Source organism: Salvelinus namaycush, chromosome 20 (genome assembly GCF_016432855.1).
Source record: "Salvelinus namaycush isolate Seneca chromosome 20, SaNama_1.0, whole genome shotgun sequence".
NCBI classification, from domain to species: Eukaryota; Metazoa; Chordata; class Actinopteri; order Salmoniformes; family Salmonidae; genus Salvelinus; species Salvelinus namaycush.
In genome coordinates, this window is record NC_052326.1 from 28926385 (window position 1) to 29070563 (window position 144179).

At 44.8% G+C, this 144179-nt stretch overlaps 1 protein-coding gene, 1 non-coding gene and 1 pseudogene across 2 annotated transcripts; 1 reads left to right on the forward strand and 2 right to left on the reverse strand.

Moving 5' to 3' along the window:
- Positions 1-13708: 13708 nt before the first annotated feature.
- On the forward strand, positions 13709-116929 carry LOC120064743 (annotated as a pseudogene).
- Positions 106237-106309, reverse strand: trnaf-gaa. The gene has a single exon. It is a non-coding gene; the product is annotated as a tRNA-Phe (tRNA).
- A 6964-nt stretch (positions 116930-123893) lies between the features above and the next one.
- Positions 123894-125618, reverse strand: LOC120064744 (G-protein coupled receptor 22-like). Its single transcript, XM_039015358.1, has 3 exons — positions 125033-125618; positions 124592-124861; positions 123894-124429 (listed from the first exon to the last, which is right to left on the reverse strand). Exons 1-3 carry the CDS (start codon positions 125616-125618, stop codon positions 123894-123896), a joined length of 1392 nt encoding a protein of 463 aa, XP_038871286.1.
- Positions 125619-144179: the final 18561 nt, after the last annotated feature.

A 144179-nucleotide genomic window follows, 5' to 3' on the forward strand; every position in this document is an offset into this window, starting at 1 on the left:
AAGGCAAAGGTTGGCTACTTTGAAGAATCTCAAATATTGTCAATCGTCTAGGTGATGTGGGTAAGGTGGAGTCAGGCGCAGGACACAGAGATGAGTAAATATCGTAACTTTACTCAATAAACAATCTTCCATCAAGGAGAACAAAAACCAGAGCACATAAACGAGCCAACTTGACAACAATAAACATGCACAAAACCATGATGGAACCAGAGGGTTAAATAGGGAATAAATTATAACGTAATAGAAACCAGGTGTGTACAATCAAGACCAAACAAAAGGAAAAAGAAATGTAGATAGGTGGAGACTAGAAAGCCGGTGACGTCGACCGCCGAACGAACAAGGAGAGGCACCAACTTCGGCGGAAGTCGTGACAAATATAAAATATATTTTGATTTGTTTCACACTTTTTTGGTTACTACATGATTCCATATGTGTTATTTCAATGTTTTGATGTCTTCACTATTATTCTACAATGTAGAAAATAGTACAAATAAAGAAAAACCCTTGAATGAGTAGGGGTGTCCAAACTTTTGACTGGTATTGTATATACAGTATCAAAGGCTATGTATTGGATAACTGCACAAAAATGTGTTTGGGGGGGGGCTTGGGCTCATAAAATGTCTTTAATGTATGGCTCATCATCCTCAGGTAGCATCAGGCTGGAATTTTCATGCCGATCAAAGCTCTAATCAAATCCAGACATACTGTATTTATATGCTTTAGAATTACACTTCTGGTTTGGGCGTGAAATACCAGGTTGAACATTTGTAAAATACTGGGAAAATCTTCAACCCTAGCACTGAGCTTATGAGCATGCTCTACTAATCACTGTCTCTCTCTCTCCCGCTCTCTCTCCCACTTTCTCTCCCTCTCCCCCATGCACATCGGTCTGTGTTTCTACTTCTCTCGACTGTCTGCAGCATGGAAAAACTGGGCCAAACAAACGTCATTCACTATGTATGACACATGTACGTACAATAGATACAAGCACAAACAGTTAAACTTCAAGGCAATCTGGTTTGACTGAGCTGAACATGGTTACCAAACTAGCTCTGTAGAGTAATTTCTGACTTTGAATCACATTCCTGGCTGGAGCGGGGTTTCTGTGGGTAAGGCAAAGTGTATGTGTCCATCTGTGTGTACCAGTGGAGGCTGCTGAGGGTAGGATAGTTTATAGTAATGGCTGGAATGGAGTCAATGGATTGTTATGGTATCAACCGCATGGAAACCACGTTTAATATCATTCCATTGACTCCACTGCAGCCATTATTATGCACTATCCTCCCCTCAGCAGCCTCCACTGGTGTGTACAGTATGTTAAGGTGTGACAGTCTGTGTGTGTGTGTGTGTGTGTGTGTGTGTGTGTGTGTGTGTGTGTGTGTGTGTGTGTGTGTGTGTGTGTGTGTGTGTGTGTGTGTGTGTGTGTGTGCTCATGGCCTACAGTCATTCCTGTTCTTTAGTATGTGTGTTGGTGTATGTAGGGGTGTATGGGTGTAGTATGAGACAAGAGGAGTGTGAGAGGTAGTAGAGGTCAGGTGTATGATTGATGGTTGATCTATCAAATGCCATGACATCCGCAGTTACTCTTCTTGTATGACCCTGATGCCCTACTTTCCCCTCACTCAGGGGGTCCACTCTTCTACCACACACACACACACACACACACACACACACACACACACACACACACACACACACACACACACACACACACACACACACACACACACACACACACACACACACACACACACACACACACACACACACACACACACACACACACACACACACACAAATAGGGGAACGTGATTGTGTGTGAGCCCAGGTCAAGGAGAAAGAGAGAGCCCAGATACACACACACACATACAAACACACCCAGACTGCTGCAGTAAATAGAATAAATAGAAACATGTTGATGGTGACAGGCACACAATATCGATCAGGTGTGGTCAAGGACGACTGTGTTTACCCCCATCTTACCCCTCCCTCTCTCCCTCGCTCCTTCTCTGTGATGGAAAGTAGAGCTCATATTAAGACTATGTTGTTGTTGTCCTCATATAGGGTTTCTTTAGACAGATTCCCATCACTGGTGAATGCCATCACTAACTAACAATAACAGTCATAACACACGTACCACGAGAAATAATACAAAAAGAGGTATCAGCACATGGCTGTTCCACATTCAACAATGCAAAACATGCATACATGGAGACTAACCAAACCCAATCATGCGACTGGTAGCTATCTTCATGTCATACTTAAGAGGGATGATGAGACATTGACCTCACCAAATGGTTACCTTGTAGGCTTTCCTCATGCAGGCTTGTGTCCAAACAAAGGCATGGGCCTGAAAGCCTGCTTACAGAAAACACTGGAGCAGACTACTCCTACGTGCAGAGCGACCTAAACCTACTCCTCTGTTGTTGTTCTCTCCTCAGGGTTTACTATGGTACCTTTATTATGACGGCTGATAAAGACTTGTTTTTGTCCTGAGTGGCCGGGGGAGAATTTGGGTTGTGCCGTAGTCTATAGTCTATACACGTATCATGTGTAATAATACAATAGGAGTACAGGTCACATACAAGCACAAACACAATCACAGTCCGGGGGGGGGGAGCAGATAGCTGAGCAGTGGTGGATATTCAGCAGCCTAATGGTCTGGGGGTAGAAGCTATTGGATAGTTTTAGCCATGATTCTCCTGCACTGCCTGCATCTGAGTGATGGAAGCGGGGAGAACAGGCCATGGTTTGGGTGACTGAGGTCCGTGATGATCTTCTTGGCCTTCCTGCGACACCTGGTGTTGTAGGTGTCCTGAAGGACAGGCAGTGAGCCCCAAATGGTGCGTTCGGCTGAGTGTACCACCCTCTGTATTGCTTTATGGTCAGAGGCGGTGGAGTTGCCATACCAGGTTGTGATGTAGCCCAACAGTATGCTCTTGATGGTGCTCCTGTAGAACACTGCGAGGGCCCTCGGGGACAGGCCTCACTGTCGTGCCTTTTTCACCACGGTGTCTCTGTGGTTTGACCATTTCAGCTCCTCTGAGATGTGTACGCCGAGGAACTTAACGTTTTTCACCTTCTCCACGGCGACCCCGTTGATGAGGATGGGGGTGTGCCCAGCCTGGTTCCTCCTGAAATCTATAAACAGCTTCTTTGTTTTGCTGACGTTGAGGGAGAGGTTGTTTACCCGGCACCACACCATCAGAGTGCCTGATCTCGCTGTTGTTGGTAATCAGGTCTCGCTGTTGTTGGTAATCAGGCCTACTACTGTCGCGTCGTCAGCGAACTTGATGGAGTTGGATCTGTGTGAGGCCACACAGTCGTAGGTATACAGGGAGTACAAGGGGGGACTGAGGACGCACTCTTGTGGGGCCCCAGTGTTGTCATAGTTATGAGGGATGATGAGACATTGACCTCATGGTTACCTGGTAGGCTTTCCTCATGCAGGTTTGTGTCCAAACAAAGGCATGGGCCTGAAAGCCTGTTTACAGAAAACACTGGAGCAGACTACTCCTACGTGCAGAGCGACCTAAACCTACTCCTCTGTTGTTGTTCTCTCCTCAGGGTTTACTATGGTACCTTTTATTATGACGGCTGATAAAGACTTGTTTTTGTCCTGAGAGGCCGGGGGAGAATGTGGGTTGTGCCGTAGTCTATACATGGTAGGAAACACATACATAGACATACACTATGCCTAAGGGTCAGAGGAGAACGAGGGCCAGCCCAATAAACTCAGCACTTCCTCTGTGTTACAGGCAGCAAGAGACTTAAAAATACAACCATTTACACACACACACGCACGCCCACGCACACACACAGACACACACACAGGCAGGTGACTTAATAGAGCTGGCCAAGTGCCCTCCCAAAATAATTGACACATTTGCTATGCAACCAATAGAACACCTCTCCTGTCTCTAAGAGGCTGTATAATGCATACATTAACATTGGCCATATATGCAGTACATGCATGGGAGTGAAAGGTGAGAGCAGACAAAGAATGTACAACTACATCTACTGACACACAGTTGGCAAACATAACCCATGCCTTAGCAAGAAAACAGATGTTAGGAACACCCAGACCCTTAGTGTGCCTACACACACGAGCATGCACACAGCTCCAGCTCTTTCAGATCAGCCTTACCCCCACCATCACCACAACCACCACTAGGCTAACTGGTCAGCCTGAGCCCTGACCTGACCCATTTTAAGTAGAGTTTCTGTGTGTGATTCTCTGGGCCTGCATGGGAGTGCGTATGGGAGGATGTATTCATATAAACGTGAAAGGAATGTCACATAAGTCAAATATACAATACAACACAATACATACAGTGCATTCGGAAAGAATTCAGAACCCTTTACTTTTTCTACATTTTGTTACGTTACAGCCTTATTCTAAAATTGATTAAATTGTTTTTCCCCTCATCAATCTACAAACGATAACCCATAATGTCAAATCAATTTTTTTTTTTACATTTATATAAAAAAAAAACGGAAATATCACATTTACATAAGTATTCAGACCCTTTACTCAGTACTTTGTTGAAGCACATTTGGCAGTGATTACAGCCTCGAGTCTTCTTGGGTATGAAGCTACAAGCTTGACACGCCTGTATTTGGCGAGTTTCTCACATTCTTCTCTGCAGATCCTCTCAAGCTCTGTCAGGTTGGATGAGTAGCGTCACTGCACAGCTATTTTCAGGTTTCTCTAGAGATGTTAGATCGGGTTCAAGTCCGGGCTCTGACTGGGCCACTCAAGGACTATGTTGTCTTGGCTGTGTGCTTATGGTTGTTGTCCTGTTGGAAGGTGAACCTTCGTCCTTCAAAGATCTCTCTGTACTTTGTGCCGTTCATCTTTCCCTCGATCCTGATCACTCTACCATAAAGGCCTGATTGGTGGAGTGCTGCAGAGATGGATGTCCTTCTGGAAGGTTCTCCAATCTCCACAGAGGAACTCTGGAGCTCTGTCAGAGTGACCATCGGGTTCTTGGTCACCTCCCTGACAAAGACCCTTCTCCGCCGATTATTCAGTTATACCCGGCGGCCAGCTTTTGGTGGTTCCAAACTTCTTCCATTTAAGAATGATGGAGGCCACTGTGTTCTTGGGGACCTTGAATGCTGCAGACATTTTTCAGTACCCTTCCCCAGATCTGTGCCTCAACACGATCCTGTCTCTGAGCTCTACAGACAATTCCTTTAACCTCATTGCTTGGTTTTTGCTCTGACATGCACTGTCAACGGTGGGATGTTATATAGACAAGTGTGTGTGACTATCCATATCATGTCCAGTCAATTGAATTTACCACAAGTGGACACCAATCAAGTTGTAGAAACATCTCAAGGATTATCAATGGAAACAGGATGCACCTGAGCGCAATTTCGAGTCTCATAGCAAAGGGTCTGAATACTTATGTAAATAAGGTTTTTTCAACAAAATTTTTTTTTTATACTTTTGCAAACATTTCTAAAAACCTGTTTTTGCTTTGTCATTATGGGGTATTGTGTGTAGATTGATGAGGAAAAACATGTTTTTATACTTAAAATGAGGCTGTAACATAACAAAATGTGGAAAAAGTCAAGCGGTCTGAATACTTTCTGAATACAATGTAAGTGTTTGCCATTGAGAGTGTGTGTGTATGTGTGACTCACAAACACTCACGTGTTTATCTTGTAGTAGTGGTATTTGTATATGTGACTCACAAACACTCACGTGTTTATATTGTAGTAGTGGTATTTGTATGTGTTTTGGGACTATTTTGCCCCAATTTCTGAGCCCAGTGGATTGCTGTCTTAGTTCTGTCCTCTTACACCTCAATGGGAAAATGATGTGTAAGAGTTATAAGGTGTAAATGTGGAATGTAGAAAAGTACGATCTGTTGTTACAGGAGCAGGATATAGTAACACTGCTATTACAGCTATTGTTTTGAGGACATCAATCTCCCTGACAATGCTGACAATATACTGATAATCTGACTCGGTCTCCGTCCCAAATGACACCCTATTCCCTATATAGCCTAGTGCATAACATCTGTCCAGAGCCCTTTATAAAGGGAATAGGTTGCAATTTGGTCCCTCAGTATTGCATCCTTTTAACTCCCCAGACACTTTCACTCACCTATGCCTTGCCAAGTCCACCTAAGCCCCCCCTAAACTACACGTGATGATCACAATCCAACCTGCATCCTTATTGACGGACACCCCAGCTGGGATGTGGGGCAGGGAGGCGGTGATCAGGGTGTGTGTGTGTGTTTTACACAAGGTTACACAATCAGGAACCCAGCTTTACAAGGAGTGGATGGGTTCGGACTCAGATTCAAATTTGGACCCCATCCATACAGTACAACATATACACACACCTCACCCCACACACACAAACACACTCACACCCCACCCTTCGCACCAACACAGTTACACAAATGCACACCTTGAGTCCCGTGCCCCACCTACCTGCCACACATCCCAGTTGGCCAGGCTTCTCCATCCATATCCTAATGGGTCAAAGGTAATGACGTATTCACAAAGCTCTCAGTTACAGGTGGGCAGAGAGAGAAAAAAGGGGGGCCGTCTGTCTGGGAGGGGCTGACCATACATCATCCTTAAAGGGGGTAAAAGGGGATGTTCCTTCCAACACTAATTAATCTCCAACACCACTACCCTCCATAGGACCCTCTATCCATAGCCCTGTATCCAAGAGGTACTGCAGGGGGTCCGCAAAATATATACATACAAAAATAAAAAGTGGACAGTAGAAAAGTAGAAAAGTAGAAAAGTGGGGAATATCTTATTTGATGTGAACTTTATTTCTCAACCCCTAATATTGAGCTAATTAAACTCACTGGAGTATCTGACATAGCACCCGCAAGTACCAGTCATGACAAGTGAAGCTGGCTGCTGGCAAGCTTTCTTGACTTGGAAATACATTTTTTCCAACACATGGCTAACCTTTGTTAAACCAGCTAAACAGCTACTACTAGCGAACATGTGTTTGAAGTAGGGCTGGCACAATTATTGTATAATAATCGTCATAATCGTCTTAAAACATTCATTTTAGGAGAAGGAGGGGATTCAACTTTATATTCAAGTAGATATAGTTCACCCAATAGCAGTTTTTCATTTTTACATGAAGTAGGTCAAGTTGATAATCATTTTATGAGCAGAAAGGCACGGTTGGGAGCAGAAGCTTCATTTCTAAAAGTTCTAAGTGGTCAAAACCATTCATTTTTGAGACAGGGGTTTCACCGAAGCTGTGTTGTATTCATTAGGTATGTCATAGTTGTATTCATTAGGTATGTCATAGTTGTATTCATTAGGTATGACAAAGTTGTATTCATTCGGTAGGTCATAATTGTATTCATTACAGTGGGTGAAAGTATTCACCCCCTTGGCATTTTTCCTATTTTGTTGCCTTATAAACTGGAATTAAAATAGATTTTAGTTATCATTTGATTTACACAACATGCCTACTTTGAAGATGCAAAATATTTTTTATTGTGAAACAAACAAGAAAGAAGACAAAAATAAGAACTTGAGCGTGCATAACTATTCACCCTCCCCCCAAAGTCAATATTTTGTAGAGCATTCTTTTGCAGCAATTACAGCTGCAAGTCTCTTGGGGTATGTGTCTATAAGCTTGGCACATCTACCCACTGGGATTTTTGCCCCTTCTTAAAGGCAAAACCGCTCCAGCTCCTTCAAGTTGGATGGGTTCCTCTGGTGTACAGCAATCTTTAAGTCATACCACAGATTCTCAATTGGATTGACGTCTGGGCTTTGACTAGGCCATTCCAAGACATTGAAATGTTTCCACTTAAACCACTCGAGTGTTGCTTTAGCAGTAAGCTTAGGGACATTGTCCTGCTGGAAGGTGAACCTCCATCCCAGTCTCAAATCTCTGGAAGACTGAAACAGGTTTCCCTCAAAAAGGTCCCTGTATTTAGTGCCATCCATCATTCCTTCAATTCTGACCAGTTTCCCAGTCCCTGCTGATGAAAAACAGGGGTGATGAGAGGTGTTGGGTTTGTGCTCATCTGACCAGAGTACCTTCTTCCATATGTTTGGGGAGTCTCCCACATGCCTTTTGGCGAACACCAAACATGTTTGCTTATTTTTTTTCTTTAAGCAATGGCTTTTTTTCTGGCCACTCTTCCGTAAAGCCCAGCTCTGGAGTGTACGGCTTAAAGTGGTCCTATGGACAGATACTCCAATCTTCACTGTGGAGCTTTGCAGCTCCTTCAGGGTTATCTTTGGTCTCTTTGTTGCCTCTCTGATTAATGCCCTCCTTGCTTGGTCCGTGAGTATTGGTGGGCGGCCCTCTCTTGGCAGGTTTGTTGTGGTGCCATATTCTTTCCATTTTTTTAATAATGGATTTAATGGTGCTCCGTGGGATGTTCAAAGTTTCTGATAATTTTTTATAACTCAACCCTGATCTGTACTTCCCCACAACTTTGTCCCTGGCCTGTTTGGAGAGCTCCTTGGTCTTCATAGTGCTGCTTGCCTGGTGGTGCCCCTTGCTTAGTGGTGTTGCAGACTCTGTGTCACGTTCCTGACCTTATTTCCTTTGTTTAGACTTTGTTTAGTTGGTCAGGACTTGAGCTGTGTGGGTGTAGTCTATGTTATGTGTTTCTATGTTTAGGTTGTCAATTGGCCTGATATGGTTCTCAATCAGAGGCAGGTCTTTTACGTTGTCTCTGATTGGGAACCATATTAAGGTAGCCTGTTTTCACTGTTTGTTTGTGGGTGATTGTTCCTGTTCGTGCGTTCATGTGTTTTATGTTCTCTAGTTCAGGACTGTAGCTTCGTTGGTTTTCGTTTGTTTATTGTTTTGTTCGTATTGAAGAAGTATTCTAATAAATATGGATACATACCACGCTGCGCTTTGGTCCTCCTCTCCTTCTACAGACGAAAGCCATTACACTCTGGGACCTTTCAGAACAGGTGTATATATACTGAGATCATGTGACACTTAGATTGCAAACAGGTGGACTTTATTTAGCCAATTATGTGACTTCTGAAGGTAATTAGTTTCACCAGATCTTGTTTAGGGCCTCCATAGCAAAGGGGATGGATAAATATGCACGCACCACTTTTCCGTTTTTAAATTTTTTTTTTTTTTTTTTTTTAATTAAACAAGTTATTTTTTTCATTTCACTTCACCAATTTGGACTATTTTGTGTATGTCCATTACATGAAATCCAAATAAAAATCAATTTAATTACAGGTTGTAATGCAACAAAATAAGAAAAATGCCAAGGGGGTGAATACTTTTGCAAGGCACTGTATGTCATAATTGAAATCATTAGGTATGTCTTTCAAAGATGCATTATGATGCATTACAAGCTAAAAAAAAAAGAATACAAAAATAACAATTATGACAATAACTGTGTCCATTTGTATGACAATTAATTGTTACCCAGAATTCCATAATCGTCACAGCCCTAGTTCGGAGTTACATTTTCTAGCTAATAGGCTATGTTAGTTTACACTTCTTCCAATTATAAAGTGGGGAGGTCAGAATAAATCACTTCTGTTTCCTGTATATCTGCCTGATCTCTGTCCTACCGTTGCCTACAGTATATACAGTGGGGCAAAAAAGTATTTAGTCAGCCACCAATTGTGCAAGTTCTCCCACTTAAAAAGATGAGAGAGGCCTGTAATTTTCATCATAGGTACACTTCAACTATGACAGACAAAATGAGAAAAAAAAATCCAGAAAATCACATTGTAGGATTTTTAATGAATTTATTTGCAAATTATGGTGGAAAATAAGTATTTGGTCACCTACAAACAAGCAAGATTTCTGGCTCTCACAGACCTGTAACTTCTTCTTTAAGAGGCTCCTCTGTCCTCCACTCGTTACCTGTATTAATGGCACCTGTTTGAACTTGTTATCAGTATAAAAGACACCTGTCCACAACCTCAAACAGTCACACTCCAAACTCCACTATGGCCAAGACCAAAGAGCTGTCAAAGGACACCAGAAACAAAATTGTAGACCTGCACCAGGCTGGGAAGACTGAATCTGCAATAGGTAAGCAGCTTGGTTTGAAGAAATCAACTGTGGGAGCAATTATTAGGAAATGGAAGACATACAAGACCACTGATAATCTCCCTCGATCTGGAGCTCCACGCAAGATCTCACCCCGTGGGGTCAAAATGATCACAAGAACGGTGAGCAAAAATCCCAGAACCACACGGGGGGACCTAGTGAATGACCTGCAGAGAGCTGGGACCAAAGTAACAAAGCCTACCATCAGTAACACACTATGCCGCCAGGGACTCAAATCCTGCAGTGCCAGACGTGTCCCCCTGCTTAAGCCAGTACATGTCCAGGCCCGTCTGAAGTTTGCTAGAGAGCATTTGGATGATCCAGAAGAAGATTGGGAGAATGTCATATGGTCAGATGAAACCAAAATAGAACTTTTTGGTAAAAACTCAACTCGTCGTGTTTGGAGGAGAAAGAATGCTGAGTTGCATCCAAAGAACACCATACCTACTGTGAAGCATGGGGGTGGAAACATCATGCTTTGGGGCTGTTTTTCTGCAAAGGGACCAGGACGACTGATCCGTGTAAAGGAAAGAATGAATGGGGCCATGTATCGTGAGATTTTGAGTGAAAACCTCCTTCCATCAGCAAGGGCATTGAAGATGAAACGTGGCTGGGTCTTTCAGCATGACAATGATCCCAAACACACCGCCCGGGCAACGAAGGAGTGGCTTCGTAAGAAGCATTTCAAGGTCCTGGAGTGGCCTAGCCAGTCTCCAGATCTCAAAACCATAGAAAATCTTTGGAGGGAGTTGAAAGTCCGTGTTGCCCAGCAACAGCCCCAAAATATCACTGCTCTAGAGGAGATCTGCATGGAGGAATGGGTCAAAATACCAGCAACAGTGTGTGAGAACCTTGTGAAGACTTACAGAAAACGTTTGACCTCTGTCATTGCCAACAAAGGGTATATAACAAAGTATTGAGATAAACTTTTGTTATTGACCAAATACTTATTTTCCACCATAATTTGCAAATAAATTCATAAAAAATCCTACAATGTGATTTTCTGGATTTTTTTTTCTCATTTTGTCTGTCATAGTTGAAGTGTACCTATGATGAAAATTACAGGCCTCTCTCATCTTTTTAAGTGGGAGAACTTGCACAATTGGTGGCTGACTAAATACTTTTTTGCCCCACTGTATCTCCTTCTCATCTTCTTATAGCCCTACATGTCAGCTGTGTTCTATCTCAGTAGGAAGGATCAACTGTTTGTGGAACCCTCCAGTCTGTCTCAGTAGAGATGGGGGAGTTATCCTGTAGAGGCCAGAGCTGTATTTGTATTTATTATGGATCCCCATTAGTTCCTGCTGGCAGCTACTCTTCCTGGGGTCCAAACACATTAAGGCACTTACATCACACAGTTGGACTGGGTAGAAGCTGTGTGGGGTGAGAGCCGCAGACGTGCCTCCCAGCCTACACACAGTCCAACTAGCTCTCAACACCTCCACTACTTAGCCCTCTCACACACACAGATGCAGACAGACACACAGATGCACAGGAAGTGTTGCGAACAATAAAAAACAGACACATTCTCTACACAAACAGGTAAAGACAGATGGAATTATAGTAAGGTACTAAACTTAGAGTTCACATTAACACAGACAGACAGACAGACAGACAGACAGACAGACAGACAGACAGACAGACAGACAGACAGACAGACAGACAGACAGACAGACAGACAGACAGACAGACAGACACAGACAGAATATTTCAAACAGGGATGGATCCAAAGCGTCTCTCCTCGCTCATTGCTATGCAGACCCATTGGTGGACCTAGTTGTAAATGACCTGGACCTTCTGTTCCCTCACTCACACTGGGCCCAGTCGGAACCACTCAGTCTTTCTCTCCTCTTTCATTCTGCAAGTAAGGACAGAACACTCAACACATTAGCTTTGTGGCTAGGGGTGTTGTGACGTGCATTTTTGTACCCTGTCAATCAACCGATTTACTTTCTAAATGACAGTATTGTAATGGAGACGCAGGAGTCAGGAAGCAGCTGCAGTCGTAGTAATAATAATAACAATGAACATGGAGCGATGCAAAACAAGAGAAGTGCCTGGACATGAAAACATAACCAATAATGCCTGATGAGGGAGGCTACAGAGTGCTAAATAAAGGGGAAGTAATCAAGGTGGTGATGAAGTCCAGGTGTGTATGATGATGGGGCACAGGTGTGCGTAATGATGGTTGCCCGGACAGGTGGTTAGTAAACTGGCGACGTCGATCACCGGAGCAGGAGAGCGGGAGTAGACGTGACAGTACACGGGGCCAATGTTATGGGAGGAAGGAATGGTGGGCTGGAGGTCACTCTCAACAGACTGGAACCACAAGATAAGGGAAAGCAGGTCTTCCGACATCCGGGTGCCAATGCAGTGATTTTCATCCTCGACCAGGAGATGGTGGGGTCATGACATTGGAGCCACGGGAGGCCAAGGATGGCTTTGTGTACAGGAGCCCAGGTGAAGCAGAAGGGACAACACCTGAGGGACAGCCAACCAGTGAAATGGAAACCAGGAAGAGTTTGACGGAAAACGATGATGAAGGAATACTCACGCCTACCCTGGGAGACGGAGGATCACGGGGCAGACCCTCTGCCCCAGTGGACTTCGGGTTGGGATGCACCGGACACCGCTGGAGCCGGTGCCCCGCCTGGCCGCGATAGGGACACAATTATTTATAGTGTGGTTGTTGTTGTGGGTTTTATGAACAGTAATGAGAAGAATGCAACAAAATGTCTTCCCACAGCACAACTCTTTCTTTTCACATTTAATTCTAAGAAATGCAACTCAGCAAACTGTACAAGAACATTAGCCAGCAAGAATCCTCTCAAGCGGAAGCAGTCTTTACTGTCGCAGGAGATTTTAACAAAGCAAATTTAAAACAAGTTCTTCCAAAGTATCACCAACAGAGGTAACGTGCAGGATGTACACAAACATCCATGACATGTACAAAGCCTCTCCCCACCCCCACTTTGGCCAATCAGAACACGTCTCTCTGTTTCTACTCCCCACCTACAGTACAAGAAGCAACTCAAGAGGGAGCAACCAACATAGAGAATAGTAAGGTGCTGGACAGACGAGGCACACTCAATGCTACAGGACTGTTTTGAGAATACTGATTGGAATATGTTTAAAAAGTCATCCACCCAGGACTCATCTATCAACATTGAAGAATATACATCATCAGTTGCTTCATTAAGTAATGTGTTGATGATGCTGTACCCACAATAACAATCTGGAAACACCCCAACCAAAAACCCTAGATGAGAGCCCGTACTGAAAGCCCGTACTGCAGCATTCAATGTCAGCAGAACTTGGTGGCACGCGACGCATACAAGCCAAGCAGGTACAAGCTCTGCAAATCCATTCAGACGTAAAAATACAAAAAAACTCAAACTTGAATCGATGTTCGACAACTCGCGACGCATGTGGCAAGGACTACAGGCTATCACAGACTACAAAGGCAAATCCAGCTGTGTGGTGCCCACGAAGCCTCCCTTCCAGATGAGCTTAACACATTCTATGTTCGCTTCAAGGCAGACAATACCGAGCCAACAAGGAAGGCTCTCGCTACTCCAGACGACCAGATACTGTCGTTCTCCAAGGCTGATGTGAGGAAAACTCTCAAAAGAGTGAATAATCACAAAGCCGCTGGCCCAGATGGCATCCCTGGGCGCGTCGTCAGAGTGTGCGTTGACCAGCTGGCGGGCGTCTTCTCAAACATCTTCAACCTGTCCCAAGCTGCAGTTTCCACGGTTCAAGGAGACCACCATCATCGTGGTGCCCAAGAAAGCCAAGGTGACATGCCCAAATTACTACACTACATGGTTAGAAGTATGTGGATACCTGTCACGTAGAGTAGGCCAGAAGGCTAAACTGAAAAACCTAATCTCTATCAAATAAAAAGATGGCGGAGCCGCAAAAGTACTTCTGTGGGTGTTTATTTACATAGTGAATCCGGAAGGAAAACAACAGTACTGCCATCCAAAGTATACATTATGGGGACAGCTTAAATGCTGTCGATGCTGCCCCATCAACAGCTCAATTCAAAATGGTCCCCCCCCCTTGAACTGAAAGAGAGGCTCCTTTTGTAGGGGAAGCCCCTCCCAGCAGAACATACACAGCTCTAATTAATTAAGCAATTACCGTCATCAAAGCCTACATTTTCCACTCAGCTAAACATAATGAATTATATACATTGCAACACGTTTCTCATGATACAATATACCAATATAACACATTTACAAAATCTCATATCCCTACTGACATGGAGTCTCCCAATATGCCCATTCACATGAACGAGCCATTCAGGACAGGCACTACAAAGCCAGCCCGATTACCGTAGCTCTGGTCCTTATCCCAGCATACCCGGAAGCTACAGAGATGGAGATAGAGGAACAGAACCAAACAAACAACGCACTCATCCATAACATTGATAAGTACAATAAACGTTGCTTAAATTAAACATGAACGCTTGTCTGTATATTCTTTATACCATAAACTGTTACTGATGGGAGGTAAAAATAAAGTATGAAATGTATGTACTAAGATAGAGAAATGAACTTGTGTGTCGACCCACATTGTTAACATAGCTGATAACGGAGCAGGGAGGCACGATGAATGTGTGTGTGTTAGTGTACCAAACGCTGCCCGCGGCCAGTGACAGACTTCTCCGTCACAATACCCCTTCAAATTAGTGGATTTGGCTATTCCAGCCATACCCGTTGCTGACAGGTGAATAACATCGGGCACACAGCCATGCACTCTCCATAGACAAACATTGGCAGTAGAATGGCCTGTACTGAAGAGCTCAGTGACTTTCAATGTGGCACCGTCATAGGATGCCACCTTTCCAAAAATATTCTGCCCTGCTAGAGCTGCCCCTGTCAACTGTAAGTGCTGTAATTGTGAAGTGAAACGTCTAGGAGCATCAACGGCTCAGCCGCAAAGTGGTAGGCCATACAAGCTCACAAAACGAGACCGCCGAATGCTGAATCGCGTAGTGCGTAAAAATCGTCTGTCCTCAGTTGCAACACTCACTAACGAGTTCCAAACTGCCTCTGGAAGCAACGTCAGCACAATAGCTGTTCGTCTGGAGCTTAATGAAATGAGTTTCCATGGCCAAACATCCTCACACAAGCCTAAGATCACCATACGCAATGCCAAGCGTCAGCTGGAGTGGTGTAAAGCTCGTCGCCATTGGACTCTGGAGCAGTGGAAACGCATTCTCTGGAGTGATGAATCACGCTTCACCATCTAGCAGTCCAACGGACACATCTGGGTTTGGTGGATGCCAGGAGAAGACTACTTGCCCGAATGTATAAAGTTTGGTGGAGGAGGAATAATGGACTGGGGCTGTTTTTCTATAATTCGTGCTAGGCCCCTTAGTTCCAGTGAAGCTAAATCTTAATGCTACAGCGTGCAATGACATTCTAGACGATTCTGTGCATCCAACTTTGTGGCAACAGTTTGGGGAAGGCCCTTTATTGTTTCAGCATGACAATGCCCTCGTGCACAAAGCGAGGTCCATACAGAAACAGTTTGTTGAGATTGATGTGGAAGAACTTGGCAGGCCTGCGAAGAGCCCTGACCTCAACCCCATCGAACACCTTTGTGATGAATTAGAACGCTGACTGCGAGCGAGGCTTAATCACCCAACATACAGTGTATTCAGACCCCTTGATAGTTCCACATTTTGTTACGTTACAGCCTTATTCTAAAATGGATTAAATAAATAAAAAATCCTCATCAATCTACACACAATACCGCATAATTAAAACGCGAGAACAGGTTTTTAGATATTTTGCAAATGATGATCCTTGAGATGTTTCTACAACTTGATTGGAGTCCACCTGTGGTAAATTCAGTTTATTGGACATGATTTGGAAAGGAACACACCTGTCTATATAAGGTCTCTTCCGTAAAGCCCAGCTCTGGAGTGTACGGCTTAAAGTGGTCCTATGGACAGATACTCCAATCTTCACTGTGGAGCTTTGCAGCTCCTTCAGGGTTATCTTTGGTCTCTTTGTTGCCTCTCTGATTAATGCCCTCCTTGCTTGGTCCGTGAGTATTGGTGGGCGGCCCTCTCTTGGCAGGTTTGTTGTGGTGCCATATTCTTTCCATTTTTTTAATAATGGATTTAATGGTGCTCCGTGGGATGTTCAAAGTTTCTGATAATTTTTTATAACTCAACCCTGATCTGTACTTCCCCACAACTTTGTCCCTGGCCTGTTTGGAGAGCTCCTTGGTCTTCATAGTGCTGCTTGCCTGGTGGTGCCCCTTGCTTAGTGGTGTTGCAGACTCTGTGTCACGTTCCTGACCTTATTTCCTTTGTTTAGACTTTGTTTAGTTGGTCAGGACTTGAGCTGTGTGGGTGTAGTCTATGTTATGTGTTTCTATGTTTAGGTTGTCAATTGGCCTGATATGGTTCTCAATCAGAGGCAGGTCTTTTACGTTGTCTCTGATTGGGAACCATATTAAGGTAGCCTGTTTTCACTGTTTGTTTGTGGGTGATTGTTCCTGTTCGTGCGTTCATGTGTTTTATGTTCTCTAGTTCAGGACTGTAGCTTCGTTGGTTTTCGTTTGTTTATTGTTTTGTTCGTATTGAAGAAGTATTCTAATAAATATGGATACATACCACGCTGCGCTTTGGTCCTCCTCTCCTTCTACAGACGAAAGCCATTACACTCTGGGACCTTTCAGAACAGGTGTATATATACTGAGATCATGTGACACTTAGATTGCAAACAGGTGGACTTTATTTAGCCAATTATGTGACTTCTGAAGGTAATTAGTTTCACCAGATCTTGTTTAGGGCCTCCATAGCAAAGGGGATGGATAAATATGCACGCACCACTTTTCCGTTTTTAAATTATTATTATTATTTTTTTTTAATTAAACAAGTTATTTTTTTCATTTCACTTCACCAATTTGGACTATTTTGTGTATGTCCATTACATGAAATCCAAATAAAAATCAATTTAATTACAGGTTGTAATGCAACAAAATAAGAAAAATGCCAAGGGGGTGAATACTTTTGCAAGGCACTGTATGTCATAATTGAAATCATTAGGTATGTCTTTCAAAGATGCATTATGATGCATTACAAGCTAAAAAAAAAAGAATACAAAAATAACAATTATGACAATAACTGTGTCCATTTGTATGACAATTAATTGTTACCCAGAATTCCATAATCGTCACAGCCCTAGTTCGGAGTTACATTTTCTAGCTAATAGGCTATGTTAGTTTACACTTCTTCCAATTATAAAGTGGGGAGGTCAGAATAAATCACTTCTGTTTCCTGTATATCTGCCTGATCTCTGTCCTACCGTTGCCTACAGTATATACAGTGGGGCAAAAAAGTATTTAGTCAGCCACCAATTGTGCAAGTTCTCCCACTTAAAAAGATGAGAGAGGCCTGTAATTTTCATCATAGGTACACTTCAACTATGACAGACAAAATGAGAAAAAAAAATCCAGAAAATCACATTGTAGGATTTTTAATGAATTTATTTGCAAATTATGGTGGAATATAAGTATTTGGTCACCTACAAACAAGCAAGATTTCTGGCTCTCACAGACCTGTAACTTCTTCTTTAAGAGGCTCCTCTGTCCTCCACTCGTTACCTGTATTAATGGCACCTGTTTGAACTTGTTATCAGTATAAAAGACACCTGTCCACAACCTCAAACAGTCACACTCCAAACTCCACTATGGCCAAGACCAAAGAGCTGTCAAAGGACACCAGAAACAAAATTGTAGACCTGCACCAGGCTGGGAAGACTGAATCTGCAATAGGTAAGCAGCTTGGTTTGAAGAAATCAACTGTGGGAGCAATTATTAGGAAATGGAAGACATACAAGACCACTGATAATCTCCCTCGATCTGGAGCTCCACGCAAGATCTCACCCCATGGGGTCAAAATGATCACAAGAACGGTGAGCAAAAATCCCAGAACCACACGGGGGGACCTAGTGAATGACCTGCAGAGAGCTGGGACCAAAGTAACAAAGCCTACCATCAGTAACACACTATGCCGCCAGGGACTCAAATCCTGCAGTGCCAGACGTGTCCCCCTGCTTAAGCCAGTACATGTCCAGGCCCGTCTGAAGTTTGCTAGAGAGCATTTGGATGATCCAGAAGAAGATTGGGAGAATGTCATATGGTCAGATGAAACCAAAATAGAACTTTTTGGTAAAAACTCAACTCGTCGTGTTTGGAGGAGAAAGAATGCTGAGTTGCATCCAAAGAACACCATACCTACTGTGAAGCATGGGGGTGGAAACATCATGCTTTGGGGCTGTTTTTCTGCAAAGGGACCAGGACGACTGATCCGTGTAAAGGAAAGAATGAATGGGGCCATGTATCGTGAGATTTTGAGTGAAAACCTCCTTCCATCAGCAAGGGCATTGAAGATGAAACGTGGCTGGGTCTTTCAGCATGACAATGATCCCAAACACACCGCCCGGGCAACGAAGGAGTGGCTTCGTAAGAAGCATTTCAAGGTCCTGGAGTGGCCTAGCCAGTCTCCAGATCTCAAAACCATAGAAAATCTTTGGAGGGAGTTGAAAGTCCGTGTTGCCCAGCAACAGCCCCAAAATATCACTGCTCTAGAGGAGATCTGCATGGAGGAATGGGTCAAAATACCAGCAACAGTGTGTGAAAACCTTGTGAAGACTTACAGAAAACGTTTGACCTCTGTCATTGCCAACAAAGGGTATATAACAAAGTATTGAGATAAACTTTTGTTATTGACCAAATACTTATTTTCCACCATAATTTGCAAATAAATTCATAAAAAATCCTACAATGTGATTTTCTGGATTTTTTTTTCTCATTTTGTCTGTCATAGTTGAAGTGTACCTATGATGAAAATTACAGGCCTCTCTCATCTTTTTAAGTGGGAGAACTTGCACAATTGGTGGCTGACTAAATACTTTTTTGCCCCACTGTATCTCCTTCTCATCTTCTTATAGCCCTACATGTCAGCTGTGTTCTATCTCAGTAGGAAGGATCAACTGTTTGTGGAACCCTCCAGTCTGTCTCAGTAGAGATGGGGGAGTTATCCTGTAGAGGCCAGAGCTGTATTTGTATTTATTATGGATCCCCATTAGTTCCTGCTGGCAGCTACTCTTCCTGGGGTCCAAACACATTAAGGCACTTACATCACACAGTTGGACTGGGTAGAAGCTGTGTGGGGTGAGAGCCGCAGACGTGCCTCCCAGCCTACACACAGTCCAACTAGCTCTCAACACCTCCACTACTTAGCCCTCTCACACACACAGATGCAGACAGACACACAGATGCACAGGAAGTGTTGCGAACAATAAAAAACAGACACATTCTCTACACAAACAGGTAAAGACAGATGGAATTATAGTAAGGTACTAAACTTAGAGTTCACATTAACACAGACAGACAGACAGACAGACAGACAGACAGACAGACAGACAGACAGACAGACAGACAGACAGAATATTTCAAACAGGGATGGATCCAAAGCGTCTCTCCTCGCTCATTGCTATGCAGACCCATTGGTGGACCTAGTTGTAAATGACCTGGACCTTCTGTTCCCTCACTCACACTGGGCCCAGTCGGAACCACTCAGTCTTTCTCTCCTCTTTCATTCTGCAAGTAAGGACAGAACACTCAACACATTAGCTTTGTGGCTAGGGGTGTTGTGACGTGCATTTTTGTACCCTGTCAATCAACCGATTTACTTTCTAAATGACAGTATTGTAATGGAGACGCAGGAGTCAGGAAGCAGCTGCAGTCGTAGTAATAATAATAACAATGAACATGGAGCGATGCAAAACAAGAGAAGTGCCTGGACATGAAAACATAACCAATAATGCCTGATGAGGGAGGCTACAGAGTGCTAAATAAAGGGGAAGTAATCAAGGTGGTGATGAAGTCCAGGTGTGTATGATGATGGGGCACAGGTGTGCGTAATGATGGTTGCCCGGACAGGTGGTTAGTAAACTGGCGACGTCGATCACCGGAGCAGGAGAGCGGGAGTAGACGTGACAGTACACGGGGCCAATGTTATGGGAGGAAGGAATGGTGGGCTGGAGGTCACTCTCAACAGACTGGAACCACAAGATAAGGGAAAGCAGGTCTTCCGACATCCGGGTGCCAATGCAGTGATTTTCATCCTCGACCAGGAGATGGTGGGGTCATGACATTGGAGCCACGGGAGGCCAAGGATGGCTTTGTGTACAGGAGCCCAGGTGAAGCAGAAGGGACAACACCTGAGGGACAGCCAACCAGTGAAATGGAAACCAGGAAGAGTTTGACGGAAAACGATGATGAAGGAATACTCACGCCTACCCTGGGAGACGGAGGATCACGGGGCAGACCCTCTGCCCCAGTGGACTTCGGGTTGGGATGCACCGGACACCGCTGGAGCCGGTGCCCCGCCTGGCCGCGATAGGGACACAATTATTTATAGTGTGGTTGTTGTTGTGGGTTTTATGAACAGTAATGAGAAGAATGCAACAAAATGTCTTCCCACAGCACAACTCTTTCTTTTCACATTTAATTCTAAGAAATGCAACTCAGCAAACTGTACAAGAACATTAGCCAGCAAGAATCCTCTCAAGCGGAAGCAGTCTTTACTGTCGCAGGAGATTTTAACAAAGCAAATTTAAAACAAGTTCTTCCAAAGTATCACCAACAGAGGTAACGTGCAGGATGTACACAAACATCCATGACATGTACAAAGCCTCTCCCCACCCCCACTTTGGCCAATCAGAACACGTCTCTCTGTTTCTACTCCCCACCTACAGTACAAGAAGCAACTCAAGAGGGAGCAACCAACATAGAGAATAGTAAGGTGCTGGACAGACGAGGCACACTCAATGCTACAGGACTGTTTTGAGAATACTGATTGGAATATGTTTAAAAAGTCATCCACCCAGGACTCATCTATCAACATTGAAGAATATACATCATCAGTTGCTTCATTAAGTAATGTGTTGATGATGCTGTACCCACAATAACAATCTGGAAACACCCCAACCAAAAACCCTAGATGAGAGCCCGTACTGAAAGCCCGTACTGCAGCATTCAATGTCAGCAGAACTTGGTGGCACGCGACGCATACAAGCCAAGCAGGTACAAGCTCTGCAAATCCATTCAGACGTAAAAATACAAAAAAACTCAAACTTGAATCGATGTTCGACAACTCGCGACGCATGTGGCAAGGACTACAGGCTATCACAGACTACAAAGGCAAATCCAGCTGTGTGGTGCCCACGAAGCCTCCCTTCCAGATGAGCTTAACACATTCTATGTTCGCTTCAAGGCAGACAATACCGAGCCAACAAGGAAGGCTCTCGCTACTCCAGACGACCAGATACTGTCGTTCTCCAAGGCTGATGTGAGGAAAACTCTCAAAAGAGTGAATAATCACAAAGCCGCTGGCCCAGATGGCATCCCTGGGCGCGTCGTCAGAGTGTGCGTTGACCAGCTGGCGGGCGTCTTCTCAAACATCTTCAACCTGTCCCAAGCTGCAGTTTCCACGGTTCAAGGAGACCACCATCATCGTGGTGCCCAAGAAAGCCAAGGTGACATGCCCAAATTACTACACTACATGGTTAGAAGTATGTGGATACCTGTCACGTAGAGTAGGCCAGAAGGCTAAACTGAAAAACCTAATCTCTATCAAATAAAAAGATGGCGGAGCCGCAAAAGTACTTCTGTGGGTGTTTATTTACATAGTGAATCCGGAAGGAAAACAACAGTACTGCCATCCAAAGTATACATTATGGGGACAGCTTAAATGCTGTCGATGCTGCCCCATCAACAGCTCAATTCAAAATGGTCCCCCCCCCTTGAACTGAAAGAGAGGCTCCTTTTGTAGGGGAAGCCCCTCCCAGCAGAACATACACAGCTCTAATTAATTAAGCAATTACCGTCATCAAAGCCTACATTTTCCACTCAGCTAAACATAATGAATTATATACATTGCAACACGTTTCTCATGATACAATATACCAATATAACACATTTACAAAATCTCATATCCCTACTGACATGGAGTCTCCCAATATGCCCATTCACATGAACGAGCCATTCAGGACAGGCACTACAAAGCCAGCCCGATTACCGTAGCTCTGGTCCTTATCCCAGCATACCCGGAAGCTACAGAGATGGAGATAGAGGAACAGAACCAAACAAACAACGCACTCATCCATAACATTGATAAGTACAATAAACGTTGCTTAAATTAAACATGAACGCTTGTCTGTATATTCTTTATACCATAAACTGTTACTGATGGGAGGTAAAAATAAAGTATGAAATGTATGTACTAAGATAGAGAAATGAACTTGTGTGTCGACCCACATTGTTAACATAGCTGATAACGGAGCAGGGAGGCACGATGAATGTGTGTGTGTTAGTGTACCAAACGCTGCCCGCGGCCAGTGACAGACTTCTCCGTCACAATACCCCTTCAAATTAGTGGATTTGGCTATTCCAGCCATACCCGTTGCTGACAGGTGAATAACATCGGGCACACAGCCATGCACTCTCCATAGACAAACATTGGCAGTAGAATGGCCTGTACTGAAGAGCTCAGTGACTTTCAATGTGGCACCGTCATAGGATGCCACCTTTCCAAAAATATTCTGCCCTGCTAGAGCTGCCCCTGTCAACTGTAAGTGCTGTAATTGTGAAGTGAAACGTCTAGGAGCATCAACGGCTCAGCCGCAAAGTGGTAGGCCATACAAGCTCACAAAACGAGACCGCCGAATGCTGAATCGCGTAGTGCGTAAAAATCGTCTGTCCTCAGTTGCAACACTCACTAACGAGTTCCAAACTGCCTCTGGAAGCAACGTCAGCACAATAGCTGTTCGTCTGGAGCTTAATGAAATGAGTTTCCATGGCCAAACATCCTCACACAAGCCTAAGATCACCATACGCAATGCCAAGCGTCAGCTGGAGTGGTGTAAAGCTCGTCGCCATTGGACTCTGGAGCAGTGGAAACGCATTCTCTGGAGTGATGAATCACGCTTCACCATCTAGCAGTCCAACGGACACATCTGGGTTTGGTGGATGCCAGGAGAAGACTACTTGCCCGAATGTATAAAGTTTGGTGGAGGAGGAATAATGGACTGGGGCTGTTTTTCTATAATTCGTGCTAGGCCCCTTAGTTCCAGTGAAGCTAAATCTTAATGCTACAGCGTGCAATGACATTCTAGACGATTCTGTGCATCCAACTTTGTGGCAACAGTTTGGGGAAGGCCCTTTATTGTTTCAGCATGACAATGCCCTCGTGCACAAAGCGAGGTCCATACAGAAACAGTTTGTTGAGATTGATGTGGAAGAACTTGGCAGGCCTGCGAAGAGCCCTGACCTCAACCCCATCGAACACCTTTGTGATGAATTAGAACGCTGACTGCGAGCGAGGCTTAATCACCCAACATACAGTGTATTCAGACCCCTTGATAGTTCCACATTTTGTTACGTTACAGCCTTATTCTAAAATGGATTAAATAAATAAAAAATCCTCATCAATCTACACACAATACCGCATAATTAAAACGCGAGAACAGGTTTTTAGATATTTTGCAAATGATGATCCTTGAGATGTTTCTACAACTTGATTGGAGTCCACCTGTGGTAAATTCAGTTTATTGGACATGATTTGGAAAGGAACACACCTGTCTATATAAGGTCTCTTCCGTAAAGCCCAGCTCTGGAGTGTACGGCTTAAAGTGGTCCTATGGACAGATACTCCAATCTTCACTGTGGAGCTTTGCAGCTCCTTCAGGGTTATCTTTGGTCTCTTTGTTGCCTCTCTGATTAATGCCCTCCTTGCTTGGTCCGTGAGTATTGGTGGGCGGCCCTCTCTTGGCAGGTTTGTTGTGGTGCCATATTCTTTCCATTTTTTTAATAATGGATTTAATGGTGCTCCGTGGGATGTTCAAAGTTTCTGATAATTTTTTATAACTCAACCCTGATCTGTACTTCCCCACAACTTTGTCCCTGGCCTGTTTGGAGAGCTCCTTGGTCTTCATAGTGCTGCTTGCCTGGTGGTGCCCCTTGCTTAGTGGTGTTGCAGACTCTGTGTCACGTTCCTGACCTTATTTCCTTTGTTTAGACTTTGTTTAGTTGGTCAGGACTTGAGCTGTGTGGGTGTAGTCTATGTTATGTGTTTCTATGTTTAGGTTGTCAATTGGCCTGATATGGTTCTCAATCAGAGGCAGGTCTTTTACGTTGTCTCTGATTGGGAACCATATTAAGGTAGCCTGTTTTCACTGTTTGTTTGTGGGTGATTGTTCCTGTTCGTGCGTTCATGTGTTTTATGTTCTCTAGTTCAGGACTGTAGCTTCGTTGGTTTTCGTTTGTTTATTGTTTTGTTCGTATTGAAGAAGTATTCTAATAAATATGGATACATACCACGCTGCGCTTTGGTCCTCCTCTCCTTCTACAGACGAAAGCCATTACACTCTGGGACCTTTCAGAACAGGTGTATATATACTGAGATCATGTGACACTTAGATTGCAAACAGGTGGACTTTATTTAGCCAATTATGTGACTTCTGAAGGTAATTAGTTTCACCAGATCTTGTTTAGGGCCTCCATAGCAAAGGGGATGGATAAATATGCACGCACCACTTTTCCGTTTTTAAATTATTATTATTATTTTTTTTTAATTAAACAAGTTATTTTTTTCATTTCACTTCACCAATTTGGACTATTTTGTGTATGTCCATTACATGAAATCCAAATAAAAATCAATTTAATTACAGGTTGTAATGCAACAAAATAAGAAAAATGCCAAGGGGGTGAATACTTTTGCAAGGCACTGTATGTCATAATTGAAATCATTAGGTATGTCTTTCAAAGATGCATTATGATGCATTACAAGCTAAAAAAAAAAGAATACAAAAATAACAATTATGACAATAACTGTGTCCATTTGTATGACAATTAATTGTTACCCAGAATTCCATAATCGTCACAGCCCTAGTTCGGAGTTACATTTTCTAGCTAATAGGCTATGTTAGTTTACACTTCTTCCAATTATAAAGTGGGGAGGTCAGAATAAATCACTTCTGTTTCCTGTATATCTGCCTGATCTCTGTCCTACCGTTGCCTACAGTATATACAGTGGGGCAAAAAAGTATTTAGTCAGCCACCAATTGTGCAAGTTCTCCCACTTAAAAAGATGAGAGAGGCCTGTAATTTTCATCATAGGTACACTTCAACTATGACAGACAAAATGAGAAAAAAAAATCCAGAAAATCACATTGTAGGATTTTTAATGAATTTATTTGCAAATTATGGTGGAATATAAGTATTTGGTCACCTACAAACAAGCAAGATTTCTGGCTCTCACAGACCTGTAACTTCTTCTTTAAGAGGCTCCTCTGTCCTCCACTCGTTACCTGTATTAATGGCACCTGTTTGAACTTGTTATCAGTATAAAAGACACCTGTCCACAACCTCAAACAGTCACACTCCAAACTCCACTATGGCCAAGACCAAAGAGCTGTCAAAGGACACCAGAAACAAAATTGTAGACCTGCACCAGGCTGGGAAGACTGAATCTGCAATAGGTAAGCAGCTTGGTTTGAAGAAATCAACTGTGGGAGCAATTATTAGGAAATGGAAGACATACAAGACCACTGATAATCTCCCTCGATCTGGAGCTCCACGCAAGATCTCACCCCATGGGGTCAAAATGATCACAAGAACGGTGAGCAAAAATCCCAGAACCACACGGGGGGACCTAGTGAATGACCTGCAGAGAGCTGGGACCAAAGTAACAAAGCCTACCATCAGTAACACACTATGCCGCCAGGGACTCAAATCCTGCAGTGCCAGACGTGTCCCCCTGCTTAAGCCAGTACATGTCCAGGCCCGTCTGAAGTTTGCTAGAGAGCATTTGGATGATCCAGAAGAAGATTGGGAGAATGTCATATGGTCAGATGAAACCAAAATAGAACTTTTTGGTAAAAACTCAACTCGTCGTGTTTGGAGGAGAAAGAATGCTGAGTTGCATCCAAAGAACACCATACCTACTGTGAAGCATGGGGGTGGAAACATCATGCTTTGGGGCTGTTTTTCTGCAAAGGGACCAGGACGACTGATCCGTGTAAAGGAAAGAATGAATGGGGCCATGTATCGTGAGATTTTGAGTGAAAACCTCCTTCCATCAGCAAGGGCATTGAAGATGAAACGTGGCTGGGTCTTTCAGCATGACAATGATCCCAAACACACCGCCCGGGCAACGAAGGAGTGGCTTCGTAAGAAGCATTTCAAGGTCCTGGAGTGGCCTAGCCAGTCTCCAGATCTCAAAACCATAGAAAATCTTTGGAGGGAGTTGAAAGTCCGTGTTGCCCAGCAACAGCCCCAAAATATCACTGCTCTAGAGGAGATCTGCATGGAGGAATGGGTCAAAATACCAGCAACAGTGTGTGAAAACCTTGTGAAGACTTACAGAAAACGTTTGACCTCTGTCATTGCCAACAAAGGGTATATAACAAAGTATTGAGATAAACTTTTGTTATTGACCAAATACTTATTTTCCACCATAATTTGCAAATAAATTCATAAAAAATCCTACAATGTGATTTTCTGGATTTTTTTTTCTCATTTTGTCTGTCATAGTTGAAGTGTACCTATGATGAAAATTACAGGCCTCTCTCATCTTTTTAAGTGGGAGAACTTGCACAATTGGTGGCTGACTAAATACTTTTTTGCCCCACTGTATCTCCTTCTCATCTTCTTATAGCCCTACATGTCAGCTGTGTTCTATCTCAGTAGGAAGGATCAACTGTTTGTGGAACCCTCCAGTCTGTCTCAGTAGAGATGGGGGAGTTATCCTGTAGAGGCCAGAGCTGTATTTGTATTTATTATGGATCCCCATTAGTTCCTGCTGGCAGCTACTCTTCCTGGGGTCCAAACACATTAAGGCACTTACATCACACAGTTGGACTGGGTAGAAGCTGTGTGGGGTGAGAGCCGCAGACGTGCCTCCCAGCCTACACACAGTCCAACTAGCTCTCAACACCTCCACTACTTAGCCCTCTCACACACACAGATGCAGACAGACACACAGATGCACAGGAAGTGTTGCGAACAATAAAAAACAGACACATTCTCTACACAAACAGGTAAAGACAGATGGAATTATAGTAAGGTACTAAACTTAGAGTTCACATTAACACAGACAGACAGACAGACAGACAGACAGACAGACAGACAGACAGACAGACAGACAGACAGACAGACAGACAGACAGACAGACAGACAGACAGACAGACAGACAGACAGAATATTTCAAACAGGGATGGATCCAAAGCGTCTCTCCTCGCTCATTGCTATGCAGACCCATTGGTGGACCTAGTTGTAAATGACCTGGACCTTCTGTTCCCTCACTCACACTGGGCCCAGTCGGAACCACTCAGTCTTTCTCTCCTCTTTCATTCTGCAAGTAAGGACAGAACACTCAACACATTAGCTTTGTGGCTAGGGGTGTTGTGACGTGCATTTTTGTACCCTGTCAATCAACCGATTTACTTTCTAAATGACAGTATTGTAATGGAGACGCAGGAGTCAGGAAGCAGCTGCAGTCGTAGTAATAATAATAACAATGAACATGGAGCGATGCAAAACAAGAGAAGTGCCTGGACATGAAAACATAACCAATAATGCCTGATGAGGGAGGCTACAGAGTGCTAAATAAAGGGGAAGTAATCAAGGTGGTGATGAAGTCCAGGTGTGTATGATGATGGGGCACAGGTGTGCGTAATGATGGTTGCCCGGACAGGTGGTTAGTAAACTGGCGACGTCGATCACCGGAGCAGGAGAGCGGGAGTAGACGTGACAGTACACGGGGCCAATGTTATGGGAGGAAGGAATGGTGGGCTGGAGGTCACTCTCAACAGACTGGAACCACAAGATAAGGGAAAGCAGGTCTTCCGACATCCGGGTGCCAATGCAGTGATTTTCATCCTCGACCAGGAGATGGTGGGGTCATGACATTGGAGCCACGGGAGGCCAAGGATGGCTTTGTGTACAGGAGCCCAGGTGAAGCAGAAGGGACAACACCTGAGGGACAGCCAACCAGTGAAATGGAAACCAGGAAGAGTTTGACGGAAAACGATGATGAAGGAATACTCACGCCTACCCTGGGAGACGGAGGATCACGGGGCAGACCCTCTGCCCCAGTGGACTTCGGGTTGGGATGCACCGGACACCGCTGGAGCCGGTGCCCCGCCTGGCCGCGATAGGGACACAATTATTTATAGTGTGGTTGTTGTTGTGGGTTTTATGAACAGTAATGAGAAGAATGCAACAAAATGTCTTCCCACAGCACAACTCTTTCTTTTCACATTTAATTCTAAGAAATGCAACTCAGCAAACTGTACAAGAACATTAGCCAGCAAGAATCCTCTCAAGCGGAAGCAGTCTTTACTGTCGCAGGAGATTTTAACAAAGCAAATTTAAAACAAGTTCTTCCAAAGTATCACCAACAGAGGTAACGTGCAGGATGTACACAAACATCCATGACATGTACAAAGCCTCTCCCCACCCCCACTTTGGCCAATCAGAACACGTCTCTCTGTTTCTACTCCCCACCTACAGTACAAGAAGCAACTCAAGAGGGAGCAACCAACATAGAGAATAGTAAGGTGCTGGACAGACGAGGCACACTCAATGCTACAGGACTGTTTTGAGAATACTGATTGGAATATGTTTAAAAAGTCATCCACCCAGGACTCATCTATCAACATTGAAGAATATACATCATCAGTTGCTTCATTAAGTAATGTGTTGATGATGCTGTACCCACAATAACAATCTGGAAACACCCCAACCAAAAACCCTAGATGAGAGCCCGTACTGAAAGCCCGTACTGCAGCATTCAATGTCAGCAGAACTCGGTGGCACGCGACGCATACAAGCCAAGCAGGTACAAGCTCTGCAAATCCATTCAGACGTAAAAATACAAAAAAACTCAAACTTGAATCGATGTTCGACAACTCGCGACGCATGTGGCAAGGACTACAGGCTATCACAGACTACAAAGGCAAATCCAGCTGTGTGGTGCCCACGAAGCCTCCCTTCCAGATGAGCTTAACACATTCTATGTTCGCTTCAAGGCAGACAATACCGAGCCAACAAGGAAGGCTCTCGCTACTCCAGACGACCAGATACTGTCGTTCTCCAAGGCTGATGTGAGGAAAACTCTCAAAAGAGTGAATAATCACAAAGCCGCTGGCCCAGATGGCATCCCTGGGCGCGTCGTCAGAGTGTGCGTTGACCAGCTGGCGGGCGTCTTCTCAAACATCTTCAACCTGTCCCAAGCTGCAGTTTCCACGGTTCAAGGAGACCACCATCATCGTGGTGCCCAAGAAAGCCAAGGTGACATGCCCAAATTACTACACTACATGGTTAGAAGTATGTGGATACCTGTCACGTAGAGTAGGCCAGAAGGCTAAACTGAAAAACCTAATCTCTATCAAATAAAAAGATGGCGGAGCCGCAAAAGTACTTCTGTGGGTGTTTATTTACATAGTGAATCCGGAAGGAAAACAACAGTACTGCCATCCAAAGTATACATTATGGGGACAGCTTAAATGCTGTCGATGCTGCCCCATCAACAGCTCAATTCAAAATGGTCCCCCCCCCTTGAACTGAAAGAGAGGCTCCTTTTGTAGGGGAAGCCCCTCCCAGCAGAACATACACAGCTCTAATTAATTAAGCAATTACCGTCATCAAAGCCTACATTTTCCACTCAGCTAAACATAATGAATTATATACATTGCAACACGTTTCTCATGATACAATATACCAATATAACACATTTACAAAATCTCATATCCCTACTGACATGGAGTCTCCCAATATGCCCATTCACATGAACGAGCCATTCAGGACAGGCACTACAAAGCCAGCCCGATTACCGTAGCTCTGGTCCTTATCCCAGCATACCCGGAAGCTACAGAGATGGAGATAGAGGAACAGAACCAAACAAACAACGCACTCATCCATAACATTGATAAGTACAATAAACGTTGCTTAAATTAAACATGAACGCTTGTCTGTATATTCTTTATACCATAAACTGTTACTGATGGGAGGTAAAAATAAAGTATGAAATGTATGTACTAAGATAGAGAAATGAACTTGTGTGTCGACCCACATTGTTAACATAGCTGATAACGGAGCAGGGAGGCACGATGAATGTGTGTGTGTTAGTGTACCAAACGCTGCCCGCGGCCAGTGACAGACTTCTCCGTCACAATACCCCTTCAAATTAGTGGATTTGGCTATTCCAGCCATACCCGTTGCTGACAGGTGAATAACATCGGGCACACAGCCATGCACTCTCCATAGACAAACATTGGCAGTAGAATGGCCTGTACTGAAGAGCTCAGTGACTTTCAATGTGGCACCGTCATAGGATGCCACCTTTCCAAAAATATTCTGCCCTGCTAGAGCTGCCCCTGTCAACTGTAAGTGCTGTAATTGTGAAGTGAAACGTCTAGGAGCATCAACGGCTCAGCCGCAAAGTGGTAGGCCATACAAGCTCACAAAACGAGACCGCCGAATGCTGAATCGCGTAGTGCGTAAAAATCGTCTGTCCTCAGTTGCAACACTCACTAACGAGTTCCAAACTGCCTCTGGAAGCAACGTCAGCACAATAACTGTTCGTCTGGAGCTTAATGAAATGAGTTTCCATGGCCAAACATCCTCACACAAGCCTAAGATCACCATACGCAATGCCAAGCGTCAGCTGGAGTGGTGTAAAGCTCGTCGCCATTGGACTCTGGAGCAGTGGAAACGCATTCTCTGGAGTGATGAATCACGCTTCACCATCTAGCAGTCCAACGGACACATCTGGGTTTGGTGGATGCCAGGAGAAGACTACTTGCCCGAATGTATAAAGTTTGGTGGAGGAGGAATAATGGACTGGGGCTGTTTTTCTATAATTCGTGCTAGGCCCCTTAGTTCCAGTGAAGCTAAATCTTAATGCTACAGCGTGCAATGACATTCTAGACGATTCTGTGCATCCAACTTTGTGGCAACAGTTTGGGGAAGGCCCTTTATTGTTTCAGCATGACAATGCCCTCGTGCACAAAGCGAGGTCCATACAGAAACAGTTTGTTGAGATTGATGTGGAAGAATTTGGCAGGCCTGCGAAGAGCCCTGACCTCAACCCCATCGAACACCTTTGTGATGAATTAGAACGCTGACTGCGAGCGAGGCTTAATCACCCAACATACAGTGTATTCAGACCCCTTGATAGTTCCACATTTTGTTACGTTACAGCCTTATTCTAAAATGGATTAAATAAATAAAAAATCCTCATCAATCTACACACAATACCGCATAATTAAAACGCGAGAACAGGTTTTTAGATATTTTGCAAATGATGATCCTTGAGATGTTTCTACAACTTGATTGGAGTCCACCTGTGGTAAATTCAGTTTATTGGACATGATTTGGAAAGGAACACACCTGTCTATATAAGGTCCCACAGTTGACAGTGCATGTCAGAGCAAAAACCAAGCCATGAGGTCGAAGGAATTGTCCGCAAAGCACCGAGACAGGATTGTATCGAGGCACAGATCTGGGGAAGGGTACCAAAACATTTCTGCAGCATTGAAGCTCCCCAAGAATACAGTGGCCTCCATCATTCTTAAATGGAACATCCAAGATTCTTCCTAGAGCTGGCCGCCGGGCCAAACTGAACAATCGGGGGAGAAGGTCCTTGGTCAAGGGGGTGACCAAGAACCCGATGGTCTGTGGAGATTGGAGAACCTTCCAGAAGGACAACCATCTCTGCAGCATTCCATCAATAAGGCCTTTATGTGGCCAGACGGAAGCCACTCCTCCGTAAAAGGAACAAAATCTAAAGACTCTCAGACCATAAGAAACAAGATTCTCTGGTCTGATGAAACCAAGATTGAACTCTTTGGCCTGAATGAGAAGCATCATGTCTGGAGGAAACCTGGCACCATCCCTATGGTGAAGCATAGTGGTGGCAGCATCATGCTGTGGGGATGTTTTTGAGCAGCAGGAACTGGGAGACTAGTAAGGAATGAGGGAAAGATGGAACGGAGCAAAGTACAGAGAGATCCTTGATGAAAACCTGCCTCAGAGCACTCAGGTCCTCAGACTGGGGCAAGGGTTCACCTTCCAGCAGAACAATGACCCTAAGCACACAGCCAAGACAACACTGGAGTGGTTTCGGGACAAGTCTCTGAATGTCCTAGAATGGCCCAGCCAGAGCCCGGACTTGAACCTGATCGAACATCTCTGAAGAGACCTGAAGATAGCTGTGCAACGACGCTCCCCATCCAACCTGATAGAGCTTGAGAGGATCTGCAGAGAGGAATGGGAGAAACTCACTAAATACAGGTGTGCCAAGCGTGTAGTGTCTTACCCAAAAAGAGTCAAGGCTGTAATCACTGCCAAAGGTAATTCAACAAAGTACCGAGTAAAGGGTTGGAATACTTATGTAAATGTGATATTTCCAGTTTAGATTTTTAATAAATGTCCAAAAATGTATAAAAATCTTTTTGTTTTGTCATTGTAGGGTATTGTGTGTCGGTGGATGAGGGGGAAAATTATTTAATCCATTTTAGAATAAGGCTGTAATATAACAAAATGTGGAAAAAGTCAAGGGGTCTGAATACTTTCCCAATCCACTTTAAGTGCCTGACTTCACTAATGCTCTTGTGGCTGAATGGAAGCAAGTTCCTGCAGCCATGTTCCAACATCTAGTGGAAAGCCTTCCCAGAAGAGTGGAGGCTGTTAAAGAAGCACAGGGGGACCAACTCCATATTAATACCTATTATTTTGGAATGAGATGTTCGACGAGCAGGTGTCCACATACTCATGTTGTGTATCACCTCTGTCATCATTAAAAATGCTTTGAGATGCTGGCCATGGCCCACATCAAGGCTAGCATGACAGAGACACTGGACCCACTCCAATTTGCCTTCCAATAGACCCACCAATAGATCCATGCCATTTTCATTGCTATTCACACGGCTCTAACACATCTGGACAAGAGGAACACCATATGTGAGAATGCTGTTCATTGACTACAAATCAGCATTCAGCACTATTGTTCCCTCCAAGCTTGCCACCAAGCTCAGAGCCCTGGGTCTGGACATTACCCTTTGCATCTGGATCCTGGACTTCCTGACAGGCAGACCACAGGCTGTGAGGATTGGCAACAACACTTCCTCCACACTGACTCTTAACATAGGAGCTCCCCAGGGGTGTGTCCTCAACCCTCTGCGGTACTCCCTTAGGGGCCCCCCAGGGGTGTGTCCTCAGCCCTCGGCTGTACTCCCTGTTCAGCCACGATTGCGTGGCTTTGCACGACACCAACTCCATAATCAAGTTTGCTGACGACCCCACGGTTGTACGCTTGATAACTAACAACGACGAGTCAGCCTATAGGGAGGAGGTAAGTGAACTGGCATTGTGGTGCGAGGACAACAACCTCTCCCTCAACATCAGCAAAACAAATTAATTGATTGACTTCAGGAAGCAAAGGAGGGAACACGCCCCGATCCACATCAAGAGGACTGCAGTAGAGTGTGTCAGCAGTTTTACGTTCCTCGGTGTCCACAGACGACTTGACAAGGCCCAAAAACACCACCACTCTTGTCAAGATGGCTCAACAGCGCCTCTACTTCCTGATGCGGCTGATAAAATCCGGCATGCCATCCTGGGTCCTCTCCAAATGCTACTGCTACACCATCGAGAGCGTCCTGACCGGTTGCATCAAGCCTGGTACAGGAATTGCTCCATCCACAACCGCAAGGCCCTCCAGCGGGTGGTGAAGATGGCCCAGTACATCACTGGGGCTATGTTCCCACCCATCCAGGACATCTATTTGAAACAGTGCCTGAGGAAGTCCCGCTGCATCATCAAAGACCACACACACCCCAGCCACGAGCTGTTCACTCCCTTGCATGAGGTCTGACACCAACAGGCTCAGAGAGAATTTCTATCTACAAGCCATCATACTGCTGAACACTTGAACTTGACGGACCACCTGTACTGGCTCTCCACACCATAGCGCACACACACACACACACACACACACACACACACACACACACACACACACACACACACACACACACACACACACACACACACACACACACACACACACACACACACACACACACACACACAGAAACACACACACACACACACACACACACACACACACACACACACTAAACCTAACCCACACCCCTACCCTTACCCTATCCCTAACCTTAACCCTATCCCAAAAACCTAACCTTAACCCTAACCCTAAACCTAACCCTAACCCTAGCTCCTAACCCTAAAACTAACCCTAGCTCCAAACTCTAACCCTAATTCTAACTCTAATACTAATTCTAACCTTAACTCTACACTCCCTAGAAGTAGCATTTGACCTTGTGGGGACCAACAAAATGTCCCCAGTTGGTCAAATTTAGTTTGTTTACTATTCTTGTGGGGACTTCATGCTACACACTGCTGCATACCAGACTCTTATTTACTATTGCTAAATCTGCACAATTGAAACACTTGCCCCCCAATCCCCCTTTCCTCAATATACGTGTAAATATTGGACTATAAATTGTGCCTTTCTGTATTATACTTTAATAAAATGTTTATTCTATTCTACTGAGCCATTTACTTTATGTTCGTAATCTTATGTTTTATTATTGTTGTTGCATTGCCAAGAATGAACCTGCAAGTAATCATTTCGTTGGATGGTGTATGCCATATGTATCCTGTGCATGTTACTCATAAAAATGTCAACTTTGTCACTGGTGAAAAGTGCAAGTCAGTTTCAGTTTGGGTGCAAAGGTCAAGAGCACAGAATGTCCTGATTCTGTATTCTGTGCTTTCGATTCCACATTCATTCTTTGACTTTCTCTTCCTCTTACAAACACACACTCTTCTGTTCTGCCTCCAGGAAAAGGGAGTAAACATATGTCAGAGCCACAGTCAATGCTAGAGCTCCTCCCTGTAGTTGGCTGGAGAGAAGCATATGGAGCATGCTGTTGTGTTTAGCTGTTCTTCGAGTTCCCTCGCATATTAGTGTGTATGTGTATGTTTTCCTGAATTATGCAATATTCCAATGAAGCCAATCGTCCACTAAACCCCATGACATTGAGTGAGTTAGTCGGTTCACATAGATTAAACTTAAACCAGAGAAAGCATGCAGCAACACATGCACACATCTATATAGTCTACAGCTGCTCGCATTGCCACCAAAACACACTACACTGTTTCCACAAAAACATACTACTCTCACAGTCAAGTCCTCGGTGGATTGAAGCACAGTGAGAAGCATGTAGCAGTGTGGGAGGGTATTACGTATTAGAGTAGCCTAGTTTTGACTTATTAAGCCGTTTAGTATGACAAATGAGACATTCTGAAGTAACAGAGTAGGAGTCTAAAGCAAAGCTCTGAGGTAACAGTTTTGTAACGTCTGCTTCCCAACTCACACTCTCAAACACGTAGATCCCCTGAACGCAGCTCACTTTCCAGCCCACTTCCCAACTCACACTCTCAAACACGTAGATCCCCTGAACGCAGCTCACTCTCCAGATCCCAATCACCTGAATTCTGATCACCTGTTCACTCACCTGTCGGTCATTTACACACTATTTAGTTCAGTTCATTGCACCCCATCGTTGTGAGGTTTGTTTTGTGACACACTTCTCTTCGGAGCCCTGGTTTTTCCCCATAATCTACTCCCATGTGTGATAGTTTTTGCCTGCCTCACTAACGACGCCTATTCCCTGCCTGTACTTTAGCCTATCGGATTTCCTATTATGGACCTATTGCCTGATCTCCCGGACAACATTACTAGCCTTTTCCCTGCTTGTACTGTTGCCTTTTTGGACCTCTGTGTATGACCTTCTGCCTGCCCCTGGACACAGCTACCTGCCTCGTCCTGTGGTCCTTACAATAAACACCTGCTGCGCCCTGCGCTTGAAACCAGGTCTCTGTCTCCCATCGTGTTCATTACAAGTTTAACTGAAGGAAAATCTTTAGAAGTGTGTGGGGGGTATTAGAGCAGTCTTATTGAGCCAATAATGTGACAAATTGGACATTCTGAACTAACAGAGTAGGACTAAGGGAGTATGAAGCAAAGCTGTGCAGTAGGCAAACAGTTGGACATAATGGAAAAATCAGTGTATCAGCGCAGTGTGTGAGATGGTGTGTTTGCATGTGAATGAGGGAGTGAGTTTGTGCATGCATGAGTTTGTGTGTGTGTGTTTTGACTGCTGGGCAACAACTTTTCAAGCTGCTTTACTCGACATTCCGGGTAGAGAGTTTGTGGAGCAGCACATGGGTTGCCGTGTCCCTGGGGCCTGGTGGTGACATTGAGCACGCCTCACACACACGGACCGAACTACTACTGACATTCAACCATGAACCGTACTGAATACTACACAAATACACCCCTCACTCTCACTATGCTACATAGTGTTACACGGTATACCGAAACTTCTGTACTTTTTCGAAACCAGAACATGAAAAACGGTTTGATAATAGAATTTTCTCAAGGATCAAGCCGATGTCCCCCTTATTATAGAGCAACCTGCCTGCTCCACTTACTCACTGCTAGGCTGCACTGGGAGTCTGGGCTGCATCATGTTAGCTTCCCACTCATGCTGCACAGAAGTTTATATATATATATATATATATATATATATATATATATATATATATATATATATATGATATATATATATATATATATATATATATATATATATATATATATACACTGCTCAAAAAAATAAAGGGAACACTTAAACAACACAATGTAACTCCAAGTCAATCACACTTCTGTGAAATCAAACTGTCCACTTAGGAAGCAACACTGATCGACAATAGATTTCACATGCTGTTGTGCAAATGGAATAGACAACAGGTTGAAATTATAGGCAATTAGCAAGACACCCCCAATAAAGGAGTGGTTCTGCAGGTGGTGACCACAGACCACTTCTCAGTTCCTATGCTTCCTGGCTGATGTTTTGGTCACTTTTGAATGCTGGCGGTGCTTTCACTCTAGTGGTAGCATGAGACGGAGTCTACAACCCACACAAGTGGCTCAGGTAGTGCAGCTCATCCAGGATGGCACATCAATGCGAGCTGTGGCAAGAAGGTTTGCTGTGTCTGTCAGCGTAGAGTCCAGAGCATGGAGGCGCTACCAGGAGACAGGCCAGTACATCAGGAGACGTGGACGAGGCCGTAGGAGGGCAACAACCCAGCAGCAGGACCGCTACCTCCGCCTTTGTGCAAGGAGAAGCAGGTGGAGCACTGCCAGAGCCCTGCAAAATGACCTCCAGCAGGCCACAAATGTGCATGTGTCTGCTCAAACGGTCAGAAACAGACTCCATGAGGGTGGTATGAGGGCCCGACGTCCACAGGTGGGGGTTGTGCTTACAGCCCAACACCGTGCAGGACGTTTGGCATTTGCCAGAGAACACCAAGATTGGCAAATTCGCCACTGGCGCCCTGTGCTCTTCACAGATGAAAGCAGGTTCACACTGAGCACATGTGACAGACGTGACAGAGTCTGGAGACGCCGTGGAGAACGTTCTGCTGCCTGCAACATCCTCCAGCATGACCGGTTTGGCGGTGGGTCAGTCATGGTGTGGGGTGGCATTTCTTTGGGGGGCCGCACAGCCCTCCATGTGCTCGCCAGAGGTAGCCTGACTGCCATTAGGTACCAAGATGAGATCCTCAGACCCCTTGTGAGACCATATGCTGGTGCGGTTGGCCCTGGGTTCCTCCTAATGCAAGATAATGCTAGACCGCATGTGGCTGGAGTGTGTCAGCAGTTCCTGCAAGAGGAAGGCATTGATGCTATGGACTGGCCCGCCCGTTCCCCAGACCTGAATCCAATTGAGCACATCTGGGACATCATGTCTCGCTCCATCCACCAACGCCACGTTGCACCACAGACTGTCCAGGAGTTGGCGGATGCTTTAGTCCAGGTCTGGGAGGAGATCCCTCAGGAGACCATCCGCCACCTCATCAGGAGCATGCCCAGGCATTGTAGGGAGGTCATACAGGCACGTGGAGGCCACACACACTACTGAGCCTCATTTTGACTTGTTTTAAGGACATTACATCAAAGTTGGATCAGCCTGTAGTGTGGTTTTCCACTTTAATTTTGAGTGTGACTCCAAATCCAGACCTCCATGGGTTGATAAATTTGATTTCCATTGAAAATTTTTGTGTGATTTTGTTGTCAGCACATTCAACTATGTAAAGAAAAAAGTATTTAATAAGAATATTTCATTCATTCAGATCTAGGATGTGTTATTTTAGTGTTCCCTTTATTTTTTTGAGCAGTGTATATATATATATATCTCTTCTTAGGGATAGGGTCTAGTTTCCTGAATTTCCGCCTGACTGACATGCCCAAAGTAAACTGCCTGTTACTCAGGCCCAGAAGCCAGGATATGCATATAATTGGTAGCATTGGATAGAAAACACTTTGAAGTTTCTAAAACTGTTAAAATAATGTCTGAGAATATAACAGAATTGATATGACAGGCAAAAATCCGAAGAACATCCAACCAGAATATTTTGGGGGGAGGTCCCAGCTTCTTATTATGGAAAACTATTGTTTCTATGTAAATCCGTCTCCCAGATTACAATTCCTATGGCTTCCACTAGATGTCAACAGTCTTTATTAAAGGTTTCAGGCTTCTTTTTTGAAAAAACTAACAAGTATTTGGAGTTTTGGTTGGGAGACCACCTGAACAATATCAGTCTTTCAGCACGCGAGGGAGAGGGCGTGCGCTTACACATTTTTCTTTCCTATTGAACATACTACTTTCCGTATTAAATATTATAGTTTATTTACATTTTAGAGTACCTGAGGATTGTATAGAAACGTAGTTTGTCTTGTTTGGACGAAGTTTAGCGGTAGCTTTTTGGACTCCTTTGTCTGCATGTTGAACGAGTGGATTACTGAAATCGATGGCACCAACTAAACTGACTTTTTGGGATATAAAGAAGGATTTTATCTAACAAAACGACCATTCATGTTGTAGCTGGGATCTTCAAAAAGATCTTCAAAAGTAAGTGATTTATTTAATCGCTTTATGGGATTTTGTGAAGCCTGTGCTGGTTGAAAAATATGTTGATGTGGGGCGACGTCCTCAGACAATCGCATGGTATGCTTTCGCCGTAAAGCCTTTTTGAAATCTGACAACGCAGTTAGATTAACAAGAAGTTAAGCTTTAAATGATATAAGACACTTGTATGTTCATGAATGTTTAATATTACGATTATTTATTTGAATTGCGCGCCCTCCAATTTCACCGGATGTTTTCGGCTTGTGTCCCACTAGCGGGACGCCTATCCCAAAACACTTTAATAATGCGACACAGCATGTAGAAATGTTGAAATCGTTAATACAGGCTTAAACACTTTACAATGCAAGAAGATACCGGTAGTATCTTTGTAGGCTAACTTTTCTTGCCAGCTGACAGCTGGGGCTAATTTCAATTCACAACGCTATTACTTTGTTGGTGATAATATGCAAACCATAACTCAAAATATACTGATTTCAAAGCTGATTGCCACAACTGACTAAGTTGTACAACTGACTAAGTATCCCCCTTCACCTATAAAATATACAGTCGTACTTTGAACTGACTGTGCACCAACGGCTTCCCCCTTCTTGCTGTGTGAATGACATCAATACTGGTTAAAGAGACAGCGCACATGTTTGTAGACTAAGCCACTTTGACGCAAATGTTATTGATCAGTACAATAAAACAAGTCCCAAATGGAAGGGATATTGTTTGTAATCTGTAGCAAGCTCATGAAATCAGACAAAACAAGCTCAGTAACTCAATGCATGCACACACTACTATTGAATATACATTCACCTGTATTGTGGATAGGCCTAGGCTACATCTTGATTTACCCAGTTTATCAATAGAAATGTATCACTCAAATACATGATTACTATTATGTTGTTATGTAGTAAAACAACGTCAAATTGATTGTATGATTGAATAAGTGATTAATTCATGCATACAAAATCAAATGTAATGATTCCCAACAACTTGAACGATTGAATGATTGAGCTATATTTATCTGTCTGGATCAAGTGCCATACTGTATCTTAGGCTAATATGCCTTCTTTTTTTGCCGTGGTATCGTTTTAGTATTATTTTGTTATCGAGTATCGTGATGATATTGAGTATTGTGATACTAAACCTGGTATCGGTATCGAAGTCAAAATGCTGGTATTGTGATAACACTAATTTTACTCCCCTACACCTCCAAACCAGTTAGCTAATTCTTTAACATGTCATCCCTATAGGATCCTTGTTACATGGCTTGTTCCACTAATTAATTCTCTCACACTCAGTCACACACACACCGCTCCGGGCTTCTCACAAGAGGCCTTATTACCATCTTCCACTCTCCAGGCATGAAACAGTAGCTATCGTGACCTGGCCAGAACATAAGAGGATGGATCATTGAAAATATCAGCTATGGTCAACTGTGGTTGCTACATACTGTAAGTCAAATCCTGCTCAGATAGCAATGTGTAATGTTATTCACCTCTAGTCCTTGGGCGCGTTCGAGTGCACACACTACTTGTAGGCACAAGTCGGTGACCAACGCCTTTCAAAGTGTGTTGCATTATGGGGATAAAAATTGTCCGACTTGTACCTACAAGTGACTGCATTAACTTTACAAAAATCATGTGATCTAACGTCATGAAGTTTTGACTGCAGTCGCCTGCAAGTTTCTGCAGTTGCTCTTCACCAACTTCATCCTGCAGCCATCGTCTGCATTGTAGGAGGCACTATTGTCAACCAATCACTAGGCTTTATTTGTTTGACTCACGCGAACGTGACCAAAGACATGACTGAAACAGGAACCAACTTTGCTGTGATTCATGTATACAGTGGATGATATATACAAATGAATGTGATGATTGAGGCTCTCTCTCACTAATTGTTGTACAATGTTTGTGAGTGTGTGATATGGGGTTGGAGACATTATAAAGAAAATATTTTATAAACAATGGCAACACTGCCATGTTGATATGAGCCTTGTTGATGGAAAAACAAATTAGTATCTGACTTTCAGCTGTCGCAGATGCACCTTCCCTGACTTCACATCCTTAACCTTCGTCTACAGTCAGTTGCTTTAGCCTTACCACTCAAACACGCCCCTTTTCTGGTCTGCCCCATTGACCTTGGCTCTGCATTGTGATTTTTCCATCTTTGGTGACTCAGGCGGATCAGGCCCATGTGTAGCTTGCCCTAGCCCTGGCCTGAACTCAATCCCGTCCCACTATGGGTCAACCAGAGTGCATCAGCTTTCACTAATGTTTCAGACTCACTCCAACCCGCATTGGAATTTTGCGTCACAAAAGTAAATCCATATGCAGAGTGTGAAAAGCACAAAATAGGACAACATTGAGTTTAGTGTCGCACTCTGTCTCTCTGTCCAGCCAATATGGATACCAGAGTGGACACTCACTGGATCCTCACTTATAGGGCTGGGCGGTATACCGTATTTAACTGTATACCAGTATTGATGCAGGGACCGGTTTGGGTTTGTACTTTACCTTCTATAACGTTATTTCAATGTTTGGATTGTGAAATGTGATACGTTTTTATAGTACACTCCGTTTGCTACTTGCAAGTCTCTCTCTCTCCCAGTCCTCCTGCATGCCCCTTCCCACACCAGGCCCTGCCCCATGTCACTCAAGAGAGCATGCTGTTGCTCGACCAAGGAGACAAGAGTACTTCACTTGTCGTTCACTCTACAGTCTGCCTGGTCAGATGCAACAAGATGTTGATGACACCGATGCTTATTTCATAGCATTCTATAACTACACTATTAGTTTGTGTAGCTATCTTAATGTTAGTTTGTAGTTTCTTAGCAAGTGTGGCTAAAATAACATTGTGTTAGCCGCTAATGCTAATGGATAGTTAGCTAGCTAGCTAGCTAAATTCAATCAGAGTCAGAGCAAATGTCGCTAGCTTACAGCCTGATACCAGTGCTAGTGTAGGCCTAGATCAGCATGTTGTTTGTGCAACAGTATTTTCTAAATCAGAGAGGAATAGGCAAAGCATGAATATGTTAGCTAGAGAGTTAGCTAGCTAGCTAACTACCCCATACTGAAAAATAATATATACACTGCTCAAAAAAATAAAGGGAACACTTAAACAACACAATGTAACTCCAAGTCAATCACACTTCTGTGAAATCAAACTGTCCACTTAGGAAGCAACACTGATTGACAATAAATTTCACATGCTGTTGTGCAAATGGAATAGACAAAAGGTGGAAATTATAGGCAATTAGCAAGACACCCCCAAAAAAGGAGTGATTCTGCAGGTGGTGATCACAGACCACTTCTCAGTTCCTATGCTTCCTGGCTGATGTTTTGGTCACTTTTGAATGCTGGCGGTGCTTTCACTCTAGTGGTAGCATGAGACGGAGTCTACAACCCACACAAGTGGCTCAGGTAGTGCAGCTCATCCAGGATGGCACATCAATGCGAGCTGTGGCAAAAAGGTTTGCTGTGTCTGTCAGAGTAGTGTCCAGAGCATGGAGGCGCTACCAGGAGACAGGCCAGTACATCAGGAGACGTGGAGGAGGCCGTAGGAGGGCAACAACCCAGCAGCAGGACCGCTACCTCCGCCTTTGTGCAAGGAGGTGCACTGCCAGCGCCCTGCAAAATGACCTCCAGCAGGCCACAAATGTGCATGTGTCTGCTCAAACGGTCAGAAACAGACTCCATGAGGGTGGTATGAGGGCCCGACGTCCACAGGTGGGGGTTGTGCTTACAGCCCAACACCGTGCAGGACGTTTGGCATTTGCCAGAGAACACCAAGATTGGCAAATTCGCCACTGGCGCTCTGTGCTCTTCACAGATGAAAGCAGGTTCACACTGAGCACATGAGCACATGTGACAGATGTGACAGAGTCTGGAGACGCCGTGGAGAACGTTCTGCTGCCTGCAACATCCTCCAGCATGACCGGTTTTGGCGATGGGTCAGTCATGGTGTGGGGTGGCATTTCTTTGTGGGGCCGCACAGCCCTCCATGTGCTCGCCAGAGGTAGCCTGACTGCCAATAGGTACCGAGATGAGATCCTCAGACCCCTTGTGAGACCATATGCTGACACATGCACATTTGTGGCCTGGTGGAGGTCATTTTGCAGGGCTCTGGCAGTGCACCTCCTTGCACAAAGGCGGAGGTAGCGGTCCTGCTGCTGGGTTGTTGCCCTCCTACGGCCTCCTCCACGTCTCCTGATGTACTGGCCTGTCTCCTGGTAGCGCCTCCATGCTCTGGACACTACGCTGACAGACACAGCAAACCTTTTTGCCACAGCTCGCATTGATGTGCCATCCTGGATGAACTGCACTACCTGAGCCACTTGTGTGGGTTGTAGACTCCGTCTCATGCTACCACTAGAGTGAGAGCACCGCCAGCATTCAAAAGTGACCAAAACATCAGCCAGGAAGCATAGGAACTGAGAAGTGGTCTGTGGTCACCACCTGCAGAATCACTCCTTTTTTGGGGGTGTCTTGCTAATTGCCTATAATTTCCACCTTTTGTCTATTCCATTTGCACAACAGCATGTGAAATTTATTGTCAATCAGTGTTGCTTCCTAAGTGGACAGTTTGATTTCACAGAAGTGTGATTGACTTGGAGTTACATTGTGTTGTTTAAGTGTTCCCTTTATTTTTTTGAGCAGTGTATATATAAAAAAATTGAATTATATTTAAATATATTGGGAAAATGTATTTATCAAATATATAAATAAGTAGAAAATATATACAGTACCAGTCAAGTTTGGACACACCTACTCATTCAAGGGTTTTCCTTTATTTTTTACGATTTTCTACATTGTAGAATAATAGTGAAGACATCAAAACTATGAAATAACACACATGGAATCTTGTAGTAATCAAAAAAGGGTTAAACAAATCAAAATATATTTTATATTTGAGATTCTTCAAAGTAGCCACCCTTTGCCTTGATGACAGCTTTGCACATTCTTGGAATTCTACAAACCAGCTTCAAGAGGTAGTCACCTGGAATGCATTTCAATTAACAGGTGTGCCTTGTTAAAAGTTAAATAGGGGAATTTCTTTCCTTCTTAATGCGTTTGAGCCAATCAGTTGGTTTGTGACAAGGTATGGGTGGTATACAGAAGGTAGCCCTATTTGGTAAAAGACTAAGTCCATTTTATGCCAAAAACAGCTTAAATAAGCAAGAACTTGAAAGTTTCTTCAAGTGCAGTCGCAAAACTATCAACATACAGCTGGCTGGTTATACGCTGCACCGGCAGGATAGAACAGCGGCGTCTGGTAAGACAAGGGGCGGCGGACTATGTATTTTTGTAAATAACAGCTGGTGCACGATATCTAAAGAATGCTCGAGCTATTGCTCGCCTGAGGTAGAGTATCTCATGATAAACTGTAGACCACACTACCTACCTAGAAAGTTTTCATCTGTATTTTTCGTAGCTGTTTACATACCACCACAGTCAGAGGCTGGCACTAAGACAGCATTGAATGAGCTATATTCCGCCATAAGCAAACAAGAAAATGCTCACCCAGAGGCAGCGCTCTTAGTAGCCGGGGACTTTAATGCAGAGAAACTTAAATCCATTTAACCAAATTTCTATCAGCATGTTAAATGTGCAACCAGAGGAAAATAAACTCTGGACCACCTTTACACACAGAGAAGCATACAAAGCTCTACCTTGCCCTCCATTTGTCAAATCTGACCATAATTCTATCCTCCTGATTCCTGCTTACAAGCAAAAATTAAAGCAGGAAGCACCAGTGACTAGATCAATAAAAAAGTGGTCAAATGAAGCAGATGCTAAAACTGCTACAGGACTGTTTTGCTAGCAAAGACTGGAATATATTCCGGGATTCCTCCGATGGCATTGAGGAGTACACCACATCAGTCATTGGCTTCATCAATATGTGCATCGATGACGTCGTCATAACAGTGACTGTACGTACATACCCAAACCAGAAGCCATGAATTACAGGCAACATCTGCACTGAGCTAAAGGCTAGAGCTGTCGCTTTCAAGAAGCGAGACTCTAACACGGGAGCTTATAAGAAATTCCGATATGCCCTCCGACGAACCATAAAACAGGCAAATCGTCAATACAGGACTAATATCGAATAGTACTACACCGGCTCTGATGCTCGTCAGATGTGGCAGGGCTTGCAAACCATTACAGACTACAAAGGGAAGCACAGCTGAGAGCTGCCCAGTGACACGAGCCTACCAGACAAGCTAAACTACTCCTATGCTCGCTTTGAGGCAAATAACACTGAAACATGCATGAGAGCACCAGCTGTTCTGGAAGACTGTGTGCTCACGCTCTCCGCAGCCGATGTGAGTAAGACCTTTAAACAGGGCAACATTCACAAGGGCGCAGGGCCAGACAGATTACCAGGACGTGTACTGCGAGCATGTTCTGACCAACTGGCAAGTGTCTTCACTGACATATTTAACCTCTCCCTGCCCGAGTCTGTAATACCAACAAGTTTTAAGCAGACCACCATAGTGCCTGTGCCCAAGAACACTAAGGTAACCTGCCTAAATGATTACCGACCCGTAGCACTCGCGTCTATTGCCATGAAGTGCTTCGAAAGGCTGGTCATGGCTCACATCAACACCATTATCCCAGAAACCCTAGATCCACTCCAATTTGCATTCCGCCCCAACAGATCCACAGATGATGCAATCTCTATTGCACTCCACACTGCCATTTCCCACCTAGACAAAAGGAACACCTATGTGAGAATGCTATTCATTCTACAACTCAGTGTTCAACACCATAGTGCCCTCAAAGCCCATCAATAAGCTAAGGACTCTGGGACTAAACACCTCCCTCTGCAACTGGGTCCTGGACTTCCTGACAGGCTGCCCCCAGGTGGTAAGGGTAGGTAACAACACATCCACCATGCTGATCCTCAACACAGGGGCCCCTCAGGGGTGCGTGCTCAGTCCCCTTCTGTACTCCCTGTTCACTCATGACTGGACGGCCAGGCACGACTCCAACGCCATCATTAAGTTTGCCGATGACACAACAGTGGTAGGCCTGATAACCGACAACGACGAGACAGCCTATAGGGAGGAGGTCAGAGACCTGGCCGTGTGGTGCCAGGACAACAACCTCTCCCTCAACGTGATCAAGACAAAGGAGATTATTGTGGACTACAGGAAAAAGAGGACCGAGCACGCCCCCATTCTCATTGATGGGGCTGCAGTGGAGCAGGTTGAGAGCTTCAAATTCCTTGGTGTCCACATCACCAACAAACTAACATGGTCCAAGCACACCAAGACAGTCGTGAAGAGGGCACAACAAATCTTATTTCCCCTCAGGAGACTGAAAAGATTTGGCATGGGCCCTCAGATCCTCAAAAGGTTCTAGAGCTGCACCATCGAGAGCATCCTGACTGGTTGCATCACTGCCTGGTATGGCAACTGCTCAGCCTCCGACCACATGGCACTACAGAGGGTAGTGCGAATGGCCCAGTACATCACTGGTGCCAAGCGTCCTGCCATCCAGGACCTCTATACCAGGCAGTGTCAGAAGAAGGCCCTAAAAATTGCTAAATACTCCAGCCACTTTGGTCATTGAATATTCTCTCTGCTACCGCACGGCAAGCGGTATCGGAGCTCTAAGTCTAGGTCCAAGAGGCTTCGAAACAGCTTCTAACTCCAAGCCAAAAGACTCCTGAACACCTAATCAAATGGTTACCCAGACTATTTGCAATGCAACCCCCCCCCCCTTTTACACCACTGCTACTCTCTGTTATCATCTATGAATAGTTACTTTAATAACTCTACCTACATGTACATATTACCTCAACTAACCAGTGCCCCCGCACATTGACTCTGTATATATTCTCGCTATTTTATATCTGCTCTTTCGTTACTTGTTACTTTTATTTCATCTTCTTATCTGGATGTTTTAAACTGCATTGTTGGATTGTTGGTTAGGGGCTCGTAAGTAAGCATTTCACTGTAAGGTCTACGTTGTATGTGACCAATAAAATTAGATTTGAATTGAAAAATTGTCAAGCGATATGATGAAACTGGCTCTCATGAGGACCACCACAGGAAAGGAAGACCCAGAGTTACCTGAGCTGCAGAGGATGAGTTTGTTAGAGTTACCAGCCTCAGAAATTGCAGCCCAAATAAATGCTTCACAGAGTTCAAGTAACAGACAGATCTCAACATCAACTGTTCAGAGGAGACTGCATGAATCAGGCCATTGTGGTCAAATTGCTGCAAAGAAACCACTACTAAAGGACACCAATAAGAAGAAGAGACTTGCTTGGGCCAAGAAACACGAGCAATGAATGAGTCCAAATTTGAGATTTTTGGTTCCAAACACCGTGTCTTTGTGAAACGCAGAGTAGGTGAACGGATGATCTCCTCATGTGTGGTTCCCACCGTGAAGCATGGAGGAGGAGGTGTGATGGTGTGGGTGTGCTTTTCTGGTGACACTGTCATTGATTTATTTAGAATTCAAGGAACACTTAACCAGCATGGCTACCACAGCATTCTGCAGCGATACGCCATCCCATCTGGTTTATGCTTAGTGGGACTATCATTTGTTTTTCAACGGGACAATGACCCAACACACCTCCAGGCTGTGTTAGGGCTATTTGACCAAGAAGGAGAGTGATGGAGTGCTGCATCAGATGACCTGATGACATAAAAATAAATGAGGTGTTTATTTTGAAAAAGACACTTGAATGTAGAACATATTTTTAAATATATAAAAAAATATATATAAAAATATATTTTTGCAGAGCTGTCAATCACAATTGTAAATGTTCACAAGTGCCGACCCCAACCCTGCCTCCAAATGACAGAGTAGTCGTTACAATTTAAGGTAAGAATTGTTTTGAAAATTAAAGTTGAGTAGAGTTCAGTTGAGTTTATGTTATGTATGTATTAGATATAATTTTATTGCCAAAACTATTGTTAAATGTTCTTGGCTAGCCAAGCAATGTGTTGCTTGCTTGCTAATGTTTACTGAGAGTTGGGTGTCTCTTATAGAACTGGCTAGCTAGCTAGCTAGATAATTTATAGAAAATGTATTTAAATGTATTTATATTTTTTCCTCCTGATGCTCCTTCTGGTCTGGAGCCTCAGCTGCCTATAGACAGACCCCAGTCAATAGAAGTAGTATTTTGTCATATTTAGCTAGCTAGTTCCCATTTACATTTAAATGTGTTCATGAACATTAACCCCTTATTTATTCTTAATCTTGTGTGGAATTGTTTCACTATCTCTCTTTCTCTGCATTATCCACAGAGTAACTGTCAAATTGTGAGTCTGAAAATGAACACTGGAGGTGAAGAAATCTGCATCAATTTGATGTTCATAGACATTATTTTCAAATACAGATGTTAAGTGCACAGAGGTCATTTGTACATTAGATTTTGTGTTTCAGATGTAAATAACCTTCCAGTGACTCCCCTGCTGTCACGTTCTGACCATAGTTCTTGTGTGTTTTGCTTGTTTTAGTGTTGGTCAGGACGTGAGCTGGGTGGGCATTCTATGTTGTGTGTCTAGTTTGTCTGTTTCTATGTTTGGCCTAATATGGTTCTCAATCAGAGGCAGGTGTTTTGTGTTGTCTCTGATTGGGAATCAAATATAGGTGGCTTGTTTTGTGTTGGGGTTTGTGGGTGGTTGTTTCCTGTCTCTGTGTTTTCTCTGCACCAGCTAGGACTGTATCGGTTTGCCACATTTTGTTATTTTGTAATTGTTAAGTGTTCACAGTTTATCATTATTAAATATGTTGAGCACCAACTACGCTGCGTCTTGGTCCGATCCCTGTTACACCCTCTCTTCTCGTGAAGAGAGGGAAGGCTGCCGTTACAGAACCACCCACCAAACTCGGACCAAGCAGCGTAGTAACGGGCAGCAGCAGCAGCAGCAGCGAGTTCAGGAGTGGACATGGGAGGATGAGCTGGACGGAAAAGGACCCTGGGCAGAGCCAGAGGAATGTCGCCGCCTCAAAGCAGAGCTGGAGGCAGCAAAAGCAGAGAGGCGGCATTATGAGGTGCTATCAAGGCAGAGCGGCTGGAAGCCCGAGAGGCTCCCCCAAAAATGTCTTGGGGGGGGGCTAAAGGGGAGTGTAGCTGGGTCAAGTAGGAGACTTGAGCCAACTCCCCCTGCTTACCGTAAGGAGCCAAGGATGGAACCAGAGCCGGTGAGGGCGGTATTGGAGGTGAGCGATGTAGAGACTGTGAAGGATCTAATGGGGAAATTGGAGGAGAGAGAAATGAGGGATTTGCTGGTCTGGTGCATGAGGCACGACATCCGCCCGACGGAGCATGTCAGGGATTTGATGTCACCTGAGTCAGCTCTCCATACTCGTCCTGAGGTGCGGGCTAGCCGTCTGGTGAAGACTGTGCCAGCCTCACACACCAGGCCTCCTGTGCGCCTTCCTAGCCCTGCACGTCCTGTGCCAGCTCAGCGCACCAGCTCTCCTGTGGCAGCCCCATGCACCAGCTCTCCGGTGCCGGCGCCACGTACCAGGCCTCCAGTTCCAGCACCCCGCACTCGCCTTGAGGTGCGTGCCCTCAGCCCAGTACCATCGGTGCCAACACCACGCACCAGGCTTCCTGTGCGTCTCCTGAACTCTGTTCCTCCTCCACGCACTCTCCCTGTGGTGCGTGTCTCCAGCCCGGTACCACCAGTTCCGGCACCACGCACCAAGCTTACTGTGCGTATCCAGAGCCCTGTACGCACTGTTCCTTCTCCCCGCACTCGCCCTGAGGTGCGTGCCCTCAGCCCGGTACCACCAGTGCCGGTACCACGCACCAGGTGTATAGTGCGCCTCGAGAGTCCAGTGTGCCCTGTTCCTGCTCCCCGCACTAGCCTTGAGGTGCGTGTCTACAAACCGGTACCACCAGTTCCGGCAACACGCACCAGGCCTACTGTGCGCCTCAGCAGGTCTGAGCTGCCTGCCTGCCCAGCGCCGTCTGAGCTGCCTGCCTGCCCAGCGCCATCTGAGCCATCCGTCTGCCCAGCGCCATCTGAGCCATCCGTCTGCCCAGCGCCATCTGAGCCATCCGTCTGCCCAGCGCCATCTGAGCCATCCGTCTGCCCAGCGTCATCTGAGCCGCCCGTCTGTCCCGAGCCATCAGAGCCGTCAGTCAGGAGCTGCCAGAGCCGCCAGCCAGTCAGGAGCTGCCAGAGCTGCCAGCCAGTCAGGAGCTGCCAGAGCCGCCAGCCAGTCAGGAGCTGCCAGAGCCGCCAGCCAGTCAGGAGCTGCCAGAGCCGCCAGCCAGTCAGGAGCTGCCAGAGCCGCCAGCCAGTCAGGAGCTGCCAGAGCCGCCAGCCAGTCAGGAGCTGCCAGAGCCGCCCGCCAGTCAGGAGCCGCCCGCCAGTCATGAGCCGCCCTCCAGTCATGAGCCGCCCTCCAGTCATGAGCCGCCCTCCAGTCATGAGCCGCCCTCCAGTCATGAGCCGCCCTCCAGTCATGAGCCGCCACTCAGTCCGGAGCCGCCACTCAGTCCGGAGCCGCCACTCAGTCCGGAGCCGCCACTCAGTCCTGAGCTACCTCTCTGTCCTGAGCTACCTCTCGGTTCGGAGCTGTCTCCTCAGTCTGATGGGACCCTTTGTGAGGGTTCCTAGGCCAAGGTCGGCGGCGAGGGTCACCACTCAAAGGACGCTAAGGAGGGGGACAAAGACAATGGTGGAGTGGTGTCCTCGTCCAGCGCCGCAGCCGCCACCGCGGACAGATGCCCACCCAGACCCTCCCCTAGAGTTTTAGGGGGTGCGTTCGGAGTCCGCACCTCAGGAGGGGGGTACTGTCACGTTCTGACCATAGTTCTTGTGTGTTTTGCTTGTTTTAATGTTGGTCAGGACGTGAGCTGGTTGGGCATTCTATGTTGTGTGTCTAGTTTATCTGTTTCTATGTTTGGCCTAATATGGTTCTCAATCAGAGGCAGGTGTTTTGTGTTGTCTCTGATTGGGAATCATATATAGGTGGCTTGTTTTGTGTTGGGGTTTGTGGGTGGTTGTTTCCTGTCTCTGTGTTTTCTCTGCACCAGCTAGGACTGTATCGGTTTGCCACATTTTGTTATTTTGTAATTGTTAAGTGTTCACTGTTTATCATTATTAAATATGTTGAGCACCAACTACGCTGCGTCTTGGTCCGATCCCTGTTACACCCTCTCTTCTCGTGAAGAGAGGGAAGGCTGCCGTTACACCTGCCACAATTCAACAATGGACCAAGTTATCTGAGCAAAAATAACACTCTTTTAGTTCAGTCATGAGTCATTCCTTCAAACTTCTCAAAGTATACCATAGCATGCTATTGCGATTTAGCGCTGAACTTTGTGTTTATGTGTGTGTGAGAGAGAGGAGTCCTATGCAGGGAAGCCAGTAAACAACATCAATAATATTTCTTTATTTTATTTGGGAAACAAAGTGAGTGAATTCTCTAGCCAATCAATGACTTCAGTTGACTGATAAAGCGGTGAGCATTTGTAGTGAAAGTTTAACAGCAGACAGACACTGCAGTCAATACAGTGTAGCTCCCTCTCAACTTCATTAATGACAGCATGCAGGCAGCACACAGTTGATTTTGCATGGTAGTAGAGCTGAGTTCAGACCTGCATGTTGTAGAGTGAGAAGTGAAGCTGTCACGTTCCTGACCTGTTTTCCTTTTTTCTTGTATTTATTTAGTTGGTCAGGGCGTGAGTTGGGTGGGTTGGTCTATGTGTGTTTTTCTATGTTGGGGTTTTTGTGTTCAGTTTCGATTCATTAAATAATCATGGACACAAATCACTCCGCGTATTGGTCTGATCCTTCTCGCCTCTCCTCCTCATCCGAGGAGGAGGATTACGACGACCGTTACAGAACCACCCACCAATCTAGGATCAAGCGGAGTGCAAACGGGCAGCGACAGCAGTGGGGAAAAAACCAGGACTCCTGGACTTGGGAGGAGATCCTGGACGGCAAAGGACCCTGGGCTCAGCCAGGGGAATATCGCCGTCCCAAGGCGGAGCTGGAGGCAGCGAAGGCAGAGAGGCGCTGGTATGAGGAGGCAGCGCGGCGACGCGGTTGGGAGCCCGAGAGTCAGACCCAAAAATTTCTTGGGGGAGGGCACACGAGGAGTGTGGCAAAGCCGGGTAGGATACCTGAGCCAACTCCCCGTGCTTACCGTGGAGTGAGAGGGCGTCGTACTGGTCAGACACCGTGTTATGCGGTAAAGCGCACGGTGTCCCCAGTACGCGTGCTTAGCCCAGTGCGGGCTATTCCACCTCGCCGCACTGGTAGGGCTAAGTTGGGCATCGAGCCGGATGTCATGAAGCCGGCCCAACGCATCTGGCCTCCAGTGCGTCTCCTCGGGCCGGCATACATGGCACCAGCCTTCCTCCTCTCCAGCGCAGCCAGTGCCTATACCACGCACCAGGTCTACAGTGCGTCTCAGCCGGCCAGAGTCTGCCGTCTGCCCAGCGGCGCCTGAACTGTCTGCCTGCCCAGCGCTGTCCGTCGGTACTGAGCTTTCAGAGCCGTCCAGCCAGGACCAGCCAGAGCCGTCCAGCCAGGACCTGCCAGAGCCGTCCAGCCAGGACCTGCCAGAGCCGTCCAGCCAGGACCTGCCAGAGCCGTCCAGCCAGGACCTGCCAGAGCCGTCCAGCCAGGACCTGCCAGAGCCAGTCAGCCAGGACCTGCCAGAGCCAGTCAGCCAGGACCTGCCAGAGCCAGTCAGCCAGGACCTGCCAGAGCCAGTCAGCCAGGACCTGCCAGAGCCAGTCAGCCAGGATCCGCCAGAGCCGTCCAGCCAGGATCCGCCAGAGCCGTCCAGCCAGGATCCGCCAGAGCCAGCCAGCCAGGATCCGCCAGAGCCAGCCAGCCAGGATCCGCCAGAGCCAGCCAGCCAGGATCCGCCAGAGCCAGCCAGCCAGGATCCGCCAGAGCCAGCCAGCCAGGATCCGTCAGAGCCAGCCAGCCAGGATCCGCCCCTCAGTCCGGTGCTGTCCCTCAGTCCGGTGCTGTCCCTCAGTCCGGTGCTGTCCCTCAGTCCGGTGCTGTCCCTCAGTCCGGTGCTGCCCCTCAGTCCGGTGCTGCCTTTTGGTAGAGTGGGTTTGACATGGAGGGTGGCCATTGGGAGGAGACCACGGAAGCGGGGTTTGACTATGGTGGGTTGGGGACCACGACCAGCGCCAGAGCCGCCACCGTGGACAGACGCCCACCCAGACCCTCCCCTAGAGTTTATGCGGGTGCGCCCGGAGTTCGCACCTTAAGGGGGGGGTTATGTCACGTTCCTGACCTGTTTTCCTTTTTTCTTGTATTTATTTAGTTGGTCAGGGCGTGAGTTGGGTGGGTTGGTCTATGTGTGTTTTTCTATGTTGGGGTTTTTGTGTTCGGCCTGGTATGATTCTCAATCAGAGGCAGCTGTAGATCGTTTGTCCCTGATTGAGAATCATACTAAGGCAGCCGGGGTTTCACGTGTGTTTTGTGGGTGGCTGTATCGCGTGTCTGCATTCGTGCCACACGGGACTGTTTGTCGGTTGTTTTATGTTATTGTTGGTTCGTGTTCAGTTTCGATTCATTAAATAATCATGGACACAAATCACTCCGCGTATTGGTCTGATCCTTCTCGCCTCTCCTCCTCGTCCGAGGAGGAGGATTACGACGACCGTTACAGAAGCACCATGCCTCCCAGGGTATGGAAGGAGAGGGGAAGCAGGGGGAAGTCAGGGATTTGTGAGACTTCTCAAGAAGTTTTCGTCAGTTTTTCTCAGACCTCCCAAATTGTTCCTCAGACCAATGTCACAATCCTGACATTCCCCTGCTCTGAATAATGTCATCGCCAAGGCAAACCTTTGGCGGACAGGAAAGCCGACCTGCCGACTCGGCAGACCCCCTTATGGAAGGCATGCAAGTATATGAGTAAACAGGAGGGTAAAAATATCTGTGCAACTAAATATAGCTAGCTGGCCCTTTACGCAGCACTTGACAAATCTGAATGGAAGAGTGCACTGAAGTGCTGGTGTGTGTGGCAATGTGTGCTACAGGCCAAGGCTAGGTCAACAAGACAACGTTCAGCAACTTCTGCCCTAACAACCTGAGCAAGACAAGTCTGCAATTCACATGTTAGAATCTCTCCTCCAAAAGAGAGAGTGTGTGTGTGTGTCTGGAATGTAGTGTGCCAATCAGAAATGCAGTGTGTTGTGTGAGTGACTGTGTGTATGTCTGTGTGTATATTGCTGTATACACACGTGTATAATTGCTCTTGTGTATGGCCTGCAGATGAATGTCATTGCAATGTGCATGTCTGTCCCTCTTGTCCGGAGTGTGTCAATGTGACTGGTGATGAGTTTAGTCTGTGTGCTGGTGTCCACCCCTCACTGATAGGGTACTTGTGTGAGTGGTTGATTGTTATAGCGGTAATTGATTTGGTGTAATATTGCTTTATTGTGTTTGTATTACTGTCTACTAATGTCAGTGACACGTGTTGTGCACAGTGGGCATATGCAGAGGGTGGTAGTTTGTATGTGTCAGTGTTGTTCTGTCTATAGGTGAGTCTACCTGCTTAAATACTCACCTGCTGAGATCTCAGATACATGAGATTTCAATCACATTACACAGTGTTTGTATGTGTTTATGGGTGTTTTTGAAGAATGTGTGTCTGTGTTTGTCAGTGAACCACTTTGTAAATATGCATGATGGTGATTTGTGAGTGGGTGCAGGGATGTGTGGTGTGGCCCCATGCAGTGGTAGTGGGATACTGCAGTGTTTCGCTGGCCCTCTGTGCACAGGAAGAGGTGTGCACGTGTTTCTGCAGAGCTCAGTGAGAGAAAACAGCCCCCTGCCTGCAGCCCCAAAACTACGCTCCTCCCTTTCTCTCTTTCTATCCCTCCCCGGTTCTCTATCAAACATTCACTCTTTTTCTCCCTCAGCTTCCTCTCCCTCCTTGTATCCATCTGATTCTCTCTCATTCTCACACAGACTTCATGTCTCATCTGTCATCCATTCAGATCCAGCAGTCATTCTCTCCTCTTCTCCATCCCTCCTTTTCTCTTCATAGTATCATGTGACACATTCAGCTGCTCATCTTCTATATTACTATTCCTTTCATTTTCTCCTCCATTATCTCTTTATTTGTTGAGTTTTTTTTTAGTTTCCCCTTACACCTGTACACACACACACCTTACACCTTACACACACACACACCAAACCCCATCAGCATTCAACGTATCATTGCTCTGCGTCACTAAAGGTCAATATGTTCCTCTCAAAGTGGTGACTAAGTCAAGCCTCATCACTTACTTCTTTCACACATACATTTTCTCATCCCTTCCCTCCCCTGCTCTCTTTCTCTCCAACACTCTCTCCATCATCACAAGCACCCTCCTTCTCCTCTCTGACTATCTCTGCTGCAGTGTGGAAATTTCCAAGCAGAGCGCTGCAGTGTCTGGGCAGGGAACGGGGGGGGGGAGGGAGAGGAGGAGAGTGAGAGAGTGGGTGAAGGATGAGGCTGCTACCTGACACAGAGCATGGCTAACCTAAGCTTCTCTAGTGAAGGACGTAGTCACGCAGCCAATGTCTCAGCTTCTCTAGCACACAGTGGAAAAATACAGACACAGAGAGAAAGAGAAAGGGTACAGAAAGTCACCCTGTAGTACACACATGCCCCCCCCCCCCCACACACACACACACACACATGTCCTCAGAACTCGATAACCACCATTTCTAGAAACAGACCTTAACAGATATAGCATGCGCACACAGTGAAATGATACAATCTGAATTTACAACCAGAAATTGAAATGGTAGCCTGAACTGAGCCACTAGAACAGGGGGTTCTCAATCGTGTAAATACCAAGGTCATGTATTCTAGGCCATCGTTCCCATTCACGTTCTTTACATTCTCTGACCCCTTATAATGCTTTGATAAGCCTGTGTAATAAAAGCTTTTCCCTATACAGATGTAGGATCTTCATTTGAGCCAATTTGCTACAGCAGGAAAATAATCCTGCAGGAACAGTAAATGTGAATTATTATGTGGACTATATATAATTAATAGACATTTTTGAAGGGGATGATAGAGTTTTTGTTAGGGCAAATCAAGTCTGCCTTTTCAAAGTGAAAATTACAAACTTTAGAAGCCTTTTTAAAACTAAAATACACTACAAATTTGCTGTGCAGGAAAATTCTCAGCAACATTAAATGAAGATCCTACATCTGTATTGACACACCGAGTGAGGGACTCGTCTCTAGAAATACCTGGGAGCCAGAATAGAATGGAGAAGAATTTCTGCCCACATAACAGGGCTCTCCTCCCAACCCACAGCCCCAGCCTCAGTCCCAAGCTCAGCCCCATGCCTAGCCTTACCCTCACCCTCAGCCCCAGGCTCAGACCCAGCCTTCAGATCAATAACATTACAACATAGGAGGATGAATGGGGCTGGTTTTGCTGCAGCCCGTAAGGACAGAGCAGTAGTTGTATAAGGACGTATAAGGAAGTGTGTGTGAGGGAGAGAGCTGTGGTTCGATGGCCTGAGTCAGCAGTGGAGTAGGACACTGCAGAGACTCCTGTGGCGCAGGACGAGTCTGACACACACTCCCTCCGCTGGATACGTCACACACTCATCATGCACACGCACGCACGCACGCACGCACACATGCATACGCACACACAAGCAGTTTGATGACACTGAAACTCTCATACAGTTGCCCACACACAGTTTGACATTAGAATATCATCTACAGATTTAGGATCTTAATACGATCACTCTTTTGTTGCTGAGAATTTTCCTGCACAGCAGGAAATGCAAACTTGTAGTGTATTCAAGGTTTAAAAAGGCTTCTAAAGTTTGTAATTTCCACTTAAAAAATGTCAACTCCTACAAAAAAATGTCCATTCATTATAATCCACATAGCAAACTGACTCAAATTAAGATCATACAGCTGTACAATCCCATATGCATTCCCTGGTCTCTTGTTAGGGTTAGGGTTAGGGTTAGGTGTGTGTGTGTGGAGCGAGGGAGAAGGAGTGAGGGAGAGAGAGAAGTAGCAAGGGAGAGAGAATGAGTGTTAGAGAAGGAGTGAGATAGAGATAGAGGGGTAAGACAGGGGTAAACACTCGTCCTTGACCACACCTGATCGATATTGTGTGCCTGTCACTATCAACACATTTCTATTTCCTGCAGCAGTTTGGGTGTGTTTGTATGTGTGTGTATCTGGGCTCTCTCTTTCTCCTTGACCTGGGCTAACACACTCACGTTCCCCTATCTCTCTCTGTGTATGTTTGTGTGTGTGTGACTGTCTGTCTTTCTCTGCCCACCAATGTCTGTTATGTAAGGGTGACCATTGAGTCCCCACCAGACCATATAGGCTGAGAACTAGTCAAGCACAAGGCCTATTTGAATAAACTATTCCGTCTCTGCATACCCTCTATAGCTTTAGCCTGTCTGACTCTAAATGGCTGTTGGATTATGGCCAGGTTACATAACTGTGACCTCTTAGGCTTTGCCCACCACCACCACTACCATCACCAACACAGCTTAATCCCTCAGATTAAGAGAGGGAGCAAACAAAAGGAGAACAGATAGAAAAATAGAGATAGATGTGTAGGGAGAGGTTGTTTGGCTGCCAAGGAGTAGCAGGCATTTGGCCCAGTCACTCTCTCAGAGAACACAGACTGGCTGAGAACAAAAGAGGACAGCAGACTGGGGGCATGCCAACCACAGAGGAGAGAGAGAAGGGTTTAGCTTCTTAACACATGCACACCTTTCTCAATGAGTGTTAAACTACAGAGTTTGGCTCAGACAGTGCAACTGTGCAATGCCATAACGGTGGTGATGAGTCAAGTATTCAACTAACAAGTAGCTTTTGCAACAAAGTGAGATAAAACGCTCTGCCATCTTCCACACTGGGCCTCTCCACATCCCTATACGTACACTCTGGAGGGACCTAGACAGCACAAGAACTGGAACAGCCCTCTACAGACACAGGGGAAAGGAACTGAGGAACTATTACTGAGAATAGAAAGGAGCAACCCTGAAACCCTGAGAGTCTTGAGAGCCGGAGGGAGGGAGGGAGGGAAGGAAGGAAGGAAGGAGGGAGGGGGGGACTGTAACTTTCTGTTGGAGTGCTAAAAACAGCTTGAGTGTTTAATAGGAGAGAAAGAGAGGTAAATTAGAGGCAGTGCTAGATAATGAGAGGACATGCTGACTTGGAGAGGGTGGCTGAAATATAGCCATGGCACTACCTTCACAGAGGGAGAGAGAGGGAGTGGGAAAGGAGAGCACAGCCTTACTGCTGAAAGAGTAAATATCATTCTTCTAGTTTCTGTATGTCATCCTCTGAACATCATCAGTGACAACCTCTCCTCCTTTCCAGTTACCACTCTCCAACAACAACCTCTTCTGGCCAGCCAACTTTCCCCTCCATCTCTCTCTGTATCGATGTCAAATCAAATCAAATTTAATTATATAGCCCTTCTTACATCAGCTGATATATCAAAGTGCTGTACAGAAACCCAGCCTAAAATCCCAAACAGCAAGCAATGCAGGTATAGAAACACGGTGGCTAGGTAAACCTCCCTAGAAAGGCAAAAACCTAGGAAGAAACCTAGAGAGGAACCAGGCTATGAGGGGTGGCCAGTCCTCTTCTGGCTGTGCCGGGTGGAGATTATAACAGAACATGGCCAAGATGTTCAAATGTTCATAAATGACCAGCATGGTCAAATAATAGTAATCACAGTGAACAGGTCAGGGTTCCATAGCCGCAGGCAGAACAGTTGAAACTGGAGCAGCAGCACGGCCAGGTGGACTGGGGACAGCAAGGAGTCATCATGCCAGGTAGTCCTGAGGCAAGGTCCTAGGGCTCAGGTCCTCCGAGAGAGAGAAAGAAAGAGAGAAAGAGAGAATTAGAGAGAGCCTACTTAAATTCACATAGGACACCGGGTAAGACAGGAGAAATACTTCAGATATAACAGACTGACCCTAGCCCCCCGAAACACATAAACTACTGCAGCATAAATACTGGAGGCTGAGACAGGAGGGGTCAGGAGACACTGCGGCCCCATCCGATGACACCCCCGGACAGGGCAAAACAGGCAGGATATAACCCCACCCACTTTGCCAAAGCACAGCCCCCACACCACTAGAGGGATATCTTCAACCACCAACTTACCATCCTGAGACAAGACCGAGTATAGCCCACAAAGATCTCCGCCACGGCACAACCAAAGCGGGGGCGCCAAACCAAACATGAAGACCACGTCAGTGACTCAACCCACTCAAGTGACGCACCCCTCCTAGGGACGGCATGGAAGAACACCAGTAATCCAGTGACTCAGCCCCTGTAATAGGGTTAGAGGCAGAGAATCCCAGTGGAGAGAGGGGAACCGGCCAGGAAGAGACAGCAAGGGCGGTCCGTTGCTCGAGTGCCTTTTCCGTTCACCTTCACACTCCTGGGCCAGACTACACTCAATCATAGGACCTATTGAAAAGATGAGTCTTCAATAAAGACTTAAAGGTTGAGACCAAGTCTGCGTCTCTCACATGGGTAGGCAGACCATTCCATAAAAATGGAGCTCTGTAGGAGAAAGCCCTGCCTCCAGCTGTTTGCTTAGAAATTCTAGGGACAATTAGGAGGCCTGCGTCTTGTGACCGTAACATACGTGTAGGTATGTACGGCAGGACCAAATCGGAAAGATAGGTAGGAGCAAGCCCATGTAATGCTTTGCCCATGTAATGCAGCCCTTGCCTTAACAGGAAGCCAGTGTAGGGAGGCTAGCACTGGAGTAATATGATAATTTTTGGGGGTTCTAGTCAGGATTCTAGCAGCCGTATTTAGCACTAACTGAAGTTTATTTAGTGCTTTATCCGGGTAGCCGGAAAGTAGAGCATTGCAGTAGTCTAACCTAGAAGTAACAATAGCATGGATACATTTTTCTGCATCATTTTTGGACAGAAAATTTCTGATTTTTGCAATGTTACGTAAATAGAAAAAAGCTGTCCTTGAAACAGTCTTGATATGTTCGTCAAAAGAGAGATCAGGGTCCAGAGTAACGCCGAGGTCCTTCACAGTTTTATTTGAGACGGCTGTACAACCATCAAGATTAATTGTCAGATTCAACAGAAGATCTCTTTGTTTCTTGGGACCTAGAACAAGCATCTCTGTTTTGTCCAGGTTAAAAAGTAGAAAGTTTGCAGCCATCCACTTCCTTATGTCTGAAACATAGGCTTCTAGCGAGGGCAATTTTGGGGCTTTACCATGTTTCATTGAAATGTACAGCTGTGTGTCATCCGCATTGGAGTGAAAGTTAACATTATGTTTTCGAATGACATCCCCAAGAGGTAAAATATATAGTGAAAACAATAGTGGTCCTAAAGCGGAACCTTGAGGAGCACCGAAATTTACAGTTGATTTGTCAGAGGACAAACCATTCACAGAAACAAACTATCTTTCCGACAGATAACATCTAAACCAGGCCAGAACTTGTCCGTGTAGACCAATTTGGGTTTCCAATCTCTCCAAAAGAATGTGGTGATCGATGGTATCAAAAGCAGCACTAAGGTCTAGGAGCACGAGGACAAATGCAGAGCCTCGGTCTGGCGTCATTAAAAGGTAATTTACCACCTTCACAAGTGCAGTCTCAGTGCTATGATGGGGTCAAAAAAAAGACTGAAGCATTTCGTATTCATTGTTGTCTTCGGGAAGGCAGTAAGTAGCTGCGCAACAGCTTTTTAAATTTTTTTTGAGAGGAATGTGAGATTCGATTTAGGCCGATTAGTTTTTTATATTTTCTGGGTCAAGGTTTGGCTTTTTCAAGAGAGGCTTTATTTCTGTCGCTTTTAGTGAGTTTGGTACACATCCGGTGGATAGAGAGCCATTTATTATGTTCAACATAGGAGTGCCAAACACAGGAAGCAGCTCTTTCAGTAGTTGAGTTGGAATAGGGTCCAGTATGCAGCTTGAACGTTTAGAGGCCATGATTATTTTCATCATTGTGTCAAGAGATATACAGTGGGGCAAAAAAGTATTTAGTCAGCCACCAATTGTGCAAGTTCTCCCACTTAAAAAGATGAGAGAGGCCTGTAATTTTCATCATAGGTACACTTCAACTATGACAGACAAAATGAGAAAAAAAATTCCAGAAAATCACATTGTAGGATTTTTAATGAATTTATTTGCAAATTATGGTGGAAAATAAGTATTTGGTCAATAACAAAAGTTTATCTCAATACTTTGTTATATACCCTTTGTTGGCAATGACAGAGGTCAAACGTTTTCTGTAAGTCTTCACAAGGTTTTCACACACTGTTGCTGGTATTTTGGCCCATTCCTCCATGCAGATCTCCTCTAGAGCAGTGATGTTTTGGGGCTGTTGCTGGGAAACACGGATTTTCAACTCCCTCCAAAGATTTTCTATGGGGTTGAGATCTGGAGACTGGCTAGGCCACTCCAGGACCTTGAAATGCTTCTTACGAAGCCACTCCTTCGTTGCCCGGGCGATGTGTTTGGGATCATTGTCATGCTGAAAGACCCAGCCACGTTTCATCTTCAATGCCCTTGCTGATGGAAGGAGGTTTTCACTCAAAATCTCACGATACATGGCCCCATTCATTCTTTCCTTTACACGGATCAGTCGTCCTGGTCCCTTTGCAGAAAAACAGCCCCAAAGCATGATGTTTCCACCCCCATGCTTCACAGTAGGTATGGTGTTCTTTGGATGCAACTCAGCATTCTTTGTCCTCCAAACACGACGAGTTGAGTTTTTACCAAAAAGTTATATTTTGGTTTCATCTGACCATATGACATTCTCCCAATCTTCTTCTGGATCATCCAAATGCTCTCTAGCAAACTTCAGGCGGGCCTGGACATGTACTGGCTTAAGCAGGGGGACACGTCTGGCACTGCAGGATTTGAGTCCCTGGCGGCGTAGTGTGTTACTGATGGTAGGCTTTGTTACTTTGGTCCCAGCTCTCTGCAGGTCATTCACTAGGTCCCCCCGTGTGGTTCTGGGATTTTTGCTCACCGTTCTTGTGATCATTTTGACCCCACGGGGTGAGATCTTGCGTGGAGCCCTAGATCGAGGGAGATTATCAGTGGTCTTGTATGTCTTCCATTTCCTAACAATTGCTCCCACAGTTGATTTCTTCAAACCAAGCTGCTTACCTATTGCAGATTCAGTCTTCCCAGCCTGGTGCAGGTCTACAATTTTGTTTCTGGTGTCCTTTGACAGCTCTTTGGTCTTGGCCATAGTGAAGTTTGGAGTGTGACTGTTTGAGGTTGTGGACAGGTGTCTTTTATACTGATAACAAGTTCAAACAGGTGCCATTAATACAGGTAACGAGTGGAGGACAGAGGAGCCTCTTAAAGAAGAAGTTGCAGGTCTGTGAGAGCCAGAAATCTTGCTTGTTTGTAGGTGACCAAATACTTATTTTCCACCATAATTTGCAAATAAATTCATTAAAAATCTTCCTACAATGTGATCTTCTGGAATTTTTTTTCTCATTTTGTCTGTCATAGTTGAAGTGTACCTATGATGAAAATTACAGGCCTCTCTCATCTTTTTAAGTGGGAGAACTTGCACAATTGGTGGCTGACTAAATACTTTTTTGCCCCACTGTAGTACTAAAGCACAAAGAGTGTCTCCCTTGATCCTAGGTCCTGGCAGAGTTGTGCAGACTCGGGACAACTGAGCTTTGGAGGAATACGCAGATTTAAAGAGGAGTCTGTAATTTGCTTTCTAAAGATCATGATCTTTTCCTCAAATAAGTTAATGAATTCATTACTGCTGAAGTGAAAGCCATCCTCTCTTGGGGAATGCTGCTTTTTAGTTAGCTTTGCGACAGTATCAAAAATACATTTCGGATTGTTCTTATTTTCCTCAATTAAGTTGGAAAAATAGGATGATCGAGCAGTGAGGGCTCTTCGATACTGCACGGTACTGTCTTTCCAAGCTAGTCGAAAGACTTCCAGTTTGGTGTGGCGCCATTTCCGTTCCAATTTTCTGGAAGCTTGCTTCAGAGCTCGGGGATTTTCTGTATACCAGGGAGCTAGTTTCTCATGACAAATGTTTTTAGTTTTTAGGGGTGCAACTGCATATAGGGTATTATGCAAGGTTAAATTGAGTTCCTCAGTTAGATGGTTAACTGATTTTTGTCCACTGACATCCTTGGGTAGGCAGAGGGAGTCTGGAAGGGCATCAAGGAATCTTTGGGTTGTCTGAGAATTTATAGCACGACTTTTGATATTCCCTGGTTGGGCTCTGAGCAGATTATTTGTTGCGATTGCAAACGTAAGAAAATGGTGGTCCGATAGTCCAGGATTATGAGGAAAAACATTAAGATCCACAACATTTATTCCATTTGACAAAACTAGGTCCAGAGTATGACTGTGGCAGTGAGTAGGACCGGAGACATGTTGGACAAAACCCACTGAGTCGATGAAGGCTCCGAAAGCCTTTTGGAGTGGGTCTGTGGACTCTTCCATGTGAATATTAAAGTCACCAAAAATTTGAATATTATCTGCTATGACTACAAGGTCTGATAGGAATTCAGGGAACTCAGTGAGGAACGCTGTATATGGCCCAGGAGGCCTGTATAAAAAGTGATTGAGTAGGCTGCATAGATTTCATGACTAGAAGCTCAAAAGACGAAAAAGTCAGTTTTTTGTTTTGTAAATTTAAATTTGCTATTGTAAATGTTAGCAACACCTCCGCCTTTGCGGGATGCGCGGGGGATATGGTCACTAGTATAACCAGGAGGTGAGGCCTCATTGACTATAACTGCCTTGGAAGTGAGGGATCTAACATTAAGTAGCCCTATTTTGAGATGTGAGGTATCATGATCTCTTTCAATAATGGCAGGAATGGTCTTTATTCTAGTGAGATTGCTAAAGTGAACACCGCCATGTTTAGTTTTGCCCAACCTAGGTCGAGGCACAGACACGGTCTCAATGGGGATAGCTGAGCTGACTACACTGACTGTGCTAGTGGCAGACTCCACTAAGCTGGCAGGCTGGCTAACAGCCTGCTGCCTGGCCTGCACCCTATTTCATTGTGGAGCTAGGGGAGTTAGAGCCCTGTCTATGTTCGTAGATAAGATGAGAGCACCCCTCCAGCTAGGATAGAGTCCGTCACTCCTCAACAGGCCAGGCTTGGTCCTGTTTGTGGGTGAGTCCCAGAAAGAGTGCCAATTATCTACAAATTCTATCTTTTGGGAGGGGCAGAAAACTGTTTTCAACCAGCGATTGAGTTGTGAGACTACTGTAGAGCTCATCACTCCCCCTAACTGGGAGGGGGCCAGAGACAATTACTCGATGCCGACATATCTTTCTAGCTGATTTACACGCTGAAGCTATGTTGCGCTTGGTGACCTCTGACTGTTTCATCCTAACATCGTTGGTGCCGACGTGGATAACAATATCCCTATACTCTCTACACTCACCAGTTTTAGCTTTAGACAGCACCATCTTCAAATTAGCCTTAACGTCGGGAGCCCTGCCCCCTGGTAAACAGTGTATGATTGCTGGATGATTCGTTTTAAGTCTAATACTGCGGGTAATGGAGTCGCCAATGACTAGGGTTTTTAATTTGTCAGAGCTAATGGTGGGAGGCTTCGGCGTCTCAGACCCCATAACGGGAGGAGTAGAGACCAGAGAAAGCTTGGCCTCTGACTCCGACTCGCTGCTTAATGGGGAGAACCGGTTGAAAGTTTCTGTCGGCTGAATGAGCGACACCGATTGAGCATTCCTACAGCATTTCCCTCCAGAAGCCATGAGACAGTTGTCCGGCTGCGGGGACCGTGCGAGGGGATTTATACTGCTATCTGTACTTACTGGTGGCACAGATGCTGTTTCATCCTTTCCTACACTGAAATTACCCTTGCCTAACGATTGCGTCTGAAGCTGGGCTTGCAGCACAGCTATCCTTGCCGTAAGGCGATCGTTCTCCTGTATATTATGAGTACAGCGACTGCAATTAGAAGGCATCATGTTAATGTTACTACTTAGCTTCGGCTGTTGGAGGTCCTGACGAACCATGTCCGGAGTGAAAAAGTGAATGAAAAAAAGTTGAGTGAGGGAAAAACTAAAAATATAAACGGTAATTAAAAAGTAAAAACCGTAAAGTTGTCAGGTAGCAAAGTAAGGTGAGCAACAACACGCACAGCAGCACGTAAACAAGTCTGCAAGTTGTCCCCCTCTTCTCTCTACTAATAATAGTCTGGACAGCATCAATGAGTCATGGTAGTGAGATTTCTCTAATCCTCTCTTCTTTCCCCTATGCTGCTCATCTAGTTCCCGATCAGTTCCCACTCCCTCTATCACCCTCCACCTACAGCCTATGTACAGTTGTGGTGGCACCACTAGGAATGTGTGTGTTTGTGTGTGTCTATGTGTGTCTATGTCTGTTTACAGGATGAAGGTAAAGATAGGAGTGACAGCCAAGTCTCTAAGTAAGGTCTCCTGACAGTATCGAATAGAGATGAAGAGGGATCAACAAGCTGTGGGCTGGGTCACTGAAAAGCTCAGATCTGATGTAACTGGCTGGACACATGACTCCCTCCCCTTCTCCTCCCTCTTTCCCTTGTTCTCGTGCTTTCTAATGGCCATGCTTGGAGCTCCTGAGGCTCTGGTTGCTAGATTCCCTTAACCCTCTCTTGCATAAAATGGAAGCGAGACTCAAGTGAGACATCTCACATTCTGTCATCACCCCCGAGATGTGTTAACACACATCGACGAACACATCACACTCAGGAATTGATACATTAACTACACACAAATAATGATATAAACAGCTGTAGGTAAACATGCGCACATTGGATGGGTGTGGGTGTAGAGTGAGTGTGTGCAGTATGTGTCTGTGTGTCTATGTGTGTGTAGTGTGTGTATCAGCGTGTTTGTGTGCTTGGACATTAGTCTCCCTCTCCGGGCCGGTGTGTCAGCGGATCAGGTGGGTGACCCGGGACCCTGTGGAGTCTTGGGTAAGGCCCCAAATGACACCTTATTCCCTATGTAGTGCACTACTTTTGATCAGGGGCCATAGGCCTCTGGTCAGCCCTGGTGAAAATGAGAGAACTATAAAGGGAATAGGGTGCCATTTGGGACACAGCCTCATCATTACGGTGAGGAGCAAACATCAGCATAACTCCTCTCACTCAGGGTCACAGTACTATGGTTCCCTCTTTCCATTTATAGTAATAGTAGTTAGTGGCCTGGCTGGCCCAGCCTTTCATAAGAGCCAGGGGAAAGATATCTGTTTGAGCTATACTCAGCATGTAACGATCGTCCTGGGAAGAAGGTGACCAAAACGCAGCGTGGTAAGTGCTCATATTATAATTTAATCATCATCACTGGAGGCTTCTTGCCATGGATCATCACTGGAGGCTTCGTGCCATGGATCATCACTGGAGGCTTCTTGCCATGGATCATCACTGGAGGCTTCGTGCCATGGATCATCACTGGAGGCTTCGTGCCATGGATCATCACAGGAGGCTTCGTGCCATGGATCATCACAGGAGGCTTCGTGCCATGGATCATCACTGGAGGCTTCGTGCCATGGATCATCACTGGAGGCTTCGTGCCATGGATCATCACTGGAGGCTTCTTGCCATTGATCATCACTGGAGGCTTCGTGCCATGGATCATCACTGGAGGCTTCGTGCCATGGATCATCACAGGAGGCTTCGTGCCATGGATCATCACTGGATGCTTCGTGCCATGGATCATCACTGGATGCTTCTTGCCATGGATCATCACTGGAGGCTTCCTGCCATGGATCATCACTGGAGGCTTCGTGCCATGGATCACCACTGGAGGCTTCTTGCCATGGATCATCACTGGAGGCTTCGTGCCATGGATCATCACTGGAGGCTTCGTGCCATGGATCATCACTGGAGTGGAGAGACACACAGGAGGCCTGGCTCTGGCAGCAGGCACAGGACTCACCAGGCTGGGGAGACATGCAGGAGGGTTAGGGCTTAGCACAGGCACAGGACTCACCAGGCTGGGGAAACATGCAGGAGGCCTCTTCCTTGGCCGAGGCACCGGACACACTGGGCCGTGGAGGCGCACTGACGGTCTCGAGCGCAGAGCTAGCACAACTCGTCCTGGCTGGATACCCGCTGTAGCCCGGCAAGTGCGGGGAGTTGGAACAGGCCGCACTGGGCCGTGCTGGCGAACCGGGGACACCGTGCGTAGGGCTGGTGCAGTATAACCCGGGCCGAGGATACGCACTGGAGGCCAGATGCGCTGAGCCGGCATCATCCCTCCTGGCTCGATGCCCACTCTAGCCCGGCCGATGCGAGGAGCTGCGATGTAGCGCACCGGGCTATGAGTGCGCACTGGGGACACCGTGCGCTTCACCGCATAACACGGTGCCTGCCCGGTCACTCTCTCACCACGGTAAGCACGGGGAGTTGGCTCAGGTCTCCTACCTGACTCCGCCAATCTCCCCGTGTGCCCCCCCCCCCAAGAAAATTCTGGGGCTGCCTCTCGTGCACGTTTCCTTGAGCCAACTCCTCGTAGCATCTCCGCTCCGCTTTAGCTGCCTCCAGCTCCTCTTTAGGACGGCGATACTCTCCCGGTTGTGCCCAGGGTCCCTTGCCGTCCAAGATTTCCTCCCATGTCCAGGAGTCCATTCCACCACGCTGCTTGGTCTTTTGGTGGTGGGTAGTTCTGTAACGATCGTCCTGGGAAGAAGGTGACCAAAACGCAGTGAGGTAAGTGTTCATATTATAATTTAATCCAAACTGAACCCTAAACAAAATAACACTGAGGAAGAACAAAAACAAAACAGTTCTGTCTGGTGCAGACACAAAACAGAAAACAACTACCCACAAACACAGGTGGGAACAGGCTACCTAAGTATGGTTCTCAATCAGAGACAACGATAGACAGCTGCCTCTGATTGAGAACCACACCCGGCCAAACACATAGAAAAGGACAACATAGAACAAAACATAGAATGCCCACCCCAACTCACGCCCTGACCAAACCAAAATAGAGACATAAAAAAGGAACTAAGGTCAGGGCGTGACAAAGCAAAAATATAAACGGAACATGTTGGTCCCATGTTTCATGAGCTGAAATAAAAGATCACAGAAATGTTCCATATGCACAAAAATCTTATTTCTCTCAAACTGTAAGCACAAATTTGTTTACATCCCTATTAGTGAGCATTTCTCCTTTACAAAGATAATCCATCCACCTGACAGGGGTAGCATATCAAGATGCTGATTAAGCAGCATGATAACACAGGTGCACCTTGTGCCGGGAACAATAAAATGCCACTCTAAAATGTGCAATTTTGTCACACAACACAATGTCACAGATGTCTCAAGTTTTGAGGGAGCGTGCAATTGGCATGCTGCCTGCAGGAATGTCCACCAGAGTTGTTGCCAGAGGATTGAATGTACATTTCTCTACCCTAAGCCGCCTCCAACGTTGTTTTAGGGAATTTAGCAGCATGTCTAACCGGCCTCACAACCTCAGACCACATGTAACCACGCCAGCCCAGGACCTCCACATCCGGCTTCTTAACCTGCGGGATGGTCTGAGATGAGCCACCCGGACAGCAGATGAAACTGTGGGTGTGCACAACCGAAAAAGGGTCTTTACCTGACTGAAGTTTGGCATCATAACCGACTTCACTGGGAAAATGCTCACCTTCAATGGCCACTGGCATGCTGGAGAAGTGTGCTCTTCATCGTTTCAACTGTACTGGGCAGATGGCAGACAGCATGTATGGCGTCATGTGGGCCAGCTGTTTGCTGATGTCAACGTTGTGAACAGAGTGCCCCATGGTGGCGGTGGGGTTATGGTATGGGCAGGCATAAGCTAAGGACAACAAACACAATTGCATTTTAATGATGGCAATTTGAATGCACAGAGATACCGTGACGAGATTCTGAGGCCCATTGTCGTGCCATTCACCTGCTGCCATCACCTCATTTTTCAGCATGATAATGCACGGCCCCATGTCGCAAGGGTCTGTACACAATTCCTGGAAGCTGAAAATGTTCTTCCATGGCCTGCATACTCACCAGACATGTCACCCATTGAGCATGTTTGGAATCCTCTGGATCGACAGGGTGTTCCAGTTCCAGCCAATATCCAGCAACTTCCCACAGCCATTGAAGAGGAATGGGACAACATTCCACAGGCCACAATCAACAGCCTGATCAACTCTATGTGAAGGAGATGTGTCATGCTGCATGAGGCAAATGGTGATCACTCCAGATACTGACTGGTTTTCTGATCCACTCCTCTACTTTTTCTTTTAGGTCCATACCTCCATACCATTATTATGGATAGGGCCAGGAGGTGTTCCTGACCAGCAAGCTCTAGCTATATACTAGCCTATACCTCACATAGACTAGCCTACACCTCACATAGACTAACCTATACCTCACATCGACTAGCCGATACCTCACATCGACTAGCCGATACCTCCCATAGACTAGCCGATACCTCCCATAGACGATACCTCCCATAGACTAGCCGATACCTCCCATAGACTAGCCGATACCTCCCATAGACTAGCCGATACCTCCCATACACTAGCCGATACCTCACATAGACTAGCCGATACCTCACATAGACTAGCCGATACCTCACATAGACTAGCCGATACCTCACATAGACTAGCCGATACCTCACATAGACTAGCCTAAACTCTTAGAAAAAAGAGTCCCAAACGGGTTCTTCAGCTGTCCACATAGGAGATCACCTTGTGGTTCCAGGTAGAACTCTTTTTGGTTACAGGTAGAACCCTTTTGAGTTCCATGTAGAACCCTCTGTGGAAAGTTATTCAAAGGGTTCTCCTATGGGGACAGCCAAAGACCCTTTTCATGTTCTAGATAGCACCTTTTTTCTGAGCGTATGTGAGGGATGCCATTCCATTCTGGCGAGTGAAGCGAACACCACTATTGAGGCAGTGACTTAGCAGACATTCCAAGCTAGCTTAACTTCTTGTGGTAAAAATGAGAAAGGTATGATTAGTTGACTAATACTGTCCACAGCAGAGTAGATCACAAGTTTGCTGGTTCAAACTCCAGTTAGGGAACTTAAGTCTTGTTTTCTTGGACATGGCGTCTGGAACAATTGATCTGAATATCCTTAATCAAAATCTACTGTAAATTAATATATGGATCAGATGTAGGATGTTAATTGCTCGGAAATCAGACTAGGTGTCTACAGCGCACTGCCTCACTAGAATAGTGGTAAATAAATAGGCTAGGTTGATGACAAAGGTCACAGCAAAGGTCATCATTGTCACTCTTTAAGTGTTAAATACAGCTCAATCATAAACAAACCAGCAGACCTGGGCAGAAAATAGTGGTATTTTGTAGTTTATTTGAAAATACCCACTTGTCGTTGAATTATAGTTTTTATAGGGTATCAACTAAATGGCAACCATTTTCTTTGATATTCAAGTACAGGTCTAAAACAAATACTATTTGAAAGTATTTTGAATACCTCTCAGAAAACCAAATAATATGTGTATGTCACGCCCTGACCATAGAGAGCTGTTTATTCTCTATGTTGGTTGGGGCGTGACAGTGACTAGGGTGGGTTATCTAGGTGATTAATGATCTATGTTGGCCTGGTATGGTTCCCAATCAGAGGCAGCTGTTTATCATTGTCTCTGATTGGGGATCATATTTAGGCAGCCATTTCCCCATTGTGCTTTGTGGGATCTTGACTATGTATAGTTGCCTGTGAGCACTATAGCAGCGTCACGTTTAGTTTTTGCATTTATTGTTTTCTTTGAGTTTCACTTCATAATAAAGAGGATGGAACCATACCACGCTGCATCTTGGTCCACTCATTATAACGATCGTGACAGAAGATCCCACCAACAAAGGACCAAGCAGCGTGCCCGGGAGGAGATGGCATCCTGGTCTTTGGAGGAGATCAGGGAGAGAATATCCTGGACTTGGGACGAAGTAATAGCAGGAGACAAGAGCCTGCCATAGAAGCAGGCGGAAGCAGCGAAGGAGGGACAGCGATGAAGTCGGGGAGGAAGGCCACAGAAACCCCAATAAAAAAAATTGGGGGGCACATGGAACAGTCGGCGGAGCCAAGGAGTGAACCAGAGACTGTCAGTGAGTTGAGGGAGAATGTGGAGGAGAGAGAAATGAGAGAGTTATTGAATTGGTGGAGGATGCACGACATTTGCCCTAAGGAGCGTGTTATGGATTTAAAGCCACCTGAGTCAGCTCTCCGTACTCAACCGGTCCCACGCATCAGGCCTCCAGTGCGCCTCCACAGACCAGTACATCCTGTGCCTCCTCCCCGCACTCGCCCTGAGGTGCGTGTCACCAGCTCGGTGCCACCTGTACCAGCCCCACGTATCAGGCCTCCAGTGCGCCTCCACAGTCCAGAGCTTCCGGCGACAGTTCCCAGTCCAGAGCTTCCCGCGACAGTTCCCAGTCCAGAGCTTCCCGCGACAGTTCCCAGTCCAGAGCTTCCGGCGACGTTCCACAGTCCGGAACCTCCGGCGACGGTCCACAGTCCGGAACCTCCTGAGACGATCAACGGTCCGGAACCACCAGTGACGGTCGGCGGTCCAGAGCCTCTAGCGACGGTCTGCGGTCCAGAGCCTCCAGCGACGGTTTGCCTTCCTCTGCGCCGATGTCCAGTCCAGGCACGGCGTCCAGTCCCGCTCCAAGGCCGGAGCGTTCCTCTGCGCCGGTGCCCAGTCCAGGCACGGCATCCAGTCCCGCTCCATGGCAGGAGCTTTCCTCTGCGCCGGTGCCCAGTCCGGGCATGGCGTCCAGTCCCGCTCCAAGGCAGGAGCTTTCCTCTGCGCCGGTGCCCAGTCCGGGCATGGCGTCCAGTCCCGCTCCAAGGCCGGATCCTTCCTCTGCGCCGATGCCCAGTCCAGGCACGGCGGCAAACTCAGCTCCATGGCCGGAGTATTCCTCCGCGCCGGTGCCCAGTCCGGGTGCGGCGTCCAACCCAGCTCCATGGCCGGGGTCCTCCTCTGCGCCGATGCCCAGTCCGGGCACGGCGTTCTACCCGGCTCCATGGCCGGACCCGTGGTCTGGGAGGGGGCAAAGATCCGCACCGGAGCCGCCACCGACACTAGTCACCCCCCTACCCTCCCCATTTGGTTTCAGGTTTTGCGGCCGGAGTCCGCACCTTTGGGGGGGTACTGTCACGCCCTGACCATAGAGAGCCATCGGTTCTCTATGGTGTTTAGGTCAGAACGTGACTGGGGGGGTTATCTAGTTTATAGATTTCTAGGTTGGTGGTTCCCAATTAGAGGCAGCTGGTAATCGTTGCCTCTAATTGGGGATCATATTTAGGTAGGCTTTTTCCCCACCTGCATTTGTGGGATATTGTTTGTTAGTGTGTTTGGGCACTACATCCTCACGGTCTTTGTAAGTTTTGTTATTTTGTTTTGTTAGTTTCACTTAAATAAATTATGTGGAACTATACTCACGCTGCGCCTTGGTCCACTCATTTCCAAGATCGTGACACCTCAACATTAGAGTAGACCATTTCTGCAGCTTCAAAATGACTAACAAATATATTTTTTATAATGAGTGAGATATAAGGTACTGTAATACAGTAACGCTTGACATCAAGTTCTTATTATATATGTGCAGTAACTTTGATTATTACAGTAGCAACATTGTTGTTACATAGGACTTTGGACATTGCTTTATATTTGAATAATAATGGAGTTATTACATAAGTGGAATAAGGAACAGTCACTATTCCTTTTGTATACAGTAGTTACTATTAATTGCTATGTAATTAATGCAATTACCGAAGTATTATGTAGCAACATGCTAATAAAATGTTGCTCCAAAAGTAATTATAGTTTTATTTATTCTGACTAAACTATCCATTGTATATGGCATAGTGTGTGTTTGAAACAAGAACACACCCTCAGATGTACAAAGAGGTTCAAAGTTATTTTTGCTAAGCATCCAACTTGCCGTTTGCAATGTTTGCAAATGGCTTTGAATTAGTCTGCAGTATTTTGTGGTATCCTAAAATGAATTGCAACTGTCAACGTTTTCAGTGGCATGTTGAAAGAGTCATACAGTAGTTGAGCGTCACAACTTATTTATACGTATCTTTATAAAATATCATTGGTTAATTGGTTTGACTTGATTATGTACACATGGGGCAATGGACATTCAGAAGAATGGACATTCACAAAATGTTCAGATAGAAATGTATTGTGTAGATATGACTGTCAGATAGATTGGAATGGTATAAGCGATTGTGTGTGCTCTATTCATTCTATCTTCTACATGCAGTTCCAGATACAGCCCTGCCATTAGTTGATACAGTAGCAGCCAATCCAATGGAAAAAACAGTTACTTTCCACATAGCATAGTTAACTTTTTATGGCTGCAGGGGCAGTATTGAGTAGCTCTGTTTAAGGTGCCCATTTCAAACGGCCTCGTACTCAATTCTTGCTCGTACAATATGCATATTATTGTTATTATTGGATAGAAAACACTCTCTAGTTTCTATAGCCGTTTGAATTATGTCTCTGAGTGGAACATAACTCATTCTACAGCACTTTTCCTGATATGGAGTGAGATTTCAGAAATCTTGGCCCCTGCTCCCAGGTCAGTTCATAAGTCCCTGTGAATGCGATGATGCTACAAACACTGCCTACGCCTTCCTCTAGATGTCAGTAAGAGGTGACAATTTGAATGGAGTCGATTGCGCAATCAGGGCCTGTATAAAAGGCCAAAGACCGGATGTACCGTTCTTTTCCTGCTGCGCCTGACGCACGATGTACGTCGGACCTGCTCTCTTTCCAAGCTTGGGTTTAGCCAGTAATATTTCGCCGGTCATGTTTTTACTCGTTATAGGTGTTAAAAACATCATAAGGTAGTTAATTTAAACCGTTTTATAGCAATTTATATCCGTTTAGTGCGATTTTGAGGCATTGCTTTGTGTTGCACTTTGAAGCGCCGGGCACATTTCGGGGTCCCGGTCGAACGTTAGTGGGCATTTCGACGGACAAGAGGACATCTTTCGACCAAAAGAAGATTAGACCCAAGAAAGGATACATTGCCCAAGATTCTGATGGAAGATCACCTCATAGTAAGAAATATTTAAGATGATAAATCGTTGTTCTGTCGAAAATTTTTAAACGCATATTCCGCCATTTTCTTTGGTATAGCTTCGCTTGGCGAACCCTGTATTGCACAGTAAGGATAATTTTAGAAATGTAATTCAGCGATTGCATTAAGAACTAATTTGTCTTTCGATAGCTGTCCAACTTATATTTTTTTAGTCAAGTTTATGAATAGTTATGCATGAGACAAGATCACTGTTAAAGATGGCGCCCGACATTTTCAGGCTAGTTTTGCTAGTATTGTCATTGTATAACCACGGTTTTTTGTGGCTAAATATGCACATTTTCGAACAAACTCTATATGTATGTTGTAATATGATGTTACAGGAGTGTCATCGGAAGAATTCTGAGAAGGTTAGTGAAAAAATTAATATATTTTGGCGATGATTACGTTATCGCTCTCTTTGGCTTGAATCAATGCTCGGGTAACGTTTGCACATGTGGTATGCTAATATAACGATTTATTGTGTTTTCGCTGTAAAACACTTAAAACATCTGAAATATTGTCTGAATTCACAAGATCTGTGTCTTTCCATTGCTGTGAGCTGTGTATTTTTAAGAAATGTTTTATGATTAGTAATTAGGTAATTCTCGTTGCTCTCTGTATTTATTCTAGTCGAGTTGTGATGGTGGGTGCAATTGTAAACTATGATTTATACCTGAAATATGCACATTTTTCTAACAAAACCTATCCTATACAATAAATATGTTATCAGACTGTCATCTGATGAGGTTTTTTCTTGGTTAGTGGCTATCAATATCTTTATTTGGCCGAATTGGTGATAGCACCTGATGGAGTAAGAAACTGATGGAGTTAGAAAAGTGGTGTCTTTTGCTAACGTGGTTAGCTAATAGATTTACATATTTTGTCTTCCCTGTAAAACATTTTAAAAATCTGAAATGGTGGCTTTATTCACAAGATCTGTATCTTTCATTTGGTGTCTTGGACTTGTTAATGTGTGAAAGTTAAATATTTAAAAAAAATATTTTTTTGAATTTCGCGCCCTGCACTTTGAGCTGGATGTTGTCATAGGTGTACCGACCTCGGGCTTGCAGCCATAAGAGGTTTTAAAACTATATTTATCCCAGGTCTGCAACACAGACTAGCAATAACTGATAGCAGAAAACTGAGAGGGTCGATCCAACCTTAACATGAGGCACAGAGAGGGGGGTCTGTATTCCTCCGTCGTCTCTCAGGGTGACACTGTCTGTCTACGCCACAGCTGAGTGTGTCAGAGCTCTCCCTATTCCCTTCCTCAGCCCTATCCAACACACCATCCATTGGCATGGGTCATTGGTATCAAGATACTGCCTGACGGTCACTCTATACCTACTGGTGAATCTATACCCACAGTAGAGTCAATGTCCACTAGTGTCATATATATATATGTGAGAGTGAGAGATCCAAGTACCTGAACAGGTCACACTCACCAACATATCCCTTTACCTGTCTGAGCTAATTTCATTCACATTAGGCCTACAATTGGTTTTCAATAATAATGATATTGCTAGTTTATAAATGGTAGTTTAAATTGGTATTGGGGCGGCAGGTAGCCTAGTGGTTAGAGCGTTGGACTAGTAACCAGAAGGTTGCAAGATCGAATCCTCGAGCTGACAAGGTACACATCTGTCGTTTTGCCCTTGAACAAGGCAGTTTACCCACTGTTCCTAGGCCTTCATTGAAAATAAGAATTTGTTCTTAACTGACTTGCCTAGTTAAATAAAGGTAAAATTATAAATAAAATTGAGACCAAACATCTGGTAAGAGTTTTATTATAACACACATACAATGGAATAAAATGGAAAATAAGTTGCTGAGGGGTTTTATTGAGAATTGAATGGTGTGGAGAAGGGGAACAGTAGGTCTGAGGGCTCTTGAAGACAGCCTGCTCAAACTTGTTTCCCCAGTGCAGTAGCCCAGGCTACAGTGAAACTATAACAACCATGTGTCATTTCAACAGAACCAGTCCACAGGAGAGGACTCGTAAGAATAAAAAAATCTAATGTGTAGCCACAAGCCTAAGAAAATCAGTGGGAAAGAGATCCACATATATGTGCGTATTATTAGCTACAGTTGAACTTCAAATATCAAATGTGAACCTTTTCTAAAATCCATCTACAGAGGAAAGTCTAAAGTTTTATCCAAAACTATCTACTGTGTTGAGTCTGCTAATTTGGGCAAGACAGCAGCATGAGCTTTGGCCTTTATATGGGAAATGCGGTGGTTCAATTGTAACAGTAATTGGTTTAAAAATATTGCTACATTTGATACAGATAATGTTCTGATTCACATACCGTTTTTTATGCCGAACATCTCCCATGTGTGTGTCATGGGGAGTAACCAATTTATATATTGTGGCGGTTTTTCATAAGCATGGCCTTGTTTCTATTACAGCATATTGGATCACTGTCATTCATATTCCATTCATCCAGTTCAATGTAACAGCGATACGTTTAGGCCACTACATGATAGTCGGATTTTCCATATACCCATCATGTGGTTGCTACAACCTAGCCTATGAATTACATTTTCCAATGTAGGTGCACACAGTTCGAGAGACACATTTGAGGTGACAGACAGTGACACATGGACAGACAGTGACATTCAATACTGCCTTGCACACTCTTGCCTGCATCTAGCTGATATAGGTTGTAAAATGAGTTGCAAACGAAAGTTTCTATTGGACAAATTCAAGTATGTTTATCCCCGTTTTGTTCCGTTTGCTTCCGTTTAAGAAATGTTTTTCAACAGAATCAGGGGAATGAATACTCCCCTGATCACGTGTAAATACAGTTCACTTTCATAGCAGCCACATTGTATTCCTTCTCGCATCTATGCACTCTCCTCCTTTCACCTCTTCCCTACGCTTGTGGACTTCAATGCACAACACCAGGCGGAAAAAAAACTTTCCAAGTGAAACCGCTACACACAGCCTACATTGTTGTCACCATATTAGCTAAAGTAACATAGCTAATAGAGCTAATACTTTAGTAAACCTGCTACAATCATGCAGTAACGCAGTAAGTCAGTAAGCAGTTACACCAGCAGGCCCCGGTGGCAATAAATTAGTAAAACCAAAAGCTTACCTTGACTTGGAAGAGTTCCAGTGTTCTGTTGGATAGTCATAGCCAGCTTGCTAACATGGCATCCCTCTGTTTGAGCAGGGTATTTCAGTAGGCTAAACTAGGTAGCTGCATTTGCTAGTTAAGTCAGTGAAGCTGAAAGCAAAACAAAAATGACAATCTCTCCCTCTCTCTCTCTATTTCTTTCTTGTTTTTCCTTCATTTTGGAAGAAATTGATTTGTTCAAAATTGCAAACTAGTTTTTCTCTCTCTGAGTCAACTACTCACTACATTTCATGCACTGCAGTGCTAGCTAGCTGTAGATTATGCTTTCAGTACTAGATTAATTATCTGATCCTTTGATTGGGTGTACAACATGTCAGTTCATGCTACAAGAACTCTGATAGGTTGGAGGACATCCCCTGGAATTTGTCATAATTACTGTGTAAGTCTATGGAAGGGAGTGAGAACCATGAGCCCCAGGTTTTGTATTGAAGTCAATGTACCCTGAGGAAGACGGCAGCTAGCTGTCCTCCGGTTATACCATGGTGCTACCCTACAGAGTGCTGTTGAGGCTACTGTAGACCTTCTTTGCAAAATAGTGTGTTTAAATCAATTATTTGGTGACATGTGATTATATTTATTATAGTTTTATGTAATTTGGATAACTTTTTAAATGTAAACAAAAAAAATTCTAATGAAATTCACTGAGGAGGATGGTTCTCCCCTACCTCCTCTGGGGAGCCTGCACTGTTATATATGCATATATGGGAGTAACCAATGGCCTTCCCAGTCGAAACAGTTTGCGCATATGTTAAGACAACATTTTTTTTACGTTTAAGTTTGTTATGGTGTTCGTGCACAAAAAAATGTTTTCTTTAGGCAGGTCGAAGTTCGGTAGCAGAAGTCTATGCCCCTTCGTTGGTGATTGGTCAAAAGTACTACTCCTAGTAGGACTGGGAACTATGGATGGGATTCTACAATTAAGTGTTTGTTGTCATACAATGAGAGCCGATTCGTTTTTCATGTACATTTTTCCACTTGAGAAAAACTGCACCAAACATACTAGTTAGATGTGAAATTGCACGACTAAGACCTCCTTGGCAAATCAGTTGTGTTGTGACAAGGCAGGGGTGGTATGCAGAAGCTAGGCCTATTTGGTAAAAGACCAAGTCCAAATTATGGCAAGAACAGCTCAAATAAGCAAAGAGAAACGACAGTCCTTCATTACTTTAAGACAAGAAGGTCAGACAATACGGAAAATTTCGGGCGCTATGATGAAACTGGCTCTCATGAGGACCGACACAGGAAAGGAAGACCCATAGTTACCTCTGCTGCAGAGCATAAGTTTATTAGTGTTACCAGCCTCAGAAATCGAGAATGTAACAATGGATCCTGATAATTAGGACAGCAGCACCACTGGTAATTAGTGCCTTTAGCAGAGGACTCGTCTGTCCGAGAGCTGTCATCGTGGTCCAATGCCACCAGCACGACACACATGGATCCACAAACAACCCACACATTACACAGTCTTACACGCCATCTCTCCCTCTCCCTCTCCCTCTCCCTCTCCCTCTCCCTCTCCCTCTCTCTCTGACTTTCTTTTCCCTGTTCATATCTCTGTTTCTCCTTCCCTGTCTCCTGTGTGTTCCTGGCTGAAGGAGCTGATGACTCTGTGTAAACACAGCCCTGAGCCACTGAGTACACAGCATTAGGCCCACATAAACACTGCATGGGACCAGGACAATGAGCAGGTCTCACCAGTCCTGGTTGCCTAGCTCACCTCAACTGCTATTTACCAAGCCTCTCATCTGTAGCCTATAGACGCACTATCACACACGCACTAAATGTCACCTCACAAAGTCACTGTGACACATTCACACACTCTAATCCTTCCGGCCTTCTCAAACATGGCACCTCCTCCTTGTGTCTGTGAGGTGTGGTGTGGTTGACGGTGGGATAGTTTTTTAAAAAGATGGTCTAGCTGCCGTATTCTCTATATTCTCTACCTCACTTACTGTCTGGCCTTGGCACACCAGTTATTATCTGTCATCAGAGGACTTACTGGAGTGGTCACTATGGTCATATGTCATCCTCACAGACCTTTAGGGGGGGAGAGGGGTAATAAGAGTTAGGGTTTCTGCTGATGTACACATACATGCACACACACACACACACACACACGTGCACGCACACACACACAAACACTTACATACACAGTCATGTATGAATGAACACACTTCACACACTTCACACACTTCCCCCTATCCACGCCCTGTTCTGTGCCGTCTTTATTTCCCAGCCGAACAGGACACAGCTGCAGGAGGAATGATATAAACCAGAGGTCACAGCAACAGTAACAACAGACAACATCCAGGAGTAGCGTCTTGTGCCTGTGCACTCTGAAGATTCCTTCTGGCCATGTTAGAAAAACATGCAGGTTCCAACACAAGAGTCAATGGACAGACATACCACATTCTTGGCCTGACCCTTGGTATTGGAAGTCCCTCTGAAGGAAAATTACAACCACCAAGTCATGCCACATAGCATCTCACATTACACCTCCCGACATCAAAGCCCTTATAACATTAAAGGAAGGGTGATATAGCACTCACATCTGCATTTAGTGTCACATTTATATGAGAAAAAAAAGCCAATCAAAATATCCCTGCTTGGGTAGCTAAAACAGATGTGTGATAGGGGTTTTGGCATTTTCCTAAATATCTCTAAAACCATATAAATTGCCACATCAAAATGCTATCAAATCAGACTATGCTGTGGTGATGGGGGTCATTTAGGAATCCTTTGAACCTTTCAATATGTATACCCTCTCCCCTGTTAAGGAACAAAACAATGATAACAGCAACTTTCTCAGAACATTGCACTGACAGGTCAGAGGAGGCTGGTGGGAGGAGCTATAGGATGATGGGCTCATTGTAATGGCTGGAATGGAATAAATGGAACAGAAAAGTGGTTTCCATATGTTTTATGTGTTTGATATCGTTCCATTTATTCCATTCCAGCCATTGCAATGAGCCGGTCCTCCTATAGCTCCTCCCAGCAGCCTCCTCTGGTCCATGTTTCAAATATGCCAGACGGGTTTGGGCACTTTCTCCAATAACTCAACTTCAATGCTGATTTAATGCAGAATACAAAACTGTATGGAAAACAGAATTGAAATGAGTTGCACATCACTGATACGCCACAGATGAGTGGATGGATTACAAAATGAAACAATGCACCTCTGTTGCCCGCTGGGAGTGTGTGGGAGTGTGTGTGGGTCAGATATGTTTCTCATGGAGCAGATTCATTACACAATGGGATGATTTGTCTCAGTTGCAGACAAATAAGACATAACTCGCATTCTGTTCCTTCTGCTGGTGGAAGGTTGTCTTGCTGCAGGGTGTGGAGGGACAAAGCACATGGATCTCCATGGCACTGTCTAAAGGTACAGATTAACACACACTGATTAACTGAAGAAAGGTTGACTCCAAGTTCAATGCACTGACTGATACACAGCAAACAGCACAAAACAGAATATGCTGTCACTCTACGTTGGGCTAGTAACCGAAAGGTTTCTGGTTCGAATCCAAAAAATCTGTCAATGTGCCCTTGAGCGAGAAACATAACCTTAATTACTCCTGCATGTTGCTATGGATAAAGTGTCTGCTAAAAATGTAAGTGAAATGATGATGATGGAGGTGATCTCAGATTTACATGTAGTGGTGAACTGAATGAACACTCATTGTGCCACAGGCTTGCCCAGAGACACTGAATTAATGAAACCAACAGGGAACAATTGTCTATGTCTCTTTAAGATCATACTGTTTCAGTGCTAAAGCTAAATTCACTATTGAATACACATTTGGTCTACAGATGTAGGATCTTAATTTGATCACTCCTCTGGTCCATGTTTCAAATATGTGCCAGACGGGTTTGGGCACTTTCTCCAATAACTCAACTTCAATGCTGATTTAATGCAGAATACAAAACTGTATGGAAAACAGAATTGAAATGAGTTGCACATCACTGATACGCCACAGATGAGTGGATGGATTACAAAATGAAACAATGCACCTCTGTTGCCCGCTAAGCAAACTTTTTTGCTGAAAATGTTCCTGGACAGCAGGAAATGCTAACTTGTAGTGTATTCAAGGTTTAAATAGGCTTCAAAAGTTTATAATTTACACTTTAAAATGTCAGACTTGATTTGCCCTAACGAAAAATATATCAACCCCATTTTTTTCAAATAATTATAATAAAATAATAATGGACATTTCCTGTTGCTGCAGGAATATTTTCCTGCTGTAGCAAACTGGCTCAAATTAAGATCCTACATCTGTATGTGGCATTTCAAAATCCATTTCCATTGAGCGTGAAGTCTCAAAGATGTCAGTGTTGGAAAATTTGGCTTGGTACCATTTTACCCTCCACCCCCCCCTCTCTTTATCTCTCTCCCTCAACCCACCCCTGCCAAAACAACATGTCGAGAGAACTTCCAGGAATCTATTATTTTGGTCGCTCTGTAAAAGAACATGTTGTACATCTGGCGTGTGATTGGCTAGTGAGAGCTCAACTTTCACAGAGTTCACAGTCAGTGTACATACCTGTGTTTGGATGAAGGGAATTTCTGTTGTGGCTAGAAAACTTAACCCAATCATTGCTTGATGTAAACTAAGTTAATTGTTTCCTGACTAGCTCTGCAGCATGTTGACATAAACCTCCATTAGATGTTGTTGTTGCGTATTTTTGTGTATTATGTGTTTTGTTATGGTACCAGAAAATGTCACCTCTGTAGTTCCTGGAAGCAAAGTCAGTCTGTTGTGGTGTGGGTGTCTAGACCTGGTTTTGTGCAGCAGTCCTGTTGTCACCAGGGAGCCTTTGTGTGTTTGTCATCAGGGAGTCAGTGAACAAACTGTTTATAGGCTGCTGAGTGCTCTTGCTGCCAGCTCAGGGAAAAAACATTTGTGGTGTGTGTGTGTGCATGCACTCTTGCATGTCTGTGCATGTGAGTGGGTGTGTGCGCATATGTGGGTGTGTGTTTGTGTGTGGGCTGTTGTATGAGAGTATTACCCCCTGGGCACGCCACGTAATTTCAACATGCACAATTGGGTAAAATTTGGTTGAGACATTGAGCAATGAGATTACAACCTATATTCACCCACTTAAAATGACAGCCAAAAGTTTGTAGAATTCCCAGCATGTTATCACTATGCTTTCAACCATCTAAAAACCCCACAACATTTCATTGGAAAAACTTTGCTTGGTTTTGGTTTAGTTCTCACCTAAATGTGTTTTCACGGCTAAATGTGCTTATTTATACAACTTTATTATTTTTTATTGAATATCCAAAACATACAATATACTTGCAGTGAAGCCGCTCAACAACTACATCATACCAGTCATCCAACAGATTCCCAATCAGAGCGACACATAGAAGCATCCAGGGTCAATGCCCTGCTCAATGGCACGTTGACAGATCTACCACCAGGTCAAAAAATGTGAACCCGAACCCTCCAAGATCCCCCCCACAGTTCCCCAATAGCTGTCCCTCAACCATTCGAGACCCCTCCCACAGTCCCCCCCAATAAGAAAAATGAAAATAAAAAATACAATTAATTCCATTCCCCATCCTCAAGAACCTCTCCAATTCACCAACAACCAAGAGAATGAACGAAAGAGAAAAAAAGAGAAAGACAGAAGAAAACAGAAAACAACAATGATAAAAAATATATAAAAAAATTATTCTATTTTTTTTAAATAAAATATATTTATAAATAAAAACCAAAGGACATTAAGGACAACTGAAATCATAACAGCAATGCCAACTGTATATGTTTGTGTGCATATCTGGCACTATTACATGTATGCGTGTGTTCTTGTATATGTTTATTTTTATTTGAATGAGAGTGTGTGTATATGTATGTGTTTATTTGAATGAGAGTGTGTGTATATGCATATGTACAAACACCTGCACGGCATCAGCCTCAGGCAAACCGGCATTAGTTGTAAAAACACTGCCCCTCAGTGTCATTCAAACATACTTTTTCTAATGTTTTATGTAGCCTTTTTTTTAAATTACTTTTATCTTTGACCGTCATTCTATCTACCACACAACAACTCCACTCCCACTTGTCTCCAATTCCACATGCTGTGATGTTTAACACACAATTTTAATCTATCTAATCGAATAGTTTCCACAGATTGCGAGTTGAAGATAAATACTTTTACTAAGAGTACTAGTATATTAGTAATTGACTGACCCGGTCTCCAGATCTCCTAACAGTACTATTTCTAGGGTCAATTTTAGATCAATGCTATGCATTTTCAGCCATTCCTGAACCTGAGACCAGAAACAGGCTACCTGAGGGCAATACCAAAATAAATGGTCTATTGATTCTGTATCCTCACAACAAAATCTGCAGAGCTTCGATGATTTTATGCCCCAAATATTCAACATTTTGTTGGTTATAATTATAAATTATAATAATTTTAGCTGAAAAGCACAAAGTCTTGAATCTTGCGTTGTTTTATATATCAACTCATGTACCATGGAATCGGTATATCAAAAATCTCTTCCCAACTATTGTATGGCACAGATGTCAACATCCTGGTCCTCAAATGAAACTGTTATACTTTCCTATTTATGCTATGTTTATTTCTCAGCCAGTTTTGATCCTTTATATTGGGCAGACAGACCAGTTTCCTACCTCCTTCCACTGCCACCTGCCTCCTCCATTTTTGGGGTAATGCTGTAATCAATTGGTTGTACTCTTGGATTGAGCAGACCTTCCCGTACAATTCTGATGACTCCATGAAGGACATAACTCTACCATTCCAATTTACAATATCATTTAAGAACAAAACACCCTTTTCAAACATCTTTCCCATAAATACATGTATTTTATCAACCAGCACATTTGAGTTCAGCCATAATATGTGTTGTAATATTTGCTCTATCTTTTCAGGGGGATGAAATTGAAGTTGTAGAGAGATATTTTGAAAAAAGTATCATTTTCAATGAATCAAAAATGAGACATGGCAATCTTCACAAAGGCAAAAAGGCAATTTTTAAACAATGGATGAGCTTTTCTTAGTAATCTACTTGAGAACCATTTAGGGTTCAAGTAAAACTTTTGAACAAGTGAAGCTTTTAGAGAGAGGTTTAGTGCTTTTATATTTAATAATCTCAACACACCCAATTCATATTCATTATATAGATAGGCACGCTTTATTTTGTCTGGTTTAGCGTCCCAGATAAAGCGAAATATTTTTTGCTCATATGATTTGAAAAACAAATCATCAGGAGTAGGCAGTGCCATAAGTAAGTGAATAAACTGAGATATGACTAAGGAGTTAATCAGGGCAATTTTTTTCCATAAATAGACAGGTGATTACCTCTCCATGGTTGCAGGAAAGGTTATCTAGATCTTCAATGAGACATTGCAGAAAATCAAAAGAAATCAGCCAAGACGTCAGAAAACTAATTGTAGACCTCCACAAGTCTGGTTCATTCTTGGGAGCAATTTCCAAACGCCTGAAGGTACCACGTTCATCTCTACAAGCAATAGTATGCAAGTATAAACACCATTAGACCACGCAGCCGTCATACAAGTCAGGAAGGAGACGCGTTCTGTCTCCTAGAGATGAACGTACTTTGGTGCGAAAAGTGCAAATCAATCCCAGAACAACAGCAAAGGACCTTGTGAAGATGCTGGAGGAAACCGGTATAAAAGTATCTATATCCACAGTAAAACGAGTCCTATATCGACATAACCTGAAAGCCCGCTCAGCAAGGAGGAAGACACTGCTCCAAAACCGCCATAAAAAAGCCAGACTACGGTTTGCAACTGCACATGGGGACAAAGATTGTACTTTTTGGAGAAATGTCCTCTGGTCTGATGAAACAAAAATAGAACTGTTTGGCCATAATGACCATCGTTATGTTTGGAGGAAAAAGGGGGAGGCTTGCAAGCCGAAGAACACCATCCCAACCGTGAAGCACGAGGGGTGGCAGCATCATGTTGTGGGGCTGCTTTGTTGCAGGAGGGACTGGTGCACTTCACAAAATAGATGGCATCATAAGGAAGGGAAATTATGTGGATATATTGAAGTAACATCTCAAGACATCAGTCAGGAAGTTGAAGCTTGGTCGCAAATGAGTCTTCCAAATGGACAATGACCCCAAGCATACTTCCAAAGTCGTGGCAAAATGGCTTAAGGGCAACAAAGTCAAGGTATTGGAGTGGCCATCACAAAGCCCTGATCTCAATCCCATAGAACATTTGTGGGCAGAACTTAAAAAGCGTGTGCGAGCAAGGAGGCCTACAAACCTGACTCAATTAGACCAGCTCTGTCAGGAGGAATGGGCCAAAATTCACGCAACAACTGTGGGAAGCTTGTGGAAGGCTACCAGAAACATTTGACCCAAGTTAAACAATTTAAAGGCAATACTACCAAATACTAATTGAGTGTATGTAAACTTCTGACCCACTGGGAATGTGATGAAAGAAAAAAAGCTGAAATAAATAATTCTCTCTACTATTATTCTGACATTTCACATTCATAAAAAAAAGTGGTGATCCTAACTGACCTAAGACAGGGAATTTTTACTCTGATTAAATGTCAGGAATAGTGAAAAACTGAGTTTTAATATATTTGGCTAAGGTGTATGTAAACTTCCGACTTCAACTATACCTCTACCGGTATGCCATCAAGCCCTGGGTTTTTTCCAGACTGAAAGGATGTAATAGACTCAAAAAGTTATTCTTCTGTAATTTGGCCTTCGCAATGATCTTTCTGTACATTTGTTATTATTTAGAAAGAATTCCTTACCGTAACCTTCATTCAGTGGGAGAGGATGAGACAGAAAAGAGAACATCTGCCTAAATTAATTAGCTTCCTCTTTTAAAATATAATTCGGAGAATCATAGATGACACCGTCGTCAGTAACGAGTTTCTGCAAATTCTTTTTGTTAGTGTTCCTGTATTGGAGATTCAGGATAATTTTGTGCAGTTTTCTCCATATTCCATCCAGTTTGCTTTATTTTTGTAATGTATTACATTAGATTGTTCTTGAATAATTTCCTCAAGTTCTTTTTGTTTTTCCTCTAACTTATTTTGTATCTCTGTAATATCGTTTTTATTGCTATCTACCTGTACTATTAGTTCATGGATTTCCCTTGTTAGTCTTGTCCCTTTAGCCAGAAACTGCTTTTTTGTTATTGATGAATATTGAATTGAATGACCTCTGAAGGTACATTTTAAAATTATCCCAAACAATAAGGGGATTTGCTGAACCTATATTATACTGGAAAAATTCAGTTATAAACTATTTTGTCATATTTAAAAATAAGTTGTCCTCCAGTAAACTTTGATTAAATTTCCAATATCCCCGTCCACGTGAAAAATTTCTAAGAGTTATGTGATTGCCAATTAGATGATGATCCGATCGCATTCTGCAACTTTTTTAACCTTTGATGCAAGAGAGAAAGAGACAAGTAGTCAAGACGACTAGCTTGATTATGTCTCCTCCATGTATATATCTCACTAGGTTGGGGTTTTTAGTGACCAAATATCCACTATTTCTAATGTGTCCATAATATTTGTGATTTCCTTAAGGGCATGGTGATGATAGTTTGTAGAGTGATTACCTTTACGGTCCATTGAGGTACTTAACACTGTGTTATAGTCTCCTACCACAATGATTTGATCATTTGTTGACTGTAAGTTCAATAAATTGGTATAAATGTTTACAAAGAAGTATGGATCATCCTGATTTGGACCATATAGATTAACGAGCCAAATCTTTTTTTGGGCCACTTTCATATTCAAAAAGATCCACATTCCTTGCGAATCATTCCTGACTATTTGCATATTCAGATCGACATTTTTATAATTAATATCATCACCCCTTTTGAGTTCCTTTGTCCATGACATAAAATTATTTCATCACCCCATTCCTTTATCAACGCAACTTTTTAAAACGTTTTTATTTTTTTATTTCAACTTTATTTAACCAGGTAGGCCAGTTGAGAACAAGTTCTCGTTTACAACTGCGACTTGGCCAAGATAAAGCAAAGCAGTGCAACACAAACAACAACACAGTGTTGCACATGGAATACACAAACGTACGGTCAATAACACAACAGAAAAAAGTCTATATACAGTGTGTGCAAATGGCGTGAGGAGGTAACGCAATAAATAGGCCATAGTAGCGAAGTAATTACAATTTAGGAAATTAACACTGGAGTGATAGATGTGCAGATGATGATGCGCAAGTAGAAATACTGGTGTGCAAAAGAGCAAAAAAGTTGATTAAAACAATATGGGGATGAGGTCGGTAGATTGGATGGGCTATTTAGAGATGGGCTGTGTACAGCTGCAGCGATCGGTTAGCTGCTCAGATAGCTGATGTTTAAAGTTAGTGAGGGAGGGAGATATAAGTCTCCAACTTCGGCGATTTTTGCAATTCGTTCCAGTTATAGGCAGCAGAGAACTGTAAGGAAAGGCAGCCAAAGGAGATGTTAGCTTTGGGGATGACCAGTGAGATATACCTGCTGGAGTGCGTGCTACTGGTGGGCGTTGTTATCGTGACCAGTGAGCTGAGATAAGGCGGAGCTTTACCTAGCAAAGACTTATAGATGACCTGGAGCCTGGCGACGAATATGTAGCGAGGGCCAGCCGACGAGAGCATACAGGTCGCAGTGGTGGGTGGTATATGGGGCTTTGGTGACAAAACGGATGGCACTGTAATAGACTGCATCCAGATTGCTGAGTAGAGTGTTGGAGGCTAATTTGTAAAAAACATCGCCGAAGTCGAGAATCAATCGGATAGTCAGTTTTACGACGGTATTTTTGGCGGCGTGTGTGAAGGAGGCTTTGTTGCAAAATAGGAAGCCGATTCTAGATTTAATTTTGGATTGAAGATGTTTAATGTGAGTCTGTAAGGAGAGTTTACAGTCTAGCCAGACACCTAGGTATTTGTAGTTGTCCACATATTCTAAGTCAGAACCGTCCAGAGTAGTGATGCTAGTCGGGTGGGCGGGTGCGGGCAGCGATTGGTTGAAAAGCATGCATTTAGTTTTACTAGTGTTTAAGAGCAGTTGGAGGCCACGGAAGGAGTGTTGTATGGCATTGAAGCTTGTTTGGAGGTTTGTTAACACAGTGTCCAAAGAAGGGCCAGATGTTTACAGAATGGTGTAGTCTGCGTAGAGGTGGATCAGGGAATCACCCACAGCAGGAGCGACATTGTTGATATATACAGAGAAAAGAGTCGGCCCGAGAATTGAACCCTGTGCTACCCCCATAGAGACTGCCAGAGGTCCGGACAACAGGCCCTCCAATTTGACACACTGAACTCTATCTGAGAAGTAGTTTGTGAACCAGGCGAAGCAGTCATTTGAGAAACCAAGGCTGTTGAGTCTGCCGATAAGAATACAGTGATAGACAGAGTCGAAAGCCTTGGCCAGGTCAATGAAGACGGCTGCACAGTACTGTCTTTTATCGATGGCGGTTATGATATCATTTAGTACCTTGAGCGTGGCTGAGGTGCACCCGTGACCAGCTTGGAAACCGGATTGCACAGCAGAGAAGGTACGGTGAGATTCGATATGGTCAGTGATCTGTTTGTTAACTTGGCTTTCGAAGACTTTAGAAAGAAAGACAGAAAATGACAGAGGGCAGTCAGATCTGGAGTGAACCAAGGGCTATATCTGTTCTTAGTTCTACATCTTTTGAAAGGGGCATGCTTACTTAAGATGGTGAGGAAAGTACTTTAAAAGAATGACCAGGCATCTACTGACGGGATGAGGTCAATATCCTTCCAGGATACCCGGGCCAGGTCGATTAGAAAGGCCTGCTCGCAGAAGTGTTTTAGGGACCGTTTGACAGTGATTAGGGGTGGTCGTTTGACCGCGGACCCATAGCGGATGCAGGCAATGAGGCAGTGATCACTGAGATCCTGATTGAAAACAGCAGAGGTGTATTTGGAGGGCAAGTTGGTCAGGATAATATCTATGAGGGTGCCAATGTTTACGGTTTTAGGGTTGTACCTAGTTGGTTCCTTGATAATTTGTGTGAGATTAAGGGCATCTATCTTAGATTGTAGGACTGCCGGGGTGTTACGCATATCCCAGTTTAGGTCACCTCACAGAACGAACTCTGAAGATATATGGGGGGAAATCAATTCACATATGGTGTCCAGGGCACAGCTGGGAGCTGAGGGGGGTCTATAACAGGCGACAACAGTGAGAGACTTATTTCTGGAGAGATTCATTTTTAAAATTAGAGGCTCGAACTGTTTGGGCATAGACCTGGAAAGTATGACAGAACTTTGCAGGCTATCTCTGCAGTAGATTGCAACTCCTCCCCCTTTGGCAGTTCTATCTTGACAGAAAATGTTGTAGTTGGGGATGGAAATCTCAGAATTTTTGGTGGCCTTCCTAATCCAGGATTCAGACACGGCAAGGACATCAGGGTTGGCGGAGTGTGCTAAAGCAGTGAGTAAAACAAACTAAGGGAGGAGGCTTCTGACGTTAACATGCATGAAACCAGGGCTTTTACGGTTACAGAAGTCAACAGATGAGAGCGCCTGGGGACACGTAGGGCCTGGGTTAACCTCCACATCACCCGGGGAACAGCGGAGGAGTAGGATGAGGGTACGGCTAAAGGCTATCAAAACTCGTCGTCTAGTGTATTGGGGACAGTAAAAGGAGCAGTTTTCTGGGCGTGGTAGGATAGATTCAGGGCATAATGTACAGACAGGGGTATGGTAGGGTGCGTGTACAGTGGAGGTAAACCTAGGCATTGAGTGACGATAAGAGAGGTTGCATCTCTGGACGCACTAGTTATGCTGGGTGAGGTCACCGCATGTGTTGGAAGTGGGACAAAAGACGTATCTGAGTCATGTTGAGAGGGACTAGGGGTTCCGCAGTGAAATAAAACAATGATAACTATCCTAAACAACAGTATACAAGGCATATTGACATTAGAGAGAGGCATAAAGCAATCACAGGTGTTGATTGGGAGAGCTAGCTAAGACAACAACGGGTAAGACAACAACAGGAAATCAGCTAAGACAACAACAACAGGTAAAATGGCGATGAATGGGCAGAGAGCGTCAGTTAACTACACGCATGGCCTGAGTTCGAGGCTGGGGCCGACAGATAAACAAAAATAAACAAAATGGAGTACCGTGATTAATGAACAGTCCAGCAGGCATCAGCTATGTAGCCAAGTGATCATAGGGTCCAGTGAACAGCAATAGATGAAACAGGGAAGTTGCTAGGTAGTCGTTACTACGCTAGCAAGCGGGAGACACGGCGTTCAAAAAAAAAGAAGTTAACTTCATCTAAGTGTAGCGTGGTTCGTTCTGCGTTGTGTACTTTTAATTAGGACGCCGCCACAACTGAAGGTCTGCTAGTTGAATTCTTGAATTATTTTTATTTGCCCTGCACACGAAGAGACAACACACATTATGTTAACCCTTGGCGCAGTCACAGCTCTCAGGCACCTTGCTAGCCGAAGGTCAGGCAAAAGAGAACCAAAAGGAAATAACAGGTGCTGCGTGCACACATTCGATGCACAACAGCACACCATACAATACCAGTAAAATTATACAGAACATAATTCGGACAAAATAAAAGACATACCTGCACACGAAGAGACAACACACATTATGTTAACCCTTGGCGCAGTCACAGCTCTCAGGCACCTGTGCGAGCACATGGACACTCACTCAAACACTGTCCCAAGTACTCACAAGTTACAATAGATACCCTAGTTAGCGAGCTTTGTGAAACTTGTTAACATAAATCTTTATATTATCCACATTGTAACAAACTTATGGTTGCAAAACAGTACATTCTGTAACATTATGACGGTTTTATATTGAACAATTTCGGAGCCAAGGACAACATACCTTGCTAGCCGAAGGTCAGGCAAAAGAGAACAATAAGGGACTATGGAAATACAGATAACCCGCGATGGGCCAAACCAAAATATACAAAACTTTTACAATCACATGATATGAAAAAGTGTTTGTACACCAAATAAAAACATTAGCTATGCAGCTGTAATTAAATAAAAAAATACACTGAATTATTATTATTATTATCAAATTATTAACATCCCCTCTTGACCTGGACTATTTGAATTGGTCCTTGTGTGCAACTTGGTGCATAATCTAGGGGAACAACATCACACTGCTACATAAGGATGTAGAGTGAGTTTCCTGTAAACAGTATATGTTATATTCCTTTTCTTTTAGCCATGTAAAGACGGATCTTCTTTTTTTAATAATCTGCTAAACCGGCTATACTTATTTCACCCCTTACCATAACTAGATACTATTCTCAGTCTAAAATGACCATAATTAGTGCTTGTAAAGTTACTGCCATCAGAGGTATTATGACGGTCAAAATTAGAGCTTTCAAATGTCTGATATTTAGAATTCAAGAAATAGGTTCTAGTAATATTTGTTTTATTCCCTTGCCTGTTTGCCTGTGAGCCAATGCCACAGATGTTAGAAAATTGAGACAAGATATTATGTGTGTAGTAAATCTGAGTAGGTTGATGTGTATGATATTGGATGTGATTTAGTGAGTGTGTGTACAATGTCTGTATAAGAGTAAGACTGTAATGTGTGATGTACAACTAGATAATAACTCCGCCAACTTGCATGGTTGAGTGTCTATGTGTGTAACATGTAGTGCGAATAGCCTTAATATTCATGTTGATAATTGTCATCCATATCGTATCACTGTCATAGTTGCATCATAATTACCTTTAACATAATTGAAAAACACATCCCAGCATTTCCATAGCAATTGATGTTTCGCATGATCATGAAAGAGATCTTGCATTACTCTAGAGACGGCTTCACTACAGTACAAATGTACAATCCGTACAATATGTTATTATTCCCCAATGCCCCTATTCTGATATCTTCCCCTTGCTTGTTGTAAACATATATAAACTTGTAGACAAATACATAAAAAAGATAGACATACAATAAATATATTACATTGTAAAACAGTTCTCGACAATAGAGAGGGAGAGAAGAGAAAAGAGAGAAAGAGAGAGTGAGAGAAGAGAGCGAGATCAGGTGTGTGTGTGTGTGTGTGTGTGTGTGTGTGTGTGTGTGTGTGTGTGTGTGTGTGTGTGTGTGTGTGTGTGTGTGTGTGTGTGTGTGTGTGTGTATATAAGTCCGTATGTGTAAGCGAGCATGTAATTGAGTACGTGTGTGTTCATATCCACTTCATAGAGTTCAGATATTTTTACAGTTCCCATACTTTCTTTTTTTCGTAACCTGAAGTCCCTGTAGAATTTAGTACAGCCATGGTGTTATGGAGCTGTCTCGGAATAGCTGTCCATCATAAAGAGTTTGTCCACAATGAGAAAGGCACGCTTACCCTTCTCCCTTTGTTGCATTTGTATCAGATACAGTCTCTTACGACGTTCGTTTATCTCCCTTGGAAATTAGTCATTGAGACTGAATTTGGTCCCTTTTTAAGCTCCCTTCCCCTGCTTTTGATCAGCTCCTTTTGTTGGTAGTGTTCAAATTTTCCGATGATCGGTCGGGGACCCTTGATCTTATCGCTCCGAGCTCCAAGTCTGTGTACTCGGTGGAAAGCCTTCTTCTTTACAGTCTCTATAGGAAGTCTCTGATTCTCTGATCGCGCCCTCTGGATTATTGGATGCGTCCTCAGGAATCCCAGAAAAAAAATTCACGCATGCTACGACTTTGTATGTCTAGTAGCGACTCCTTCATCACCCTGTTTTCCCTGAGTAGACAATCCATGTTGGAATTGTGGATTTTTACCTTGGCTGTGAGTGCCTTGTTTTGTCCTTGGAGCGTGAGAATTTCACAACAACTTAATGTGTTATCACTCTGCTCCATTTAATAGCACAACCAAATGACCTGGATTTTATTTGAGATTAAATGAAAAGTGATCAAAGCACAAGTGATTGGGCGGCAGGTAGCCTAGTGGTTAGAGCGTTGGACTAGTAACCGAAAGGTTGTAAGATCGAATTGCCGAGCTGACAAGGTAAAAATCTGTCGTTCTGCCCCTGAACAAGGCAGTTATCCCACTGTCCTAGGCCGTCATTGAAAATTCGAATTTGTTCTTAACTGACTTGCCTAGTTAAATAAAGGTTAAATTAAAAAGGCTGTTCAAGCTGTGCTGCTGGAGATCCTGGTTTGAGTCCAGGCTCTGTTGCAGCTGGCTGTGACCGGGAGACCCATGGGGCTGTGCACAATTGTCCGGGTTAGGCAGGGGGATGTTCTTGTCCCATTGTGGGACAAGAATGCACACTGACACGGTCCCATTGTGGGGCACAATGCGCACTGACACGGTCGCCGGGTGTACGGTGTTTCCTCTGACACATTGGTGCGGCTGGCTTCTGGGTTAAGCAGGCATCGTGTCAAGAAGCAGTGCGGCTTGGCTGGGTTGTGTTTCAGAGGACGCATGGCTCTCGACCTTCGCCTCTCCCGAGTCCGTACGGGAGTTGCAGAGATTAAACAAGACTGTAACTACCAATTGGATACCACAAAAAAGGGGTGAAATAAAAATGTAGAAAAGATTCTGAGCAGATTATTATAGCGATTGTGAGGATCTCCACAGACCTGAGATTTTGAATAGCACGCATTCTATGATTACATAAGAAGACTTTTATAGTTACAGTAACCTCGAAATGTGCCCATGAATGTTTTACTTATTTCAAGGTTAAATAAATACTGTTACAGATGTATCTACTGATTGGATAGTTCCATCTGAGCTCCTATCATATTTTTGGGGGTTGAGTTGTCACGTTCGTTGACGGAAGAATCAGACCAAGGTGCAGCGTAGTAAGCGTACATCATTATATTTGATGAACACGAAAAAAACAATAAACTACAACCAAACGTGAAGCTACATGCAGTGCAGAACGCAACTACACACAAACAAGATCCCACAAACAAAAGGTGGGAAAAAAAAGGCTGCCTAAGTATGATTCCCAATCAGAGACAACGATAGACTGCTGCCTCTGATTGGGAACCATACCCGGCCAACAAAGAAATAGAAAAACTAGAATGCCCATCCTAATCACACCCCGACCTAACCAAATAGAGAAATAAAAAGGCTCTCTAAGGTCAGGGCGTGACATGAGTTGGAAACGTGAATCCAACATATCATTTTTTAACTTGTCGACAAGTTAATAGGCTATTCACTGTATTTCAAAAGTGATGTTCAATTGGTTGTCAATCTACTGCTTGGATAGTTTGATCTGTGCCACTGACTTTGTTGAGCTTTAATTCCAGTTTGTCTGCACTTTAATAATTGATATGTTGAATTCAAATCTCCTTCTCAACCACAATGCACTTTAAATCTACTTTGATTTGATTTAGTCATATTCTATAACTTAGATTTTTGGTTGAGATGGAGATGTAAATTATTAATTTATAGATTATATTTGGATGTAAGTGTGTGTGTGTGTGTGTGTGTGTGTTTTTGTATATGAATGGGAATGTGAGGGATGGTGAATATGAATATGTGTAGGAGGGTCGGAGAGAATGGGTTTGTGGATGCATAGGGTATATGTCGGGCGGGAATGAATGAGAATGGATGAGTAAATCGAAAGATTGATGGTGTAAGTGTGTCTGAGAGGTAGGGAGAGTGGGGAAAGATGGGAGGTTGGGACACAAGCACAGACACACGCATACACACACACGATAACATACACACTATACACACACGTACACATGGATTTTGTGTTGTAGATATGTTGTAGTAGAGTAGTGGCCTGATGGAACACAATGTGTTGTGAACTCTGTTGTAAATATAATGTAATGTTTATAATTGTATATAACTACTTAATTTTGAGTAGCTGCTGCCTTGGCATATTGTTCTTGAACACTTAAAGAGATTGTCGGCAGATGTGGTTTCCCTGCAAGAGTTACAGTGCATTTCAAAAAAGGAGAAATGTAATATTTAAAGTGAAGCTGATTTGAAGAGGCCTATGTTGCCACCTACTGTGATAACAGCATAGGTGTAGGCATCCTGATAAATAAGAATACACCCTTTTCCCTTATATCCCAGCACACGGACCAAGAAGGCCGTTTTCTAATGTTGAACTGTACCTTACATTCTGAAAAATACACATTAATTTCATTGTATATCCCACCAGAGGCAAATCTGTTGTTTTTAGATAGAATTCAAGCTATATTATGACAAATCCAGACAGGAACTATTCAATGCTACATAGGACTAAATAGCATCATTAATGATATGTATGTCACGACTCCCGCCGAGGGTGGCTCCCCTGCCTGTTCGGGCGGCGCTCGGCGGTCGTCGTCACCGGCCTACTACCCACCACCGATCCTTTTTTCCCTTGTCTGTTGGTTTAGTCTTATTAGTTGCACCTGTGTCTTTTGTGTTTCTTGATTTCTGGTCTATGTAAGCCTGTTAGGCCCGCTGGGGTTTGTGCGGGATTATTTTGTGTTCACTGTCGGTGTTGGATGTATTTTCTCTCCGGATCGTTTTGCCCTGTGTGTTTGGGCGGGTCAGTGTTGCTGCGCCCTGTGTTTGGCGTAACTGTTGTTTTTGACGGAGAGAATAAATCGTCTATTATTGAACCCTCTGCTCTCTGCGCCTGACTCCTACCTTCCACACCTAGTAACTTGTGACAGAATCCTGCACCCATCTATGGAGTCAGCAGGAGCAGCCACACATCCTCTCCCATCGATGGAGGAAAGGGTCCTCCATCACACAACCATTCTCCACCGGATTGGTTCGGCTATGGACCAGATGATGGAGAGGATGGACCGATGGGAGAGGAGTGGTCTTCCTACCTCACTGCTGAAGGGGGGTCCGGCGCGTTTGCGCTGGCCAGCAGAGGCGGGCAGAGCTTTCAGTCGTCTGAAGGAGCTGTTCACCGACGCACCCGTGCTGGCGCATCCGGACCCCTCTTTGGCGTTAATAGTGGAGGTGGACGCGTCCAAGGCTGGGGTGGGAGCCGTGCTAACACAGCGCTCGGGCATGCCACCAAAGCTCCGCCCTTGCGCTTTTTTTCCGAAGAAGCTCGTTTCGGCGGAGCGGAACTATGACGTGGGGGACCGGGAGTTGTTAGCTGTAGTCAAGGCCCTGAAAGTGTGGAGACATTGGCTTGAGGGGTCTAAGCACCCTTTCCTCATCTGGACTGACCATCGTAATCTCGAGTATATCCGGGCAGCGAGGAGATTGAATCCGCGTCAGGCTAGGTGGGCCATGTTCTTTACCCGCTTTCGTTTCACGATTTCATATCGGCCAGGCTCCCAAAATACGAAGGCCGACACGCTGTCCCGCCTCTATGATACCGAGGAGCGGTCCATCGAGCCGACTCCCATCCTTCCAGCTTCATGTCTGATGGCACCGGTGGTATGGGAGATGGACACAGAGATCGAGCGCGCGTCACGGCTGGAACCTGCACCCCCTCAGTGTCCAGCAGGGGTTCAGTACGTGCCGCGTAGTGTCCGTGATAGGTTGATTCAATGGGCCCATACACTACCCTCCTCGGGTCATCCTGGCATCGAGAGGACAGTGCTGAGTCTTAGTGGGAGGTACTGGTGGCCCACGCTGGCGAAGGACGTGAGGTTTTATGTCTCCTCCTGCTCGGTGTGCGCTCTGAGCAAGGCTCCTCGACACCTGCCTAGAGGGAAGTTACAGCCCCTCCCCGTTCCGCAACGGCCGTGGTCGCACTTGTCGGTGGACTTTCTCACCGACCTTCCCCCGTCTCAGGGAAGTACTACGATCCTGGTCGTTGTGGATCGGATTTCGAAGTCCTGCCGTCTCATCCCGTTGCCCGGTCTCCCTACGGCCCTGCAGACTAAGGAGGCTCTGTTTACCCATGTCTTCCGGCACTACGGGGTGCCTGAGGACATCGTTTCTGATCGGGGTCCCCAGTTCACGTCCAGAGTTTGGAGGGCGTTCATGGAACGGCTGGGGGTCTCGGTCAGCCTGACCTCGGGTTTCCACCCCGAGAGTAATGGGCAGGTGGAGAGAGTAAACCAGGATGTGGGTAGGTTTCTGCGGTCGTATTGCCAGGACCGGCCTGGTGAGTGGGCGAGGTACGTCCCATGGGCAGAGCTCGCTCAGAACTCCCTTCGCCACTCCTCTACTAACATGTCTCCCTTCCAGTGCGTGTTGGGCTACCAGCCGGTCCTGGCGCCGTGGCATCAGAGCCAGACCGAGGCTCCTGCGGTGGAGGAATGGGTGCAGCACTCGAAGGACACCTGGAGAGCCGTCCAGGAATCTTTAAGACAGGCTAGTGGACGGCAGAAGAAGAGCGCTGACCAGCACCGCAGTGAGGCCCCCGTGTTCGCACCGGGGGACCGGGTCTGGCTCTCGACCCAAAACCTGCCCCTCCGCCTGCCGGAAGCTGGGGCCGCAGTGTGTAGGGCCATTTAAAGTCCTGAGGAGGATAAACGAGGTGTGTTATAGGTTACAGCTTCCTACTTATTATCGCATTAACCCTTGTTTCATGTGTCTCTCCTCAGGCCGATGGTGGCTGGTACCCTGCAAGAAGGTGAGGTGCCTGAGGTCCCTCCGCCCCCTCTGGACATCGAGGGGTCCCCGGCGTACACAGTACGTGCCATTCTGGACTCGAGACGCCGGGTGGGGGGCCTACAGTACCTCGTAGACTGGGAGGGGTACGGTCCGGAGGAGAGGTGCTGGGTACCGGTGGGGGACATTTTGGACCATTCACTTCTGAAGGACTTTCACCGCCTCCACCCGGATCGCCCGGCACCTCGCCCCCCGGGTCGCCCTCGAGGCCGGTGGCAGCGCGCTGCGGGAGCCGCAAGTCAGGGGGGGGGGGGGGTACTGTCACGACTCCCGCCGAGGGTGGCTCGCCTGCCTGTTCGGGCGGCGCTCGGCGGTCGTCGTCACCGGCCTACTAGCCGCCACCGATCCCTTTTTCCCTTGTCTGTTGGTTTAGTCTTATTAGTTGCACCTGTTTCTTTTGTGTTTCTTGATTTCTGGTCTATGTAAGCCTGTTAGGCCCGCTGGGGTTTTGTGCGGGATTATTTTGTGTTCACTGTCAGTGTTGGATGTATTTTCTCTCCGGATCGTTTTGCCCTGTGTGTTTGGGCGGGTCAGTGTTGCTGCGCCCTGTGTTTGGCGTAATTGTTTTTTTTGACGGAGAGAATAAATCGTCTATTATTGAACCTTCTGCTCTCTGCGTCTGACTCCTATCTCCCACACCTAGTAACTTGTGACAATGTAAGGGATAAACGCTGATGTTTTGTACATTACCTTGGAAATAATGGACGACACAGACACCTCGTCCCTTTGTGGAGTTCATTTTTCCAAGGTAATGTACAGAACGGAGGTGTTTATCCCACTTATACCACAGTTGCCAAAGAAAACAATATACACATTTACCGGCAGAAAAATATCTTTGATATATTCCTTTTTATAAGCAAATGAATAGTTTTTTGGTTGCTAGAATCAGTGGTTTGTTCAATTAGTTAGATATTTATGGACGCGACCCAGTCATTTGTCCTTTTTGTTCTGTTGCCATGCTCGCTGGCAACGTTCTTATCCCTTGCTTGCAGTCACAACCTCTGCAACCAGAATAACAGCAAAGTAACTGTTTTCTATTGACATTCATTTGGATACATCCATAACAATAGGCTGATAATGCCCAATTTTGCCTAGCATAGCTAGAAAGGTTTGCCTTCTCATAGGACACTCGTCAACACTGACTGTTAATTTTGAGGAGATCGCATTGCATATCAAACACTAGGCTAGGAGCTAGCTAAATAGTTTGATGATAACAAACCTAACAACATGACAACCGAATTCAAAAATATCAGTTGCTGAAAACAGCTGGTCAAACTAGAACCATGTAGGAGGATTTCAGAGCTTTAGTGGCAGATGGGACCGGAAAAATTGATCATCACTCACCACGTTAGGTCATCAGACGCTCAAAAAAAATATGTCTCTGCAGGGCGGCGCACGATTGGCCCAGGGTCGTCCGGGTTAGGGTTTGGCCAGGGTAGGCCGTCATTGGAATTAAGAATTTGTTCTTAACTGACTTGCCTAGTTAAATAAAAAAATATTTTAGACAACAATGCTAGCTAGCTTGCTAGCTAAGTTTTTTCCTCGTTAGACCTGTGTTTACAATGTATCCAATTTCAGTTTGTTTAGTTGTTGGTTTAGCATTCTGTAACTTTGTATCAAGTGCAGTCTGTATGTGTAGGCCCATATTGCTTCATGATTGCAAGGTGTTCCAATATCTTCCCAACTGTCCCGATATCTTTTCCATCTGTCCGTTATCTGTTTTTATACCATGGAATTGTTGAATAGTTGTTTCTGATTGGCTTGAAGGGTATTCTAGAGCATGCATTATTTCTCTATAATACACAGTATATTTGCACGTAGAATTCATTCTTACATGTTCTATGTTTGAGCAAAAGTCGAATTGAAAACATTATTGTCATTGTTGAATTAAATTTTCATAATGGCAAGCTTGAACTGATGGTTTGGTTAGCTAAACTAGCAAGTTTGTTTGTTTGGTTACCACAGCAACTACAGTAGCTATCTAGGAAACTTGCTAACTACTGCAGTGGATGTTGAACACATTTCTAACAGCAAATTAACACATTTATACCGGTAATTGTGTTAAATTATTTCCATGGTATAAAAGGGAAAATCATCTCGTGGCCCTACGCGTTCTCTGGAAAAGAATGCAACGGTAGCCATCTTTGAACACACCTTCCACGTCGTTCATTATTTTCCATAAAATGCATGGACCCTCGCTGATTATCCCTTACTTAATGTCCATTCTAGAATGTCCTTCTAGCAAATAAGAAACGAGTATTCAACAATGTGGTGGTATAAATTATTGATAAAGTAACGTTATGGTTACATTTCATGTGCTCTGTTAAACCTACCCTTTTGAATGACTTTGATAGCAACGGTAAATCTATTTCGTTTTTAAGTGGAGCTCTCTCAAAAATGATTCTCACGATAGCACATTGGTAATAGTCAGTGACAAATATCAAAGCAAAGCAGGGCTTGGTTAAACCCTGGATGGGGATAGCTGTGGCTATAGATCAACTCTGTAGTAGGATGTGCTGTCCAGCCTATTGTTTTTTTCTGATAGTGGATGTAATGATGAAGATCTGATTTTGTTTCAAAGGTACAAATTCAACATATTTTATACAAGGTTAGTCTAAGTTTAACATTTGTTATCATGATGACATAATCCTGTGTTTGAAATGTCACCATCAAAACAACAGTTTATGTTGAGGACTTTTTGCAAATCCAGTCTATTTTACACAGATTCCACGTTACAATACCTTGGCAAATTGCATTGAAAACGTTAATTCAACCAGTTTGTGCCCTGTGGGTAGGCTCTAGTTTGAAAGTAAAGAGGTGGAATGTCTAGAATATGGGATAGGAGACATATCACAGAGGTTTTGTGTGCATGGCTGTGTGTGCCTATCTCTTCCTCTCTCTCCTGTCTAGGAACCATTTGACCTCCAGAAACCAAATAAAATAAAATGTATTTATATAGCCCTTCTTACATCAGCTGATATCTCCAAATGCTGTACAGAAACCCAGCCTAAAACCCCAAACAGCAAGCAATGTAGGTGTAGAAGCACGGTGGCTAGGAAAAACTCCCTAGAAAGGTCAAAACCTAGGAAGAAACCTAGAGAGGAACCAGGCTATGAGGGGTGGCCAGTCCTCTTCTGGCTGTGCCGGGTGGAGATTATAACAGAACATGGCCAAGATGTTCAAATGTTCATAAATTACCAGCATGGTCAAATAATAATAATCACAGTAGTTGTCGAGGGTGCAGCAAGTCAGCACCTCAGGAGTAAATGTCAGTTGGCTTTTCATAGCCGATCATTAAGAGTATCTCTACCGCTCCTGCAGTCTCTAGAGAGTTGAAAACAGCAGGTCTGGGACAGGTAACACGTCCGGTGAACAGGTCAGGGTTCCATAGCCGCAGGCAGAACAGTTGAAACTGGAGCAGCAGCACGGCCAGGTGGACTGGGGACAGCAAGGAGTCATCATACCAGGTAGTCCTGAGGCATGGTCCTAGGGCTCAGGTCCTCCGAGAGAGAGAAAGAAAGAGAGAAAGAGAGGATTAGAGAGAGCATACTTAAATTCACACAGGACACCGGATAAGACAGGAGAAGTACTCCAGATATAACAGACTGATCCTAGCCCCCCGACACATAAACTACTGCAGCATAAATACTGGAGGCTGAGACAGGAGGGGTCAGGAGACACTGTGGCACCATCCGATGATACCCCCGGACAGGGCCAAACAGGAAGGATATAACCCCACCCACTTTGCCAAAGCACAGCCCCCACACCACTAGAGGGATATCTTCAACCACCAACTTACCATCCTGAGACAAGGCCGAGTATAGCCCACAAAGATCTCCGCCACGGCACAACCCAAGGGGGGCCGCCAACCCAGACAGGAAGATCACGTCAGTGACTCAACCCACTCCAACAGTGAACCATTAGTTGCCTCTTAGCTCAGCAAACCCTTTTAGGCGACAGCCATCCTGTTTCCTCTCCTACTCAAGTACAAGGGTGGTTTACAGCACATGGGTTGTTTAGCCTCTCTAGTAGAATAGGGTCTACGCAAGTTCATTCTACCAGATCTATGATAGAGGAAGTGTATTAAGATATAGAGGGGGTTTATGAGGAAGTGGGCCTATTTGGGGCTTCTGCTGAAGGAAATGAGAGGTTCATCCGGTCCCCCTACCCGCTTCGCTGGCTCAGCCACTCAGACCATTGTGTGACATTTAAATCTACTAGACTAGACATCTCTAGACTGACATTTAACAAATGGCTCTGTGGGCATGCAAATACAGGGAGATTCTGAGAGTACATGATTCAACAGAAGACAGTATCTCTGATCAATCCTCCACAGAGCAATTCAAAGGGTATACAGTAAGGGCAGGTCAGGCCAGCTGTGTGTGAGCTATTATCCTTGCTTACCAGGCTTATTATAAGACACACAGGACAGACTAGAAAAGCCATTTCTACTGTTAGTGCTGTGTGACTGTGGATAAGTGCACTGCTTCAGTGACACTGAATTTACATCTGTGCTGATGAGGCCTCATCTACCCCTTCTATCTCAGCCCTTTCACATTCAAACCATCATAGCATTAGTTTATCCCCTCTTCCTGCCCACAGCAGGCTGCTGGCATTACTAGTTGTTCTGATGATGGTGGTAGGAGTTAAACACTGGAGTTGTACAGTACAGTCTAGCTACTGTAAACACCACCTCTATAGGAGGAGTTATTGGCCAAACAAATGTTACATAAAGTGCTTTGGGAATCTAAACACCTGTGGATAAAGGACCCCCAGCTGAGTCATCATGCTACTGTACCTCTCCTAGAACTGAAATCTAACAGGTCTTCACATCATCAACGGGGCCCTTCAATAGTCCAGTATAATACGTAGGGCATGTACACTAACAATCAATTCAAGAGAATGTCTGTGTGTGAGAAACAGAAGACCAGTACTTTATCCTTCCAGCACAAACAAACCCTACCCAAATCAAATTGTATTAGTCACATACACATGGTTATGTGTAAGTAACCAAACCCTACCCTGCAATAAAGATTAAACAGACAGATATGACTGGTCAGTATTTGTGTTTGTGCCTTGGGAAATCACTCAATAACCAGGAGGGATGCAGGATCTGGTCTTAAATGCCCAGTGCAGTCAAAATCATGTTTTACCTGTGTTTTATTTCATATTGTTGTTTCTATGTCAAACAGTTTTATTATATTTCAGTCTTCTGTGATGTATATAAAGTGTAATATTGGGATGAAATATAAAAATGTAATATATCTGACATGGTACAGGAGTCTTCTTTTTTTAAAGCCCATAACCATGTGTGTGAGATGTATACTTTTGTTTCAAAGTAGATTTGTTTAAGACTACCAATAATCCCTCTGTGTGACCCTGATTTAGCCAACTGCAGTAAAAGGTTAAAACATGTGATCAGTGTTATTTCCTGATAGTTGCTGGTTGAAAATACAATATACACAGGAACTTCTAATCAGCATGTTTGCATGGATAGGAGTTTCAGCTTTCCATAGTGACATCACCGTGTGGTAAATTGGTTAATAAACCAATAACAAATAGATTCCAAACCTCTCTGTTTTCACTTTCCCCCTCCCCAATCAGACCACTCCCAGACAGTCCTAACAAAATTATTGCTTGAGAATTATGTTTTTTGCTAAAAAGCTATTTTTATAATGGCAATCTATTACAGCAAGGTACTTAATTGTTACCTAGAAATTATTTGATATTGAAATAAAAACGGCTGCATTGGGCCTTTAAGAAACAGGAACAACAGCAGCTAAAAGAGTAACAGTTTTAAACACATCCTGACCGTGATCGTGGAGATCAACATTGCCACTGCCAGCAGGTGCTCTCAGGTCAGAGGTCATAGGTGAGAGGGTAAGGAGCTTACATGCTTAGAACCGCATGTACTGTACACATACTGAGAGGAATAGCAGTCGGTTTGAAACTTGGAATGAAAAAGTCTGGACAGTGAAAAAATGGTGTGTTACGTGTTGGGGGAAGATGCCAACTTGAGACTTTCGCAACCGTGGTGTTGGACAGTGGTGGAGACTGTTACATTAGCCAGAGTGAGTGATTTTAAAGTAGAGCAACCAATCATCACAGTCCACACACATCATATGATCTAGCCTGCATCTAACTATGCCCACAAGCGCATTCACAGACATGTCTCACACACACACACACACACACACACACACACACACACACACACACACACACACACACACACACACACACACACACACACACACACACACACACACACACACACACACACACACACACACACACACACACACACACACACACACACACACACACACACACAAGCTACAGTATTTTCCTGGAAGAGCAGCACGTGTACATCCATACTGACACACTGACATAGACACAGCTATCTTTCTTCAGTATGTGTGTCTGTCTGATGTGTATGGTGCTACCCCCTTCATCTCTGTCACTAAAGAGACGGTATAGAGAGAGTGCTTTAGGCCTGCGCACGTGGCTGACTAACTGCTGGCAGCTCTTTGAGGACTTTATGGTTTTAACACCAACATATGCAGGGCAAAGGGGTCATGCAAATGTACTTAAGACTTTGGAAATGACCGACAAAGGTTGGGAGGACAAAACTAAACTAATTAAAGTTAAACAAATAAACAGGCCCAACCCACTGGGCACACACTGGTTGAATCAATGTTGTTTCCACTTCATTTAAATTAAATGACATTGAACCAATGTGGAATAGACATCTGTACCCAGTGGGAAAGCACTTTGTGTTGTTTAGTGGTTAACTTATTCACAGAAAGATTTTTTGCATGATCTGTGTGTGTGTGTGTGTGTGTGTGTGTGTGTGTGTGTGTGTGTGTGTGTGTGTGTGTGTGTGTGTGTGTGTGTGTGTGTGTGTGTGTGTGTGTGTGTGTGTGTGTGTGTGTGTGTGTGTGTGTAAGAGAGAGCGACAGACAGAATATCAGAGGTAGGTGGACATACCGGTAGACACAATGGAGAGATGATCCAAAGTGATTTAGCTAAATCTCACAATAAGCCAGACTGAGTGAATGCCCAAAACTCACACACTGACAGACACTAGCACATTAACCCTCTCTAAAACAATGAGAAGGTATAGAGGGTATAATCAAACCATGAAAGGCAAATATTTACGCAGGCCTACACCCAAATGTGGCACAAGAGATGGACAAAAAATAAGGTAATCTAATATCCACTCATATTGCTCTGCTCCCACAAATAATTGTTCATGAAGATGTTCAACCAACACTGTCAGCTACAATCATCAACACAACCACACTCAGAACGACACTCTCCCACAGTAGACTACACACACTACAGTATACTGCACTGAGGACAACATGAAAGCCAATAAAGTGTGAGAAGTGGAAGAGACAGTGTGTATATGTGTGTGTGTGTGTGTGTGTGTGCGTGTGTGCGTGTGTGTGTTTGCATGCGTTATGAGAAACCGCCAACCTACAATCGTAAATTATTCATAAGTTAACCTGTTGTAAGTAGGCGTAATATGAGTGTCTTCAAACGTGTGCATAATATAAAGTCAGTTTGCTGTATTTGACGGGGGTGCATATCGTACACTCAGAGTTGAATCTCAGGGGAGAGGTCTGTGGAAGATATTGCAACTGGGCTGGGTTGTCCATTCATAACCTATTATAAATACTTTTTTTGTCACTGGAATGTTCCTGCCCATGTTACAATGGTGCTTCAAATGGCCATGCAAATAAAACCCATATTAAACTGTCTTCATCTGGGTTTAGTAATAAGAACCCAAGAGAAAAGGGGTCAAGCTACTTTACTTTGTTCTGTTAGTTCCAAACTGCTGTAATCTGTTTAACTCCAACCTCCTTGGATCTATTTTGTCGTAATAAAACAATGTTTTAGTGTATTTGTGAGTACCGTCTGCTCTGTTGTATTGTAAAGCATGAATATCAGACAGCTGAACCCTCCTGTGAGTAGGGAGATGGAATGGTCTGTCTGGTATTACACAGGCCACAGTCAAAGAGCACCCTGAGTGGAAACTCAGTAAATTAATAGGTCAACATCGCCCCCTGCTGAAATCCTGTAACATCATTATTGAAGCTGCTTTATTGACAGTAGCCTACAGAAATTACAAGCGTATTTTTGCTGGATTCATTACATGATAGAATGGCAACGTTATTACATCATGGATTCAGGTACCAGGGTTGATCGAAAGTCTTACCAAATTAGCACCATTAGTTTACAATAACTTTTATTCTTTAAGAAGGGCTAAATTAAAAACATGCTCAAAAACATATACCGAGGTGCACACAGCGCACCTGTCGCGGTTTCCGAGTAATAAGGAAAATTAAGAAAGCAAGGCAAAAAAGGAAATTCCTACCAGCTGCCGAAACCCGGGATCGAACCAGGGACATTTAGATCTTCAGTCTAACGCTCTCCCAACTGAGCTATTTCGGCGCTCTTAATATGTAGTCCGTTGTGCATATTTGACTGTACAACATGTGAAACGAAGACTGCAGTGGAATGGCCACAGGGTGCTGCTCAAACTCCAACAAAAACATGGTTGTTCAGGGCAAGGAAGGACACTAGTATATAATACAACTGCTATCGGCTTGGCAACGGTGAATCTAGGACATTTCTGCCGTGCGCTAAAACGCTACCAAGATTTGCCATTCCTAGCCAACCAGAGACGGCACCGATAGCAAGAAACGACCACCAAGAATTGTCCAATGACAGCAGAGCTGTGTAATTGGCCAATGGAGATAGAGCGAAGGCGGAACCTAGAAGAGGAGCGTTTCTTACGTAATTCGTCACTCATCTCTCTCTCCCATGAAAAATAATTTATCAGGAAAGTTTTAAAACGAAAGTATTTTTAGCACACTGTTGTAGGTGTCTTGCAGGTCGTTGCACTCATGTTTGTAGTGTAAAGAAGAGAGAAACAAATCAACACGGTAAAATCCTGCAGAATGATCTACATTTACATTTTAGTCATTTAGCAGACACTCTTATCCAGAACACCTTACAGTTAGTGCAATAGTCTTAAGATAGCTAGGTGGGACAACCACATATCACAGTCATAGTAAGTACATTTTTCCTCAATAAAGTAGCTATCAGCAAAGTCAGAGCTAGAAAGGGAGTAAAAATCTAGTGGTGCATATTTTATAATGGAAGAAATAATCTGCAGATGCTCACAGCTCCACACATCCATGCGTGTGTGATGTCAGTCAAAATGAATTGCAAGCCCAACCAGAGCCATGTATTTAGAGAGTTGGGCCAATACGGTTTCTGCATTATGATGCAGTTAAATGACACTTCAACGTTCTATGGCTGCAAACATTACATGGGGAATATAAAAACAATATTTACAGTGAGCATTGTGATGCATTTACATGACACTACGTAAGGGATAATCAACGAGGTGCTATGCGTTCTATGGAAAATAATGAACAACATGGAACAACACGCTACAGGAACTGACCTTCCATGGAGTTGCATTCTTTTCCAGAGAACACGCAGAGCCCGAAGTTGATGACCCCTTTTATACCATGGCTATAATTTAACACATTTGCCACTAGAAATGTGTTCATTTTTAGGTAGAAATGTGTTCAACATCCACTGAAGTAGATAGCAAGTTTACTAGATAGCTACAGTAGTTGCCTTGGTAATCAAACAAACAGACTTGCTAGTTTAGCTAACCAAACCATCAGTCCTAGCTTGCTATTGTGTAAATCGATTTCAACAATACCAATACTGTTTTCAATTTGACTTTTGCGTTCAAAAGTATCTCAAACAAAACATGCAAAAATGAACTATAGCCATTGAATTCTACCATGCAAATATGCCATGCATTATAGGGTAATAATGCATGCTCTAGAATGTATTATTTGTATTATAGAATGAATTATAAACTGGGTGATTCAAGCCCTGAATGCTGATTGGCTGACAGCCATGGTATATCAGACTATACCATGGGTATGACAAAACATTTATTTTTACTGCTCTAATTAAGTTGGTAACCAGTTTATAATACCAATAAGACACTTCGGGGGTTTGTGATGTATGGTCACATACACGTGTTTAGCAGATGTTATTGCGGGTGTAGCGGAATGCTTGTGCTTCTAGCTCCGACAGTGCAGTAATATCTAACAAGTAATATCTAGCAATTTCACAACATATACCCAATGCACGCAAATCTAAGTAAGGAATGGAATTAAGAATATATACATATATGGACGAGCGATGTCAGAGCGGCATGGACTAAGATACAGTAGAATAATATTGAATAAAGTATATACATATGAGATGAGTAACGCAAGATGTGTAAACATGATTAAAGTGACTAAGATACAGTAGAATAGTATAGAATACAGTATATACATACAGTTGAAGTCGGAAGTTTACATACACCTTAGCCAAATACATTTAAACTAAGTTTTTCACAATTCCTGACATTTAGTCCTAGTAAAAATTCCGTCTTAGGTCCGTTAGGATCACCACTTTATTTTAAGAATGTGAAATGTCAGAATAATAGTAGAGATAATTATTTATTTCAGCTTTTATTTCTTTCATCACATTCCCAGTGGGTCAGAAGTTTACATACACTCAATTAGTATTTGGTAGCATTGACTTTAAATTGTTTAACTTGGGTCAACCGTTTCTGGTAGCCTTCCACAAGCTTCCCACAATAAGTTGGGTGAATTCTGTCCCATTCCTCCTGACAGAGCTGGTGTAACTGAGTCAGGTTTGTAGGCCTCCTTGCTCGCACACACTTTTTCAGTTCTGCCCACACATTTTCTATTGGTTTGAGGTCAGGGCTTTGTGATGGTCACTCCAATACCTTGACTTTGTTGTCCTTAAGCCTTTTTGTAACAACTTTGGAAGTATGCTTGGTGTCATTGTCCATTTGGAAGACCCATTTGCGACCAAGCTTTAACTTCCTGACTGATGTCTTGAGATGTTGCTACAATATATCCACATACTTTTCTTTCCTCATGATGTCCTCTATTTTGTGAAGTGCACCAGTCCCTCCTGAAACAAAGCACCCCCGCAACATGATGCTGCCACCCCTCGTGCTTCACGGTTGGGATGGTGTTCTTCGGCTTGCAAGCCTCCCCCTTTTTCCACCAAACATAACGACGGTCATTATGGCCAAACAGTTCTATTTTTGTTTCATCAGACCAGAGGACATTTCTCCAAAAAGTACGATCTTTGTCCCCATGTGCAATTGGAAACCGTAGTCTAACTTTTTTATGGCAGTTTTGGAGCAGTGGCTTCTTCCTTGCTGAGCGGCCTTTCAGGTTATGTCGATATAGGACTTGTTTTACTGTGGATATTGTTACGGCTATCGTCATATTCTTCCTCCTCCTCGGACGAGGAGAGGCGAGACGGATCGGACCAATACACAGAGTGGTTAGTGTTCATAATGATTTATTAAAACGAAACTGAATACTGAATTACAAAACAAATAAACGAAGTGCATAAACCGATACAGTACCGTGTGGTGCAACAAACACAGACACGGAAACAAACACCCACAAAACACACGTGAAACCCAGGCTGCCTAAGTATGATTCTCAATCAGGGACAACGATTGACAGCTGTCTCTGATTGAGAATCATACCCGGCTGAACACAAACATCCCAACATAGAAAATCAAACATAGACAAACCCACCCAACTCACGCCCTGACCAACTAAATAAATACAAGAAAAAGGAAAACAGGTCAGGAACGTGACAGATATTGATACTTTTGTACCCGTTTCGTCCAGCATCTTCACAAGGTCCTTTGCTGTTGTTCTGGGATTGATTTGCACTTTTCGCACCAAAGTACGTTCATCTCTAGGAGACAGAACGCGTCTCCTTCCTGAGCGGTATGATGGCTGCGTGGTCCCATGGTGTTAATACTTGCGTACTATTGTTTGTACAGATGAACGTGGTACCTTCAGGTGTTTGGAAATTGCTCCCAAGGATGAACCAGACTTGATGTCAAGCAAAGAGGCACTGAGTTTGAAGGTAGGCCTTGAAATACATCCACAGGTACACCTCCAATTGACTCAAATGATGTCAATTAGCCTATCAGAAGCTTCTAAAGTCATGACATAATTTTCTGGAATTTTCCAAGCTGTTTAAAGGCACAGCCAAATTAGTGTATGTAAACTTCTGACCCACTGGAATTGTGATATAGTGAACTATAAGTGCAATAATCTGTCTGTAAACAATTGTTGGAAAAATTACTTGTGTCATACACAAAGTAGATGTCCTAACCAACTTGCCAAACTATAGTTTGTTAACAAGAATTTTGTGGAGTGGTTGAAAAACAAGTTTCAATGACTCCAACCTAAGTGTATGTAAACCTCCGACTTCAACTGTATGAGATGAGTAATGCAAGATATGTAAACATTATCAAAGTGACTATTGTTCCATTACTTAAAATGGCCAGTGATTCCTAGTCTATGTCTATAGAAAGCAGCCTCTAATGTGCTAGTGATGACTGTTTAACAGTCTGATGGCCTTGAGATAGAAGCTGTTTTTCAGTCTCTCGGTCCCAGCTTTGATGCACCGATACTGACCTCACCTTCTGGATGATAGAGGGTTTAAAACAACAATGAGTGTGGTCACATGCGCACAATAATGTGTTTATTGTGGATAGTCTTATTAATGTAATAGTTTGTTTAAAACCGAAAAAGTGATTTCTCTAATAATCCTGTTTACATTGACACATCAGAAATCAGACTACCTGATGACGCTGATAAATGCACAACATCGGCAATCAAAATGATGGTTCTACCATTTTTGGGAAGCATATTTGATTCTGAGTTCGGACATAAAGTTTGTATGTGAAAACTACTTCTAAGACACATACATTCAGTTGTTCTGAAAACACTTCACTCGCGCTAAAGAGGGAGGCTCACTCGGATGGTTCTAGCAAATATGCAGATCAAATACACCGCTGGAACGCTGATTAAGGTGATTACATGTCCTAATCATTTGAAAGATAGCTCAGAAAACCAGGTGTTTTAATTAATCGGCATATGCTTACTTCGATTTTGACCTTGAGCTGTTACCATGAATATTGCATAATCAGTTTAATATCAAATCATTAGAATGCATGTAAACATACCCAATGTTGTACAGAGCCATGTATTTAAAGAGTTGGGCCAATGCAGTTTCTGCATTATGGTGTATTTACTTAACACTTCAACATTCTATGGCAGCCATGCTACTGTAGCTCTCCATTAACAGTACATGGGGATTATTTAAAAAATACGGTAAAACTGAATGTCTATGAGCCTTGTGATGCATTTACATAACACTACAACATTTTATGGTAGCCATGTTATGTTCCTATTAACATTAAATGGGGATTATTTTAACAATGCTATGTAAATATTTTAAAAATGTTATGTAACTGAACGTCTTGTCTATACATTCAAAAAGTTGTCCTAACTCTCTATGGCTTTGATGTTGTTCAGTCCTGTTGTCACGTTCCTGACCTGTTTTCTGTTAGTTTTGTATGTGTTAGTTGGTCAGGACGTGAGTTTGGGTGGGCAGTCTATGTTTTGTGTTTCTATGTTGGTTTAAGGGTGACCTGATATGGCTCTCAATTAGAGGCAGGTGGTTTTCATTTCCTCTGATTGAGAGCCATATTAAGGTAGGTGTTTTCACATTGATTGTTGTGGGTGGTTGTCTCCTGTGTCTGTGTATGTTGCGCCACACGGGACTGTTTTCGGTTTGTTTGTTCGTTCGGTTTTTGTGTAGTCTGTTTTTCCTGTTCGTGCGTTCTTCGTGTTTCATGTAAGTTCTTACGTTCAGGTCAGTCTACGTCGTTTGTTGTTTTGTATCTATTCAAGTGTTCTTCCTGTTTTTTTCGGTTTTGTTTAATAAATATAATGTCAAGTTACAACGCTGCGTCTTGGTCGAATCACCACTCCTCCTTTTCGTATGAAGAGGAGGAGGAATCCCGTTACAGAACCACCCACCGAATCAGAACCAAGCAGCGTATGTTCGAGCAGTGGAATACACAGGACTACTGGACTTGGGAGGACGAGCTGGATGGAAAAGGACCTTGGGCACAGCCGGGAGAATATCGCCGTCCCAAAGCTGAGCTGGAGGCAGCGAAAGCAGAGAGGCGGCGATATGAGGAGGCAGCAAGGAGACGTGGCTGGAAGCCGGAGAATCAAGCTCAAGACCGGAGATATGAAGGTACGCGGCTAGCAAGGAAGCCCGAGAAGAAACCCCAAAAATTTCTTGGGGGGAGGCTAAGAGGTAGTGGGCCAAGGGCAGGTAGGAGACCTGCGCCCACTTCCCAGGCTAACCGTGGAGAGCGGGAGTACGGGCAGACACCATGTTACGCAGTAGAGCGCACGGTGTCTCCTGTACGTGTGCATAGCCCGGTGCGGGTTATTCCACCTCCCCGCACTGGTAGGGCTAGATTGAGCATTGAGCCAAGTGCCATGAAGCCGGCTCTACATATCTGGCCACCAGTACGTCTCCTTGGGCCGGCTTACATGGCACCAGCCTTACGCATGGTGTCCCCGGTTCGCCTACATAGCCCGGTGCGGGTTATTCCACCTCCCTGCACTGGTCGGGCGACGGGGAGCATTCAACCAGGTAAGGTTGGGCAGGCTCAATGCTCAAGGGAGCCAGTACGCCTGCACGGTCCGGTATTTCCGGCGCCACCTCCCCGCCCCAGCCCAGTACCACCAGTGCCTACTCCACGCACCAGGCTTCCAGTGCGTTTCCAGAGCCCTGTTCCTCCTCCACGCACTCTCCCTATGGTGCGTGTCTCCAGCCCAGTGCCTCCAGTTCCGGCACCACGCACCAGGCCTACAGTGCGCCTCATCCGGCCAGAGCCATCCGTCTCACCAGCGCCATCTGAGCCATCCGTCTCCCCAGCGCCATCTGAGCCATCCGTCTCCCCAGCGCCATCTGAGCCATCCGTCTCCCCAGCGCTATCTGAGCCATCCGTCTGCCCAGTGCCGTCTGAGCCATCCGTCTGTCCCGAGCCATTAGAGCCGCCCGTCTGTCCCGAGCCGTCAGAGCCGTTAGTCAGTCAGGAGCCGCTAGAGCCATTCACCAGACAGGATCTGCCAGAGCCGCCAACCAGACAGGATCTGCCAGAGCCGCCAACCAGACAGGATCTGCCAGAGCCGCCAGCGAGCCATGAGCGTCCAGAGCCGTCAGCCAGCCATGAGCGTCGAGAGCCGTCAGCCAGCCATGAGCGTCGAGAGCCGTCAGCCAGCCATGAGCGTCGAGAGCCGTCAGCCAGCCATGAGCGTCCAGAGCCGTCAGCTAGCCATGAGCGTCGAGAGCCGTCAGCCAGCCATGAGCGTCCAGAGCCGTCAGCCAGCCATGAGCGTCCAGAGCCGTCAGCCAGCCATGAGCGTCCAGAGCCGTCAGCCAGCCATGAGCTGCCCCTCAGCCCAGAGCTGCCATTAATCCTGAACTGCCCCTCAGTCCAGAGCTGTCTCTCTGTCCGGAGCTGCCCTTCAGCCCGGAGTTGCCCCTCTATCCTGAGCTACCTCTCTATCCTGACCTACCTCTCTGTCCTGAGCTACCTTATCCCGGTGCTGCCCCTTGTCCCGGTGCTGCCCCTTATTTTCATGTTATCCTGTAAATTAAGTGGGTGTAATAGGAGGGTGGTCAGTCGGAGGGGGAGAGGTAAGCTGGGATTGACTATGGTGGGGTGGGGACCTCGCCCAGAGCCTGAGCCACCACCGTGGTCAGATGCCCACCCAGACCCTCCCCTAGACTTTGTGCTGGTGCGCCCGGAGTTCGCACCTTAAGGGGGGGGTTATGTCACGTTCCTGACCTGTTTTCTGTTAGTTTTGTATGTGTTAGTTGGTCAGGACGTGAGTTTGGGTGGGCAGTCTATGTTTTGTGTTTCTATGTTGGTTTAAGGGTGACCTGATATGGCTCTCAATTAGAGGCAGGTGGTTTTCATTTCCTCTGATTGAGAGCCATATTAAGGTAGGTGTTTTCACATTGATTGTTGTGGGTGGTTGTCTCCTGTGTCTGTGTATGTTGCGCCACACGGGACTGTTTTCGGTTTGTTTGTTCGTTCGGTTTTTGTGTAGTCTGTTTTTCCTGTTCGTGCGTTCTTCGTGTTTCATGTAAGTTCTTACGTTCAGGTCAGTCTACGTCGTTTGTTGTTTTGTATCTATTCAAGTGTTCTTCCTGTTTTTTCGGTTTTGTTTAATAAATATAATGTCAAGTTACAACGCTGCGTCTTGGTCGAATCACCACTCCTCCTTTTCGTATGAAGAGGAGGAGGAATCCCGTTACACCTGTGTCATAATCAGTGTAATTACCAGATACATTCTATTCCATAAAAGGAAAATCCTGTAACCTGGTGATGTCATAAGTGGTCTACAAAACAATTTGAAGCTATGGCAATTTGAACTATGCAGTTATGGGTCCCTAATTTATTTATTTTTTCTTTAAAGGTAAGACAGTTGTACTCATATTTTCCCAAAATCAACCGGATACTTCATTCGTTGAAATTAGCATTGAACGGAGGGGAAATCTATTAATTGATAGTACAGATTTTTGTCCATATAATTATGGTTAGAATCAATGCACTGTACATCATGATTTCTTAGTTAAGTAGTTTATGCACTGTTAAAATGGTATTTATACACATCGTCCTGTTGAAAGGCAGCTCTGTCAGGAGCCTACTGTATATGAGCCATGCTGAAGATCTGAGACTGGGGGCTGGAGGTTGGGCGAGGAAAAAATCACCACATCTGTCATTGTGATGGTTTTTTTGCTTTACAGAGATATTTTACCGTCTAATGCAGCCCTCGCATAAATTATGCTCACTCCACTCTCTTTGCCTGCACTCTATCACGCCTGCCTCCCCACCGCTGGCCCTTTTAGCTGGATTAGAGTGAGGTGACAATGTTGGGCCTGCCCCCCTCAGCCAGCCATGGTGCCTCTGACACCTCTCACATCAGCATAGATGGGGCAGGGGCTGTGGCAGAGATGGGAGCTGTGGACAGAGGGGCTGAAGGGTCAGTGGTTGTCGAGGTGCAACGAACACACACTGCTCTGGAGAAGCTGCAGCAGAAGATCACTGAGCAGATTCGCATAGAACAGGAGGCACGAGATGACAACGTGGCTGAGTACTTCAAGCTGGCCCACAATGCCAACAGGCATCAGGCTTTCCGTATCAGACAGGTGTTTGAGAAGAAGAACCAGAAGTCTGCACAGACCATCACCCACCTGCACAAGAAGCTAGAGCATTATCGCAAGAAGTTGAAGGAGCTACAGCAGGTGTGTGTGTGTGTGTGTGTGTGTGTGTGTGTGTGTGTGTGTGTGTGTGTGTGTGTGTGTGTGTGTGTGTGTGTGTGTGTGTGTGTGAGAGAGAGAGAGAGAGAGAGAGAGAGAAACAGAGAGAGAGAGAGATGGGTCCTCCATGTCTCAGTGGTCTTCTTTTGAGTTTGCACCGTTTCCCCTTTCACATTACCTCCTTCTCCTTATAGCATGGTCTAGGCCAGCAGCATAAGGATGTGCTGGTGGACATGCAGCAGGGGCTGAAGGATGTAGGGGCCAACGTACGAGCAGGGATCAGTGGCTTTGGTGGAGGTGTGGTGGAGGGGGTCAAAGGAGGGGTGTCAGAACTTACCCATACTGCTGTGGTATCTAAGCCAAAAGAGTTTTCCAGCTTGATCTGCAACAAATTCGACAGCACAGACACCATAGAGGACACTGTAGAGGGGCATTCAGACGACGCACCCCTGAGTGGCAGCTTCACCTTGGCCTCCAGCCCCAAGTACGGCAGTGATGACGAGTGCTCCAGTGACGGCAGTGATGACGAGTGCTCCGGGGCCGGGGGACAAGGGGGGATGTTAGGGCTGGGGCCGGCCAGGCTGGATGGGCACCACCATCACAGTTCCTGGGACAACCAGCCGGTAGGCCTGCAGGAGATCAAGGCCAGCCAGGCCCACATGGAGGACGCCATCGAGGACATGAAGAGTCAGCTGCAGAGTGACTACTCCTACATGAACCAGTGCCTGCAGGAGGAGAGATACAGGTATGAGCGACTGGAAGAGCAGCTGAATGACCTGACAGAGCTGCACCAGAAGGAGATGTCCAACCTGAAACATGAGCTAGCCAGCATGGAGGAGAAAGTGGCCTACCAGTCTGATGAGATAACCCGAGACTCTCAGGTAAAGAGGCAGACACTGTGTATAAGCAGCTGTGTAGTGGAGGGTAAACACATGTAAATGCATTTTATTCACCTTTTTTATTTTGAATATTTACCCACCTTTTACAGAAAAATGCAATGAAAGTTTAGGGAGCATTACTTTACTCACTGTGAACTACGATCAGCGGTTACCAACCATTTTTTTACCACTACAGCACTGTGTATAAGATGTACTGAAACACACTGACGTACCACACACCCCCGCAGCTCCCGCAAGGCAATATTTTGGAGGTTGGGTCCCCCCTGTCCAGATAGAAAATGAACACGTCATACATTTTTAGAATGACAGGAAATTAGCTATAAAACTGCAAAATGTTCTCTCAGCCTCGTGGCAAAATATGTAGAATAGCAGGAAATTAGCTTTAAAAATTCTAAATTCTCAGCCTCATTGCAAAAAATGTAGAATAGCATGACATTAGCTATAAAACTGCTCATCTTTCTCACAGCCTCATGGCAAAATGGGCTCCTCAAGTATGAGTGCAGATCAGAGCCTATACTGTAGTACCCCTGAAGCTGTTGGAACTTTATGTTTGGTGTGTTTGTATTTGTACATATTATGTTATATGTGTGTGTTTGTACAGGAGGCGGTGGAGTCATGCCTGACCCGCATCACTAAGTTGGAGCTGCAGCAGCAGCAGCAGTTGGAGGGTGTGGAGAACGCCAACGCCCGCGCCCTGCTGGGCAAACTCATCAACATTATCCTGGCTGTCATGGCCGTAGTGCTGGTGTTCGTCTCCACCCCAGCCAACTTCATCACTCCGCTCATAAAGACCCAAGATCGGGGGGCCGCCACCATCCTACTGGCCCTTTTTCTGTTCGTCCTTTGGAAGCACTGGGACTTCCTGGTGCTCTGGCTACTGCCAGGCTGAGCCCTCCACAGGCCAACACCTACACACATTGTTTAAACTTGACCTACCACCTATGAGATATAAATAAATCTTGATACATATGTGGCTGAGAAGATAAGCTTTAAAAAAAATAAAAATACATATTTTTCAACACAAATTGTACCCGCATTTAATCCAAATATTTTTAAACAATATACAGAATATAAAATGTTTTTTTCATCTCATTAAATTGGGAAAATGACCTCCCCAGTAACAAATGTAGGCCAAGGAAAGCCTACACTGCTGCCTGCAACATTGAACCACTCCAGAATGCCTGACTCATTATTCTGATGTTGCAGGCAGCTAATAATTTTTTTGTAATCAATTTAATTCAGCACTTAATCAGATCCACGAGGAGCCTAATGAATAATTCAGTGTCGTCCTCTGAGAACCTCCTGGGGTCAAAAACAAACGCTTTTCTGACAGGCAGCTAGCTAGCTACGTCACACAACCGCCACACTGCTGCACACCTCAGCAAGAATAGAATCTGAACTTAATAGTTGCCTGCCCTACAGTAGCTTGCTTGAATTTGGAGACTGAGCAATTAGACTATAGGCTGCCGCAGTGCAATATACTGTATATGATATCTAGAGGTGGTTGTGGTTTCAAAACTATGGGCTAGTGTGGAACACAGTTGTGTAAATCTGTTCTTTGATTGTGGGTGTAAGTTGGGTGTAAATAAAAAATCAATAGGCCTACAAAGCAAGCCTAGGTGGAATTGGCCTGTCTGACCTACTTTTCTAGGCTACATGCTCTCCATAGGCAAATTCTAATGAAAATGGCCTTGCTGACAGTCTACCTTTCTAGTTTTTCCCACAGCCTGTGGTTGGTACATGCGTAGGAGCATTGCCATGCTTAGGCTATATGCTGTTACAGGCGAGAGCTTCGGTAGTTGTGGGGGTGGTGGTTTAGCTCACAGATGCATCACTATGCATCTACATTCTCATCCAGTGTTGACTCTAACCATAAGTGTTTATTCTATCTCTAAATTCATTAAAGGCCCAGTGCACTCAAAAACTAGATTTTTTTGTGTTTTATATACACTGATGTTGAGTTGCACTCTACAAGGTGTCGAAAGCATTCCACAGGAATGCTGGCCTATGTTGACTCCAATGCTTCCCACAGTTGTGTCAAATTGGCTGGATGTCCTTTGAGTGGCGGAACATTCTTGATACACACAGCAAACTGTTGAGCGTGAAAAACCCAGCAGCGTTGCAGTTCTTAACACAAACCGGTGCGCCTGGCACCTACTACCATACCCCGTTCAAAGGCAGTTAAATTTTTTGTCTTGCTCATTCACACTGAATGGCACACATACGCAATCCATGTCTCAATTGTCTCAAGGCTTAAAAATCCTTTAACCTGTCTCCTCCCCTTCATCTATACTGATTGAAATGGAATTAACAAGTGACATCAATAAGGGATCATTGCTTCCGCCTGGATTCACCTGGTCAGTCTATGTCATGGAAAGAGTGTTCTTGATGTTTTGTATACTCAGTGTATGTTTCCACAGTATGAGGTTGGAATAATACTGTGAAATTGTGAACATTATGATAACGCCCTTTTGGTATAAGAGCGGTTTGAAAAGAAATTTCAATCTGTTTAGGTTGGATGGAGTTTTGGCCTGCCTGCTGACATAATCAAGTAGTAAATTAGTTAATAGACCAATAAGAAAGATAGTTCCAAACCTCTGCCAATAACAGCTAGTTTTCAATTTTCCACTCCCCACTCAGACCACTCCCAGACAGTCCTAGCAAAAATCTTGCTTGAGAAATTGCTCTTTGCTAAGAAGCGATTTTTGTATATTTTTGACCATTTTAATTGAAAACATTCACAGTAAGGTACTTAATTGTTACCCAGAAATGATTTGATATTGAGATGAAAATGGCTGCATTAGACCTTTAAAGCAGAGACTTGCATTTCTAATGGAGGGGGCTATGCAGTGCTTTCTCTTTGTTACTCACTGTGTCCTGTTCCTCTCTCTCCCTCCCCTCCAGTCTTCCTGCCTTTCCCACTAATCCCACTTTCCCCTCCTATTTTCTCTTTCTTCGCATCCGTGCTCCCCACTCCTCCCTATCTCTCGCTCTCTCTCTCTCTTTTTCTCCTGCTTCTATTCTTGCCAATCTCTCTCTTTTCTTTCTTTCTCTCTCTCACTCTAACACACACTCTCTCTGCTGTTTTTCTCCCTCTCTTTCTACCTCTCCCGTTTCTCTCTCCCCCAAGGTGACTTTCATTCCTATATAGGCACTGCAGAGGTTTTCCTTTGTTCTGGAAGGCATAAGAGATGAGAGAGATGAGGAACAAAGACTAAGGGGGGAAAGAGAAGGAAAGGGATGAGATGAGATGAAGGACAGAGTTAGGTATAGAGAAGGGAACTAATAGGATTAACAGAGGGGTAAAAATCCTTATTGTTATTTGTCGCGTAACCATATCAGTATGGTGCACACACATGCACACCCACACAAATACAAAACAACAACATACTGGACGTTAACAATCTGGCTTAATAAGGTAAGGAGGGTGTTAAGAGGAGAGGTGAGTTGGAGTGTATAGTAGTGGAAGGTGTCAGTAGAGGGCAAGTTTACCTGAACACACCAGCATTCATTTTCATTAGCTTCCTATTGTCACAGCATCGTAGAGAGGGAGGAAGGGATAACATATTTTTATTAAAGAAGAGCAGAGTGGCTGCAGTCAGCAGTAAATACTGTTAGAATCTGGGACAGAGATGCTAAATTTAGGGATCAGAGAAAGAAGAGGGAGTGGGCTAGCAAGGGGTGAAGAATGGAGTAGGGCTATTGTAGGATAACTTTTATGCCATCTATATGGATGTATGATCTCTGTGGTAATTTGTTTCTGCACGGGGTGAACTTTAAATTACTCTATCCAAAGGAATTGTATTGTCCTCTCAGGAATTCTGTCTTATTTACATTGGTCTCATCCTCCATACCAGCCATTAGATGCTGTAACATCCTGTGGAGATTGGGCCTGGGTGGTCAGGTTACTGTAAACTTGGTATCGTTTGATTGGTTAATGGTGGTGGTTGGATTTGGTTTGAAAAAGTTACATTTTCAAATGTTATAAATATAATGAAATTACACTCTTTGTTCAGTCTCTTAACCTGCAGCCTGTCCATGGATGAAGGTTGTATAATCAAATGTAATTTCCTAGGCTTCTAGGCATTCTCTTTCTTCATGCTTTGTCTTGAAAGTAAACCTTAGGATCTATATGCCTACAATTATGCTTAGTTTATGTCAGTATTGCTTTGTAACTTATGTTTTATGTCTTGTATGTGTATCCATTCATTTTACAAAGTTATTAAATAATACTTGCTTTGATATTCACTTTCTTGATATCAGTCAGCCATACCCATAATGCTTGATTGAACATGGTTTTACTGTAATATTTAATGGAGTCAGAGGGCATAGGCCCACCCATGGCTGCACCCCTGCTCAGCCATGTGAAATCCATAAATTGAGGGCTAGTTTATTTATTTCAATTGACTGATTTCCTTCTATGAACTATAACTCAGTAAAATGTTTGAAATGGTTGCGTGTTGGTTGCCATTTTACAAGGTTGATTTTGAAGTCAGACAGCAGGACTCCCTCATCACGAGACTGTGAGCCTGACTCACGTCTGCTACGTTAGCCTGCACAAAACATTGGTGACAAACCTAGCAAACTTGGGGCCTTAATCAGACACATCATTTATATTTCACGCACAATCTGATTTGACTAAATGTTATGCTGTTTTCAAATGAAACAAAATACCTTGTTAAAGCTTTTAGAATGGATTTGTTTGTTTGAGCATGTAGAGTGGTGTTACATTGGTAATCAATTACGTTTTTCTTTGTGTGTCAAACTCATTGCAATATTAATAGAAATTGCATGTCAATAACTTGTTCATGATTAATATTTTTTGCCCCATGTCGTCAAATTGGAAGAACCACTTTTCACAGAGTGCTGTCATAAATATTAATCAACTAGATGAAAATTGTAACTGAGATTGGTCTTAAAGGAAATGACATCAGTCAATTAATTATTTTCAAACTCATTACATGCATCATACTGAGTGCCTTTAGGTCCTATAAGAGCTCTTCACACTAACCATCAAACAACACCAATCCTGAACGCTGTCAACGCCAGTCAACACTAACTGGGATTCATTTAAGATACTCTTTGAAGAGGTAGGATTTCAGACATTTTCAGAAGATGGGCAGGGACTCCTTGTCCTAGCTTCAGGGGAAGCTGGTTCCACAATTGGGGTGCCAGGACACAGAAGAGCTTTGACTGGGCTGAGCGGGTTCACCCCCCATAGGGGTGAGATGGCCAAGAGACCAGAAGTGGTCTCAGGTTGAAATGTAGTGTTTTAGCATAGCTTGAAGGTAGCGAGGGGCAGTTCCTCTTGCTGTTCCGTAGATAACCACCATGGTCTTGTAGTGGGTGCGAGCCTCGACTGGAAGCCAGTGGTGTGCGTATGAGCGGGGTGACATGGGAGGACTTGGGAAGGTTGAACACCAGATGGGCTGTGGCATTCTGGATAGGTTGCAGGGGGTTGATGGTAGTCTAGACAGGAGATTACAATAGCTGTGCAGAGTTGATTGACAGGAAGACAGGTGCATGATGGGACTGGATGTGCTCTCTCTCCCACACACGTTCAAGCTCCTCCCTCTATCTCTCTGTAAGCTACTCACTATGTAAATGAGAAAGCATGCGTGCATGTTGGCATGTGCACGTGGCAGCTCAGGAGCAGTGATGAGTGAGAGTGTGTGCTACAGGGACAACCTAATAACTCTTTATGAACCGTTTTTTCTAATAGTGTGCGGTTAAAAATATCAACTGTTCTATCAGATAGGAGACAGTTGTTGAGAGTGTGTGAATATAGTCCTATGTGGATATTTGTAAGGAATAAATTCAGGGAATTTAAGTTAGAAAAATTGACTCTTGAACACTTACATGATCCATTTAAACAAATGATTGGCACAAAAGCATACAGTAAATAGTCAATTTCTTTAATACAGACTTTGTTCTTTTCTAATAAGAAATACAATACAATAACACAGTATAAATAATATACAATACTATCATATCTCTATATACATGACCATAAATGTACAGTACACATATACAGAAACACAATACATTTAGATGTTTGAGCTCTTCCACGTTTGTCTTCTCACCCTCACTTACAACGGCTGATATTATGGCCAACAGATGACTGCTGCAACCCAAAACACTCCTTCCACTCAAACCCCTAAGAGCTAGATATTAGAGTATTTACATCCCTGATCATGTACATATATATAAATACACAGAAATCCATTCCTTCCGTCTGGCTCCAAAGTGAAGAAAGAGGGAACAAGGGGAGAGAAAAATGACCTATATTATAGTACCCAACAAACAAGCCTGAAAAAACTCCTTCACACTTGAGAGCCATACATAGTCTACCCAAACTGTTGATCATATGTAGCCTACCTGCATGGCAATAACTAAGCTAATACCTATCAGAATAAGTGAATGAGGGCTGGTCCAAGGGTGTGACTGATGTTCAACATGCTTCAGAGGGAGATTGATATAAATCCCTGAGGAGGAGGGAGACACAGAGAGAAAACAACCCCCAAGAGCTGCTCCAGGACCTGTTTATCTTTGGGGCCTGGGGTGGTTCACAGCGGTGTTCCACTCTGTTGACTTGTCCCATTGATAAACAGTTGTGAGGGTTACCAAATATTGCCCTTTGATTCCTAAAAGTCCTCTATAAAATGTATATTTCACTAGTAAATGAACATGTTCTAATCACATGGTTACAGTTCTACATGGTTAGGAGGTTATCTTCGCAGGTATCATGTCAGGTACTCCACCCATATCGCCATGGCAACAGGGCATTGCAGTCAATCAACAGGTGAAGTCCTTCCCTCTACTGTAGTCTAGCCCATGAGAACAAGCATGAGAACAATCCCACAATGCTTTGTTCACATCCTCAGGGAGGTCAAAGATTATCTATTATATTGATAAGATAGTCAAGTGACCGCTCTCACGTGCCAAGATGCCACGTGCGTCCACTTATATCAGTGAATTCTTAACAACCTAACCACTTCGAAACTTTAATACGATCAAATAAGCCTCATGTAGCAAATGATCAATTAAATTTTTTGTTGACCAAATTTGACACTCTCTCATTGACCTCAATACAAAAATTCCTCACTTCGTAGTCTTATTTTCGTGAACAGATTTTTCTCGCTTTGCCTTTTCCTCTCTGGGGAGGCTCAGCCACTGTTTATTGCACATGATCACACACACACACACACACACACACACACACACACACACACACACACACACACACACACACACACACACACACACACACACACACACACACACACACACACACACACACACACACACACACACTACATTCTTGTAAACACAATACACATACAGTAAAACATTCAGAACAATGGGAATCAATTAGGAACTGAATTAAGGCATGACTAATCAAATTATAAAATGTCACTGGATATTGACTCTCACTGAGTTCTGTGTGCAGGTATATATTGTGTGCTTACTTGCTCCGTGAATGACTACAGGTTGATCAATGTGCATGCATGTATGGATTGTGTGGATTGTTGCTGTTTACCTGTACTGGAATGTATATAAAGTAACTAAGGTTGTGGTGGAGCAGGTGATGTCACATATTGCTTGGTAGCTTGGTGTTGCCATGGAGACGGAGCAGGCATCTTGCCTGGGGGACTAATGAGGAGCTGTGTATATCACAGAGCAGGTCTGACATTAATTAGAGCTCTGGGCTCACCTGCCCTCCTGGATGGAGGGAGGAGCTAATGATGTCACCTGACCTTTGTCAACTATCACATGTACGCATACACACAGACACAGACAGACACACACACAAACAAACACACACACATACATACACACAGACACACACCCTCTCATTCTCTCACAGCCACTGTCAGACAGTTACTGGTGGCGTCACTGCCCTCCAGTCGAGGCTTGCGTCCCTTCCTCTGTCCTCCCCCCTCCACCCAGGAGTTGAGAATAACAGTTCCCCCGCTGGGTGCTGGGTCCACCTGCAGCAGGGACACCACCCTCTTCTTGACACGGGTCTTCAGCGCTTTACGCAGCTTCTGTCTGGTGAAGGCATAGAGCAGCGGGTGGAAGATGGTGGTGCCATATGCCATGGCCAGGAAGCAGAGCCTCACACGTACCAGGCTGTCACTGGGGCCCAGGCACAGGATCAACACGTTGACCATGGACAGAGGAGCCCAGCAGCCCAGGAAGGTGGAGATTATGATAAGGGACATCTTGAAGACTCTCCGCTGGCGTTCCCGCCGGTCTCGGTGACGCCTCACGGCCCGCCTCAAGGCAATGATGGCTGACACAGAGGCCTGGACACCTGGGCGGTCTGCCGCCACCGGCGGGGGGGAGATGGCGTCAGTGGAGGTAGGGGCCTGGGAGGCAGGGGTCGCTGGGGTGGTGGCAATGGGGGTGGTGGCGGCGGTGTTGGTGACCCCCGTGGCCCCGCTGTCAGAGATGACCAGGGGCATAGAGGAGAAGGGTGGGGGGGAGGTGGGGGTGGGAGATGGAATGAGGGGCGGGTGGGTGAGGTGCTGGTTCTGGCTGGAGGAACCTCCCCCCTCTGTGGCCAGACTCAGCCCCTTCCTCCTTCGTCTCCGCCTGCGGATCCTGCAGCCTGAGTCCTTATTGGAGGCCCGTGGGCCCCTCTTGATGTGGGTGCCGATGCGGATGTTGAGGGCCTGCAGGATGCGGTAGTATGTGAACAGCATGACAATGACGGCGATGAAGAAGCAGGGCACTTGCAGAAGAAGGTGGTAGTACATGGCCAGCCCCGTGTGGTAGCCCTGCCCCCCTACACACAGCAATGTCCGATTCTGCCACACTGGCGGCAGGTGGTGGGAATAGTAGGGAGTAGAGGGGGAGGAGGGGGTGAGGGTCAGCCCAGTAGGGTTTAGCCGAGTGGGGGTCAGCCCAGTAGGGGTCTCAGGGTCAGATTCTGGGCCAGAGGTTAGATCCCCCATGTCCATCTCCCCCCCTCCTCTTCCTCCCTCGCTGTCTTCCACCTCCACCCCAGAGAAGAAGAAGTCCCCCTCCAGGAAGGGCAGGAAGAAGACGGCCAATGACATGGCCCAGACAGCGGCCAGGAGGAGTGCAGCTCGCCGCGGGGTCAACAGCCGTGTGGCTGGCCGGACGGAGATGTCGTAGCGGTCCAGGCTGATGACCAGCACATTAATGGCCGTGGCCACACTGGTGAAGGTGACGCAGGCCTCATGGAAGCAGCACAGCGTAGCCAGGCTGCCCCCGCCACTACCGTCTGCTGGGAGCAGGATGACCGCCACAGTCAGCGGCAGACACAGCACACACACCAGGATGTCCAGCACGTGCAGGCTGACCGTGACCATGTTGCTGACCGAGTCGACCAGGTTGGACTGGGCGCAGTAGAGCACCAGCACGGTCAGGTTGCTGCTGAATCCCAGCACCAGCTCCAGCATCAGCACACTGGTGAGGGACACCTGAAAGCCCAGGGGTAAGGGGGGGCTCCAGCCCTCCTCAGCCCCCAGCGAGTCCCCTCCCTCCAGAAGCCCCGTCCCCTGCCCATCGCTAGTCTCCAGAAGGTTGCTGTAGACCTCGGTCTCCATGGACACCGCGGCACTCGCTCACGCATAGCAATGGCCACGCCAGCCCATTTCCCGCCCTCTCCCTTTCTCTTGGCTGTGACGGGACCCCAATGAGGGTGATTGAGTGGTGTGCAGCTCTCGGAAATTCTGTGGCGAGAGAGGGAGAGGGAATTGCTCAGTTTAGCTAGTATCACCACATTCAAATATAGCACATCCTAAGTCTCCAACAACAAATGTATGACAAACATGTTATTTTTCATGAAATAGAGTGCAGCTATGAGAAGAAACAACAGTAACAGTGTGATCAGTTTTCTTGGCAGCTGACTGTATAGACTAGGCTAGAGGTATGATGTATGATGAGAGCTGAGACAACAACATGTGTCATGGAGGCAGTGGAAATAGTTCTGGGGGTGGGAGTACTTTCCTCTCTCCGAGGGTGGCACGGAGTTAATAGGTGTGTGTGTGTGTGTGTGTGTATGTGTGTGTGTGTGTGTGTGCTGTGCAGTGAGGGGTGAACAGATGGAGGTAACACAAACAGCCCACAGCTTTTAAACAAGCCATCAGGGAGATATTGGCCTACAGAACTCCCTACCTTCTGTATAGTTCTGCCTGGCTGTATCCCTGCACCAGTAAGGAGGAGCTGCATATCTCACTGCTCACACTCTGAGTGAGTGGGTGGGCGGTTCATCCTTACACAACATACATCCTCCATTAACTAGGTCAGATAACATACATACATTATGAAAAAGCCTGCTTTTAGCAAAAAAATACTCATAATATATGTCCAGATACAAGACAAGCACTTTTCCAATGATTTTGGTGATGATTAATCTACATATGAGTAGTCTTTCTCTGCCCACAGACGATTGTGATGCACAACCATGAGAAGGTGAAACACAATAAAAAAAAATTACAAAACCATTAAACACCCTCTAAACCTTTCTTCACTTAATTTCACCACCCGTGTAAAACTGTGGATAGCTAACGAGAGGAGAGGTTTGCCATGATAATGAGCAGGTTTCAGTGTTCCTCGTTGGGCTGCGTTGGAGAGCTCGCGGGGCTTGTCGACCTAGCCCAGGCCCAACCGAGTGTGGCAGTCAATAGTTTTCAGAGAGACACGTAATGAAGACGAATGATCCACAGACAGTGGCACATAAACAAGGCTAACGGGGATGGAGGACCCAGCAGCAGCATCCGCCCATCTCATTTCGCTCTTCTGTCTGTTTCTTCGGGAGCCTTGCCCTGCCTCCCTCCATCTTATGTTGTCCTAGTTGGCACATATTGACTTTCAAGTTGGATTCACTCACAGACATACGGTTCTGCATTATGCTCAGAACCTTATGCAACCCAGTAGAATTGGTTAAACTAACTCCTTAGCTTGAAATATCCCCACCCACCCACACCATCCAATTGCTAGCTTTTAAGTGGCTGCTGTAGCTGGCTAAAGGTTGTTTCAAAAAGGCTGTCACATGTTTACAAGACAAAGGACCAGAGATCTAGGGCTCTATTTTCAGCTGGCGCTAAGGAGTCGCAAGAATCAAAGCAGGTTAGTTTGCAATTTCGTCATGTTAAAACTGGCACACTGGCATTTCGCACCCCTTACGCCAGGTTCTGCAATTTATCTGTCTAACATCAGCTCGCTTGAGCTGAGGTGGGAGGGGTTGAAATACACTATATATACAAAAGTTTGTGGACACCCCTTCAAATTAGTGGATTCGGCTATTTCAGCCACACCTGTTGCTGACAGCTGTATAAAATCAAGCACACAGCCATGCAATCCCAATAGACAAACATTGGCAGTAGAATGGCCTTACTGAAGAGCTCAGTGACTTTCAACGCGGCACCATCATAGGATGGCATCTTTCCAACAAGTTAGTTCGTAAAATTTCTGCCCTACTAAAGCTGCCCCGGTCAACTGTAAGTGCTGTTATTGTGAAGTGGAAACGTCTAGGAGCAACAACGGATCAGCCGTGAAATGTTCGTCATGGAGCTTCATGAAATGGGTTTCCATGGCCGAGCAGCTAAACTAGCCTACGATCACCATGCTCAATGCCAAGTGTTGGCTGGAATGGTGTAAAGCTCACCGCCATTGGAAACGCGTTCTCTGGAGTGATGAATCACGCTTCACCAGCTGATGAATCTGGGTTTGGCGGATGCCATTAGAACGCTACCTGCCCCAATGCAGAGTGCCAATTGTAAAGTTTGGTGGAGGAGGAATAATGTTTTTCATGGTTCGGGCTAGGCCCCTTAGTTCCAGTGAAGGGAAATCTACTTAGGGGGTGGATCAGCTTTAATATTGCGGATAGATTGTTGCTTCCATCAATATAATTGTTTGCATCATTTCCAATGAAGGGAAATCTTAATGCTACAGCGTACAATGACATTTTAGACGATTCTGTGTTTCCAACATTGTGGCAACAGTTTGGGGAAGGCCTTTTTCTGTTTCAGCCTGACAATGTCCCCATGCACGAAGCGAGGTCAATACAGAAATGGTTTGTCGAGATTGGTGTGGAAGAACTTGACTGGCCTGCACAGTGCGCTGACCTCAACCCCATCGAACAGCTTTGGGATGAATTGGAACGGCGACTGCAAGCCAGGCCTAATCGCCCAACATCAGCGCCTGACCTCTCTAATGGTCTTGTGGATAAATGGAAGCAAGTCCCCACAGCAATGTTCCCAGAAGAGTGGAGGCTGTTATAGCAGCAAAGGGGGGGACCAACTCTATATTAATGTCCATGATTTTGGAATGAGACGTTCGACAAACAGGTGTCCACATACTTTTGGTCATGTAGTGTATTTGAGGTGTGTCCTTAAAAACATGCACCCATATGCCAATTTCAATCAGCTGTCCGGATGGCTGGTCTCAGACGATCCCGAAGGTGAAGAACCAGATGTGGAGGTCCAAGGTGCACCTGTGTAATGATAATGCTGTTTAATCAGCTTCTTGATATGCCACACCAGTTAGTTTGATGGATTATCTTGGCAAAGGAGAAATGCTCACTAACAGGGATGTAAACAAATTTATTAAAAACATTTGAGAGAAATATGTTTTTTTGTGCGTACAGTATGGAACATTTCTGGGATCTTTTATTTCAGCTCATGAAACATGGGACCAACACTTTACATGTTGCGTTTACATTTTTGTTTAGTGTACTTAGAACAATGTGGACTGCAAACATGTTTAACATATTTAGCAAATATGGGATAGGTCTATCTACAATTTGTTATTTTGTTTCTGTGGGCTATTTAACAAACTAGGCTATAACGGACTAGTGCTGCATTCGTAACCAAATTGGAGGTGGGAATTTACCAGCTGTGAAGTAATCTGCATTACTCTCCTCTGCTCTGCTCTCCTCTCCTGTCATCTCCTCTCCTGTCATCTGCTCTCCTCTCCTCTCCTCTCCTCTCCTCTCCTCTCCTCTCCTCTCCTCTCCTCTGCTTTCCTCTCCTCTCCTCTGCTTTCCTCTCCTCTCCTCTCCTCTCCTCTGCTCTGCTCTGCTCTGCTCTGCTCTGCTATCCTCTACTTGCCTCTCCTCTGCTCTCTTCTCCCATCATGTCTCCAGTTTAAAGCCGCAGTCAGACAAAGTAAAAAAAGTCATTATGTTGAACCTTGTTCCTCGTAATCCAGTAATGGGATCCGTGGTGTTTGAGGTGTGGCTGGAACATCAATGTAAGGCATCATCGATCTGCCATTTTAACGGGCATGAGACAAGAGAGAACACACACGCACTCACTCCCCAGAACACCTGGAATGAAGTCGCTCTGTTGTGATACATCCTGTCACTGTGTAAGCTCTCTGGGAGGTGATTTGTTGCAACCTTTAAAAGTTGCCTGCAACTTGGGCTTAGTATTTATGTAGACACATTCTCTTTGAAAGGTTGTGACCATGGAACAAGGGAAGGGAGATATAACGAAAAAGAAGATACGTTTTGTATGGATGGTAAGATGATGAAAATGTATGATGTTTGAAAATGACTTTGACATTCATAATAGACACATACTGTATATTCTGAGTCCTAAATGGCACCCAATTCCCAATATGGGCTCTGGTCAAAAGTAGTGCACTACACTCTTAGAAAAAAGGGTTCCAAAAGGGTTCTTCGTTTGTCCCCTTTTTGGTTCCAAGTAGAACTCTTTTTGGTTTCAGGTAGAACCCTTTTGGGTTCCATCTACCTGGAACCCAAAAATATTTTTCAAAGGGTTCTAGATAGACATTCTTTTGCTAAGAGTGTATGTAGGTAATAAGGTGCCATTTGGGACGCACACAGAGGCTGTAACAGTATAGTATGCTAACGATGATGACACATATTGCTGTAACGTTTTTAAAGGTTGGCCTATAGTATAGTGCTGAATGGATGGCCTTGCCTGTCTAGACCAGTGTTTCCCAACTCCAGTTCTTGATTATCCCCAACAGCACACATTTGTGTTGGAGCCCTGACAAACTCACCTGATTCAACTCATTGAGGGCTTGATGATTAGTTGACAAGTTGAATCAGGTGTGCTTGTTGGGGCACTCGAGGACTAGAGTTGGGAAACACTGGGTTACACCACTATGTGAGCGGATGAGATATTGATTTGGTCACAGAGGGACAATAAAAACATGACAAGAACAATTGTTTTCACACCCTATCACAGAGACAAAGATATCTCAATGGTGGTTAAACACAACCACATTTACCATGAAGTCCTTCAAACTTCAATATCAATACTCTGTCTCACCTCGAAGAATAACAGAAAACTACATTGACCAATTATCTCAGAAACCCATTTTCTTCAGAGATAGTTAAGGTGATATGGAAAAATACATTTTGTTGACAAACAAAATCCAATGACAAAAATAGATGTCAGTTGTGATAAAGAAATAGCCTAAAATATATTTTAATGCTTATCCCTTCAAGTGACATTTAAATTACTTTTAACAATCCTCACATTAAGCAAATCAATACACAAATCTGTGTGACGCATAACGTTACGGACAAAAGGTTAAGAATGGAATGTTCCATGATCCAAGGGGAGGTATAAGGGGTCAAGGGTCATGTGTGAAATGTCACAAAGGTTGTAGATATATGAAATGGCCTCCATTGGAAACTAAGATAAGATATAGATGCATTGAAGGCAATCAACAAATCATGTTAAATTAGGCTGGGGATGGACATATGCATGTTGATCAATAATTTAAAGATTGATCACACAGAAATGGATTACACATACAAGAAGCATACTTTTTACTATGCCATTTATTGAACAGGCTTCTTGCGAAAGCTCTGTAGTGAGAGACACACTAAGTATTAGAGTTTTTCCCAATGTTCTTCAAACCTGGTCCTTGGGAACCACAGTGTATGCAGGCTTTTGTTCCAGCCAAGTACAAACACACCTGATTCAACTATTCAAGGGCTTGATGATTAGTAAATTAGTTGAATCATGTGTTAGGAGTAGTAGTAGTACTGGGCTAGAACAAAAGGTCCCCAGGACCAGGAATGAACAATGCTGTTTTTGACTATTTAATGTAAACAATGAAGGTAGAAAGACACTGAATGATTAGGAATAGAATGAGTGTGTCATGCTAACATGTATTAACTGCAGTTACGGCACTACAACAAAGCTAATAGCCTGAGGGGAGCATACATGATTGAACTGACAGCAAGGTCAAACATTCTAATTGAAACAATTGATTGCATCGACAGGCTAATGTTTAGACAAATTGATGAGCCAATGATTGTTGATCAGAATCACCTTTATTCACCAAGTACATTTACGCATACTCAGAATTTTACTTGGTGATATGGTGCTGCTTGTGACAGACAACATTTAGAGACAGAATACAGACAACGAAGTTTAAACAAAGTTTACATACAACTAGGTAGAGTTAGCATAAAGCTATAAGGGAATGAGCAGATATACAAATATACAGTGGGTATACGGTTTATATACAGTGGATGTACAAATTTCCAGTATCAGTATGAATATATCTAAATGCAGAGAGACAAACAGAGTGTAAATGCTGTATAGTGCAGTTATTTTGTGTGCAGTTCAGAGATGGCTTGATACGGTATGCAGCATAGAGTGCATAATACTTTAGTCTCTATGGGCCAGATGGCTGGTTGATGAGGGCCACAGCCCGGGGGAAGAAACTTTTCAGGTGGCGGGAGGTTTTGGTTATAAGTGACCTGAACTGCCTGGCAGAAGGGAATTTTGGAGGAGGTGGTGACCGGGGTGGGAGGGGTCGACGATTACTTTTCCTGCAGGCGCAGACCCAAACCAGGTGGTGATGGAGGAGGTGAGGATGGACTCAACGATTGATGCATAAAACCGAATCAGGTTTGACTGGGAGATTTGAGTTTTTTCAGCTGCCGGAAGTAGTACATACACTGGTGTACCTTCTTGGTGACCGCTGTGATGTTGTCCTCCCACTTGAGGTTGTGGGCGATGATGGTCCCAAGGAATTTGAAAGATTCAGCCTTGCTAACAGCTGAGTCTTCAATCTTGAGGGGCGTTTTCTGAAGTCAACCAACATCTCCTTGTTTTATTCTGTGTGGAATTCCAGGTATATTGTGACTGCACCAGGCCACCTGCCGGTCCACCTCTCCATGGTACATGGACTTGCCGTCGATGATGAGACCAACCAGTCTGACAAATTTGATGACTTGAGACTTGATTTGATAGATAATAAAATAACTTGAGACTTGACTTGGACCCTCAAGACTCGGGACTCAACTTTGACTTGAGACTGATGACCTGAAATTATCTGGCCAGGATTTGTAATGTGTTGTCGCTCATTTTGAGACAGTCTCCATGGATTACTCTCCACGCAGTCAGTAGCCGCAGCATCGACCTTGCAACAACAACAAAAACTGCAACAGATTGGCTAGTGAAACGCACACTCAACCCTTTAATTGGATCAGCAAACTGTCAATCAACACTGGTCAGCAGTTTGCTGATTTACTGTACAGTTATAGGATCAGGTGCAGCGCAAACGTCAAATTGTGGGAGCCAGAATTGGGAGCCAGAATTGGGAGCCAGAATTGGGAGACAGAATTGGGAGACAGAATTGCCATAATAAATAAATATGCAGCTCCAAAAATTGTTTGGCGATCAAGAATATTAAGTGTTTACTTTGCAAGCTTACGAGCAATTGGGCATCAATCAACAATTGCTAGCATAGACCTACTAGCATTTCATCATTCCATCCCAGTACTGTTTATTGCAACACTTGTTTAATGTTTGATAAGATACATTTTAATTTAGCCTACTATTTCTTACCCTCTGAGTGGGCGCGATGTTTAATGTGCACTTCGATGTTTGCAAGACTCATGAGGTAGAAGTTCTGTTTATTAAATTGTATGTATGGTTTCCTTTGTTCATATTTTCAGGGCTATGTTAGAGTTCTGTGTGTTTGTGTCCTATGTCTCAGTCATTCTGGTTGTACAGTGGCTTGTGAAAGTATTCACCCCCTTGGCATTTTTCCTATTTTGTTGCCTTACAACCTGGAATTAAAATAGATTTTTTGGGGGTTTGTATCATTTGATTTACACAACATGCCTACTACTTTGAAGATACAAAATATTTTTTATTGTGAAACAAACAAGAAATAACACAAAAAAGCAGAAAACTTGAGCATGCATAACTATTCACTCCCCAAAGTCAATACTTTGTAGAGCCACCTTTTGCACGACTCTTGGGGTATGTCTCTATAAGCTTGGCACATCTAGCCACTAGGATTTTTAGCCATTCTTCAAGGCAAAACTGCTCCAGCTCCTTCAAGTTGGATGGGTTCCGATGGTGTACAGCAATCCTTAAGTCATACCACAGATTCTCAATTGGATTGAGGTCTGGGCTTTGACTAGGCCATTCCAAGACATTAAAATGTTTCCCCTTAAACCACTCGAGTGTTGCTTTAGCAGTATGCGTAGGGTCATTGTCCTGCTGGAAGGTGAACCTCCATCCTTGTCTCCATTCTCTGGAAGACTGAAACAGGCTTCCCTCAAGAATTTCCCTCTATTTAGCGGCATCCATCATTGCTTCAATTCTGACCAGTTTCCCAGTCCCTGCCAATGAAAAACATCCCCACAGCATGATGCTGCCACCACCATGCTTCACTGTGGAGATGGTGTTCTCGGGGTGACGAGAGGTGTTGGGTTTGTGCCACACATAGCGTTTTCCTTGATGGCCAAAAAATGACATTTTAGTCTTATCTGACCAGAGTACCTTCTTCAATATGTTTGGGGAGTCTCCCACATGCCTTCGGCGAACACCAAATGTGTTTGCTTAAAAGCAATGGCTTTTTTCTGGCCACTCTCCCATAAAGCCCAGCTCTGTGGAGTGTCTGGGTTAAAGTGGTCCTGTGGACAGATACTCCAATCTCCGCTGTGGAGCTTTGCAGCTCCTTCAGGGTTATCTTTGGTCTCTTTGATGCCTCTCTGATTAATGCCCTCCTTGCCTGGTCCATGAGTATTGGTGGGCAGCCCTCTCTTGGCAGGTTTGTTCTTGTGCCATATTCTTTCCATTTTTTAATAATGGATTTAATGCTACTCAGTGGGATGTTCAAAGTTTCGGATATTTTTTTATAACCCAACCCTGATCTGTATTTCTCCACAAATTTGTCCCTGACCTGTTTGGAGAGCTCCTTGGTCTTCATGGTGCCACTTGCTTGGTGGTGCCCCTTGCTTAGTGGTGTTGCAGACTCTGGGACCTTCAGAACAGGTGTATATATACTGAGATCATGTGACACTTAGATTGCACACAGGTGGACTTTACTCAACTAATTATGTGACCTATGAAGATAATTGGTTGCACCAGATCTTATTTAGGAGCTTCATAGCAAAGGAGGTGGATACATATGCACGCACCACTTTTCCACACGTATTGTTTTTTGAATTTTTTGAAACAAGTATTATTTTTTTTTCACTTCACCAATTTGGACTGTTTTGTGTATGTCCATCACATGAAATCCAAATAAAAATCTATTTAAATTACAGATTGTAATGCAACAAAATAGGAAAAACGCCAAGGGGGGTGAATACTTTTGCAAGTCACTGTATGTAATAGGAGGGCACACCCCAGTGCTCATAGAAATAAGCTACGTAGCCTGCGCGCCACACTTTGGAGTCAGTACGTTGAATAAGAGAAATGTATTGCCTAAATATTATTACGTCTGATTAAGACGTATATACCAATGTAACAATGGTTGTGAAAATTGCCTTTTACATTGTAGAACCAGTTTATTGTTTAATTGCCAATTGGGTAATTGTATGGTCCTGGGAGGGGCCAAGTACTTTTATTTTGGCTAATACATTATGATTATGTATTTGTAAAATATAGACTTTATAGCAGTCATAAGGGCATGACATCAGCAGAAGGCGAGGCAGGTTGAAGTGCTCATTTATTTACAGGTCTTGGTGATCCAATTTTGAATGCACCATATATTACATAATACACAAGTACATTTACCAAATATACACAGGCAATACGCGTTGTCAATTGACTCAAATTATGTAAATTAGCCTATCAGAAGCTTCTAAAGCCATGACATAATTTTCTGGAATTTTCCAAGCTGTATAAAGGCACAGTCAACTTAGTGTATGTAAACGTCTGACCCAGTGGAATTGTGATAAAGTGAATTATAAGTGAAATAATCTTTCTGTAAACAATTGTTGGAAAAATGACTTGTGTCATGCACAAAGTAGATGTCCTAACCGACTTGCCAAAACTATAGTTTGTTAACAAGGAATTTGTGGAGTGGTTGAAAAACGAGTTTTAATGACTCCAACCTAAGTGTATGTAAACTTCTGACTTCAACTGTATATATATGTATTTTTTACTTGACTTGACAAAAACTTGACTTGACTTGTTCTTAGAATGCATCACTTGGACTTGACTGGAGACTCGACCTGTCCTGCTTGTTGTCACGTTCCTGACCTGTTTTCTGTTGTTTTGTATGTGTTTAGTTGGTCAGGGCGTGAGTTGGGGTGGGTAGTCTATGTTATGTGTTTTCTATGTTGGGTTAATGTGTGGCCTGGTATGGTTCTCAATTAGAGGCAGGTGTTTGTCGTTTCCTCTGATTGAGAAGCATATTAAGGTAGGAGGTTCTCACTGTTTGTTTGTGGGTGATTGTTCCTGTGTCAGTGTATACCACATGGGACTGTTTCGTTTGTTCGTTCGTTTTAGGTAGTCTGTTCCTGTTCGTGCGTTCTTCGTCTATATGTAAGTTCGTTTGTTTCAGGTCTGTTGCCTTCGTTTATTGTTTTGTAGAGTGTTCTAGTGTTTTCGTGTTTCGTCTGTCATTTAAATAAATCATTATGTATTCATCACCCGCTGCGCCTTGGTCCGTTCATGCACCACAAGACGAACGTTACAGAATCACCCACCAAACCCGGATCAAGCAGCGGGTTAACGGGCAGCAGTGACAGCAGCAGTGGGTCAAGGAGGAATGGACATGGGAGGAGATTCTGGACGGAGAAGGACCCTGGGCAGAGCCAGAGGAGTGTCGCCGCCCCAAAGCGGAGCTGGAGGCATCGAAAGCGGAGAGGCGGCATTATGAGGCGCTAGCAAGGCAGAGCGGCTGGAAGCCCGAGAGGCTCACCCAAAAATTTATTGGGGGGGGGGGGGGGGGGGGGGGCTAAAGGGTAGTGTGGCGAAGTCAGGTAGGAGACCTGCGCCAACTTCCCGGGCTTACCGTGGAGAGCGAGAGTACGGGCAGACACCGTGTTACGCAGTAGAGCACATGGTGTCTCCTGTACGTGTTCATAGCCCGGTGCGGGTTATTCCACCTCCCCGCACTAGCCGGGCTAGAGTGAGCATTGAGCCAGGTGCCATGAAGCCGTCTCAACATATCTGGCCTCCAGTACGTCTCCTCGGGCCGGTGTACATGGCACCAGCCTTACGCATGGTGTCCCCGGTTCGCCAACACAGCCCAGTGCGGGTTATTCCACCTCCCCGCACTGGACGGGCTACGGGGAGCATGCAACCAGGTAAGGTTGGGCAGGCTCAGTGCTCAAGGGAGCCAGTACGCCTGCACGGTCCGGTATATCCGGCGCCACCTTCCCGCCCCAGCTCAGGACCACCAGTGCCTACACTACGCACCAGGCTTCCAGTGCGTCTCCAGAGCCCTGTTCCTCCTCCACGCACTCTCCCTGTGGTGCGTGTCTCCAGCCCAGTACCTCCAGTTCCGGCATCACGCACCAAGCCTCCTGTGCGTCTCCAGAGTCCAGTGTGCCCTGTTCCTGCTCCCCGCACTAGCCTTGAGGTGCGTGTCTCCAGTCCGGTACCACCTGTTCCGGCACCACGCACCAGGCCTACTGTGCGCCTCAGCAGGTCAGAGTCGGACGTCTGCCCAACGCCGTCTGAGCCATCTGTCTGCCCAGAGCCGTCTGAGCCATCTGTCTGCCCAGAGCCGTCTGAGCCATCCGTCTGCCCAGCGTCGTCTGAGCCATCCGTCTGTCCAGCGCCGTCTGAGCCATCCGTCTGTCCAGCGCCGTCTGAGCCATCCGTCTGTCCAGCGCCGTCTGAGCCATCCGTCTGTCCAGCGCCGTCTGAGCCATCCGTCTGCCCAGCGCCTTCTGAGCCATCCGTCTGCCACGAGCCATTAGAGCCGCCCGTCTGTCCCGAGCCATTAGAGCCGTCCGTCAGTCAGGAGCCGCTAGAGCCGTCCGTCAGTCAGGAGCCGCCAGAGCCGCCAGCCAGTCAGGAGCTGCCAGAGCCGCCAGCCAGTCAGGAGCTGCCAGAGCCGCCAGCCAGTCAGGAGCTGCCAGAGCCGCCAGCCAGTCAGGAGCTGCCAGAGCCGCCAGCCAGTCAGGAGCTGCCAGAGCCGCCCTTCAGTCATGAGCTGCCTTCCAGTCATGAGCTGCCCTACAGTCATGAGCTGCCCTACAGTCATGAGCTGCCCTACAGTCATGAGCTGCCCTACAGTCATGAGCTGCCCTACAGTCATGAGCTGCCCTACAGTCATGAGCTGCCACTCAGTCCGGAGCTGCCACTCAGTCCGGAGCTGCCACTCAGTCCGGAGCTGCCACTCAGTCCGGAGCTGCCACTCAGTCCGGAGCTGCCACTAGTCCAGAGTTGTCCCTCTGTCCTGAGCTACCTCTTGGTCCTGCGCTACCTCTTTGTCCTGAGCTACCTCTCTGTCCTGAGTTGTCTCCTCTATTTTAGAGGGGCGTTGGTGAAGGTTCCTGGACCATGGTCGGGGGCGAGGGTCGCCACTCAAGGGACGCTAAGGAGGGGGACAAAGACAATGGTGGAGTGGTGTCCTCGTCCACCGCCGGAGCCGCCACCGCGGACAGATGCCCACCCAGACCCTCCCCTTGAGTTTTAGGGGTGCGCCCGGAGTTCGCACCTTGAGGGGGGGGTTCTGTCACGTTCCTGACCTGTTTTCTGTTGTTTTGTATGTGTTTAGTTGGTCAGGGCGTGAGTTGGGGTGGGTAGTCTATGTTATGTGTTTTCTATGTTGGGTTAATGTGTGGCCTGGTATGGTTCTCAATTAGAGGCAGGTGTTTGTCGTTTCCTCTGATTGAGAAGCATATTAAGGTAGGAGGTTCTCACTGTTTGTTTGTGGGTGATTGTTCCTGTGTCAGTGTATACCACATGGGACTGTTTCGTTTGTTCGTTCGTTTTAGGTAGTCTGTTCCTGTTCGTGCGTTCTTCGTCTATATGTAAGTTCGTTTGTTTCAGGTCTGTTGCCTTCGTTTATTGTTTTGTAGAGTGTTCTAGTGTTTTCGTGTTTCGTCTGTCATTTAAATAAATCATTATGTATTCACAAGACGAACGTTACACTTGTGACTCGACTTGAGACTTGGACCTTGTGACTTGAGACTTGGACCGTGTGACTTGAGACTTGTTTGAGACTCGAAAAAAAGTGTTATTTGGTCCCACCTCTGGTGGTGTCATCTGTAAACTTGGGTAGTTTGACTGATGCATTGTTGGAGGTGCAGTCATTAGTGTAGTCTGAGTAGAGTAGAGGTGAGAGCAAGCATCCTTGCGGCGCTCTGTGCTGAGGGATAAAGAGTTCGAAAGGTGATTTCCCAGCTTCAGGTGTTGCGTCCTGTTGGTCAGGAAGTCAGTGATCCACTGACAGGTGGAGCTGGACACGTTCAGCTGGGAGAGTTTGTCTTTTTGCAATTCTGGGCTGATGGTATTGAATGCAGAGCTAAAGTCCACAAACATTATCTTTGCATATGTCTTTGGGTTATCGAGGTGTTTGAGGATGTCTTGTAGGCCCATGTTGACAGTGTCGTCCACAGAACTGTTAGCTCTGTAGGCAAACTGCAGTGGGTCGAGGGAGGCGTCAGTGATGGTTTTGAGATTGGACAGTACCAGGCACGCAAAGGTTTTCATGATGACTGACTGAGGTGAGCACTACAGGTCTGTAGTCGTTCAGACAGGACACTTCGTTTTTTGGGGACTGGAACAACGATATAGGATTTGAAACAGGCAGGAACAGTGCATTGCTCTAGTGATTGGTTGAATATATAATTGAAAACAGGGGACAGCTGGTCAGCGCAGTGCTTAAAGCTGCAATATGTAACTTTTTGGGCAACCTGACCAAATTCACATAGAAATATGAGTTATAGATCTGTCAATCTTCATTGAAAGCACGTCTAAGAAGTGGAAGATCTGTTCTATGTGAGCTATTTCTATGCCTGCTGTTCTTAAGTTTTGTAATTGGGCTGCTGAGTGGCGCAGCGGTCTAAAGCACTGCTTCTCAGTGCTTGAGGCGTCACTACAGACACCGTGGTTTGATTACAGGCTGTGATTGGGAGTCCCATAGGGCAGCGCACAATTGGCCCAGCGTCGTCCGGGTTTGGCCGGTGTAGGCCATCATTGTAAAAAAGAATTTGTTCTTAACGAACTTGCCTAGTTAAAAAAAGTAATTTCTTTTAAAGTTGGTTTTGTACACCAGCTTCAAACAGCTGAAAATACAATATTTTTGGTTATTGAAAATATATTTCACAGCGATTTAGATAAACTGAAGTTGGGCGAACTATTAGCATTTTAGCAACAGGAAATGGCAGAGCGTTGTTGTTCTTGAATATGTTCCAGTCCGTGAACACAACAAGAATGATAGATTGGTGTTGTTCCTATGTGACCCTATATTGATATGGACAACATGATGGACATCAAAGCAGTGACTCGCTCCTGCAGATTCATGCTCTACAACATCCGTAGAGTACGACCCTACCTCACAAAAGAAGCGTCGCAGGTCTTAATCCAGGCACTCGTCATCTCTTATCTGGACTACTGCAACTCTCTGTTGGCTTGTGCCATCAAACCCCGGCAACTTATCCAGAATTCTGCAGCTCACCTGGTGTTCAACCTTCCCAAGTTCTCCCAAGTTCTCCCAAGCCCCCCCACTCATACGCGCACTCCACTGGCTTCCAGTTGAAGCTCGCATCCACTATAAGACCATGGTACTTGCCTACGGAGCAGCAAGAGGAACTGCCCCTCCCTATCTATGTTCAAACCCTGCACCCCAACCGAGCACTCAAAGCACTCCCTCCCCTCCAAAAAAACGCTTTCGTAATCGAACACTCGTACTTGACTCTTTTCCCGCTTTCTAGCTCTGACTTTGCTGATAGCTACTTTATTGAGGAAAAATGTACTTACTATGACTGTGATATGTGGTTGTCCCACCTAGCTATTTTAAGACTATTGCACTAACTGTAAGAGTGTCTGCTAAATGACAAAAATGTAATAATGTAAAAATGTAAGGAGAGGTAAACTCAAGTTATTCCTTTTGACAAGAGGCGAGAGGATGAAGAGAGTACCAAGAGGCAGAGCCAGAGAGAGAGAGAGAGAGCTAGATGGTGTTGAGAAATGGCAGGGAGAAAATGGACGTAAACGAGGTAGACAGAATGATAAGAGAAAATAGTAAGGTCTCTACATGCGATCAGTAACCAAGAGGAAAAACCTGTAACTGCAGTGCCAAGCTGTTCATCTTCAGATAACTGCTGCTGTGATCAACAACTTGTGTTTGCTACTTCCAGTAGTACTATTTGTAGTTACCATGCCGATCTAGCTCATTTGAGGTGAAACATCAACTCTCCAGCCGACCAGGGGCCAGAGACCTTTTTTCCAGACAGGGAAACAAGTTGCCTCAGAAGAAACACTGAAGTGAGACAATGCCTATCTGTCTCTGTCCACCTGTTCTAAACAGGGATTGAAACCGGTTCAGGGAACAGAACAGAAAATTGCAAAATAAAATTTTTAATGGAACAGAATCAGAATCAGAACCGGGAACGAAAATAAGCTATACTATTCCAGAACAGAACCGTTATTTTAAAAGCATGGGAAGCGGTTAATAATGTTAATTTACTTAACAGGCATTTCTTTCAGTCCCACAAAAAACGCAACAAAGCGCCTTGCAAAGCCCTCAATCAGTGTCTGCCTGCCAGCTGAAAATCTTTGCCAGTGTGTGTGTGTGTGTGTAGGCTACCTCCCCCTCTGAAGCAAGTCTACTGTAGCCTACTGACGTTACAAGCGTGATTCAGAAATTAGATCCATTTTTTTATTAGAGAAGACTGGATTAACCTTTTCACTAGTTGCAAAGAAAAAGCCATATCTCAGACTGGCCAATAAAAAGAAAAGATTAAGATGGGCAAAAGAACACAGACACTGGACAGAAGAACTCTGCCTAGAAGGCCAGCATCCCGGAGTCGCCTCTTCACTGTTGACGTTGAGACTGGTGTTTTGTGTGTACTATTTAATGAAGCTGCCAGTTGAGGACTAATGAAGCGTCTGTTTCTCAAACTAGACACTCTTCATGTACTTGCCCTCTTGCTCAGTTGCGCACCGGGGCCTCCCACTCCTCTTTCTATTCTGGTTAGAGCCAGTTTGCGCTGTTCTGTGAAGGGAGTAGTACACAGCATTGTACGAGATCTTCAGTTTCTTGGCAATTTCTCGCATGGAATAGCCTTAATTTCTCAGAACAAGAATAGACTGACGAGTTTCAGAAGAAAGGTCTTTGTTTCTGGCCATTTTGAGCCTGTAATCGAATCCACACATGTTGATGCTCCAGATACTCAACTAGTCTAAAGAAGGCCAGTTTTATTACCTCTTTAATCAGAACAACAGTTTTCAGCTGTGCTAACATAATTGCAACAGGGTTTTCCAATGATCAATTAGCCATTAAATTCCATTAAAATCAGCTGTTTCCAGCTACAATTGTAATTTACAACATTAACAACATCTACACTGTATTTCTGATCAATTTGATGTTATTTTAATGAACAAAAAAATGTGCTTTTCTTTCAAAAACAAGGACATTTCTAAGTGACCCCAAACTTTTGAGTGTATGTAGCCTGAGAAACAAGGTTCATGAAATTGACAACTTACTAACATTCATATTCTGACCATCTCTGAAACACACATAAATAATTCCTTTGATGATGCAGTAGTAGCTATACATGGTTATAGCATATACAGAAAAGATAGGAATGCAAATGGAGGAGGTGTATATGCTATATATGTCCAGAGTAATATTCCTGTTAGACTGAGAGACGATCTCATGTCAGATGATGTGGAAGTAATATAGCTACAGGTTCATCTGCCTTACCTAAAGCCTATTCTCATAGGAAGTTGCTATAGACCACCGAGTGCTAAAAGTGTCACACCCTGATCTGTTTCACATGTCTTTGTGATTGTCTCCACCCCCCTCCAGGTGTCACCCATCTTCCCCATTATCCCCAGTGTATTTATTCCTGTGATCTCTGTTTGTCTGTTGCCAGTTCGTCTTGTCTTGTCAAGCGTACCAGCGTGTTTTTCCGAGCTCCTGGTTTTTCCTAGTCTCCGTTTTTCTAGTCCTCCCGGTTCTGACCTCTTGCCTGCCCTGACACTAAGTCCGCCTGCCTGACCACTCAGCCTGCCCTGACCTCGAGCCTGCCTGCCGCCTTGTACCGTTTGGACTCTGACCTGGTTTATGAACTTTTGCCTGTCCTCGACCTGCCTCTTGCCTGCCCCTTGTTGTTTAATACATTTCAGAGACTCGAACCATCTGCCTCCTGTGTCTGCATCTGGGTCTCGCCCTGTGCCGTTATAAAAAGTGATCATTTGGACTATACAATAAAATACTAATGCACTCGCCTGTGTGTGTTATTTGGCCAGCCAAGTATGCAGTAAACAGTGAACAATATAGCTGGAAGCAAGGTGACACACAACAGACACAAAGCCCAGCAGGCATGTGATTGACAGGCCAGACAGAGATGGAGGGGATAGGGGAAGAGATGAAGACAACCAGCCTCATGTTCTATTTAACAACAACCCAAATAGAGGAGAAACGAGGGGAAAATGCCAGTCCCTGAGGTCATTAAAGTTTGATGGCAGATCCAGCACATCTCCCCAACCAGGAGCATAAACTCCTAACAAAAAACAAGCAATCAATCAACTGATTTGGCCAAAGTCAAAGGAACCAATAAGATCCCAGTTGCCTACAAGAGGCCCCTCATTACCCATTCAAAAGCTTAATTTGGACTCAGGGGGTGACATCAGAGCCTTGTGTGTTCCTCTGTGCCCCCTTCATTAGTTTGACTCTGTTCAGATCGATGTACAAACTTTGTACCAGTCACACATCATTGTTCTCAGAAAGATAGCAAGTTCTACCATCTCACCTAGCAGGCAACCAATAGACCTTGCTTATGGCTATCGAGCTCATGACGTTCAATTTGATCGAACTACTAGACTCAACCAGCAGATAGAATCATTGTTTTAGAACTTATAATAGAATTAAGTGCACACTGTCTTGTTGACAGATTTAACAAATAAACACAAAAAACAGTATTTATTGGTCCTAAGTAGAGGTGTGCCACTCTAACCAGAGCGAGAACTCTGCTCCATCTACTACAGTTATGGGGCTCTGTTGCTATGGCATAGGTGAGAGTTGACTGACAGCTAGTCAAGCTCCTATAGTTCCACTGTCACAGGAGGCAAATCTATAAACAGATCCGGCTGTCAATGTGACAGGTTCTCATTAAGACACACACACACACAGCAATGGCCTTGGGAGACAAAATGGTGTGACATCTGCAAAAGGACAGAGACCACCACTAAATCGAGAGTGAAAATATAGTGATAAAGTGTATTGATAGATGGGTACTGACAGAGAGAGGGGGTAAGGGGGAGGGACAGAGAAAGAGAGACGGGGGTTGGAGGAAGAGAGAGAGTGATCGCGAGAGAGAAAGAGAATAAGAGGGCTAGGGAAAGAGAGAGAGATGGGAAGAGAGTGAAGAGACTGCTGACTCATGGCTGTTTTAGGTGTTTCTAATGTCCGCAGTGAGACAATCGATCAAAGGCTTAATTTTCCCACTCAATTCATCCCACAATGCTAACCGCTAGCAGCCACCAGCTGGGCCAGCAGCCTCCCTGGCAGCCAACCAACACCTAGCAGAAAAAGCAGCCTGTCCAACACAGAGCATGCTATTGCCAGCTCAATGCAAAGAAGCCAAATGAGAAAAGAAATGTAGCTGCCCGGTTCACTCTATTTTCTCTGGACAGTCATCAATAGTAAATAGAAATATTCTTACTACGGCTATTTTGTTTAGCGCTACTGGGATATGCTATTTAAAAATCTGACAGTAAAATAATAGAATACGCTCCACC

Excerpts from the sequence above, each read along its gene's own strand:
- LOC120064744 (XM_039015358.1), bottom strand. The coding sequence starts at position 125,618 with ATGGAGACCGAGGTCTACAGCAACCTTCTGGAGACTAGCGATGGGCAG. Across the intron at positions 124,862-125,032 it reads TGGGGTGGAGGTGGAAGACA|TGTGGCAGAATCGGACATTG; the intron begins GCGAGGGAGGAA and ends ACCTGCCGCCAG. Across the intron at positions 124,430-124,591 it reads TCTGGCCACAGAGGGGGGAG|CGACCCCTGCCTCCCAGGCC; the intron begins GTTCCTCCAGCC and ends CCACCACCCCAG.